General features: G+C 43.4%; 2 protein-coding genes and 2 pseudogenes across 2 annotated transcripts; 3 read left to right on the forward strand and 1 right to left on the reverse strand.

Annotated features, from left to right (window-relative positions):
* The first annotated feature begins 7,264 nt into the window (after positions 1-7,264).
* LOC124041225 (BRISC complex subunit Abraxas 2-like) lies at positions 7,265-17,216 on the forward strand. The gene is made up of 9 exons (XM_046358573.1): positions 7,265-7,421; positions 8,228-8,318; positions 9,980-10,016; positions 10,374-10,440; positions 10,573-10,763; positions 13,323-13,442; positions 13,540-13,624; positions 14,114-14,231; positions 14,473-17,216. Exons 1-9 carry the CDS (start codon positions 7,350-7,352, stop codon positions 15,027-15,029), a joined length of 1,338 nt encoding a protein of 445 aa, XP_046214529.1. The 5' UTR covers positions 7,265-7,349; the 3' UTR covers positions 15,030-17,216.
* Positions 17,009-18,126, forward strand: LOC124042252 (annotated as a pseudogene).
* Positions 18,127-18,926: 800 nt separating this feature from the next.
* Positions 18,927-42,587, forward strand: LOC124041226 (ubiquitin thioesterase Zranb1-like). The gene is made up of 10 exons (XM_046358574.1): positions 18,927-19,593; positions 21,306-22,311; positions 28,483-28,670; positions 31,470-31,623; positions 33,780-33,851; positions 34,799-34,997; positions 35,189-35,309; positions 36,493-36,622; positions 40,510-40,739; positions 41,014-42,587. Exons 2-10 carry the CDS (start codon positions 21,393-21,395, stop codon positions 41,230-41,232), a joined length of 2,232 nt encoding a protein of 743 aa, XP_046214530.1. The 5' UTR covers positions 18,927-19,593; positions 21,306-21,392; the 3' UTR covers positions 41,233-42,587.
* A 483-nt stretch (positions 42,588-43,070) lies between these two features.
* On the reverse strand, positions 43,071-97,998 carry LOC124041227 (annotated as a pseudogene).
* Positions 97,999-144,179: the final 46,181 nt, after the last annotated feature.

Here is a 144,179-nt window from a genome sequence, read left to right on the forward strand (position 1 = left end):
TGCAGCTGCCACATACATTTTTGTACTTATAAATTTATGATATGTACCCATTGATTTGGGAAGAATATAACTTATAAATGCCTCATGAGCTTAGTTCAACTGTCCTACCCCATCAGAACCCGAAATGTAACCTGGTTTTGTATGTAAATGTAAATGTAAACAAACACTGTATATCCTTGAAAAATGGTTCAAACTAAAATGTTGATATAATGGATGGGGAGTTCTTGCATCTATAGCTATGTATGAATTTGAGATTGGTTACATTTCACCAGCCCCATCCCTCAGATTTTTACCGAAACAGTGGCAGGAATCACACTTTGTTATTGTTTCAACTGCTGATTGCAACTTTAATGTATAAGCAATACACTGTAGCTCTGGATTTACAGAACTTGAACATGATACCATCCCTATTTGGTTAATAAGCATTTGAAAAGGGTACAGATTAGATTACTATTCCCTGTACTCTTCAGTTCTCTATCTTTCCTCACACAGGCTAGAGAGGACACATGGCTGGTGTCCGGTGAACAAGATTATCAATGCCCTACACTAGGAAGACCTAATAGTCCATGGTCTTCTGACTACAGCTAACTGACCGCACATGAAGATGATGAGTCCATATGGGTCAGTGATGACCTCAATGCCACAAGGCAGGAGAATCCACTTAAATATGATAATACGTACGTAAGTTAGAACAAAGTAAATGGGGTTGATAAAAGGCCAAGAAGAACTGATGGCAATCTGAACTAAAAGGTTTCATAGGAAATTTGTAAATATTTGTAATGTTAGCAAAAGATGATCATATTAGAAAGCCACATAGCTTTTTGACATTCAAAAGGTACAATCTTTCCCGGAGGGAGACTTTGAATTCATCAATCTAAACATGACATGAATGATCTGAACATAGGACTTTTTATAAAACTGGTTTTGACAACAGCACATAACATGACAATTAATGTGAAATCGTTTTTGGTATTTTATGTGTGTGTGGGTGTGTGATTTTTATTTTTTTTAAGGAACAAGGTGCTACTGATTAGAGGACAAGGCTTGATGAATTTCTTCTGCCGAGAAATGTCCCCCTCTGCTGTGTCTGACAATATCATCATTTAGTAGCATTAACCCTCACATTTCCTTGTAACTCACAGCTGTACCTCCTAAGCTTTGAGAAGGACACCAGGGTACAGTGATATGGTAATGGCAGAAAGAGTGAACGGTTACATATTATTCATATTTTAAATGTATGTTGTTGTCTTTGAGCTGTTCTTGTCTATTTTTGTTCTGTATTATGCCATGTTTTATGTGGACCCCAGAAAGAGTGGCTGCTGCTATTGAGGATCCTAATAAAATATCATTGCAGAATTTAGATTTAGATGTCTGGAATCTGATTTTTTTAAAATTAAGAGCAAGACAAATAACTCAATACAAAATAATATATTTATTTTAGGGTATTCTAATTGTTCCTGTGAATATTTCACAAAAATGTAACCTCAATTGATAAATAAAAGTCCATTAAAACAACATAATTGTAGCCAGTAGCTGTGAAAGTGGTGCTCATGAGCCCAAAGTGGTCCCTGTTGTTTTTGTGCTATAAAAACACATATATATTTTGCAATTGGTATATGTTACGAATGCAATTTGTTCAAAATGTTATGAATTTGTTGTACTTAAAGGGATACTTTGGGATTTTGGCAGTGAGGCCCCTTTATCTACTTCCCCAGGAACTCATGGATAACATTTTTACATCTCCGTATCAGGTATGAAGACAGTTAGAGGTAGATTTGCGAACCAATGCTAACTTGTGTTAGAGCAACGACTGGAAGTCTATGGGTATCTGCTATCACCTCCTCAACTCATATTGAAAGGGGCCTAAATACTGGCTGATCAAGGCTGCTTTTGTTATAACCTGATGCTTAACCGGAGAGCTGTCTTAGTCGTGGCATTATATCGATGTTTTGATAATAGGTCAGGCACCAAAATGAACCACCCAAACAAAGATTTTACAAGCCCAACAGCTGTCAGACGTATCGGAAGCAGTACATCCCCTCAATGTACTCTGAACCTTTCATGACTCTAGGTTAATGAACAAGAAAATGTATTGAAAATAGCATCTAATGTTTGGTAATTGTATGTTGATAAATAGTCAAATATGTCCGCTCTTTCCATTTCCTGAAAAGCTTCTGTTTTGGAGAAAAGAGATTTTCATCAGACAGTGATGAGAGACTCCCCTAGTCCCTGTTGATAAAACTTAACTTGCTATTGAGCCTATAAAATAATCATAATGGCATAAAATATGGCATAAACAATCATGGTCACTGATGAGAACTGACTTTTGCATTCTGGAAACTAATAGATTATGTCCTGATTAGTGTAATTCAATGTTCCACTCAGAACATTCCAGGAGTGTCTCCGACGGTTCGCTCACCTTGGCTGAACATCTGCAGTAGCTGTTCCTTAGTCCAGCGACAGGAAGTGATAACAAAGACCCCCTCCTCTTTCAATGCCCCTCTCAGAGCTTGAACGTAACAAGCTTTGCTCTCCTCAGTGTTCTCTGGGTTCAGGCTTATGGTGTCAGATGCACCCTTGTCAATGCATAAATCAAAGCTGCTCAGCTCTCCAGAGCAGCTCATGAAGTCCACCTCCTAGTATGATGCAAACGGCAGTGAGTTGATATCAGTATGCACTGAAATAATGTTGACATTTACATACAATAGCCAGGTACTCCATATGTGTTGAGCTACATTACAGCTGTATGAGATATGTTAATCATTTCCAAAACTCTTTGTCATTAAACAATTGCTTTCTGTTGTCAGCATCAATCTTTTGCTTCAATATTTGTTCAACTTGAGTATGTCAGGTGTCAGTGCTGGTACTGGTCCCTGAAAATCTTGTCTACAAAGGATTGGAAGACTGATGGAGCATTCATCAACCTGTACGGCATGACGAGGTACTCATAGTGCCCAGAGGCGGTACTAAATGCAGTCGTCCACTCATCCCCCTCCCGGATACGCTCCAGATTGTAAACGCTCTTGAGATTTGGTGAAGAAGCGCCCCGTGCATTGACTCTGTCACACTGGCTATGAGAAGCAGTGAGTAACTGTACCTCACAGTGATCTGATTTATACATTGATAGTCAATACATGCGCATAAACCTCCATCCTTCTTCTTCACAAAAAATAAACTCAAGGAGGCAGGTGAAGTGGAAGGCTGATGTATCCCTGTCCCAGAGATTTGGAGACATATGTTTCCATAGCCGCCGTCTCCTCCTGTGACAGAGGATACACGAGACTCCTGGGAAGTGCTGCGTCTACCAGGAAATTTATCGCACAGTCCCCCCGTCGATGGGGTGGTAGTTGAATTGCCTTCTTTTTACAGGAGGCGAGAGCCAAATCGGCATATTCAGTTGCACCTATGGAAACACCTACACACCTCCCTGAGCACTGACGTGACCATCCCTTGAGAGCCCTCTGTTGCCACGAAATAGTGGGGTCATGAGAGGCCAACCAGGGAAGCCCCAACACCACAGGAAACATAGGAGAATTAGGAGACTAAGGAGACTAAGGAGACAGGAGACTAATTCTCTCCTCATGACCCTCCTGCGTTATCATACATAGTGGAGCTGTGACCTCCCTAATCAGACCCGACCCTAAAGGACAACTATCTAAGGCATGTACAGGGAAGGGCACACCAACAGGAACAATATGGATCCCTAATCTAAGTGCAAATGACCGGTCAATAAAGTTCCCAGTTGCGCCTGAATCTACTAGCGCCTTATGCTGGGAATGCGGGGAAAACTCAGGAAATGCTATACATACACACGTGTGTGCAACAGGGAGCTCTGGGTGAGTCGGTGCCTACTGCCTCACCTGGGATGATCCACCAGTGCCCTGCCTGCTGCCTCGACTCCTTGGGGAACCTCCCCAGCACCGACCAGCAGTGTGCCCTCTGTAGCCACAGGTGGTGCAGGAAACGCCCCCCCCCCTCCGGTCACACTTAGAGCAGCACCTCCGAGCTCCATTGGTGTAGGATCGGAGGTGCTGGGGGATGGAATGGACGGACCCTGATCCGGACATCCGCGGGTGGCCAACAGGTTATCCAGCCGGATGGATAAATCCACCTAATTTCAGTTTACGTGACAGAACACGAAAGTATAGTGTATAGAATCATCGAAACAATCTAAACCGCTGTGAAATATATTTTGGTGTGATGGTGTGGGGGTGCTTTGCTGGTGACACTGTCTGTGATGTATTTAGAATTCAAGGCATACTTAACCAGCATGGCTACCATAGCATTCTGCAGCGATAAACTATCCCATCTGGTTTGCGCTAAGTGAGACTATAATTTTTCTTTCAACAGGACAATGACCCAACACACCTCCAGGGCTATTTTACCAAGAAGGAGAGTGATGGAGTGCTGCATCAGATGACCTGGCCTCCACAATCACCCAACCTCAACCCAATTGAGATGGTTTGGGATGAGTTGGACAGCAGAGTGAAGGACAAGCAGCCAACAAGTGCTCAGCATATGTGGGAACTCCTTCAAGACTGTTGGAAAAGCATTCCAGGTGAAGCTGGTTGAGAGAATGCCAAGAGTGTGCAAAGCTGTCATCAAGGCAAATGGTGGCTACTATGAAGAATCTAAGATTTGTTTAACACTTCTTTGGTTACTACATGATTCCATATTTGTTATTTCATAATTTTGATGTCTTCACTATTATTCTACAATGTAGAAAATAGTAAAAATAAAGAAAAACTCTGGAATGAGTAGGTGTGTCCAAACATTTGACTGGTACTGTATATGCAGTGCACCACAAGGCTTTTCTTGCAAAGCATTGGTGACTAGGGATGTAAATGGTGAACAGTTAATCAGTTAGCCACCGAAAAATACATGACCAATCTATAGGTTCTATAGGTTAATTTAGTTGAATTAAATTGGCATGTGTGTATTTTCGTAAATCGTCATGCGTCTTATTTATCACACATGCGCAGCAGACAGAACCTAGTTTGAGGAGTGGAATGGCCTATCACCTGTCAGAAAACCCAAGAGCAGCTCCTCAAAAAGCTGGTACTGGAGTGAAATGTGCTTTTATAAGCCCAGTCATTGCGCAACAAATAACAATTCTGGGACAAATTCACTTATAGGTGTATTAAAGTAGTCAAAAGTGTAGTATTGGGTCCCATATTCCTAGCACGCAATGATTATATCAAGCGAGTGACTCTACAAACTTGTTAGATGCATTTGTTGTTAGTTTTGGTTGTGTTTCAGATTATTTTGTGCCCAATAGAAATGAACGATAAATAATGTATTGTGTCATTTTGGAGTACTTTTATTGTAAATAAGAATATAATATGTTTCTAAATACTCCTACATTAATGTGGATGCTAAAGTGATTATGCACAGTCCTGGATTAATTGTGAATAATGATAAGTGATAATGTTACAGAGGCATAAATATCATACCCCCCTGTTACTGCAATGGTGAGACATAGGTCTATGCACAATACAGTCCAATAGTGCCACCAACTGTTAAGTATACCATGTGCTGTAACCATGCACAGTACAATTGCCGGTATACACGACTAAAACACTAAAAAGTTGATTTTTGTTATTGAAAACCGCGCAACTCCATTACTATTCTATTTACTGTTGTTGCACTGAATGGATATTCTATTTACTGTTGTTGCACTGAATGGATATTCTATTTACTGTTGTTGCACTGAATGGATATTCTATTTACTGTTGTTGCACTGAATGGATATTCTACTTACTGTTGTTGCACTGAATGGATATTCTATTTACTGTTGTTGCACTGAATGGATATTCTATTTACTGTTGTTGCACTGAATGGATATTCTATTTACTGTTGTTGCACTGAATAGAGCTTCTTTTTTGTTGTCTTTGTCCAAAAACACAACACTTTGGCCTTTATCTCTGCCATTCGATCTGAGTGTCGTCACTCAGGAGAACCCTGAGATGCTGCACACCTACATTGCTATTGATCAGGTAAGAAACATAGAAGTCACCTCATACAATAGTAACAGTGGTCTGTGCATGTTCCTCAGGACTCTCCAACTCTGTTCCTGGAGAGATACCCTCCTGGTTTTTGCTCCAACCCCAGATTTCAGCTTATCAACCAGTTAATTTTTAGAATCATGTGTGCTAGATTAGGGTTGGCGTGAACCTACAGGACGTTATCGCTCCAGGAACAAGGTTGGAGAGCCTTGATGTAACGCCAGGGTAGTGGGTTCGATCCCCGGGACCACCCATACGTAGAATGTATGCACACATGACTGTAAGTCGCTTTGGATAAAAGCGTCTGCTAAATGGCATATATTATTATTATTATTATTACTATGTGATAACAAAGCTATTAGCCTGTTACTGTACTGTGAAACAGCAGTTACAGCTGTTACAGTAATGATTAGCATTTCTACACACACAGCAGGTAGGACTTACCTTGACTTCCACATTAGACAAGTCTTCTATCTGCAGTACATTTCTTGAAGTTCTACAGAGGCTACAGAAGTATCTATTCCTGTGGAAAATCTGAATGCATAAAGAATATGTCATGCAAAGATACAAGCTAATGTTGTCATATATGCTACAGGTGTGTAGGCCTATTTGGCATTTTTACATCATAGTAATTACACACCTTTACATTTGAGTTCAAAGCCTACCAGCTCAATTAAGAGGATGCCATTCCCCTTGCCAATATCAAGTATGACAGAGATTTCTGTGTTTTCCTCTTTTTCCATCCACCCGCAGCACACGGTCCATACTCTCTTCTCGAAACCTTGGGAAATAGAGATGGGGCACAGTACAGAACAATGACAACTGTAGCAACTTTGTGACCATAATGTGTCCTTTGTAGCTGGATACTGTAGTAGGTAGTTCACCGGTGCAAAGTGTTGCAGGCAAAATGAACGTAAAGGTTTGTAAGGCAAATTCCTGTTCGACCCTTCTGAAAACACCCGATCCAAAGTTGATAGGGCTGCACAGAACAATATATACACATAATGACTATACCTTATCTCACGTCTCTAATGTCTTTAAATATCTGCAATTCCCTCTGGTACGCATCATCCCAGTTAAAAAATACTGTATAAACTAAAACAACTATCAAAGTAACAAACGCATTCACAATGACAACGTATTCATCAACTTTCATGTGCACATATTATGTATGTTTTAAATTCGATTAATAGTTAGTCCGCGTAAAGTAAGCTATCTGCGCTATCGATATAATAATACACACCAAATCATACACCCAAAGAGAAGTTTCCCCGGGATGTTTACGCGGAGAGGAGCGTGCGTGCAAACGCAGTGGGTGGTGGGATAGATGGGGATGTTTCCATCATGGCGGCTTCCATTTCGGGCTATACTTTTAGTTCTGTGTGTTATCACAGCGCTAACAGCAACTCTGATCATGTAAGTACCGGGGACATTTAAATGAATTAGGAGAGAGTGCATACATTTGTTTAATTGCAACTTGGGTGTATATTTGGACTTTATTCTCGGGCATAAACTCTGGGTTTCCCAGTGTCATCTTCCTGTTGCTAGCTAACGTTCGCTAGCTACGTGCCATCACTACAGCAAGACATTTGCTAACTAGTCTAATACTTAGGGTGGACTTTCAGTGGTGTCGACTTTACAACACTGATGTAGTTATATGTAGCTAGCTAGCTAGTTAGTTGGATAACGATATTACGAAAATGTGCAATTGCATCACATTACATACACATTAAACATTACAAATTAGCTAGCTGGCTAACGTCACAGAGTTGCTATGTCATCAGAAAGGTAGAGCTGAGATTTGTTTTGTTTTTCCGCGCTATGTTAGCTAGCTAGCTAATGTACAACATATCTTGCTAAATGTTAGATTAATTTTTCTGAAAAGTAAAGTATTGTGAAGTAATTTTCTAGCACTGTCACCACAACTAGGATGTGAATTCTGATAAGCTTATAAACAATAATCAAGTCAATCAGCGTGCATTCAAGCCACAACAGTTTTTGTTTACCATTTGATAGAAAACTGGATTGACACCTGTTAGCAAACAGAGTTGAGAGTCGATGCTGCTGTTTCACCTGACATTTGACACATGACTTGTTTTGACTGTCTGTAGCCAGAGCTTGATAAGTGTCAGGCCTCAAACAGTATTTGTTGTATAATTGTAGTATTAGTAGTTGCCTTTCTGCCACGTTTTGTCATTAGAAACAACTTTTTGCTCCTACAGGAGGGCTTCCTTTTAGGAGAAGTAAGGCAAGAGGAAACTGTCAGCATCAGTGATACACAGATCAGCAGTGCTGAACTCCTCCAAGTAGTAGGTAAGACCTTGGATTCCCCATTCATAGAAGTGAACTGCTTTAGCACCTATTGACAATAGTATATTCTAACCAGGGGAGTTTTGTTAAGAGCTTGCTTGCTCAACAAATTGATACGCATTGCTTGCGGTACGTTTTTGGAAACATAAGGAACATATCATTCGTATCAGCAAGAAATCATTTTCAAAAAACAAAATGTTAAAGCTGGAATATTGAACTTTTTGGGTGAGCTGACTAAATTTACGAAGAAATTAGTTATAAATCTGTCATTCTCATTGAACGCAAGTCTAAGAAGTGGTAGATCTGCACTATTTCTATACTTTCCATTCTTAAGATTCATTTGTGTATCTTTTATTTCAAACAGCTGAAAATACTATATTTTTGGTTATGGAAAATATATTTCACCGCAGTTTAGATAGTACAATGATTCGCTACACTATACTTGCTTGTTTTGTCACATTAACTGAAATTAGGCAAACTATTTGAATTTTAGCAACCAGGAAATGGTGGAGCGATTTCTGCATAGTGCAGCTTTAACTTAATACACACCTTTTTATAGGGTTGGGTTAGTGTTCCGACACGGCCAAATCTCCATGTTACATCGCTTGTTTACGGAAGACAGACTGAAGATGTAGGTGGCCACCTGGGCTAATTAGTTATCTAGCATGCTCTGAAATCTTGTGTGTAAGCTAACAAGGAAGGAAGTCTAGTTCATCAACTGGAGGCACACAGAGCTTGTTGATCTGTGCAAAACTGCTACAGTATGTGTTAATTTTTTTATTTGAAAGATTCTTTCTCGCAGATATGAAACATAAGGGGCATATCAGCATGTTTCGAAAACCAACTTTTCTAAACGTTAAAACAGTGTTGTTATTGTAGTTCACGTGGAGCCAAATATGGGCAAATGTAACTGCTGAAAACATACGTATAAGAAGGGTTTTCGAGAGCTAGGCCTCGGATAGCTTAACTCTTTGACATGTGGGAACTCAACTCAAAGGAACCAACCTATTTGTTTCCAGGCTTGTCTTGACTGAATATGCTCCGTGCTACTGTGGAATTCTGTCAAACTGGACTGTCAGGTTTCCGATTAAAAGGAGTGTCTCATAGTTTTTTTCTGCTTATAGTGGGTCCTTCACAGCAGCTGTTCAATATATTATGTAGCTAGTCTCTGGGAAATGGGATTTGTACACAATAGACTGTAGGCTAAAGTCTTAGAATTGTAGTTGTCTCAACGATAAAAAAAGGGACAATCTTCTGTTGCTACATCCATTTTCAGATGTTTAAATTCATGATATATACTTATTGACTTATGTCCCATATCCTTAGTTCAACATTCGTACCCATCAGAACCCAAAATATGAGCTTGTTTACTCCTTTGTTTACATTTACATTGTTAACAAACAAACCCTGTATAGCCTCAAAACATGGTTAAAGCTATAATGTTCATATCATGGATGGCCAGTCCATGTATCCATAGCTCTGTCCATGTCTGAGTGGTTACATTTCTCCAGCCCCATCCCTCCGCTGTTTACCAAATCGTTGGCGGTGTGGCCACTTTATTGTTCAAACTGCAGATTACACCTTTTAAAGCGGTAGGATGCCATAGACTAACATTATATATAAGTTTAATAACCATGTATTTGCTGTGTTCTTTTTAAAAACAGAAGTCCATAATCATGAACCTTGTGCACAGCTATTTAGGTAAGATTTTATGTTATTTAAAATTCTATGGAATTTGTTGTCCTTAGACATTTTGTGACATTATTTTTCATAAAACTGTTTTTCAAATGACTGCTTGGTTTATGTGCAAACTAAAGTTATGGGCTCAAATATAATTCGCCTAGACTAGTGATATATTTCATAAATGTATTCTCCAATCTGAGAGCAAGCTTTGTCTTGATCATGCACGTTGTAGGCCAAATACCGTACAGTACTTTCATTCAACAAATTAGGGATGTAATTGTCAGTGAACAGCAGGTGGCCCCACCCCACCAGAAGTCTTGAGTAATGCAGACCTACTATGCGGAAATTGATATTTTTTGTTAATCTCCCCACCAGTTTTTATGATTATGCTGGAAAAGTCAATGATGAGAATCTTAACAGAATTCTTAAAGACAGACACAAAGTGAGTATTTATTATAGGCCTATTTGTATGTGCATTAGTAGCATTATTGAACAGGAGTATCTAGCGATCAGTCTGTACATGTAGCTTAAACACTTAATGACCCTCTTGAACTTGACCCCCCCCCCTGTGTAGAATGTCATCGGCTGGTACAGGTTCAGGAGGAACACGCAGCAGCAGATGTCGTTCAGGGAACAGATCATCCACAAGCAGCTGACCCAGCTCCTGGGCGTACCTGACCTAGTCTTCCTCCTCTTCAGCTTCATCTCCACAGCTAACAACTCCACACACGCACTGGAGTATGTGCTGTTCAGACCCAACCGCAGGTAGGACTACCCACGCACAGCTATATGCACACTGTACCAAACAGCATGCATAAACAGGCTGGTGCATATATTGGTGATGCTGAACAATCCACACATACAGACCAACACTGTTCATGAAGTTGACTGTTAAGCCTCCCTCCTCTGTGTTCATTCCCACGCTGTTGCTCACCCTATGCAGCCAGGTCATTGTGTGTGGGAGGCGAATCAGAGCTCGGGTCCATCAAGTGCAGCTCTGTTGCCTTCAGTCTGCAAGAGGTGCCAGCTTGGAATGAATAATAATTTCGTTTTTTGAACTGACTCACTGTCCGCACAAGGGGAAACTAAAATCTGAATCTGTAATTTGAAAGTGGCCCTTAATTTTCACCTCCTACTGAGGCAACAGAAGGACACAGCTGTTGTCAGTGGCACAGAATCCACAGAGGAGGAGAACACTAGTGGCCTCTCCTTTGAGCCTTAATGGTTGCTAGTTGTGGAAGCACCTCGGGTGCATAGGCATATCATTTATAGAATGACCGTTCAGATAAATCACACATGGATTAAACAACTATTTATGGTCTGGCCATTCTATATGTAGGGTCAGATGGACTGCCCAGCGGGAGGTCTGTCAGTAGGGATTAAAGGCTTGTGTGTTGGACTCAAACTGGGGTACTTAAATGCTTCTCTGTCCGTGGCTTGAGGGCTCAGAGTGGGTTGCTCGAGGCCTGGAGGGATTGTGTGTGTGGGTGGCACCCTACATCAGCAGATTTTTACAGCTTCTGAACTCTCAACAAGATCCATTGGATCTGAGTATCAATCAAAGCAATGTAGTAAAATTTTGCTGCCCTACATACAAGTTAAAGGGGACCAGCCATCAATGGGTGAAGCATGAAACATACCGAGAATCTCACTGCCGATTGGTACTTATCACAGGGAGGCTGTTCCTTCTCTTGCTAGAACGAGCGGTACCTGCTGCATGCCGACCCGGTAGTGACGAACATTCCGATTCTACTTATAGAATCACAATGCTCGTCAGTGGCCAACAACTTGACTTTGAGCCAATCAGAGAACACAAACCCCCATGTGGGGGAGCCCCCAACCCCCCACAAAAAAACAACAACATCATAATAAGTTGGGCATTTTCTCCGTAGGCTAAATCCACAGATGAGCCAGTCACACTTCATTTACAATTTAGGCTATGGGATGGTAGCTAGCTAAGTGCACAGACACAATGCATACAACACTAAATAAGTCTTCCAAGCTAGCTAACCACTGTATGATTGATATTATAATGGTTTAGCTAGTTTCCATGGAACTGCTGCTTGTGCTAGCTAGTGAATATGCTAATGTTAGCTAGCTATCTAAACATTTCAAGTATGGGTAGTTACAGCCCAATATGATTGAAACATACTGTATAGCAGTGCTGCCCAACCCTCTTCCTGGAGATCTTCTGTCATGTGAAGTAGCTTCCTAGTAGTGAGTATCACAGACAGTCACAGTAAGAACACTCATACAACACATGAAGCAACAGAGTACACCCATTTTGGAGGAACCTATTTAAGAAAGATCAAGTGTAATATATTATAAAAATAAAGCGAACAGGATGGAATATGGGGAAAAATGCACCAAATAATGTCTAGGACCAAAAGGTTCTTTAACAACTTCTACCCCCAAGCCGTAAGACTCCATATGTGTTATTTCATAGTTTTGATGTCTTCACTAATATTCAAAAACTTCAAATAGTACAATTAAAGAAAAACCTTTGAATGAGTAGGTGTTTCCACACACCCACCACTTTCCTTTCCACACGCCCACTCCTTTCCACACTCCCACCACTTTCCTTTCAACACGCCCACTCCCTTCCACACGCCCACCACTTTCTTTTCAACAAGCCCACTCCTTTCCACACGCCCACCACTTTCTTTTCAACAAGTCCACTCCTTTCCACATGCCCACCACTTTCCTTTCAACACGCCCACCACTTTCCTTTCCACACGCCCACCACTTTCCTTTCCACACGCCCACCACTTTCCTTTCCACACGCCCACCACTTTCCTTTCCACACGCCCACCCCTTTACTTTCCACACGCCCACCCCTTTACTTTCCACACGCCCACTAGCCCATACTCCGGTCTCCAGATCGGGAGGCAGCTACCCCAAACATTTAGCTATGGTCTGGCACTGGCAGTACAGGATTATGGAGATTGAATTACATTTCTTTCTTTGTTATTTAGCTGTGGCCGTCTGGCTAGTATCAACAAGGGCTTTCTACAAAATAGCAACATTAGCACAGATTGTTTGGAATTTAGAACATATGCAATATGCACGGATATGCATTGCCAAACAACACTACTGCCACCTTCTGGTTTGGAGTATTTTAACAAGGCTGAGTGGCTACCGACTTCCAAGGTCTTTGCTGTGTGAACACAAAATATATTGACTGCCGACACTCTGTTCAGAGGTGCTAAGTACTGTCAGCAAGCTAACTTTTGACAATCCAACCAGTGTGTCTGAGCTTTAAGGGTCTTTTGGGCTAGACTGCCTGTAGTGTGTTATCAGGCTAACTCTGGTTCCACCAAGCAGGTACAACCAAAGGGTGACCCTCCACATCCCCAACCTGGGCACCACCAGCCAGCAGGAATACAAAGTCTCCTCTGTCCCCAACACCTCACTCAACTATGCCAAGGTCATCAAAGAGCACGGGTGAGTGTCTCCCACATGTAGGCCCTGTCAAGTAGTTTCTTTTTTAGTATTGAGGATCATGTGTTGATGGAAATGGGATGTACCGTATGTTTTGCAGGGCTGAATTCTTTGATAAAGATGGTGTGATGAAGGATATCAGAACAATTTTTCAAGTCTACGGTGCACTACAAGATAGAGTGCAAGTGAGTTGACTGCCTGCAAATGTCCTATTCATACCCTTCAAGTCACATCTATACTTGGATTAACAGCAATGTGGTGTTTTGGTTGACCCCATGGCTAAAGTGCATTCGGAAAGTATTCAGACCCCTTGACTTTTTCCACATTTTCTTACGTTACAGCGTTATTCTAAAATGTATTACTTGCGGAGGAGTATTTCTGTCTGTAATAAAGCCCTTCTGTGGGGAAAAATGTATTCTGATTGGCTGGGTGCTGGTTCCCCAGCAGGTTGGTCTGGCTCCCAAGTGGGTGGGCCTATGTCCTCATAGGCCAACCATTGACTGCACCCCTGCCCAGTCATGTGAAATCCATAGATTAGGGCCTAATGTATTTATTTCCTTATATGAACTGTAACTCAATCAAATCTTTGAAATTGTTGTTGATGTTGCGTTTTTATATATTTTTTTAGATAAATAGTGATATGATTCTTGATAGCTTTTTCTTGGCTTTTTCAGGCTGTATGTGGAGAGGTTGAGCAGAATGAACGCGTGAAAGAGAAATTCCAGGAGGAGGTGAACAAACTCAAACAGCAAATTGCTCTCAGGAAACAAAAATCCGCAGAGGAGGAGAGAAGTATGTTACTTAATTGGGTTTGAATTTGACTGCTCTGGCCATCCCATTCTCTCATGACATTGATTCTTGAATCAACTATCCATTCCCTGTAACCATTTCTGGGGAGGTGTTTTACGTGGTATTAAGCAAATACAATTTCTTTATTTAAGATGGGGGGGGGGCAACAACAAACCAGGACGTATTTAGTTTGGCATTGAATCCCCGTTTAATCTTAGCCTGGATGCCTATTCCTGTACTTTAGGACTCCAGGAGGCGCAGAACCCTGAGCAATGTCCTACTCCTGAGGAGAACTCTGAGCCCCCGGAGACCTCCCTCCTGTCCAGGGTGATCTTTCACACCCCATCTACCCCCGAGCGGCTAGGTCCCTCTGCAAACCCCCCTTCCTACGCAGACCTCCTCTCCTTGCAGGATGACTCGCTCCTCCCCTCCTTGTCCTCCCCTACCAGTGCTGCGCTGCTTCCCCGTCCCCAGGCTGTGGGCTCTCCAGGCCACCCTTCTCCCAGTCCTCTGGGTCTGAACCCCAGCCCTGCTCCTAGCCCCAGTACACCCTACCTGGGGAACGGAGACGGATCCAGCTCTGACTCCCTGGACAGACAGGCTGCAGGGCAAGAGGATGATGAGGAGGAGGAGGATGATGATGATGTTGATGAGGACAGCAGTGAGTATGAGAACCTTGTGAGCGAGGTGGCACAGTTTCCCCCGGTTACTGCCAGTGCGTTGGCTGCGGGCCGCCCAGCCGCCCTCAGTCCAGACGGTGATGCCTCAGTCCAGACGGTGATGCCTCAGTCCAGACGGTGATGCCTCAGTCCAGACGGTGATGCCTCAGTCCTTGGCTCACAGACTTCGTAGACGCCAGCCATGGGGACACAATTAACTGACACACTGGGAGACGATGGCATCCCAACCAATCAATGAGAGTAGTCTTCTATATTACAGAGGAAGCGCCAACCCGGAAAATAAAAGGCATGTGTATTTCTGTTCGCTTTTAGTTTGATAACCATTCTGGGGGGTAATGTCATGCTTCATGGGCTATACTTTTCTGTCTAGAGGGGTAAAGATAGTCAGTTGGAGCCTGGCTGCCTCCAATGAATGTGTTTGATTTAGGGACTGATTACTTTATAACTGAATAAACGCCAACCGGTTTGTCCGACCTCTCTGAATGGATAGACCCACTCCGCTCGTCCTGGATCATGCTGCGTCACATCTGCATCATCAACTTTGAGCATCCAATTGTACCATTACCTCTTGCACTATGTTTGCCTTTTAACAATTTATTTAAGACAAGCAAAGGGAAAATGTTCTGTGGCCTTCAAACTTTTCTTTTTAGTGAGACAGGTGAGTGGTTCTTTTTTTGTCTTGCCTTTTTCTTTTTTTTTGCTTATTACAAAGAAGTAATATATGTATGCGTAAGCTATAATTTCATTAGTCTGCACAGTTATGATACTCTACTTTGAGCTGTCTTTATTAGGATCTAATTTCCTTTAACAATCAATGGATTTTATGCCTATTTAGATGACAAAGATTCTAGATTCAGTTTTACTTCGCCACTACTGTAATTTGTGTTTATATTAATTTTTAGGACAAAATAACAGCTATGACCCAGTCAGAATAATTCGTAGATGCACCTCTGCATGCAGTATGAAGGAAGTTAGTTTCACGAGCCAATGCTAACTAAAGTTAGCGCAAAGACGAGAAGTCAACAGGTACACTTGCATACGAAAAATGGTATCTACGATTTCATCTGACTATGGGTGACTATAAAAAACAGATTCTCGCAGTATCCCTAATTAATGTTACTCAATGTCTCATTTTTCTTAACACTGAAACAACTATGCGCTTTGCTGCACATAACACATTTAGAGGATTTCGTTATTGTGCTTTACCAATGCTGTTCAGTTGTGCCACTTGAGAAGTATGCTTTGATCACCTGAGCTGAGCTAGCTCAGCTTTTGTGGATTGTATGGTGTTGACGGGGAGAAAACACAACGTACTCTAGCTTTACTAACCAGACCTTGCTGCTGCATCAGAGCTACCACTTAACAAGAAAACTGTGCATCGACATTAACCTGTCTGCTTCTTTCATCTCATGTCCTTACACTGCTGGTCGTCTCCATTTCTGCGGAGTGCTGAAACTGACTAGAATGGCTTCCCCCAAGGTAATTCTGAGGGAACGGTTTCCCCCTGTAGCTATATGTTACAGCCTTGGAACAAGACATCTCCTGACTGTCTTGTCAACACCAATAGACCTCACACTCTCAAAGCTGATTGGGCTAAATGTGTATGGACCTTGATAATGTGACAAAAATGACCTCAATTCAGAGTCCAGTGCCTTCCATTTTGGCAGTTACACCGGCTCGTTACTACACGCACAATGCAAGCGACTGGAAAGAAGAAAGGTTGTTCCAATTGTGGGCAGATTATCCTTCACCCTGCAGTGTTATCCAAGCCTTGTGTATATAGCTTTTCCCATGTGCAGCCCACAGTGTATGTTGCTCTTTCTGCCTTAGGGTCAACTTGCTTTCCTTCATCACTCAGCATTACTGTATAATGTCAACTCATAGCTTGGTGGACTGGTACTCTAATTTGTTTTAGAAAATATTAATTACTGAACAACCAAGTCCCACAAAAGATTATAATGAGAAAGGAGTGGTTTCCACTTGAGCACTTGAATCAACAATGGGAGTTAAGAAAAAGTCATCAATAATGAATGTACACTGTGCAGTATATAGGAGGTTGTAGCATTCAAACAGCACTTATTTATGAGAATCTCAGTCGCGATGGAAGTGGCTGGCAGGAGAGAAGGGTCTTTAATAACATGGTTTGGACCCTAGCTAGAAGTGGCCCCTGAGAGCCTGTAACTTCTCCCTTAAGTACAAAGTCCCATCACATCACTCATGTCTGTAAGGTCGGTGGGACAGGAAAAGGCCAAGTTCTTTTGGTCACTTGGTTCTTAAGTGGGTTGTAATAATAAAAGAGACATGCTTATTTGGTTTGCAGAGTCATTTGTTCTCACTTTCTGCCCACTTTTGAGACCAGAGCCGAGGGTTGTCCTGAAAGACCAACTGATAGCAATTCACATCTCTCACTTGGCTTGGACTGAAATACGTGAAGGTACTCGTTTTGGGTGCCGGTACTGTTTTGGGTGCCGGTACTGTTCTGTTTTTTAGATATTCCCAGATGCATCACCAGTATGTCCCCCAACACCAAGCTGATTGGGGTGGTGCGTAACCCAGTCACCAGAGCCATTTCAGACTACACACACACTCTGTCCATGAAGCCGGACATGCCCACCTTCGAGGAGTTGGCCTTCCAGAACCGAAGCCAGGGTATGGTAGACACCTCATAGAATGCTATCTGCGTAGGGATGTACATCCGCCCACCTAGAGAACTGGTTGCAGTACATTCACCTCCCCCAGATCCACTTTGTGAGCGGCTGATCACGGACCCGGCGGGGTAGCTGGGCTGCATCTAGGACTTCTTGGTTCTCAAATGCATCATCACAGACAAGCACTTCAACCGAACCAAAGACTTCCCTTGCCTGAAGAAACAAGAGAGCAGCAGCCAGCCCCGCTGCCTTGGCAAGTCCAAGGGTAGAACCCATGCGAAGATGGACAGGGAAGTCATTGAGCAGCTCTTGAACTTTTTTATTGGCCTTTTAATATCAAATTCAATGAGATGGTGGGGCAAGACTTCAGGTGGGATTGAGATTCTGATTAAAAAAAGAGGTGACATGTTTATTATATGGTTACCTCAGTGGTGTCATTAAAAAGAGGATGACACCTTCAAGTGAATCCAATTTCTCTTCATGTTTGAAAATACAGTGCGAGTTTACAAAGGTGTGGGATCTGCCTATAACTTTAAAACCTTTATAACTTCCTAGTTCCTACATTAACATCATGCCTGTTTTGTTAACCAAATAAAATATAAATATATGCTGCCATGACATTTAGTCTCACAATTAGTATTTGTAATTCACTAAATTGTGTTTCTACACAAAGGCCTGTTACTTTTACAACACTGTACCTTGTCAATCGTCCCAACTCGATGGAAAACAATAGAGTATAGTGACAGCTGAGATTAGTTGTAATATGTCTATCCTGTGCTACACTATATCTACAAATGTGGTCACCCCTTCAAATTAGTGTATTCTGCTATTTCAACCATACCCGTTACAGACAGGTGTATACAATCGAGCACACAATGCCAGTACTGCAGGAGCGTCACAATACTTTTGAGCTAATATTCTGTAATAGGAACAGGAGCTCAAGAGTAGAACATTTGATATATTAGATTGCATGTATTTTTTAAGGAAATCATAAGAGCAATATATATTTTATCCATATTGTATTTATTGCTATAAAACTATTTTTAAAGTCATTTCAAGTTGTTCAAGAGAATTTCCTATCTAATCTGCATAGTGGCAGAGAACATTTGGCCGGCGCCCGTGAACAAGCATAGCGGAGTCTTCTTCTGTGACGTAATTGGGAAGTGGGTGGGACGTTCATGTAAATTAACTCGCATGATCGATGCAAAATTTGACAGATGTATTTATTGTTCTGCATATGCTAATTTTCAAATAGGTTTAAGCCAGGGTCACATTCTGCCGTTGGCAGAGTCGTGAATGCTATTTTGATAGTGCTCTAGAACTTCCATCGATTACTTTTTCAATAACCACAACCACAAAAGCTGTCCTTTACTGCAGACTGCTGCAGTATATTTTTTTCAAAAAGATGACATCATCCTAATGTCCCTTAAAGGTATACAGCTGAGATACAGACATGAAACAAACGTCATGGTGGCGCCGGGAATGGAGTGTAAAATGTAATAATAGTCCGTTGTTCATAATTTCCGCAAAAACTGAAAATGAATGACTGTTTCATATTTTGACTTTGGAGACGGCTGTGATCAAGCTTTTTAACTATTGGCAACGAAAGACGTATCTCATAGGCCAACAGGAGGAAAACAGAAAAACTATCCAATCAGCTTGGCTGTTGGATCCAGGTGGTAAATTCTCCTGCTTCTCTCTGGAGTGTATTTTTTTGTATTTTCCAGCTTCCACTACGCCGCCATTAAATACCAACAGAACGGTTGTTGGAAATGGGGATTAAAATGATTTAAAGCCCCGGAGAGACTGCAAAGGGACGGGGGGAGGGACGGGGGGGTTGTTGTACAATTGCATAGGTCTCGAAGCACGGTACAAACAGAGAACAGAAAGGTAAATATGAGGCTTCTGACCAAATAAAAGCTTGACTTCGGGACATACGGATTGGGTTTCTTTGGGAAGGCTCGAGTGGATAGAACCGTGGACAAGCTCGAGAACGGTTTGGTTGTGCTTGGAAGAGGAGTGTCAACACAGGAAAAGGTAAACAGACGCCCATGTTCAAACTGTTATGTAGTTCGCATGTCACAGTTGTGTCACCACTTTTGTATGATATATTGTTTAGAAACGAAGCTGTAAACAATAACGTTACCTTTAGCAATTCATCATGAATTGAATAGGTAACCTTAACTAGATTATTTTCATATTTACCAACGTTAACGCGTTAGTTGGCTACTGTTCGCTAACTAGAATTTCGACAAATACTGTAGCCCCTAGCGAAGCTAACGGGCACAACATTGTGAGTTGAGGAATCTTGTCTTTCACGAATCTGTTGGTTTTTGCAGAGTATATTGACACTTATAGAGTCGTCTGCTCGACTCATTGGTGTAATAGTCCGTTACTACGAAAGTAAATGGCAAAGGTACTACTGGTTAGTTAACTAACTTGCTAGGTACAGTTGTTAAATAGCTTTCCACCACTACCTCGGTTAACTACGTTAGCTATCTAGCTAGTTGTAACAGATGCCATGGCAGCTTGCTAGTTAGATAACGAGCTAGGTGACCGATATCGTATTGACCACACTCTCCCTTCTAGTGACACTAACTAGCTAACATTACTAGTATGGCACATTGACGTAGGCACGCCCAACGCAATATGCGGTAGCAAAACTAGCTACCGTTATCTAGTTGTCTTGTTACATTGATCCGTTTAAATGGCTAAGTAGACTCAATGTACTGAGTTGTTTGAAACCAATCAGGTACCAATCCAGGCTGTAGACTGGTGGTTTCAACTTTAAAATGTAGTTCTAAACCTAGATCAGCAGCCTCTTGAAATGTGCGCTGCAACAAGTCAGGGAGTAGTGTTCTGTTGTGATAATAGCTAACATATGTCTAAATTGCTTTAGTAATTGCAATCATTCCTCTATATGCACTTTGCAAGGTGTTGGTTTATGTCGAGGAATATTTAAAACATGTTGAATACTTCACCGAGAGTGCAGAGTAGACTGTTTTGCGTTGATCTAGGACCAACCTATCTCGCCCCTATTTAAAACCTTTTAGTTTAACAAAATAAAAACCTTACGGGCCTAGGTCAGAGCTTTGGGGGGAAACTTCTTAACTGCATTAAGGGTCATTATTGGTACACGTTTTAGTGTTGCCTGGTGTTTGGTTTCATCTGCCAGGTAACACAACACTGTTGTCTGGCACGTTTTCTCTGTGTCACTGGATATGTTTGGGTGTCTGTTTTAAGTCATAGAGGCAAGTCAAGATTGGCACCTTGCTCTGTGAGTTCAGCTGCACTGAGCCTCAGGCTTTGACTAACTGCACTGAGAATTAGTACCAGGTCAAGAGCACACATCCCTGTAGCTGTTTGAGCAGGATTGATATAAATGCCAAGGCTGTTTATCATGTCATGCTCATCTTGTTTGACAGTGTTCAACAATGATCCAGAAGTTTGAAAAACAAGTGTTAATTTAGTTTTCTTTGTTTTTGTGTCTAAAAGTTGGTCTCTAACATCAGGTCTGTTACTTTATGTAATAGGCTATATGTAATAATAGGATAGGCTTAGCTAGACTAACTAATGATGTTCATGTTTTTACTTATTAAAACATGACATCAATTAAAGTCAAAATGTGTTCGTTCTATCTGTGATCTTAATTCTCTGTCTCTGCATGATGACAGTGCAGTCTGTCTGTGATCATCAAAGACCACTATAGCTCCTCCTCCTCAACATTTCCTGTGTTTCTGTTTCCTTAGCATCCTGCTTGCCTGTGTGATCTCCTTGAGTGGAGCTGTGGTGCTGAGCCCCTCCCAGCGGCAGCCTCTCCCAGCGTTGGAGCGACAATGACCGAGCTGGGTACCAAGTGGGCCTGTGAGTACTGCACGTTTGAGAACTGGCCCTCGGCCATCAAGTGCACCATGTGCCGCGCCCAGAGGCCCAGCGGGGGCGCCATCATCACTGAGGAGCCCTTCCGGAGCAGCCCCGGCCTGGATACCAGCCGCCCGTGGGAACCCCCAAGCCTGAGTAACAGCCCGCCCAAGGGAGGCTCTAGCCTCCTAATCTGCCCGGACTCCAGCGCCCGTCCCCGTGTCCGCATTGCAGACACCCCCGAGACCCCCTCCAGCAAGTGGTCATGCCACATTTGCACCTACCTAAATTGGCCCCGTGCCATCCGCTGCACACAGTGTCTGTGCCAGCGACATCGGCAAGAGCAGCACCACCATGGACTGGCACAGCAGCCATGCAGCCCCACCGAATCACCCCAGACCTCAGGCTCAGGATGCCGGACCGCACCCCCATCTACACCTACCGACCCCTGCGAGGAGTATAACGACCGCAACCGCCTCAACACCCGCGCCCAGCACTGGACCTGTGCCGCCTGCACTTATGCAAACTGGCCCAATGCGTGCAAATGTGTAGTGTGTGACCACCCTAGGCCCAATAGCCTGACAGAACCTATCGAACTGGCCTCTGAGCCAGAGAGCCTACCACCCTCCATACTCAATGAGCAGGACAGGGACAACAGGAGAGGGGGTTTGGGAGGGGGCGGTGGTGGAGTAGTGGGGTGCAGTGGCGGCCAGAGGAGGTCCCCACCCACCTCAAAGCGGGAGGCGGAGGTTAAAATGGACTTTCAGAGGATCGAACTGGCTTCGGGAGCCGGAGTGGGGAGCATAGAGGAGCAGCAGGTGGACTTTAAAAGGCTCAAACAGATAAAGAACAGGATGAGGAGAATTGACTGGTTGTTTCTCAATGCCTGTGCAGGTGAGTCGGTGTGTGTGTGAGTGGATGCAAAGAAATCAAGGTTCTCTCCCAACCCTGTTTATTTCTCTGTATTCCCAGCTGTGGCGAATGAGATGCTCATTATGGTTGAAATACCTCCCCTGTATTTAGGTACTTCTGTTGTTAAATGGGAGTTCTCTACCTTGGGTGGAATAAAAATATAATCTATGTTGCCACTGAGCAACAATTAAGGCTGCAAGTCTTGGAAAGCAGTAAGTGTTATATTGTACATTTTATGCAGCGATGTAACTGCTTCACTGCTCACGCTGTGAGCAGCAGCAGCCCGTGCAAGCTGAGTGGGTGGATGGATGGATGAACAGTTGGGAACTGCTGTGCTGTGTTGACGAGCTAGAGGTTGCAACGCCTGGATAGGTATTTACCATATCAGCTAACTGCATAATATGATATAGGAATCTGGTTCTCGACTACAGTCTGACATGGCACACAACCATTGGTTAATGCAGTGTAGTCAGGTAAGCACTTGGCCAGAGGTTAAAGGTTCACTTCCCATCCTCCACGCTGACAGATATTCCCGTTTGCTAGACTGAACAGCATGTGCGAGACCACTATATGTATCCCCCAGCCTCTGTCAGGCACAGTCTAGGTAGTCTGTGTGAGTGACGAGGATACTCGGCTCTCCCTTTCAGAGGGTCTCCCTTGAAGCTTTGAATCAAGGGCTAGTCCGGACAGCCACACTGCCCCTTGAAGTTAGTGAAGGCAAGCCTCATAATGGTGACTGGGTGGATTCCGCTGCTGTCTGGACTACATTTCAGACAGGATTCCTGCTAGCTTCCTTTCTACTGTTTATAGTGGAGTTGCCCCTCCCAGTCAGTTTGTCTGCTGATTCAAATTACTCCCCATAGCAAAGTATTCTTTCCAGTGTCTGAGGTACCCAACTTATTAGTGTGACGGGGAAGCTAAGCATGTCCTGTGTTTACTGCAGGGGAACCCTCACTGTCAACAGACACACACACCCTGCCTTTCAGTCCCAGGGGCTGGAAACAGTGGCCACAGCGTGCGGCTCTGGACAGCCTAGTAGCCCGCAGGCCATGCACTTAAAATATCTGACTGGTGCATAAGTCAAAAATAAACAGGCATTCACATGGAAGATGACCTTCAGCTTTCTGTTCGCAGCCTGGAGCCCTGTTACGTACACTCTACTGGTGTAGCGTTACATGTTTTTTGTATTCATGTTTAGTTGTTTAAGCAAGCTGGACGTCATGAATCACAAACGAGCCTACATTAGTTATCAGGTAGTATTTCTCACAATGATCCTTATTGGAAACTGCAAGTGCCACTTTCCTCAGTAAAATCTGTCATATAATTATGCAGGCTAGGCCTTTGAATGTTTATTTAAAACAAAGCTAGGTCTGTAACATGGTGTCATTAACAATGCTTTGTGGGAAGTACCCTCTAAAAATTGCATATGCAGGAGCAGTTTTAGTCATGCTGTCTGTACTCTCCAGAAGCTAGGACGTGTGCTCACACAGACAAGATGCCCATTTGTATTAAGGGCAGTCTGCTTGACTGAGGGAATGCTTGTCTGCTTTACGGCCCACTGGCTTATGCCACAGCAGATTTATTAGCTGAGTTTTTAATATTTTTTTCCCTGAACAAACCATGCTGGCTGCAAGTGGTCCTTATGATTCAGGAGGGTTTCCCTGACAACCTGTGTGTGTGTCCCGTTTTACATGTGGATGGGTGTCTGTTTAACACCTAAATGAATCGATAAAAGGCTACAATAGTAGTCTTGTTTGAGTGTGTGAATGGGTAGATCAATTGAACAAAGAAGAAAAAACCCATCGAGACACTTCAGCCCTCAAGTACTGGAGTTGAATACCCCTGGGTTTAGCAAGCACATGAACTAGGCTACATGACTTGGCTGCAACTCAACCTGAAATGTGATATAATTGGTGATTATTGTATGACTGAATAGGAATTGTTTTCACAGGACGAACTTTGAATAATCCCAACCTTTTCAAAACATTACGTGAAGACTTGCACATGCTCAAGGTGCCAAAAGTATCAGCGCCATAACCTGTTTGGAAGATAATCTGTCTAGGCTATATGAAAGGCCTTTTCTATGTTGACATCTTATTTTGATTGGCCTATTCCAAGTAAGCACTAAGCAGGTGAAGATGCACTTGGAGACTTCTCCTTACATCTGCTGAAACCCTGCCGATATTAGCTTTCCTATTGACCTACATCTCGGTCCAGTTGTGCCATAGTTACTGTATGCATTCAGCTGTAGATCAAATCTCTTTTCTTTGGGAGCGTACTGCGTAAAACAGGAAACGTCGTAAAACAGGCAACGTGTGCTGTGTGCTGGCGTGTGGCCACCTCTATTCTGAAGTGATAGCCTGTTATGTGTCACTGGTTGTCACAAGCTACTGTTATGGCAGACAACCTGTGATGTGTTGCTGACGCTGCCAGTTGGAAATCTGTCAACAATTCGGGGCTACAGTAACACTACAGGCCTGTTGCTGATGCTTACTGTTCATCTGGGCCTCTGTCTGCACTTCTTCCTTGACAGGCCATTGAGGGCCATGGCTTCTGCTGCCCTGGGATCAATCGCACTGACTCCACTATTTATGCAAATTCAATCAAAATTGGTTTCCTCATAAGTGTCTCCCAGCTCTGTGAAATGGAGATATGGACACATGGGAGAGGACTGGAGAAAAGAAGGTGCTAAGCCTATATGCTATGTGACAGGTGAAATTGTAAACAACATTACTTGCATACGTAACATGTTAAAAAGGCCCCCACCAGAGGGTAATGCCGCCCCCATTTTAAACGTGATTCCTGTCCTATAACAGAAATTGTCCTTAAATGTTCCCACCTCCGGAGAATGACTCGGGCTGCTAATACATATTCACGAATTGATGGTGGGAATGTTGTGGGTGATGGAGAAATAACAAGTAGGGAACTGATGGCTGTTAGTGTAGCTAGCTTGCAATGCTAACCTTATCTAGCTAACTATTCAAAGGATTATCCAGCTAGGTTATGGCTGGACGTGGATTTATCATAAGCATGTATGGACAACTTTACCACAGATGGATAGGGGAAAAGAGTATCTTTTGACTTTATCTCCAAAGTTTTGGCATCTTCCGTGAATTGCGGTTGCGAATCTGCCATTGAAATAGAAAGAATAAGATGAAGATCCAGAAATATAAATAGCATGGTTCTCACAGCTAGAGGAAGGCTACAATGACTTTGCTTATGATGCATGACGCAAATGATATGTTACAACTCCCTGAGCGCATCTGACACGAAACAAAACACCAATACTTGGTCTAACAACCACATAAGAATCTTGTGGAATCTTCTTTCACGGTTGCCTTTTCCATCTACGCCAATCAAGCAGTGGAGCGTGATCAACTTTTACTGTTTTTGTTTAAACGGCCTGTGTGAACAATCTTCATGAGTTCGCAAATTGGATTTGTACAGGTGATGATTTTTTTTGTTTTAAAGCAGCAATCAGCAGTAGAAACCATAACAAAGCAATTCGACTCACCCCTGTTTCTGTAAAAAGCTAAGACATCCCTGTTTCAAGAAAGAAAAGTCCTGAAAACATGTTGGCTCACTTTAAAAAATAATAATATGGAAAACAGGCTATAGGATGGAAAATACCAGTGTTTTGATGTAGGTAGAGCTTCCTACAGTAAAAAATATTAATCTATTTACTTTGAGTCAAATATCTATCGTCCAAAAATAATAGCGCGATATGTAACTGTAGCGAACATTTTGAGTAAAACACGCTTATATTTTGGGTTCTGATGGGGTTAAACCGTTGAACTAAACTAATGAGACATTTATAAGTTATATTCTTCAAGAATTAATGGGAACATATCAAAGTCCAAATATGGGTGTAGCATCTGCTGATTGCCCCTTTTTAATGTGATGGTCATGAAAATATTGTTGGAGTTTTCTCTGTGCAGTGGAAACCTACTGATCTGCACCTGGGACTAACTTGATCGCTGCAACATTATTGATGTAAATGAATTAAATAGGCCCTTTCCCCCATGTTCTGTGGGTAAAATCAGAGCGTTCATTCATTTTCTATCTTCAATAATTGTCAATGTTCTCCACCCTTCCTAGTATAGAGCAACTCTTTTGTATCCATTTCCTTTGATGTTTTGTATATGTGTGGTAAAGGGTGTGTGAGTGCTACTCTTGACTATGCAGTCAGGCACACCCAAACTAATGGACTGCTGTGAGAAGTGGTTGTGATCCTGTCTCTCTTCCATTCTGACAAGCTCCAATCGGCACAGTTTGTCCTCCCACTCCTTCTCTTCCTACTCACTTTTTCCTCTTTTGTTCCTCAATATTTCTACTTTTTACTGCAGTTGAAAAACTCATGCACGCACGATCGCTCGCACACACATACACCCTGATGCTGCAAAGCATTGTGTGGCCCTTTTTTGAGTGTAGAACAATGGTTAGCCAGGGAGTAATGTTTGTAATATGCCAGAGACTGCTAAATGGGTATTCCAGAAATGATGGGAGGCTGGTAGTAAAACTGGAAATGTTCTCTACTTTGATCTTCCCCAACACATTTATAGTGTATTTATTTATTTTTTTCTCAAGTGTTGGTTTTGATTCAGTGTGGTAGTAAAACTTCCCTGGTATCTACAGTGCATTCAGAAAGACCCCTTGACTTTTTCCACATTTTGTTACGTCACAGCCTAATTCTAAAAATGGATTCAATTGTTTTTTTTCTTATTCATTGCTCTACACATAATATTCCATAATGACAAAGCAAAAACAGGTTTTTAGAAATGTTTGCAAATGTATTAACAGAAATATGACATTTGCACAAGTATTCAGACCCTTTACTCTGTTGGAGCACCATTGGCAGTGTTTACAGCCTTGCGTCTTCTAGGGTATAACACTACAAGCTTGGCACACCTGTATTTGGGGAGTTTCTCCCATTTTTCTCTGCAGATCCTCTCAAGCACTGTCAGGTTGGATGGGGATCGTCGCTGCACAGCTATTTTCAGGTTTCTTCAGAGATGTTCTGGCTGGGCCGATCAAGGACATTCAGAGACTCATCCCGAAGCCACTCCTGCGTTATCTTGGCTGTGTGCTTAGGGTCGTTGTCCTGTTGGAAGGTGAACCTTCACCCCAGTTTGAGGTCCTGAGTGTTCTGGAGCAGGTTTTCATTAAGGATTTCTGTACTTTACGCCTTCATCTTTCCCTCGATCCTGATTAGTCTCCGAGTCCCCTGAAGCTGAAAATCATCCCCACAGAATGATGTTGCCACCACCATCTTCAGTGTAGGGATGGTGCCAGGTTTCTTCCAGACGTGACAGTTGAACTCTTTGGCCTGATTGTCAATCTTAGTTTCATCAGACCAGAGAATTTTGTTTCCCATAGTCAGTCCTTTAGGTGCCTTTTGCCAAACTCCAAGCGAGCTCACATGTGCCTTTTACTGAGGAGTGGCTTCAGTCTGGTAGCTCTACCATAAAGGCCTGTTTGGTGGAAGGCTGCAGAGGTGGTTGTCCTGGAATATTCTCCCATCGCCACAGAGGAACTCTGTCAGTGACCATCTTCCCCGATTTCTCAGTTTGGCAGGGTGGCCAGCTTTAGGAACGTCTTGGTGGTTCCAAACTTATTCCATTTTAAGAATGATGGAGGCCACTGTGCTCTTGGACCTTTTTTAATGGTGCAGAAATTTCTGGGTACACATTCCAAGTCATGTCCAATCAATTGAATTTACCACAGGTGGACTCCAATCAAGTTGTAAAAACATCTCAAGGATGATCAATGGAAACAGGATGGACCTGAGCTCAATTTCGAGTCTCATAGCATAGGGTCTGAGTACTTATGTAAAAAAGGTATTTCTGTTTTAGATTTTTTTTTTTTTAAAATACGTTTGCAAAAGTAGCCAAACTTGTTTTTGATTTGTCATTATGGGGTATTGTGTGTAGATTTTTAATACATTTTAGAATACGGCTGTAACAAACTGTGTTTTGGCAAGGAATAGCCTACAAATGATTTTGTTTGGTAAACTAAATAAGAATTTCCACCTTGTCCAACAAACTGCATGAATTACCATTTGATGGTCTTTTTTATTTGTTTTTACATTTAAACAGCGTTTTAGAGTTTGTGTACCATGTAACCCCCCCCCCCCCTACACACTTCTTTCTGCAGGTGTGGTAGAGGGGGACCTGGCTGCAGTAGAGGCCTATAAGTCATCAGGGGGGGACATCGCCAGGCAGCTGACGTCCGACGAGGTGCGTCTCCTCAACCGGTCATCGGCCTTCGACGACGGCTTCACTCTGGTACACCTGGCCATCCGCTTCCAGAGGCAGGACATGCTGGCAGTGCTCCTCACTGAGGTCAGGACAATACACAGGCTCTGCAAATGTATTATCATAATGGTACAGGTCAAGAACTGTTGTCTTTATTCTACTGTACCAGTTGGGCTCAATTTGTATCGTCCGGTATGTAATCACTCCATCTCCAGGTTGTTCGTTTTATATTAATTAATGTTTTGGCGATACCACATATGCGCTCTGAGGACATAGTGGGTGTGATGTGTTGTATTGACGGTAGGCTCTCTTATCCCAGGGTTAGTAAGGGGGAGAGCCTTGGAAGGACCGGCAGGAATGTGTCCCTTAAGGGGGAAGGGGCAGGGTCTACCTGGGGCCTGCTCAGAAGGGTGCACTGTTCCAGAAATTTCAGATAGAAATGGATTGTGTTGAACAGGGATTCAAATCAGGCAATTGAGTCTGTTCTACTCATTACATTCCTCTCTGCAACGCTCTGAACATTTAATCTGTGTGCCTGTGGCGTTCTGCATTAGCATTGAATAGCCCCCCGCGATATGCAACTTTTCAGGGAAGTCAGGAACCAATATACTCAGTCAGTTAGGAAAGCGAAGGCTAGCTTTTTCAAACAGATATTTGCTTCCTGAAGCACTAATTCCAAAAAGTGGAATAAGAGCACCCCCTCCCAGCTGCCCCCTGCACGGAGGCTAGGAAACACTGTCACCACTGATAAATCTACTATAATTGATCATTTCAATAATTATTTTCCTACAGCTGGCCATGCTTCCCACCTGGCTACCCCTATCCAGGCCAATATCTCAGCACCCCCTGCAGCAACTTGTCCAACCCCCCCCCCCCTGCTTCAGTAGACAGCTGATGCAAAATCGTATCCCTACAAATCAGCTGGTCTAGACAATCTGGACCCTCTCTTTTCTAAAATTATCTGCCAAAATTGTTGTAACCCCTATTACTAGCCTATACAACCTCTCTTTCGTATCATCTGAGATCACCAAAGATTGGAAAGCTGCTGCAGTATTCCCCCTTTTCAAGGGGGGAGACACCTTAGACCCAAACTGTTATAGACCTATATCCATTCTGCCCTGCCTTTCTAAAATCTTTGAAAGCCAAGTTAACAAACAGATCGCCGACCATTTCGAATCTCACCGGACCTTCTCCACTATGTGATCTGGTTTCCGAGCTGGTCATGGGTGCACCTCAGCCACGCTCAAGGTCCTAAACGATATCATTACCGCCATCGATAAAAGACCGTGCCGTGCAGCTGTCTTCATCGACCTGGCCAAGGCTTTCGACTCTGTCAATCACCGCATTCTTACCGGCAGACTCAATAGCCTTGGCTTCTCAAATGACTACTTGGTTCACCAACTACTTATTAGACAGATTTCAGTGTGTCAAATTGGAGGGCCTGTTGTCCGAACCTCTGGCAGTCTCTATGGGGGTGCCACAGGGTTCAATTCTCAGGCAGACTCTCTTCTCTGTATACAACAATGATGTCGCTCTTGCTGCAGGTGATTCCCTGATCCACCTCTACGCAGACAACACCATTCTGTATACATATGGCCCTTTGGACATTGTTAACTAACCTCCAGACGAGCCTCAATGCCATACAACACTCCTTCCATTGCCTCCAACTGCTTTTAAACGCTATTAAAACTAAGTGCATGCTCTTCAACCGATTGCTGCCCTCACCCTCCTGCCCGACTAGCATCACTACTCTGGACGGTTCTGACCTAGAATATGTGGACAACTACAAATACCTAGGTGTCTGGTTAGACTGTAAACTCTCCTTCCAGACTCACATTAAGCATCGCCAATCAAAAAATACATCTAGAATCGGCTTCCTACTTTGCAACAAAGCCTCCTTCACTCATGCTGCCAAACATACCCTCGTAAAACTGACTATCCTACCAATCCCTGACTTTGGCGATGTGGTTTACAAAATATCCCCTAACACTCTACTCAGCAAATTGGATGTAGTCTATCACAGTGGCATCAGTTTTGTCACCAAAGCCCCATATACTACCCACCACTGCGACCTGTATGCTCTCGTTGGCTGGCCCTCACTACATATCTGTCGCCAAACCCACTGGCTCCAGGTCATCTATAAGTCTATGCTAGGTAAAGCCCTGCGTTATCTCAGCTCACTGAGTTTCAGTGAGGGTTAGTCAGGATCACGCCAAGGTTCTTGGCGCTCTAGTAACACAATGAGGGTGATCATTGACACCATACAACACCCACCCGTAGCACGTGCTCCAGCAGGTATATTGCACTGGTCATCCCCAAAGCCAACATGTCCTTTGGCCGCCTTTCCTACCAGTTCTCAGTTGCCAATGACTGGAACGCATTGCAAAAATCACTGAAGCTGGAGACTCATATCTCCCTCTAACTTTTAAGCATCAGCTGTCAGAGCAGCTTAACGATGACTGTGTACAGTGAATCTGTAAATAGCACACGCGACTACCTCATCCCCATATTATTATGTTGCTCTTTTGCACCCCATTATCTCTACTTGCATGTCATCATCTGCACATTTATCACTCCAGTATTAATGCTAAATTGTAATTATTTTTGCATCTAGGGACTATTTATTCCCTACTCTTCTACATTTGCACACACTGTGCATAGATTTTTCTATTGTGTTATTGACTGTACGTTTGTTTGTAACTCTGTTGTTTTGTAGCTCCGCTTTGCTTTATCTTGGCCAGGTCGCAGCTGTAAATGAGAACTTGTTCTCAACTGGCTTACCTGGTTAAATAAAGGTGAAAAAATCAAATGTGGCTTTCATGCTCCCTAGGTTGTATTTGCAGTGGGAGACAGTTGTATCATTCCTGTGTCACGTTCTGTGTCTAGGTGTCCCAGCAGGCAGCTAAGTGTATCCCAGCCATGGTGTGCCCTGAGCTGACGGAGCAGATCCGTCGGGAGGTGGCTGCCTCCCTGCACCAGCGCAAGGGAGACTTCACCTGCTACTTTCTCACTGACCTGGTCACCTTCACCCTGCCAGCAGGTCAGCCTCCCTCTGACCTATTATACACTACCTGCAGTAGTTTTATTTAGCCTCATTACTGTGTATAGTTATGTGGTAGTAACTGTTTTGCTGCTCTTCTACTGTAAAGCTTCTTGTCTTCTATGATGGTAGAATGCATGTTTTGTTGGTGGTTGGGAATTGCATGATAGTATGGTTGTTTCTGAGTGAAATGCTTTCCCTAGTCCCAGCTTAGGCTGAAGCAGCGTTTCCCAAACTGTGGGGCGCCCACCCCCATAGAGGTAGGGTAAGATGAACAAACACAGCTTAATTATACTACTAGAGAGATACTTACTCACACTTAAATCTTGTGATCATATTTTTTTAGATTAAAAACATTACTTTTGATGGACTCTCGCAGCATGCTGCTCCACCTGATCTCTTCCCCCTTCTCTCTCCCAATAAACAAACCCTCACATCTGTGAGCTAACTTGGAACAAATTAAACAGTGCAGTCAACTTAAACATGGTCAATTCATAAGCACGAATAAAAATAATAAAGAGAATGATAAATAAAGAGAATGAAGAGAATGATTTTTTTCCGAAGTGTGACGATAAGCGCATATTGCGAGTGATAATTACTAATGGTTATATTGTGCTCAATGTTAAGAGTTGAAAGACAACTGTAGCAGTATTATAAACCTTGTAATGTCTGGTTTTTAGTAGGCTGCAGAATTGGAGAAGGGTCTAATATTTCTCTGAATATCAGGCAGTAGGCTCAAGCCTGTTAATCTACTGGAGTCAATCTGTCTCGCTCTGTTCCCCAATAAGAAAAGGGGGGTTGGGGGGCATGACGAAAAGGTTTTGGAAGCACTGGGCTGAAGAGATTTGTTTGGGGGGTGCTTTTTTCCCACAATTTCTTAGTTCTAAAAGCAACTGTTATGACAGTTGAAGAGATGAGGGTCTCAACTTTCTGTAGGTTTTCCATTTATTTCTCATCATTGAGCATTTTGCCACCGTCTTACAACCAAAGTAACTCTTACTGCTTTGAGATATGGAGCACAAAGCATGTGTGGACAGTTTGAGGTCTATAGACTTCATTGGATAGTATGCTGGAATGTTAGAGAAATCAATTACATTTCTAACTAGCAGTCTATTATATTTAGCTTAGTGAGTTGTTTTCACTTCCTTAAATGGAAGTGATATTAGTATGCAAATGAATCTCTATTGAACAAAATAAATCATATTCTGGAGCACTATATTGAGGGTAAAATGTAACAATGGCATAAATGTCTACCCCAAATTAATGAAAATTGCTGGTTTAGGTTAAATTGAATTATGGTTTCCCATTTGGACATGAGAAATTGAACATCTATCTTCTGAATCATGCGATTTCAGTAGCATTGTGAATGACTTTCTAAAATGATTGCAAATTGTTTCTGTTGTGTGACACGGCGGCAACATTTTGGTGAAACCAAATCATAGGCTGGTGCCACCAACTTAACCAGTGCCACCAGGGGAAAAAGTTAGTCTGGAGCCCTGCATTGCAAAATTGTATTTTCATATGTACCAAGTTTTTGCTAGTGTAAGCAAGGTTGAGTCTCCAACTATTTTGGTTGAATTCCTTCTTGAGAAATATATCCTACATTGTGGTTGAAAATTAGAGCCACAGCGCTGGTAAGCAGTGATGTCTGGTTATGCAGAGTATTTGGGGAGCGTGCATTGGCTTCCGGCCGCTATAGAAGCCTCGTTGTTCTTTTGCACAACGTCAATGCATTCATTTGTTGCGCTGAAGAATGGCCGCTACTGTTGCGAAGTTCTCAGAGCACACAAAGTAGCTCTAGTGTGGAAAGAAAAGGACACACACACAACAAAACATGTTTTGACATTGGGTAGAAAACAGTCAAATGTGGTGTCTGTAGCTTGCACTGTTGTCAGTTTTGTTACAGTGCAGCTTTGACTCCTGCTAACCTCAATGGAATTAAACCCAAATCACTTCATCTTGGCTTGACTAAGACGTGTGCAGGTCAAGACAGCTGCGCGTTCTTCTCCAAGCTCCAAACTTCATTTCACTATTGTCAAATAAATACTTGCTCTCTAACTTCCCCTTTTTTTGTGAAGTTTTTGGAACTGTATCATGTCTCCCTTGTATTGTGTATCTCAAACCCATTGAATACCACTGTCTGTTTTTCTATACAGATATTGAGGACTTGCCCCCAACAGTTCAGGAGAAACTGTTTGACGAAGTGCTGGACCGAGATGTACAGAAAGGTGAAATTTTGACTGACTTCCTGTACATTTCAGTAACTTGCAATGCCACTTTTACTGAATCATGTGCGAGACCCTTGTCATAGTCGACAGTGGAGGGCATCTGTATAGCTTCCTATCCCCTCTACTAAACGAGAAGTCTGCTGTATAGTGTTGTATTACAGGTCTGTTCCCTGCCTGCCAGCAGTGTGCCTTCCCTGCCTTCCTGTCTGTTGGCCTGCCCTTATTGTGTGTGCTTGCGTCTGTGCTAATCAGGCTAATTGAGTTTTAGGATTTCCCTGATCCCTTACTGAATGACTACTTCCTCCAGGGACACACACAACATCAATGGGTTCCACACTGATTGCTTACTCTCTCTAGGGTGTCTTATGACCTGTTAAGCTCCTCAGAGTTTGCAGCACCCCAAGGGTAACACGCCAGTGTATGGGAAAACAAGGTGACTAAAGTCATCTCTATACTCTGCTATCTCTGTCTCTACTATGATGAAGCTGAGAAGGCAGGTGTATCACTCATCCTTACGCTTGATCCCCTTTTTGAAATATCATAATTCCGGGTTCCTTTCCTGTGAAATATCATAATTCTGGTGTTCCTTGCTGTCCGGGACCCTACCCCATTTAAAGTTATGTAAAATGTTTAGGGTTAGTTATGGATCGCAGAGAGCACTAACCTTTCTAGTGCCACCACCTGTTATGTCGGTAGCATCAAGGTGGCCCCTCTATCAGCACCTTGTCTTCATACATAGTGCAAGTCCAGCATCCCAATGGTGTCCTCCTTGCCATCACTGTACTTCCCTATACTTTACACTAACGGTCCCCAATCCAAATGCTCATTGACTTGATTCATTGAACAGGAATATTAGTGCTGGGCTTGGAACAAAAGTTTGCACGTAAAACCAAATAGTGGTTCATTTTCAAAATAACCCCATGTCTCGCTTTCTGTCTCTCTCTCAGAGCTGGAGGAGGAGTCTCCCATCATCAACTGGTCTATAGAGCTAGGAACGCGGTTGGACAGCAGGCTGTATGCCCTGTGGAACCGCACGGCCGGGGACTGCCTGTTAGACTCAGTACTGCAGGCCACTTGGGGAATCTATGACAAGGACTCTGTCCTCCGCAAGACCCTTCACGACAGCCTGCATGACTGCTCCCACTGGTGAGACCTGGGTCTGGGGCGTGTAGCTGGCTGGGGATGGGGAAAGGATGAGAAGGCTATGTGATTTACATAAATAAACAATCATATAATTTTGAAAAAAAGAGTCTCTTCTCATTGCAAAAGGTAACACTCACTTGACCTTTTACCACAGGGAGTTGGTACAGGGCCTCTGACGTGTGTTCTGTCTGCAGGTTCTATACACGCTGGAAGGAGTGGGAGTCGTGGTACTCCCAGAGCTTCGGCTTGCACTTCTCACTCAGAGAGGAACAGTGGCAGGAAGATTGGGCTTTCATTCTCTCACTGGCCAGCCAGGTATATATATATACACACACACACACACACACACATTTCATATAAAATACATCAGCTGATATCTCAAAGTGCTGTAAAGAAACCCAGCCTAAAACCCCAAACAGCAAGCAATGCAGGTGTAGAAGCACGGTGGCTAGGAAAAACTCCCTAGGAAGAAACCTAGAGAGGAACCAGGCTATGAGGGGTGGCCAGTCCTCTTCTGGCTGTGCCAGGTGGAGATTATAACAGAACATGGCCAAGATGTTCATAGGTGACCAGCAGGGTCAAATAATTATCACAGTGGATGTCGAGGGTGCAACAGGTCAGCACCTCAGGAGTAAATGTCAGGTGGATTGGGGACAGCAAGGAGTCATCAGGCCAGGTAGTCCTGAGGCATCCTAGGGCTCAGGTCCTCAGAGAGAGTTAGAAAGAGCATACTTAAATTCACATAGTACACTGGAAAAGACAGGGGAAATACTCCAGATATAACAGACTGACCCTAGCCCCATGACACAAACTACAGCAGCATAAATACTGGAGGCTGAGACAGATTTCCTTATGCATACAGACATGAAGCTTTAAGACTTTTAGGTGGCAGGACTTGAGTTGGGATCAGCAGTGTACTGTAACATGCAAAATATTAAGAAATTATGGTCCATGAATTATGCCATACTGCTCTGACCATATAGGAAAGAATGAGTAAAGCTTATAGGAAAGCCCCTAGTGTATGAGAGCATCCACTAGTTGTGCAACATTAAAGATTCCTGTATTTCATTTAAGACAAAGAACCAACAGAGGCATTTGCCTAAGGTTTTCTTTTAATACTTGAATCACATGGTGTTTACAGTATCGAGGCATGACTGACCAGGTGAATCCAGATGAAAGCTGTGATCCCTTATTGATGGCACGTATTAAATCCACTTCAATCAGTGTAGATGAAGGGGAGACTGGTTAAAGTCAATTGATACATGGATTGTGTATTTGAACAACTCAATATTAGGAAGGTGTTCTTAATGTTTTGTATACTTGGTGTATAATAATAATAAAGAATCTGGCTTAAGATATTGCTGGTCGTACGTACAATCAGGCTAGCGTAATACCTAATAACAAGTAATAGCTCAAATCTTAATAATATATTTTGCATCTATACTCCACAAAGGTAGTTTAACATGCCTCTCTCTTTGTGTTGTATCTCTCTCTACAGCCTGGAGCCAGCCTGGAGCAGACTCATATTTTTGTTCTTGCACACATTCTTCGTAGACCAATCATCGTCTATGGAGTGAAGTATTACAAAAGTTTCCGTGGTGAAACACTTGGGTACACCCGTTTTCAAGGTAAGGTGATGTCTGTTTTCTTTGGCCTCGGTCTTAAATTGGGAGGATTTAAAAATTTGTTTAAAAAAAACCTTTGATGTATTAAGCTTTAAATCCTGACAAGCACAGAATCTCTAAAAGTAGTGTTGTAGATTTATCTCTCCTTGTCCAATTAGATTGACGGTTTGGATAATATCTGCTAAATCAGACAAAGCCCTTTTGATGTGAATTAGGCCCAGCACATGAATCGTGGCACAAGGATGATGCTATTTTTCGACTGGGTTTGCGGATTTTGCTCAAATAGTGAATTCGATAGTGAATTTTCCGTATTCAGAGGTGTTTTTGATTTATCACAGCAGTGCGTCACAGATGGAGGGACTAGATCTTTTTTTTTGGGGGGGGGGAGACTATCGAATAACATTATTTGTATAATTTCGGATCCTTTTTATATTTATATCTCTCTACACACAACCTTTGGAAGTATTCAGACCCTTTGACTTTTTCCACATTTTGTTACATTACAGTCTTATTCTAAATTGTATTAAATACAAATTCTCAGCAATCTGCACCTAAGGGTGAATAATGACAAAGCAAATACAGGTTTTTAGACATTTTTGCAAATGTATTAAAAATAAATATCACATTTACATAAGTATTCAGACCATTTGCTATAAGACTCTTAATTGAACTCAGGCACATCTTGTTTCCATTGATCATCCTTGAGATGTTTCTACAACTTAATTGGAATTCCCCATTTTGGTAGATTCAATTGATTGAACATGATTTGGAAAGGCACACGCCTGTCTATATAAGGTCCCACAGTTGATAGTGCATGTCAGAGCAAAAACCAAGCCATGAGGTCGAAGGAATTGTCTGTAGAACTGAGACAGAATTGTGTTGAGGCACATATCTGAGAAAGGGTACCAAAAAATATCTGCAGCGTTGAAGCCGAGCCCTTTTGTGGGGAAAAACTGATTCTGATTGGCTGGGCCTTCAAGGGCATAGGCCCAACCACTGGGGAGCCAGGCCCAGCCAATCAGAATGAAAAATGTTTTCCCACAAAAGGGCTTTATTACAGACAGAAATACTCCTCAGTTTCATCAGCTGTCCAGGTGGCTGGTCTCAGAAGATCCCGCAGGTGAAGAAGCCGGATGTAGAGGTCCTGGGCTGGAGTGGTTACATGTGGTCTGCGGTTGTGAGGCTGGTTGGACGTACTGGCTAATTCTCTAAAACAACATTGGAGCGGGCTTATGGTAGAGAAATAAACACTCAACTCTCTGGCAACAGCTCTGCTGGACATTCCTACAGTCTGACTTACCTAGTTAAATCTTTTTTTAAATTAAGTTAGCATGCCAATTGCATGCTCCCTCAATTTGAGACATCTGTGACATTTTAGTGGCCTTTTTATTGCCCCCAGTACAAGGTGCATCTGTGTAATGTTCATGCTGTTTAATCAGCTTGATTAATGGATTATGATGGATTATCTTGGGAAAGGAGAAATGCTCACTAACAAGGATGTAAACAAATGTGTGCATCATATTTTTAAGAAATGAATATTTCTGGGATCATGAAACATGGAACCAACACTTTACATGTTGCATTTATATTTTTGTGTGTACACAAAGGTATGTGGACAACTTTAAATTCTCCATAGACAAACATTGTTAGTGGAATGGCCTTACTGAAGAACTCGGTGACTTTCAATGTGGCACTGTAATAGGATGCCACCTTTCCAACAAGTCAAGTTGTCAAATTGCTGCCATGCTAGAGCTGCCCTGTCAACGTGCAGTGGAAACATCTAGGAACAAAAATGGCTCAGCCGGGAAGTAGGGCACACAAGCTCACAGAACAGGACCGCCGATTGCTGAAGCGTTTGACAGTCATCTGTCCTCGGTTGCAACACTCACTACCAAGTTCCAAACTGCCTCTGGAAGCAACGTCAATAGGTGGACACCTCTTCAAATTAGTTGACTTGGCTATTTCAGCCACACCCCTTGCTGACTGACAGGTGTGTAAAATCGAACACACAGCCATGCAAGAACTGTTCGCCGGGAGCTTCATGAAATGGGTTTCCATGGCCGAGCAGCCACACATAAGCCTAAGATCACTATGTGCAATGCCAAGCGTCAGCTGGACTGGTGTAAAGCTCGCCGCTATTAGACTCTGGAGCAGTGGAAATTACTTCTCTGGAGTGATAAATCACATTTCACTATCTGGCAGTTTGACGGATGCCAGGAGAACGCTACTTGCCCCAAAGCATAGTCCCACCAGTAAAGTTTGGTGGAAAAATAATGGTCTGGGCCTGTTTACTGATAGTTCGTGCTGGACCCTTTAGTTCCAGTGAAGGGAAATGTTAACGCTACAGCATACAATGACATTCTAGACAACTTTGTGGCAACAGTTTGGGGAAGGCCCTTTCCTGTTTCAGCATGACAATGCCCCCATGCACAAAGCGAGGTCCATACAGAAATGGTTTATCAATCGGTGGAAGAACTTAACTGGCCTGCACAAAGCCCTGACCTCAACTCCATCGGGATGAATTGGAACGCTGACTGCGAGCCAGGCCTAATTGCCCTACATCAGTTCCCGACCTCACTAATGCTCTTGTGGCTGAATGGAAGCATGCAAATGTATACAGTGTTCTTGTCTATTAATGTTCTGTATTATGTTTTGTGTGGACCCCACTATCCCATCTTTCCCAGTATATTACTATTTCTTTTTCCATCCTTCAATTTTACTGTGAAATCTTATGAGGGTCTTAAACTTCTCTTCAATTTCTATCAAGATTCCCCTAAAAATAAATAATCATGTTTCTTCATTGCAGTCTTCATGGGCCTGACTGTCCAATGGCCCATGCATTGAGCATACTTTTTGTGTTGCTAGAATGTTATATATTATATTTGTATTATTATAGTTTTAATTTGAGAAGACCCGAATTGACGCATTAATTGTTCGGTATATCAGTTCATAAACCCAATAACATGTTATTGGGACAAAATCTGTTCCCAACTAGCCCTAATTTTATGCAACATTTGAGGGAGTTGACACTTGACTAGAAACCGTCATGGCATGATCCTTAGCATTGCATGACCGAAGTCCCTGACGAGATTCCCTAATGTACATGACAGAAGAATGCATGTTTTTCGTAATATATTCAGTCCAGGTTGATTAGTAAGGGGAAGAGGGAGTTACAATTGTTCAACGTGATTGTTCCAATGCTGATACCGCATTCATGTGACTCTCAAAAACGAGTCAAACAATTCTGCCAAAAATAATCTTACCCCAACCCCACTTCCTAACTATGCAGTGGTGCAGAAGAATGGATCACACTCTACATACTTTTAGAATCTCTCTCAACATATGTTAGCCGTCAGGAGAAGGAGTGTTGGTGTAAAGCAGGTGCCTAATAAGGGCTGAGGGCAGGGTCCACGTCTGTGTACCCTAGTAAAAACAGTCTGGCTTGAGTTATCCTGTGGAGCGGCTGCAGCCATAATGTAAGCTCTAACGATTGTCTGCCTGTGGTAATGTCATGCTAATAGAGGAATGATATAGGCTACTGTTTGTGTTAAGGAGCGACTGATGGGCATCCATGGAGGGTGGGAAGGAGAAAGCTATTTAAAAACACAATGGCAGACTGTTGCACAGAGAGGGATAGCAACTGTTCTAGACGCTTGAACAGTGGTTTGTGGTTTCAGTTGCGTTTACTTGCACAGGCTGTCTGGTGGGTTAGGAGGCTGACTGAATAATCTAAGGGAAAAGGTGTCCATTGTGTTTGGGAAACTGTTGAGCAATACATGTTCCTTTTCTTTTGGGTCTGGTCATTTTTGGTTTGTTTTCTCCTTTTCTGTCCCTTTTGGCTCTTTTTGATGACCTCCCTTCCTCATTCATCTCTCCCTTTCTCTCTCCAGGTGTGTACTTGCCCCTGTTGTGGGAGCAGAGTTTCTGTTGGAAGAGTCCCATTGCCCTGGGCTACACGCGTGGCCACTTCTCTGCACTGGTGGCCATGGAGAACGACGGCTTCGACAATCGGGGCGCAGGCGCCAACCTCCACACAGACGACGACGTCACCGTCACCTTCCTACCGCTGGTGGACAGCGAGAGAAAATTGCTCCACATCCACTTCCTCTCAGCACAGGAGGTAGGAGGGAGCTCCCACTGTGGTATTATGAATATGGTCCTCTGACTGGCTGCTTTAAGAATTTAGTCTGATTCTACTAGTCATGTTGATTACGTAGTTCTATTATACCCTCTGCTTAGTGACTATAGTGCAAAATGTATGTTTAGTAAGAGTCTTTTGCTGTTCTCGTGAAGTGACTGGATTGTGAAATGTAATTTTCTCAGTATGTGAGCATCCTGTAAAGGTAACTGAAGAGATAGTCTCATGGTAGACTGTGTGTGTCTGTCCATGTCAGATGGGTAATGAAGAGCAGCAGGAGAAGCTGCTGAGAGAGTGGTTGGACTGCTGCGTGACGGAGGGCGGCGTGCTGGTGGCCATGCAGAAGAGCTCCCGCAGGCGGAACCACCCCCTGGTCACACAGATGGTGGAGAAGTGGCTGGACGGCTACCGACAGATCCGCCCCTGTGCCTCGCTCTCCGACGGCGAGGAAGAGGAGGAGGAGGAGGATGAGTGACAAATCGGGTGTAGGCGGGCTCCCCAGAGGCAGGGGTCCAGCCTTGTTTCTTTTTTTTCTTTTTTTTCCCCTTTCCTGACACGGACAAACTAAAAGGGGAGGGAATCCTGAGCCTCACCGCACCCTGGCAGAGGACACATACAAATATCTTAGAGACTGACAGAAGAAATGGTCCACTGCTGCAAAAAGACCTGGGGATGATGGGAAATAAAGGATTATAGTATACTAATGCTATTTATCTTTATTGATTTTCTAATGTAAAATCTTTATCCAAAAGTGTAAATGCATGTGGTTGTTTAAAAAAAGAAGTATAAGGAAATATACCAGCATCGATTCAAACATCTTTCTGTTCATTATGGGCACTGACGAAGCACACTTGCAAAATGACTGTTTTTCCAGTTGAAATAGTTGGCTTGTTTTCTTTGATGGGCAGTGACTAAGCCAACATATCTTTGAGTCATGGGACCCAATGGAGAACTGGCTCGATTGTGTAATATGAACTTAATTCTTAATACTAAGCACTGCACATTTATTGAAAGACATTTCTATATGAATATAACTGCTTGAATAAAGGTAATTTATTAAGCTTTGAAATGGCAGTTCATAGTCACTAAGGTTTAGGAGACAGATCATACACATGGATGTTTAGTTTACCTTTTTTTCCGACTGGCTGAAATGAAATGTCTTGTTTTTAATTTAATCTCCAAACCAATTTTACATGTTTTTGTTTGGGAGCTTTTGAGCTAAGGAGAGCTTTGATTCTCTATTTTTCTTTCATTTATTATTTAAAAAATATTTTTTAGGCTGCACTAACATTTTTGCGGTGAGGAAAATAACAACCATCTGTAAAATTTGACTTCAGTTCTCGTGTGATTCAGTATCTCATTTGAATGGTTGGTGATTTTTGGGAGGAGAGAGTAAGACATTCAAAGTCAACATTAAACCAGAAACGCACCAGTTTCTTGTCATATTCTCATTTTTCCTCTGTCTTGCTATTCCTCCCTGTCAAGTTTAACCCATGGTACCTGTGTTATTTTTCTCTAATGTATATGTGAACATCTTGAATTGAGTTTAAGGTCTTTGTGAGAGACTGCACATAAACCAAAGTTGTAAAATCATGCTTTAGCAGTGAAGGAAGTTTCTGTTGGGTTTCCTTGCCGTTGAGTACTGTAACTGTTATTTTTGGTGTATTACAATCTAGTTATACACATTGAGCATCACCTGTATGTTGCTTTGTATTTATGCAATAGTTGCAGATCTATGATGGTTTGTGGATTTAGGTAAAAGCCTGACCTCGCTTTGGCGTGTGTGGCACAGACAGGAGAAATAAAGGAACCTTTTTGAATGTCCAATTATGAAGTCTCTAAAACGTCAACTCTGCGATGTGGTGTATGAATTGACTACAATTTGATGCACCTGGTTATAGATAGTCTCACTTTGTCAAAGGAGACCATCCTAAATTATAATGGGGAGGCCCTGGGCTAGAGTACACATGCCCAGAAGAGGAGGCACATTTGCTATTTAACGCAACAGTTTGTGACAAAGCTATTGGTAGAGTTGAAAATGCAAAACACGTTGAACTTTACATTTTTATTCAGTACATGAAAACATAAGCGAAAAAGTACATCGGGTGCACTGATTATTATGAGCAACAAGTCAGTTCGGTGGGGAAATGTGCATATTTATGTGGATTTTAGAATACTCGCATGAAAATCTATCGCCAATTGGATGGAAACCTAGCTACTGATGTTAATTCCATATTAGTAATGTTAAACTTCATACGCATGAATAAGCAGCAAAGTCAAACACCAATTTCACAAACTTTTCACAGAGCCTGATAGAGCAGCATTTTTTTATTTGAACTGCACTGAATGCTATATGTTCACCTTGTACAAGAAACAAATACAAATACTCACACTAAAAACCAAACAATCTGCTAGCAGCCCTGTCTTGCTAACTTTGGGGCACTAGAGGGGTGTTGCTATTGCTCACAGAGTGCAGTGCACGATGCCTCTAAGAGCTCCCACTGGCTTTCATTAGAACAGAAAACCAAAAAGAAAGGGTGGTTCACATTAGACTATGATTATAAGAACATTTAACTAGCCAATACAAATCTAACAGGACTGCAAAAACCTTGAACACCAAAAGACAGGTTTGATTTATAAAAATACCACAATGAAGAAAAGGTGGAAACACAGAACCATCCAGACTTTTTTTTCTTCTTTCAGACAGAATTTGGGAAAAAGATATCTGCAAAACAAAATAATTCCTGAGTCGGTAACCTCACTTTCCAAACCCTTTCCTATCTGCCTGGTGCTACTTTGTAAGTCCATTTTGGTGAGAAAAAACCCAGGACATGTTAAGAGATCAATCTAGTATACAAACACCCGTGACAATGTCCAAATCCATAATGTAGAGGTCCAGGTAAAAGCAGAGGTGCTTTTAACAGAACTGCCTTTGCACCCATTTCTACTTCAATATTTTAGCGGCAGACCACCACGTGATTACTGAATCCAAAGTCGGAATGAAAGGCAATTCATCAATAGTTACAACTTCACATTGTCTGAAATTGCGATCATAACCTTTATCACACTAGTCTCTCCCACCCGTGTGCCAGAACCTGGATCTTTGAAAAAGCTCTTAAGCGGAACTAAACAACTAAATTGGAGTTTTACCAGAACAAAATCTTCTCTATAATACTTTGGGTGTTCTCAGGGGTTGAGAGATGTTCACAATGGACAAATTCAAATAAGGGTTTTAGTTCCCATATTCACTTTTACATTGAGTTTTGTTTTGATTCTTCAGAATGGCTATTTGGGCTTATTGTTTTTGTCTCGTTCTGGTCATGAGGCTCAAGAGATCTGGCAACCCTGATGTGCCCAACATTACTGTCTGTAAATTCACGAGCCAGCAGTCAACAGGGTGAGAGATGGACTAGGAAAGGGTTTATAGAGGTCCCCATTGAGACTGCCGATGCCACTGGCAACACCAATTGTCTTTTTCTACTGTCTGATAAATATATGTCATTTTATAATCATTCATTTTTTTCACATTGAATAACAGAAAGACAGATATTCACTTGTAGGGTGGTCTCAGAACAGGTGAAAGAAAATACACAGACATGTGGACTGAACAGAAATGAAGAATGGGGCAGTAACAGATGATGTCATTGTCCTTCCAAGCTCTCCCATTGGTGGGTCAGTCAAGATGGGCGAGCCTTAACTCTGGCACTCGGTAACAACTTGTCCCAGAACACAGGAATCTTCCAACAAACACAAAAAAAGAAGAGTAAACACTTAAACTGAATAAAAACTAAAACAAAGGAAAATTAGAAGTGAAAAGTTCAGATCCTTGGAACATGAGTTTTGACTGTCCCCACTTCGGAGTGTCAGTTGTGAATGTATTCACTGTCCCCACTTGGTTCCGGTGTTCTGTGTGAACCCTAACGATCAGTCTGCTGGTCTAAGAGCGGGTGGGTCAGTTGGTCGGTTTTCTATATATGAACTCCTTCCTCCCTGGATGCAGAGTTATGGCTCGGTCATGTGCTGTCTCATGGGCTCCCCTTGTTTGGAGGGTTGGTTGGGGGAGGGGGCCTGGGAGGGGTGGGTACCAGAGGGCAGGGTGTGGGCGATGGGCACCCCCCCAGGCATCATCCCCTCCATCGGCCCAGGGATCCCACCCGAGGCCACACCCACCACACCAGGGGGGTACCTGTGCCAGGGAGACAATTGTCAGGTCACATGGTACCATAACAATACCTCAAAGGTTTCAACAACCTGATAAGCATTTAAATGGCCGTTTTAAGTTGCTACATTAGAAGTGAGGCTAAGGATCCAATTCAGTGGTGATATTCTAATCAAAGCAAGAGAAGTCACACATAGTGTGGTGCAAAACAGACATCACATGAAATCTGAAAACTGATTCAACTCTTACATGTCAATTCAGGATTCAAAACGACCACAAGACCTCATCTGTTGTTCTTGGGAAACTGATAAACGTATCAGAGAAATATATCTTGATTTACTAAAAACCACTCAGATATCAACAAAATATAGTTATATTTAGGCATAAGGGAATGGTTTGTAGGGCTAGAGATGACAGGTCAAGGAAAAGTTCCTGATAGGATATTTCAGGGGACAGACACAGTCAACCGTTTGGGGAAAAGGGATGTTTAGAGGAAAAATGAAACCCAAGTCATACTCACTACATCCTGAGCAGGGAATAATATGGAATACAACACTGACTGTACTTACAATCAAATGGTTGCCATAATGTGCCAACATTCAATAGATTTTTGATCATTTGGTATGGTACAAGAGGCCAGGTTTTGGCCACATTTGTTGGTTTTGGGGTAGGGAATAAGGTGTGCAATGAGAGGGTGGGCAGAGCAGGTATATTGGGTGAGAAATGAATGAAATACAGCCTATCATAAAAACTAACAGCAGCTATGTTTTGATCAGCACAGGTGGTCCTGAGCCTATCATTGTGGGTCATCATTGGTAGTATTTACCTGGTTCTCTATTAGGTATATAATTTGTCTTGCATTCCCCCAGTTGCTATGGCCTGTACCATGGTTTGGTTGACTCGGCTGTGTAAGAGAAGTAGTTCAGTCCAGTTGAGACAGCAGGTATAGGTGAGAGACTGAGAGGTCAATACTGTGACTGCCTGATTAATAATAGCAGGGGATGGTAGTTATCAATGTGTCCCCATAGCTCTTCATTCTCACTATATGCCACTAAGGAAGACCTAGCCTAAAATACCAGGAAGGTTAAATAGAAAAGACAAGAGGTTCTCATAGATTGAATACAGGGGACACCTTCTTGTACTTGAGCATGGAAATTACTATTTTACTGTTTATTTTACTTGGGAAAATATCTCTTTTTTTTAAATCAAAATGTTCATGTCCTGCATATATGGATAGTATATGCAGGAGGAAGTGAACCTGACCAATAAGAGGGGTTCCCTGCATAATGGTCTGTTTGGGTGGGATTGAGCTCCCCTACCTGTACGTGGCACCGTTGAGTTCAGGGTGCATCTGCTGCTGCATCTGCTGCTGTTCCACTGTCCAGGGCGCCGTGGTAACAAAGAACTCCTTGTTGACACAGTTTCGTAAACTGTCGGGGATACGGCCTGCATCGGAGAAACAAAAACATTCAAGTGAAGAATTAGCTCCAAATGAGTTTCTCGGTGTGTGATATAATGCATGTGTGCGTGTCTGTGTTTACCAGTGACGGCTCTGCGTATCTCTGTGGCAGCTGCCTCTCTCATCTCTAGTGAGGCCTGTTCACTGTACCAGGCCGTGTGAGGAGTACAGATCAGGTTAGGAGCATCCTTCAGAGGACCCTGGGTAAAACTACACAACAGTGGCAGTGAGAAAGACTGGCTACGGTGAACTGGATAATGGAGTTGGTGAAGTTATCTATACACACAGATAAGTGCACACGCTCACCTGAAGGGTTCTGACTCATGAACGTCCAGAGCGGCCCCCCGTATCCTGCCCTCTTTCAGGGCCTGAGCCAAGGCCTTCTCATCCACCAGACCTCCCCGGGCAGAGTTCACCAGGAACGCACCCTGTCGCATCTAAAACAAAAGCAAACCTGTTTTACTAAACATCAGGTGACATTCCCTCTCCTGTAGAATACACGTGGGAGCACACTGCTACAGTATGTGCCTGCAGTGGTGCTTTCAACCACGAAGCCCTAAGGTGCACTGCATTATGCTTCACATACTAAAAGCTTAGATTCATATCCAAAAAGGTAAACCTCTGTGTACCAAAAGAGAGCGACAGAGATGAAATGAGAGAGTCTGGATAAAAGTCATCCCTTCATCTTGATGAAAGCTTGAATTCAGGGAACAACTGTATCTGCTCTGTAAAAGGCACAAGCCCCACGCGAACACACGTATCAATGCAAACATGCACACAGGCATGAACGCACGCACACTGAGATCTGGTGACAGCAGAATACTGATGTTCTTCCAGGAAACGTATGGTATAGTTCTTTGAATATATAAATCACAAGTTAACCAGGTTCTTCCTTGATGAGACCGCCCCTCACATTTCAAAGAGGACATTGATGTTAGACTCCTATAGCAGAGTGCAGTTTGTAAAGCTGACTGCAGGTGGCAGTGGTGATCAACAACTACGCAGTGAGGGCTGGGTGCGCACTACTGTACTGTTATGGCCTATTTGAGGATTGTGTGTATGCGTGTCTGTGTGTTTGCCTGTGTGTGTTCACCTGTTTGATGGTGAAGTCGTTGATGAGGTGGTGGTTGTGTTCGTTCAGGTTGCAGTGCAGGGAGACACAGTCACTCTGGTAGAGCAGGTCCTGCAGGGTGTAGACACGCTGAACACCCAGCGAACGCTCAAGGCCGTCCTGCAGGTACGGGTCGTAGAAGATCACGTTGAAGCCAAACACCTTGGCCCGCACCGCCACCGCCTGCCCTGAACGACCTGTAGACATACATACGAATCCAGTGTCAGAAGCCGATCACAATGTAATGGATGTGTGTGTGTGTGTGTGTGTGTGTGTGTGTGTGTGTGTGTGTGTGAACAAAGCACTCTCAACAGTGGCCGTTACGAAAGACAGACATCTCCTGTGACCCACCGAAGCCGATGAGGCCCAGCGTTTCTCCTCGGATCCTGGCGGCTCCGGACGCCACCTCTCTGATCTGCTCCACGCTCTGGACCCGCGTGCCCTCCCGGAGAGCCTGGTACAGCCAGGTGTTCCGCCGGTACAGGTTGAGAATGTGGCACAGAGTGGAGTCTGCGGTCTCCTCCACCGCCGCCGACGGGATGTTACACACTGCGATGCCTGGCAGAGAGAGAGAGGGAAGACAGGGTGAGGGATGAAGAAGGACAAACATAAATTAGAAGCTCTATGCACAGCTGGTTATGAAAGGAACAACTAAGTGTCCCAAGACACATGCAAAAACTGCACACTTGGAAAGGCAATGACATATTCTTCTGCATTATAGTGCACAAATATGAAACAAACAACATATTTCACACCAGGCTTCAATGTTTATTGAGGATTTTGTGTTTTAATTAAGTGACATGCCCAGAGCAAAACTAAGTCTGTGGGGGAGTATTTCTTATCAATGTTTTCACAGCTTTTGTCTGTGTATTTAAGGGCTAATACTCCAATGACATGTTATGTAAAATGATAAAAGCAGTGTTTGGTTTGGCTACATTCCAAAGAGTCTTGGCTGCAGTGCTGACCAGCGGGTTGTTGCTGTTATTCCTATGTTGTATTGGGCCCCTGCAATAAAATGTCCCCTTAGGGGATCAATAAAGTCTTATCTTATCCCTCTGCCCCCTCTCTTTTTTCCTCCTACCCATCTCTCCGGCCGCCTTGATGTCGATGTTGTCGTAGCCGCTGCCGATGCGGATGATGATGCGTAGAGCCTTGAATTTCTCCAGGTCTTCTCTGGTCAAGGTGATGGTGTGGTACATCATGGCCCCTACTGCCTCGTTCAGCACCTGATGGAGAAAGGGAGAGTCACCTTCATCCTCACCATTATCATTAAAGGCATTTCATCATTTCATCACATATTCATTTGTGTGTGTGTGTGTGTGTGTGTGTGTGTGTGTGTGTGTGTGTGTGTGTGTGTGTGTGTGTGTGTGTGTGTGTGTGTGTGTGTGTGTGTGTGTGTGTGTGTGTGTGTGTGTGTGTGTGTGTGTGTGTGTGTGTGTGTGTGTGTGCGCGAGTGCAAATGTGTACGTGTCAAAAGCCCTGCATTATCAGTATCTGTCTACGCAAACCAGGTTAGTTAGGGTGGAGACAGCCAGGGTCATAAACTAGATTGATGGTTTTCCAGATACCCAGATAGCATAGCAAGTGCCCCCTGCCAGGCACTTTGGGTAAATAATAGCTTTAAATTCTCCTCCGGCTAACTGCATTTGCTTGGCCTGCCAGATTAGCATAGATGTGAATTTCCATAAGGGTTTTATGAGAGCTAGCTGGAACCAGCGCTAGATGCTAATTCAAGGTTGAAGCTCTCCTCATGCGTTCATCTAATTGCTTAGGCTGTGCTGCTAGCCAGAGGCAAGTTTGGCTGGAGACAATACGTCCTGTGGGTTATAATGACCAATGCTGTGTGAGTCATTAAGCAAGCGGGGTAATCGCTGAGCAATGTGTCAGACTAAATGGAAATGGTATTTTTTATAACTATGGTGGGCCAGTGTTAAAATACATGGTAGGGGTAAAAAAAGCAGTTGGATATGGCCCAATAGATGTCAAAGGACCAGTTTGAGAGAATATTTCCTCCAGATCAAAATGATGTGTGGAGACAGTTGGTGTGGGGGTGGGGCGGTAGCTGTCCAGATGAAAGCTGATATCATGCTCAAGATTCATTTGTATCAATTCCCTCGCTAACTCACGGAAACAAGTCCACAAACAGATGGTTAAACTGCTAACACTGTTCTGACACCAGAGGGAGAGATAACACACGAGCATGCTAACCCTTTCGTCCATACGACACAACGCAGAGATAAGTCACCACCAAAACGTGATGAGACTAGCACTGCTTTGAATTAGACAGCGAGTCATTGTCACATCCCAACACTGCTCAAACGCAATGCCACTGAGAAGAAATGTGCAGGTTTGGGCTCCTGTCAGGGAACTATTTTGGCTCCTATTTCTCAGGCGATGCATGCAGAGGCAGCAGTGTGTGTGTTTCAGTATGTTTCAGATGAAAGTGTGTGTGTATGAGAGGTAAAGTGTATGTGTGTGTGTGTGAGTGTGTGAAATCAGTGAGTCAGCATTTGAGCCTGTGTGTGTGTGAGCCAACGTTTGTGGTTTGTTTGCGTGTGAGTCCCTGTGTGGGGCCCTTTCTCCTCTCGCGTGTGGGGCCCTTTTCTCCTCTCGCGTGTGTGGAGTGCCACCTCTGCTGACTCGTTACAAAGGCGGGAGCTCTGCCAATATCTCTACACCCAGGGCAGGCCACCCAGGGCACGTTTTGTAATGTATGCACAAACACAACAGCTGATTGGACAGAAAGGCATTGGTGCGCGCGAGCAGGGGAGCACGGAGAGGCCAGGGTCCAGGGAGAAAAGTGTCAAGAGGTCAAAAGAACCCTGGTCCTATTTTTCTCCCTCCATTCTTTCTATTTTCCAATTTCACTCGCTCCCTCTCTATGCGTCACCCCCAAATATAAATTTGTAAATGGTTCAACACTGCCTGTGCTGACAAAATCTATGTCAACAAGCCTTGTTAACAATTGATTATCACTATGAAGCTTTTCAACGCTGATACAACTGTAGGGTCAACAGACACAACACGTGGAAGTAGCTTTTTGTTAACAACCTTTTTCCAAATTTGGTATTTTACATGAAGAGGGGAAGATTTGATGTTGCAATGGTATATTGCTGATGCCTCTGTCGTTAAGGAGCGCTACATGCTATCTCAGTATATAATGACATTCCTTTCTCATAACCAGCCTCTCTATTTAACAACCAAAGGAGAGGAAGAGCATAGAGAACCAATGACATTACATCCTAATGAAATCACTTCCACTTAAATGGGAAAGGGTGGGAGAGACAATATGCTGTACTGTAATATCAGTTTTATGTTAGAGAAGGAGCAGAGGGGGAGAAGGAGGGGAAAAGACAGCTACAGTTTGAATTGAGGGCACAAACCCATGCAGTCCCTGTGTGTGTGTGTGTGTATGTTTGCATGTGTTATACCTTCTCATGGATCTCCTGTGTGGTGTGTGTGTGTGTGTGTGTGACAGTGGCCAGGTCTTTGAGGATGGGCATCTCTACTGTACAGTGTTTGCATGGGTTATACCTTCTCATGGATCTCCTGTGTGGACTGGGCGTCACAGAAGGCGACAGTGGCCAGGTCTTTGAGGATGGGCATCTCTACTGTACAGTCACGCCCATCAAACAGGGCCACTAGGGGGCGAAGGTGCATCGGCCCATTCATGATCTGGGGCCGGATACCTACACACACAGAGACAGAGAGAGAAGATAAACAGAGAGATAGAGAAGATAAACAGAGGAGAGAAGAGAAGTGAGAGAGGAGATATACAGAGGACAGAGAGAGAGAGAGAGAGAGAGAGAGAGAGAGAGAGAGAGAGAGAGAGAGACAGAGAGAGAGAGAGAGAGAGAGAGAGAGAGAGGAGATAAAGAGGAAAGAGACAGAGAGAGAGAGAGAGAGAGGAGATAAAGAGGAAAGAGACAGAGAGAGAGAGAGAGAGGGGAGATAAAGAGAGGAGATAAAGAGGAAAGAGACAGAGAAAGAGAGAGGAGATAAAGAGAGGAGATAAAGAGGAAAGAGACAGAGAGAGAGAGAGAGAGGAGATAAAGAGAGGAGATAAAGAGGAAAGAGACAGAGAGAGAGAGAGAGAGAGGAGATAAAGAGAGGAGATAAAGAGGAAAGAGACAGAGAGAGAGAGAGAGAGAGAGAGAGAGAGAGAGAGAGAGAGAGAGAAAGAGCAGAGAGAGAGAGAGAGAGAGAGGAGATAAAGAGGAAAGAGACAGAGAGAGAGAGAGATAAAGAGGAAAGAGATAGAGCAAGAGAGAGAGAGAGAGATAAAGAGCGAGAGCGAGAGAGAGAGAGAGCGAGAGAGAGAGCGAGAGCGAGAGCGAGAGAGGAGAGAGAGAGAGAGAGAGAGAGAGAGAGAGAGAGAGAGAGAGAGAGAGAGAGAGAGAGAGGAGATAAAGAGAGGACAGAGAGAGAGAGAGAGAGAGAGGAGATAAAGAGAGGACAGAGAGAGAGAGAGGGGGGGGATAGAGAGGACAGTGAGAGAGAAATTAGATAGAGAGAGGACAGAGAGCGCGAGAACAGAGAGAGAGAGTAGATAAAGAGAGAGGGAGGAGGGGGGGAGGAAACTTGATGAAAACCTGAGGGGTCGGCACATTGTTAACAATAAACTACATTCGAGAATAGATTGCAGTGTGTGAGTCTCTTTAACAGATTCACTGAACCGCACCTGCACAAAGACATTGGATGTGCATATGTAATCTTTTCCCTCCCTCACACACACACGCTGTGAAAATTGACAGTTCGATACAATGAATGCTCTGACTCCACAATCACCTGGTAAGATGGATCAATAACACACACTCAATACTTCCTGAAATGACCAACCCCTCTGCTGTGTCTCATCGTTGTGACTCCTGATAACTCCAGTTACCAGGCAACAAAGCCTTTCACCCCATGAGGTCACTCCCACCATATCACAACCCTGCAGGGGCAGTGTGTGTGTGTGTGTGTGTGTGTGTGTGTGTGTGTGTGTGTGTGTGTGTGTGTGTGTGTGTGTGTGTGTGTGTGTGTGTGTGTGTGTGTGTGTGTGTGTGTGTGTGTGTGTGTGTGTGTGTGTGTGTGTGTGTGTGTGTGTGTGCGTGTGTATGTGTATGTGCATGCTTGTGTGTGTGTTTGTGTGTACGCACTACGCACTACGCACACACACGCGTAAGCAAGCACACCCACAACTGTGTTCTGTATCTGTTACAGCATGATACTACAGACACAAGTATCTCAACCTTCTCCAAACACACTGCACAATATCACCAATGTATCATCCCTGGAGCTTTATACTCTGTGAAGGAACAGAGTGAAAAAAGAGAAGAGCGACTCTGGGCAGAATGAAACCAAATTCCATCCAAAAAAAGGAAAGGGGGGGAGAGGGAGAGAGAGAGAAAGCACTTTGCACACCACTCCTCCAGCGCACCCTCGCTCCCTACTGCTGTTGTCATGGTGATTACAGGATTTGGGCAGGATTATGAAATATTTGATTTAGTGGCGTCGGTGCTGCTGAAGAGCAGATCTGAGCTTTTCTCTCCCCTCTGTGTCCATTTCAACATCAGAGAGAACAGACTGTAACCTGTGCCCATTGAACGAGAACACAAGATAGACCAGAAACACAAAAGAAACACAGAGAAATGTGTCAGAATGTACAACAACACAAAAACAATGTCCCTTAACACCACTTGGTTCTTCACGAGTTTTCCCTAATAACAATAACCAGCTAACCACAACATCCTAAATTGTATCCAGCATAAGAAATGTATGAATTCCGTCTTGGTGGCGGTAACCAGGGAGGTTGAAATCATAACGTGACGCTAGCACTGAATGATTCGTTTTTTTCATACAGTTCAACCTAAAGAGAACACCTAATAGACTTCCTGTATAATGTCACAGCAGTGAAAGACATCCAGTTTTGGGAGGTCACCACTGAGCCCTGTGAGTGTGAAGATGTGAGGGATGGCTAGTACATACCGTGCATTCAGAAAGCATTCAGACCCCTTCCTCTTTTCCACATTTTGTTATGTTACAGCCTTAATCTAAAATGGATTAAATTAATTGTTTTCCTCATCAATCTACACACTGTGAGCAAGGCCTAATTGCCCAACTTCAGTGCTAATGCTCTTGTGGCTCACATTTACGTAAGTATTCAGACCCTTTACTCAGTACTTTGTTGAAGCACCTTTGACAGCGATTACAGCGTCAAGTCTTCTTGGGTATGACGCTAGAAACTTGGCACACCAATATTTGGGGAGTTTCTCCCATTCTTCTCTGCAGATCCTCTCAAGCTCCGTCAGGTTGGATGGGGAGCGTCGCTGCACAGCTATTTTCAGGTCTCACCAGAGATGTTCGATTGGGTTCAAGTCCGGGCTCTGACTTAGCCACTCGAGGACATTCAGAGACTTGTCCCGAAGCCACTCCTGCTTGGCTGTGTGCCAGGTTTCCTCCAGATGTGATGCTTGAGATTCAGGCCAAAGAGTTCAATCTTGGTTTCATCAGACCAGAGAATCTTGTCTCTCATGGTCTGAGAGTCCTTTAGGTGCCTTTTGCCAGGGGGCTGTCATGTGCCTTTTACTAAGGAGTGGCTTCAGTCTGCAAACTCTACCATAAAGGCCTGATTGGTGGAGTGCTGCAGAGATGGTTCTCCCATCACCACAGAGGAACTCTAGAGCTCTGTCAGAGTGACCATCGGGTTCTTGGTCACCAATGTCCTTCCCCGATTGCTCAGTTTGGCCGGGCAGCCAGCTCTAGGAATAGTCTTGGTTGTTCCAAAGTTCTTCCATTTAAGAATGATGAAGGCCACTGTGTTCTTGGGGACCTTCAAGCCTGCAGACATTTTTTTGGTACCCTTCCCCAGATATGTGCCTCAACACAATCCTGTCTCAGAGCTCTACAGATAATTCCTTCGACCTCATGGCTTGGTTTTTGCTCCGACATGCACTGTCAACTGTGGGACCTTCTAGACAGGTGTGTGTCATTCCGAATCATGTCCAATCAATTCAATTTACCACAGGTGGACTCCAAGTTTTAGAAACATCTCAAGGATGATCAATGGAAACAGGATGCACCTGAGCTCAATTTCGAGTCTCATAGCAAAGGGTCTGAATACTTATGTAAATAAGTTGTTTTTCATGTTTAATAAATTTGCAAACATTTCTAAAAACATGTTTCCCTTTGTCAGTACGGGGTACTGTGTGTAGATTGATGAGGGGGAAAAAAATATTGAATCAATTTTAGAATAAGGCTGTAATGTAACAAAATGTGGAAAAGGGGAAGGGGTCTGTAAACTTTCCGAATGTATTGTAGATACTTTTATGTATTATTATCTTTTGTGTATTATTATCTTTTATGTATTATTATCTTTTGTGTATTATTATCTTTTATGTATTATTATCTTTTGTGTATTATTATCTTTTATGTATTATTATCTTTTGTGTATTATTATCTTTTGTGTATTATTATCTTTTGTGTATTATTATCTTTTATGTATTATTATCTTTTGTGTATTATTATCTTTTATGTATTATTATCTTTTGTGTATTATTATCTTTTATGTATTATTATCTTTTGTGTATTATTATCTTTTGTGTATTATTATCTTTTGTGTATTATTATCTTTTGTGTATTATTATCTTTTGTGTATTATTATCTTTTGTGTATTATTATCTTTTGTGTATTATTATCTTTTATGTATTATTATCTTTTGTGTATTATTATCTTTTGTGTATTATTATCTTTTTGTATTATTATCTTTTGTGTATTATTATCTTTTGTGTATTATTATCTTTTGTGTATTATTATCTTTTGTGTATTATTATCTTTTGTGTATTATTATCTTTTGTGTATTATTATCTTTTATGTATTATTATCTTTTGTGTATTATTATCTTTTATGTATTATTATCTTTTGTGTATTATTATCTTTTATGTATTATTATCTTTTGTGTATTATTATCTTTTATGTATTATTATCTTTTGTGTATTATTATCTTTTATGTATTATTATCTTTTGTGTATTATTATCTTTTATGTATTATTATCTTTTATGTATTATTATCTTTTGTGTATTATTATCTTTTGTGTATTATTATCTTTTATGTATTATTATCTTTTGTGTATTATTATCTTTTATGTATTATTATCTTTTATGTATTATTATCATGGGTACGTGTCTTTGTGCCTCTCACACAGTGTCAGTCAACTATCACAGCCTTTTACATGACGAAGCACAGAGGAAGGAAATTGCCATGACAACATAGCTCTTTACAATTGTGTGAATAGGGTACCTATAGATTCAATATCCCTGGAAGGATGGAGGTCTATAGCTATTTATTGCACAGTTCACTTTCTCTCCATGGGACCGTGCATGGTAGTCTGGCTGACGCGACACCCGTGGTACACAGCGAACGAGCGCTGTGACACACTGGTCTGGCTATGGGTCCACCATAAATGCATTAGTCGCACAGAAATTGGCTGAGCTTTGATTGGTTCTCTTAAATGTTTTTCATTTTTCTTTCCTGGGTGGTTTGAGACCTGGATTTGAAAATCTAACAGTTGTATTGGAAGGGGGCAGCTTTCAGGGGCTATGTGTGGTTGTGTATGTGGGTTCTTGAGTGAGAAAGACACAGAAGAAGCAACCAGTAAAAAAAGCACAGCCCCCTTCATTATCGACGCATCCTGCCTACAACACCAAGCAGCCTTGCCAGACTCCGAAGCCAGGAAGACTTCAAGTTTGGCACTAGCCCGACTGTGTGCAGGGCGCTCTGAAGTAAAATACTGTTCCACAGACACACGCCTGAATCTCCTTACACTCCTGCAGACCCCATTAACATAGCACAGAATTGGTGAGCACAACCTCCTTCAAATACCCTATTAGCTGAGAGCAGAGGGTCACACTCACACACAGTTTAGAGGCAAGCGAAATACTGGCAACAGTCGGAAGTGGGTCAAAATACTGATGATTAATTATTTCCTTGTGGCTAATAGACTTTCAGCACCCTAATAAGTCAGAACAAGAAGCTCTGCTAAATACATGATACATTGCTGGCTAATTAGCTACTAATGAGAGCTTAATGAGGACCTAATACCTGGTCAGTAATTCTGAAGAGCTTCTTAAAGGGATACTTTGGGATTTTGGCAATGAGGCCCTTTATCTACTTCCTCAGAGTCAGAGGAACTCATGGATACCATTTTAATGTCTCTGTTCAGTATGAAGAAGGTTAAGAGGTAGTTTTGTGACCCAGTGCTAAATAGCATTAGCGCAATGACTGGAAGTCTATGGGCATCTACGAGCATGCTAGCAGATATCCATAGACTTTCAGTCATTGTGCTAACGCTAGTTAGAAATTGTGCTAGCGCTAGTGAGCAACTTCCTTCAAACTGCACACAGAGACATAAAAATGGTGTCCACAAGTTCATCTGACTCCGGGGAAGAAGATAAAATCCCAAAGTATCCCTTTAAAGCAGCCTGGGAGAAAATGACATGAGGCAAGTCAACCACAGGCGGCTGGTGGCACCTTAATTGGGGAGTACGGACTCATAGTAAAAGCTATAACAGAATACATGGAATGGTATCAAACACATGGTTCCCATTCCATTCCAGCCATTATTATTAGCTGTCCTCCCCTCAGCAGCCTCCTGTAAAGTCAAATGCAAGTCACATCATGTCAAATGTGCTACAACGCCATACTGTTCCATAATGTTCTCAAAGACATAATAAAATGATAATGTATGCATACATGTTCTGGATAATCTGAAAATAGAGTGGAGATTAACAGATATGCTCACACCCACCAGCACACAGCCACACACACAGCCACACACACAGCCACACACACACAGCCACACACACACACACACACACACACACACACACACACACACACACACACACACACACACACACACACACACACACACACACACACACACACACACACACACACACACACACACACACACACACACACACACACACACACACACACACACACACACACACACACAGTAGATTTATCCAGTCTAGCCTGTCTTGTTGACTAGCCATCTTCCCCATGGGATCCCTCATCCTTACTGAACTGACATGTCCTCTGAGATGTCATCACCACAGCTGGTCCAGGACCAGTGCTTATGTAACCGAGGTGGCTCTGTGAACCACACTCACGTGACAAGTAACATTGCTGGAGACACCAAAACTTGTGTTAGCAAATTGGTTGAGAATCGCTGCTTGGGTAGCTAACAGACAGGGTCTGACTCTCTTCCTTGAAGATCACTGAAATGAAAACTAGCTCATGAGATCTACATTTGTGCCAGCTAACATCCCCAAGGACCGCTGCAAGGCCGTGTCAGGCCAACCGGTGATGTTCCTTGTTGTGGTTCCTGATATTTTTCCTCCGCCACTGTGTGTTCTGGGAACCAACCATGAGGTTACAGTTGCGTGTTCAATTAAACCCACTTGTGGTCCTAAATCAGCACTTATATAGGCTACTAATCAAATCAAATGTTATTTGTCACATGCGCCGAATATAACAGGTGAACCTTACAGTGAAACGCTTACTTAAAAGCCCTTAACCAACAACGCAGATAAGAGAAATACCAAACAAAAAAAGAAAGAAAAGTAACAAATAATTAAAGAGCAGCAGTAAAATAACATTAGCGAGGCTATATACAGGGGGTACCGGTACAGACTCAATGTGCGGGGGCACTGGTTAGTCGACCTTTGGCAGCGATTACAGCCTTGAGTCTTCTTGGGTATAACGCTACAAGCTTGGCACACCTGTATTTGGGGAGTTTCTCCCATTCTTCTCTGCAGATCCTCTCAAAATCTGTCAGGTTGGATGGGGAGCGTTGCTGCACAGCTATTTTCAGGTCTCTCCAAAGATGCTCAATTGTGTTCAAGTCTGGACCCAACTTTTTTCTAACAATGAGTAAGACATGAGGAATCCAACGAAATGGTCAAAAACCACCCACGGACTGTTCACACCCCACGCCAATCCCACCCCATCAACAAGTATACAGTATCCGTTTTCTATGTCTGACAAGTAGTATGGAGCTGCTACTTGGAATATTGTTGTATGAATGTTGAATGTCAACTCAGTAAATTTGGTGATGTTATTGTTTTCCTGTTCAGAGAAATGAGTCACTGAAGTTGTTTGGTTTATATTCCATCCCACATCCTGATATTACCATGTTTTGACCACTAGATTATGATGTTCCTGTTTATGGACAAGGTAGGACATCAACCAAATTCACTGAGAATACATTATATAGGATTAAGATGCAATACTCCAAGCCGCAGCTCCATACTACTTACATAACTGATACTATGGTATATATCAGTGATCATCAACTAGATTTTTTATTGAGCAGATGGTTGGGGGGCTGGAACAAAATTACAAATCATTTGTAGCCTGCAAATGTGACTGCAAGAAGCCCAAACCGATATAATATTTGACAAAAAATATATAGAAAATTCAAACCTTGCTTTCATTTGTATACAATCACATATCTCTCTATTATGCGTGGGGATACTTGGGAACAGATTTCCAGAATTAAAATCACTTGGAGCTAATTTCCTGTTTTTTTTACAGTCTTTTACATCCAACAATAAATATTCCATTGCTCAGAAAACTTGGGGGGGCCAAAACAACCGTGGGCCAAATCCAGTTGGGAACCCTGCTATATAGCCATGGTTGGGGTGGGACTGGCGTGGGGTGTGAGGGGTCCATGGGGGGCTTTTCACAATATATTTGGATTCCTGATGTGTAACTCATCATTCAAAAAAAGTGTTCGCCAACACGGATGTTAATTACTATATTTATTGAATATTATATGAATCCTATAGATTAAAATGGCTGCCTCCCGAATAGCGCCACGCATTATGCACTAGAGGTGTTACTACAGACCTGGGTTCGATGCCCGGCTGGGGCCAGGAGACCTATGAGGCGGCGCACAATTGGCCTAGCGTCATCTGGGTTAGGGGAGGGTTTGGCCGGCCGGGATATCCTTGTCCCATCGCGCTCTAGCGACTCCTTGTGGCGGGCTGGGCACATGCATGCTGACTCGTGTCACCAGAGTGTTTCCTCCAACACATTGCTGCGGCTGGTTTCCGGGTTAAGCGGGCAGGTGTTAAGAAGCGCGGTTTGGTGGGTCCTGTTTCACGCATGACTTGACCTTCGCCTCTCCCAAGCCCGTTGGGGAGTTGCAGCGATGAGACAAGATCGTAATTGGATCGCAATTGGAGATCACGAAATTGGGGAGAAAAAGGGGGTAAAATACAAAAAAATGCTTAATTTCTCAGAGATCAAATTATGTATCAATACAATAATGTTTCAGGAATGCTAATCTTATGTTTCCAACTACAGAAACGATTTCAGAACAATCTGAGATGGTGGGTGACGAAATCCTCTTTCTAGTGCTTTTTGAGGTGGAACGACCCACTCTTCTCTGTACTAAAGGCTCTGGTCTGTTTAGCACCACTATGGGTGTTTGGCAGGCTAGCATGAGCCCCACCCAAAGCCTGTGTCATTGGAAACCAGTGCAGGGGTAGACACTAGCCAAAACAGGGTGGAGAAAATCCACACTAGACAAAATACTAGCCTCATCTTAAGGGGGAAAATGAAAAATGAGCCCTTTGTTTTAATGGATAAAGATGCCACTGTACCATTTGAAGCCACCAATTTGATACAATGATACACTTCATAGTTAATAGAGAATCGATTACTACACTGAGCTACGTAAACACAGAAGATGCTTCGTATTTAGCTTATGGTCTATCAAAGAACACTAACACAACCAATAGATCACATTGCTCTGAGACTCAAGGAAGGAAGTGTGTCACCACCATGCAGCGTTGTTGTGATACTTCTCATTGGATGAGTTAGACAACTGGCCAACTACAGCCGCGATCTAGATGCTTTCTTGGAGTATGAAAGAAGCTTGCAGAGAGACATTAGCATCCACCCACAGATGAAGCCCAGATGTTCTGCCACTAAAATACAACTGAAATATAAAGGCCGCCTCTAAATTCCTTCATAGAAATGAGCCTTTCCTTCAGATAATAAGATAGAGTGTCTAGTTCCCATTTGGATGTCTGATCAGACAGCTCCTATTCTCTGCTGCCAGAGGGTAAGTCACAGATTTAGAGGAGAACCATTTCCTAAATAGAGCAAAACAATTGAGAAACGATCCCTCAACTACCCCTCACTTTTTCTTGGAACTTGAGTTATATTTAATTGGATTACATTAAAAGGACACTACCCTTCTCTGCTTCAGTTTGATCCTTCTGATGTAATGGAGGAAATGGAGTTAATTGTAACAACAATGAATAAGCTCTTGGCATCTTTTTTAGATTCATTCAAAGCATTTGACATGGTTGATCAATAAATATTACTTTCTAAATAACATTATTACAGTTTTCATGAATCTACATATAATTGACTATATAGTTATGTTTATGCTAGATAACAATTTGTTCATGCAAACGGCTGTGCATCTCCCAGAGCCAAAATATCCTGTGGTGTCCCACAGAGTTCAATAATTGGACCTTTGTTAGTCCTAATCTATATCAATGACGTTGCTGCTGTGTCTTCTACTGTACTTCCCATTCTCTTTGCTGATGACACCAATTTGATTTTATCATCACACAATAATTTTGATTCAGTAATTAATGACGCCAACTAAGGTATGGCCAAATTTTCTGAATGATTCCAGATTTTTTTTTAAATATATCTTTAAATGTTAAAAAATCCAACTTTATTTTATTCACTAGTAAGATTAAGAAATATTGCAACAACAACAACAAAAAGAGCCAGAATCTCAATTGGTGGGAATGAAATTTAACTAGTCACATGCACTAGATTCCTCAGAATTCTAATTGGTGGGAATGAAATTGAACTAGTCACATGCACTAGATTCCTCAGAATTCTAATTGGTGGGAATGAAATTGAACTAGTCACATGCACTAGATTCCTCAGAATTCTAATTGATGGAAAGATATCCTGGAAAGATCATATTCAAATTGTCTACACAAAGTGATGAAATCTGCGGGCTTCAACATAAATATTAGTGGTTTTGGTCATCAAGCTTGCTTCCTAACTCCATACAATAGCTCAATTTACCCATATTTAATTTCATGTAATATTGTCTGGATCAGTATATACAGCTCCTACCTACACATTGTACTCATCATACAAAATACATTTGTAAGACTAGCCACCTCCTATAATTACCTGGCTCCATCTGCACCTTTGTTTAAGAAACTCAATATCTTGTCTATTTACGACATTAGTGTATGCCAATTATACACTTCGATCTACAAATGCTCATACCTCACAGACAGTTTACCTAAACCCTTTAATGAATTCTTCCAGGTTAATCCTGAAATCCATCTATTTAACACAAGACACTGCGATAACCTTCACCTTCCCCACTGCTACATCTCACATAGTCAATTCTCTATCAGATATAGAGGTACCATACTCTGGAACTCTGATCTTCACATTGCCAAAATACCATCATCCCTCAATAGCTTCAAGCGAAGACTGGGGGTCAGCCTGATGAACCAAACTACTCAGTAATCTCCTCCATATAGCCTAACTCTCACACACTCACATATACGTTTGAACAAAACAAATATATATACACAACCATTCAAAAGTTTGGGGTTACTTAGAAATGTCCTTGTTTTTGAAAGGAAAGCACATTTCTTGTCCATGAAAATAACATAAAATGTATCAGAAATACAGTTTAGACATTGTTAATGTTGTAAATGACTATTGTAGCAGGAAACGGCATATTTTATATGGAATATCTACATAGGCGTACAGAGGCCCATTATCAGCAACCATCACTCCTGTGTTCCAATGGCACATTGTGTCAGCTAATCCAAGTTCATAATTTTGAAAGGATAGGTTGATCATTAGAAAACTATTTTGCAATTATGTTAGCACAGCTGAAAACTGTTGTTCCGATTAAAGAAGCAATACAACTGTCATTCTTTAGACTGGTTGAGTATCTGGAGTATCAGCATTTGTGGGTTCGATTACAGGCTCAAAAGGACCAGAAACAAATAACTTTCTTCTGAAACTCGTCAGTCTATTCTTGTTCTGAGAAATGAAAGCTATTTCATGTGAGAAACTACCAAGAAACTGAAGATCTCGTACAACGCTGTGTACTACTCCCTTCACAGAACAACACAGACTGGCTCTAACCAGAATAGAAAGAGGAGTGGGAGGCCCCGGTGCACAACTTAGCAAGAGGACAAGTACATTAGTGTCTAGTTTGAGAAACAGACGCCTAGAAGGCCAGCATCCTGGAATCGACTCCTCACTGTTGACGTTGAGACTGGTGTTTTGCGGGTACTATTTAATAAAGCTGCCAGTTGAGGACTTGTGAGACGTCTATTTCTCAAACTGAGTGTTGCACTCCCTCTGTACCCCTGAGCCGATTTTCCACAACAGATAAAGGGAAACCTGTCTCTTTCAATCTAAACCACCCATCTTTCTCCCCTTTTCTCTCTCCTGGAGGAGAGTGTAAGGTGACCAAACACAGGCCAACCACAGCCCCAATGACTCAATTCTGTGTGTGACAAATGCAATATATCTCCCCCTGGCCTCTAGTCTCCAGCCCACAAAACAATAAAACTGAGAAAACAAAAGGAAGTGAGGAGGATTTTCCACGGCGCGGTGATGTCAGGGCTCTGCCTCGGTGCGGTCGCCCAGTTCAGAATGGGGTTTTGTAGAAACTGCTCTCTTTCCTACTGTAGATGAAGAGCTAAGAAGGGCTCAATGGCTTAGGACCAACAGCTGGTTCTTGTTACCTAGCAACTCCCAAGCTAAGGCCACGGTTACAGGTCTGCTCAGAGTGGGGGTCTCACTCTCCTGACTCAATCTGGCAACCAGTGGTATTATAAGACAGCTTCACTCAAAATAACAGGCCTCCAAAACTGGCGCACCGAGAAAGAAAGAGGTTCTGACTCCACTAAGAAAATGACAAAGAGAGGTGCGTTAATATGTGTTATGACTTTGTCTATCAATTTATGCCAGGAAACCTGAATATGAGTAAAGTATGTCTATGACTGGTCAGTAGCCAATGGCAGCATAGTTTGAGTCCTGGTGCAGAGAGACAGTATGTGGATGGGCAGTGAGACAGCAGCGAGCTCAGCCAGAGCACTGGAACACTGCATTGCCTCAGAGAGGGCCAAAAACACACACCCAGGCACACACACACACACCCACACACATACACACAGCGCGGTGTCAGAACATGAGCTACGGTACTGTGTGTATACTTGTGTGTGAGCAACAGCAAGAGAGAGAGAGAGAGCAAGAGGGTAGAGGCCATATAATCTTCTTTTGTTGGCAGGTTTTCCCCTTCCAGGCCCCCTCGACCATACGACGCCCTGCCCCCCTTCACCACCCAGCACACCCTATCCCCCCTGTAGACACACAAAGCCCCTGCTTGTCCTCCCTCTGCCTGCCATCCTTCCCCACCCTTATCACCACCCTGCTGCCCCTGCCTTGTTACCAGCCCCACTAAACCAACCACTCCCCTGCCAACAGCTCCAGAGTGGCACAGCGGTCTAAGGCAATGCATCTCAGTGCTAGAGACGTCACTAACAGACGTTTGAATCCAGGCTGTATCACAACCGGCCGCGATTGGGAGTCCCATAGGGGGTGCACAATTGGCCCAGCGTCGTCTGGGTTTGGCCGGAGTAGACCGTCATTGTAAATAAGAATGTGTTCTTAACTGACTTGCCTAGTTAAATAAAGGTGACATTTTTTTAAGGGAAAAAAAGAGAGAGAGGGGGCAGAAAGAAAGAAAATACAGGGAGAAGGAATGAGAGATAACGAGAGCATGATAGAGTGAGGGAGAATGAGAGAGAGATGTCTGTCCTTCCTAAATGGCAGCCTTTGTGCTTCTTCAGCCAGACTTGCTCTCTAGAGCACAATTGGGGCCAGAGACAAAAGCAGGCGACTAGTGGACAGCACACTTCAGCTCCCATTCAACCACACTGGCTTTCTTTACACAGGGAACCATCAAGGGACCGTACACCACAGGGAGGGAAGCGCACGCACGCACACACACACACACACACACACACACACACACACACACACACACACACACACACACACACACACACACACACACACACACACACACACACACACACACACACACACACACACACACACACACACACACACACACACACACACACACACACAGCCTGCCACAAGCTCTCAGGGATTTATTGTGGTAATAACTATACTGTTTACAAAGGAGTTAAGCACTGTATAAGAACATACAGATATCACTCACTCACACTACTTCCAGACTGGAAGACACACGCATGACCATTCATCAATGACCTCCCCCTCAACAATCCCTCAATCTCAATACATCCCCTCCATCTTCTCTGCTCACTCACTTTCCTTCCCCTTGGATTTACACAGTTCACTGGTTTCAAGCCAAGTAGAGACATATGCACACACACACACACACACATTCTTTCATGACACACTTCATTGCAGACACGTTGAAGTTCAATTGCCTTGACAGACCCCCCTCTACACACACACTCTGACACGCACTCGCAGAACAACCAACAGGAAACATGCTCCTTGCCTGGGAAATGCTGTCTCCACATTCTTCAGATCAAGAGAGGCACATGGCAGTGGCAGAACACACAAAAAAAAGTAGGCAGGGGGGATTCTCAGTGTGTCCTGAGGGTAGGCTATCCCTTCCTCCCTCTCTCCCCCCTCTCCTCCTTTTCTCCTTTCTCCTTATTGAGTCTCTATCCACTGCTTGTTGTCCAGAAGCACCCTTCTTCACCTTACTCCCAGCTGTTCCATACTTGAAAGCGGGCTGGTGGGCGAGAGGGGCTGTAGGGGCGGGGGGGGGCAGAGCAGAGTGGCGAGAGGGGCTGTACGGGGGTCAGGGAAGGGGGTGAGCTTGCTCAGATAGTCTTTTATCTCCGGGGCATAAACAGCTCTTTTCCAGTCAGCATCCGCCAGCAATCGCCTCTCTTCTCCTCTCGTCGACCGCAAATATCTTCTCTTTCTCTGTCTTTCTCTTTCTCTCTATCCCTCCCTCCCTCCTGCACGCTCCGTCCGGGCTATTTAAACAGATTGCAGGCTTTCTCCACCAGCCTTTGTGTGAGGCCGAGAGCGAGAAAGAAAGGAAGAAAGAGAAGACAGGGAAAACAAGTGAGCAAACCAGAGAGCCCCAGCTACGCAGGGGAAAAAAAAGAGAGAAAAATGAAAAGAGAAAAAAAAAAAATCCCTAAATGAGTGCTAGTCAAAACGAGTGGTGCGACGCTCCTGGCGTGGACGAATCACTCTTCCGTTACCTCTGCTCTCACACAATTTCCTTCCCTCTTACCCCCCCCCTCCTCTTTCCCTCACTCTCCCTTTCTCTCTGTCTTATTATTTTCGATCTGGCTTTCACAGCATTTTAAGAATGCCAGCCCCCTTTTCCCCTCTCCCTCCCTTTCACACTCACTCTCTGTTATTTCTCTCCTTCTTCACCCTTCCCCCCTTTCTTAACAAAACATCCCATTTATTTTCAAACCCATTCAGTGAAGTGCACGTATGATGTGTTTTTCTCTAAAACCTGCATTGTCCCCCTAATGTCTGAAGAAAAGTACAATATCAACATCACCTGCCAACATTAAGTCAAAACACCGAGTCACACAAGGGCAAATAAACAAAAATACACACTATAAAAGAATAACATTGCAGTTGAGGATTCCTACAGCATTATGTCCACAATGAACTGGAAAACCTGGGGAAATTACTGGCATGGGTTTCTAGTATTTTCCCAGGAAATGTATCTTTCCTACAATCAGCTGCATGTTGTCCCTTAACGATCACATCCTCGCATGGTTTGGTGGCTTGTGTCATCAAGTTTGTCATAATAAAAGAACCTAAACAACCCACTGGGCACAAACTGGTGGAATCAATGTTGTTTGAAACATAACTTGTCAATGTATTGCGACGTGGAATCTACGTGGAAAAATACACAGGATTTGAAAAAGGTCATCAATGTTGTTTTGAGTGTGCCATCATGGTAACCCAATTTTAACATAGACAAACCTTGTATACAATATGTTGAATTTGTACCTTTAAAACATCATCAGATCCTCAATGTTATATCTACTATCAGAATTTTGGGGGGGGCTTAGCAGCACCTCCTACTGGAGAATGTATCTATCTACAGCTACCTTTGGTCCCCCGTCCAGGGTTTTAACCAAGTTAAAAGTTATGATGTTTGTCACTGGCTATTACCAATGTGCTACCGTGAGAATGACTGTTGAGAGACTTCTACTTCAAAATGAAATAAATTCACTGTTGCCATCGAAGTCATTCTAAAGGGTAGGTTTACAGAGCAAATTAAATGTAAATATACTTTATTACTCATATATCACCAATGATGCGTTTTAGGCACATATAGCATCTGCAAAGTAAATCAACAGCTATTGTTTCAATTCAACACAGAATCCAACTAAAAACAGACAATACAATAGACCAAATTATTATTGATGTCTCAAGCAAACACATTTCCGGGTGGAGGAAGTTGCATTCTGTGCATGGTTCTCTGCATGGCTGTGCTCTGTATTTACAAACCAGTAATCACATAATGCAGCGGCTTTCCAATAAGACGAACCATTGTCAATGTCACAGTGCTATTTCATTCTGCAATCTCAAAAAGATCCGTCAGGTGGTGAAAGTGAGCCACTATGAGAGGTTAATGTGACATATCCTAAAGTGCCTTCCGTGGCCTCAAACTGCTCTTAAATGCAAGTAAAACTAAATGCATGCTCTTCAACCGATCGCTGCCCATACCTGCCCGCTCGTCCCAGCATCACTACTCTGGAAGGTTCTGACTTAGAATATGTGTACAAAACACCAAATACCTAGGTGTCTGGTTAGACTGTAAAATCTCCTTCCAGACACATATAAAGCATCTCCAATCAAAACATTTTATCTAGAATCAGCTTCCTATTTCGCAACAAAGCACATTTCACTCATGCTGCCAAAAACATACCCTCGTAAAACTGACTATCCTACCGATCCTTGACTTCGGCGATGTCATTTATAAAATAGCCTCCAACACTCTACTCGGCAAATTGGATGCAGTCTATCACAGTGCCAACTGTTTTGTCACCAAAGCCCCATATACTTCCCACCACTGTCACCTGTATGCTCTCGTTGGCTGGCCATCACTTCATATTTGTCGCCAAACCCACTGGCTCCAGGTCATCTACAGTTGGAGTCAGAAGCTTACATACACCTAGGTTGAAGTCATTAAAACTCATTTTTCAACCACTCCTCAAATTTCTTGTTAACAAACTACAGTTTTGGCAAGTCGGTTAGAACATCCCCTTCGTGTATAACACAAGTAATTTTTCCAACAATTGTTTACAGACAGATGATTTCACTTATAATTCACTGTCACAATTCCCGTGGGTCAAAGGTTTACATACACTAAGTTGGCTGTGCCTTTAAAAACTTGGAAAAGTCTAGAAAAATTATGTCATGGCTTTAGATGCTTCTTACATCATGAGTCAATTGGAGGTGTACCTGTGAATGTATTTCAAGGCCTACCTTCAAACTCAGTGCCTCTTTGCTTGACATCATGGGAAAATCAAAAGAAATCAGCCAAGACCTCAGAAAAAAATTGAAGACCTCTACAAGTCTGGTTCATCCTTGGGAACAATTTTCAAACACCTGAAGGTACCGTGTTCATCTGTACAATCAATACTAAGCAAGTATAAACACCATGGGACCAGGCAGCCGTTATACAGCTCAGGTCTGTCTCCTAGAGATGGATGTACTTTGGTGCGAAAAGTGCTAATCAATCCCAGAACAACAGCAAAGGACCCTGTGAAGATGCTTGAGGAAATAGGCACAAAAGTATCTATATCCACAGTAAAATGAGTCCTACAGTGGGGCAAAAAAGTATTTAGTCAGCCACCAATTGTGCAAGTTCTCCCACTTAAAAAGATGAGAGAGGCCTGTAATTTTCATCATAGGTACACTTCAACTAGGATAGACAAAATTATTTTTAAAAATCCATAAAATCACATTGTAGGATTTTTAATAAATTCATTAAAAATCCTACAATGTGATTTTCTGGAAAAGAAAATCTCATTTTGTCTGTCATAGTTGAAGTGTACCTATGATAAAAATTACAGGCCTCTCATCTTTTTAAGTGGGAGAACTTACACAATTGGTGGCTGACTAAATACATTTTTGCCCCACTGTATATCGACATAACCTGAAAGGAAGCTCAGCAAGGAAGAAGCCACTGCTCCAAAATTGCCACAAAAAAAAACGACTACGGTTTGCAACTGCACATGGGGACAAAGATCGTACTTTTTTGAGAAATGTCCTCTGGTCTGATGAAACAAAAATAGAACTGTTGGACATAATGACCATAGTTATGTTTGGAGGAATAAGAGGGACGCTTGCAAGCCGAAGAACACCATCCCAACCGTGAAGCACGGGGGGTGGCAACATCTCAAGACATACTCATTCAAGGGTTTTTCCATATTTTTACTATTTTCTACATTGCAGAATAATAGTGAGATATCACAACTATAAAATAACACATATGGAATCATGTAGTAACCCCCCAAAAAAAGAGTGCGCAAAGAGTGTGCAAAGCTGTTATCAAGGCAAAGGGTGGCTACTTTGAAGAATCTCAAATATAAAATATATTTTTATTTGTTTCACACTTTTTTGGTTACTACATGATTCCATATGTGCCATTTCATAGTTTTGATGTCTTCACTATTATTCTATAATGTAGAAAATAGTAAAAAATAAATAAACTCATTTGAATGAGTAGGTGTGTCCAACTTTTGACTGGCACTGTATATGTACAGGGGAACAGTATGTATGCAGTCACTACTGTAAGTTGCTCTGGATAAGAGTGTCTGCTAAATTACTCAAATGTAAAAATTGAGGCCTGATAATCTAGCTAGTCCAATAGTGGTCTGCATATGGTTTTCTATGATTTCTTGAATCCAGCATTCCGACGCGCGCAACCCAGAACTACCAGAACAGTTTTGCTTATAAACATTCTGATTTGGTCTATAGGCATTGCATTTACATTTACATTTACATTTACATTTAAGTCATTTAGCATTTCAAGCTTGAGTTGATTTAAAATGTAATGATATTTAGTGATGTTGTATTCTGTTTTGTTGTCAACACAACCAAATATCAACATCTGAGGAGACATCATTTGCTTGGATAGTTCTATCTTTGCCACTGACTTAGTTTTTGAGTGGAGTTCCCCTTTAAAGCCAGACTATCTTTTGGAACTTTTGAATTAGTCCACTGTTGATACAGTCTCAAAATGTTTTGCAATTCAGCAGTCAAGTTTTGAATATATCATGACACTTTGCTTCTTGAAAGTTCAATATCTTGAAAACTTGACTACTGCAATTTATTTTGTACTGAGCTTGATATGATTGAAAACTTTACAGACAGTGTGGTCAAACTATTTTATAATTTCTTAATTGTTGTGTTCTTCCAGTTCCGGTGGTATGCATTGAAAGGTCTGGCTGTCTCGTGGCTTTCTTTTGCAAAACAACTGAATTATTTTCAAATGATTGTCAACACTGTATTACAAGGAACAACTAGCAGGTCTATTTCACTCCAGCAGCTGACAATTCACCTACGGGAATATTGCGGCTCTCAAAAGCCGACAAAAGAAAGAGTTGGCCACTACTATTCAATACATTATCTGTGAGGAAATTACCTCTGCCCTCGTCTTGCAATTAAAACCAGTAAATAAATCTCTTGCACTGCTCAAGTGGATACCAACTCTACTAATGTGAAAAATGTTGAGTCAATGTGACAGAGGGACGACTCCATGACCTGGAAACAATGCACACTAAGCTAAAAGGGGAAATCAACCCCCTAAAAAATAAAACAGAATCTTTTGAAAACCATTCCCTTAAATTCAATGTACGGGTCACACGACTTGAAACTGGTGTGGAAGTGGGCAACCTCATGAGCAATCTTTTCTATGAACTGTTTGGGCGGGCAGGACAAGGTTTCAAAAAATATATAATTTTTAGCCTTGATGTAAATAGGCAAGACAGTTAAGAACAAATTCTTATTTACAATGACGGCCTACCAGAAGGCAAAAAGCCTCCTGCGGGGATGAGGGCTGGGACAAAACACACATGACAACAAGAGACACCACAACACTACATAAAGAGAGAGACCTAAGACAACAACATAGCATGGCAGCAACACATGAAAACAACACAACATGACAACAACATGGTAGAAACACCACATGGCAGCCGCACAACATGGTACAAACATTTATGGGTTACAGAGAACAGCACAAAGGGCAAGATGGTAGAGACAACAATACATCACACGAAACAGCCACAACAGTCAGTAAGTGTCCATGATTGAGTCTTTGAATGAAGAGATGGAGATAAAACTGTCTAGTTTTAGTTTTTTTTGCAGCTCGTTCCAGTCGCTAGCTGCAGCAAACTGAAAAGAGGAGCGACCTAGGGATGTGTGTGCTTTGGGGACCTTTAACAGAATATGACTGGCAGATAGGGGGGAATGAAGCCTAAGAGGGTTTTTATAAATAAGCATCAACCAGTGAATCTTACAATGGGTATACAGAGATGACCAGTGTTACAGAGTAGTATAGAAGTATAGAGTGATGTGTCCTATGAGGAGCAGCCTTGATATGTGCTGAGAGAAGGATAGTGTAACGTCTAGCCATACGCCCAAGTACTTGTATGAGGTGACTACCTCAAGCTCTAAACCCTCAGAGGTAGTAATCACACCAGTGGGGAGAGGGGCATTCTCCTTACAAAACCACATGATGTTGGTTTTGGAGGTGTTCAGAACAAGGTTAAGGGCAGAGAAAGCTTGTTGGACACTAAGAAAGCTTTGTTGTAGACTTTTTAACCCAAAATCCGGGAGGGGCCAGCTGAGTATAAGACTGTATCATCTGCACATAAATGAAAGAGGGAGCTTCCTACTGCTTGAGCTATGCTGTTGATGTAAATTGAAAAGAGTGTGGGGCCAAGGATCGAGCCTTGGGGTACTCCCTAGGTGACAGGCAATGGCCGAGACAGCAGATGTTCTGACTTTATACACTGCACTCTTTTAGAGAGGTAGTGAGCAAACCAGGCCAAACACCCTCAGAGACACCTATACACAGGAATGGAATGGAATGGTCTATTGTATCATAAGCTTTGGCCAAGTCAATAAAAATAGCAGCACAACATTGCTTAGAATCAAGGGCAATGGTGACATTATTTAGGACCCTTAATGTTGCAGTAACACATCCATAACCTGAGCGGAAACCAGGCTGCATACCCGAGAGAACACTATAAACATCAAGAAAGACAGTCAGTTGATCATTGACAAGTTTTTCCAACACTTTTGATAAACAGGGGAAAATAGAAATTGGCTTACAACATTTAGGATCAGCTTGACCCTTTAAATAAAGGATGCACCGTGGCTGCCTTCCAAGCAATGGGAACCTCCCCAGAGAGGAGAGACCGGGTAAAAAGGTCAGAGATCGGCTTGGCGATGATAGGGGCAGCAACTTTAAAGGAGGGACTAAACCATCTGACCCAGAGGTTTTTTTGGGGTCAATTTTAAGGAGCTCCTTTAGCACCTGGACTCAGTGACTACCTGCAGGGAGAAACTTTGTAGCGGGGCAGGGGAAAAAGAGGGAGGAGCGTCAGATACAGTCGCATTAGAAGGGGTGGGAGATAAGTAAATGTTGTACGGACAAGGAGGCATGGCAGAGTCAAATAGGAATCCTGACTTAATGAAGTGGTGATTAAAGAGCTCAGCCATGTGCTCCTTGTCAACCACATCATCAACATTAAGGGACATGGGCAGCTGTGAGGAGGAGGGTTTATTCTCCAGGTCTTTAACCGTTTTCCAGAACTTCTAGGGGTTAGATCCACAGAGAGAGAACTGCTCCTTAAAATAAGTAACTTTGGCCTTCCAGATACCCTGAGTGCACTTATTTCTCATTTGCCTGAACGAGAGCCAGTCAGCCTGAGTATGTGTGCGCCGAGTGATTTGCCAAATGGAATTTTTGGAGGTGGAGTAACATGCTGACCAGACCACACGCGCACAAGTTGATTTTGTCCACCCACACTAGACGGGATCAGGACACACAGGTAGAAATATCAAAACAAACTCTGAACCAATTGTATTACTTTGGGGACAGATCGAAAAGCATTAAACATTTACTCCGACAATTAATCCACAGATAACCGGTCAACCGAGTTTGTTTCTAGTATATTCTCCTCTTTCCTTCAGGCTTCTTCTTCTTTGAACTTTATATGGTGGTTGGCAACAAACTTTACGGTAAATTACCACAACCGACTGGAGTGTGGACCTCAGTTCATCTTTCAATCAACCATGTGGGTATATGCTTCTAAAAACAAATGAGGAGATGGGAGAGGCAGAACTTGCAGCGCATTGAGCGTCACAAATACAACCAAACTCTATTTTAGCTCCTGGCTACGCAGACACTCACTGACGCACGTGAGCAGTTTGGGTGCAATGATTGAATAACATGTATGTGTACATTTAAGGAAGGTCCAAGCTTCTTCGACAGTGTGGATCAAGCTGATTCTATACTAATTTACAGAGGCCATGTCATGAAGGAAGGCTTGCGCATAAAAGTTTCTTTATCCTCTTCAGTCTACCCTCTACTTTTTCGAATATTCTGTTAAAAATCGCGCAACATTTCAGCGCCCTGCTACTCATGCCAGGAATATAGTATATGCATATGATTAGTATGTGTGGATAGAAAACACTCAGACGTTTATAGAACTGGTTAAATCACGGCTGTGACTTTAACAGAACGTGCGTTTCATTGGAAAGTGCAGGAAAATCTGATCACTAAAAGTGGAAAAATATATCCATCCGCCGCTTCAACCCATTGTTATGGGCGAAAGACATTAAATATGGCTGAGGTTGCAGTACCTACAGCTTCCACACGATGTCAACAGTCTTGTCATTTGCCTAGGATTTGTTTCTTGGTCAAACGAACAAGAGACAGCCCATTTCTTCTGGTCTCCGACCGGATATTTTGGTTGAGAAATACACGGACAGTATTTCAAGACGGACCCCTATAGAAAACACTTCGTCTCGTGATTAATTTGATCGCTTATTAATGTTTACTAATACCTAAAGTTGCATTACAAAAGTATTTCGAAGTGTTTTGTGAAAGTTTATCGTCGACTTTTTGAATTTAAAAAAATGACGTTACGTTATGAAACGCTATTTTTTTCCATTTATCACACAGTCTTCATAGATCGATATCTAGGCTATATATGGACCGATTTAAATCGGAAAAAAAGACCCAATAGTGATTATGGGACATCTAGGAGTGCCAACAAAGAAGATGGTCAAAGGTAATGAATGTTTGATATTTTATTTGTGCGGTTTGTGTAGCGAAGACCATGCTAATTATTTTGTTTACGTCCCCTGCGGGTCTTTTGGGGTGTTACATGCTATCAGATAATAGCTTCTCATGCTTTCGCAGAAAAGCATTTTAAAAATCTGACTTGTTGCCTGGATTCACAACGAGTGTAGCTTTAATTCAATACCCTGCATGTGTATTTTAATGAACGTTTGAGTTTTAACTAATACTATTAGCATTTAGCGTAGCGCATTTGCATTTCCAGAGCTCTAGATGGGACGCCTGCGTGCCAGGTAGGAGCAAGTGGTTATCAAGCGTTTCACTGAGCAGCCATTACGAACACAGGCTGTAAAAATAGTGATCACTAAGGTCATTACAGAAAACACCAGACTGATACCTATCAGGATTATTTGTAAGGATAACGTCAAGGAGAGTAGCCTTTTCTGGGTGTTTGGAGTCATACCTTATGGGATTGGTAATAATCTGAGAAAGATTTAGGGAGTCCCATTGCTTTAGGACTTGGTCAGGTGGATTAAGCATGTCCCAGTTTAGGTCACCTAGAAGGGCAAATTCAGACTTAGTTTAAGGGCCCAGGAGAGAGCTTAGGGTACAGGCCGGTGATGATGATGGCCGATAACACCCAGCAACAGTCAACAAATAGTTATTTGACAGTTTAATGTGTAAAACCAACAAAACAAATTGTGTGGGGACAGACTTGGTGGAGACAACCAAGCACTGAAGGTGTTCCTTTGTAAAGATTGCCACTCCACCACATTTGGAAGAGAGCAGAAATCAGTGAAGCAAATATCAGAGCACAAATCAGAATTGGGGCTAGCAACTGTAGATGAGCCAGGTTGTATATGCACATTTCCAGGTATAAATCAGCAGTATTATAATCAGGGCATGGCAAAGGACAGGGAGAGCTCTGCAGTGTTGATTTATAACATTTGAATGTGCATTAGATGGCAACAAGATCATATTGTACAGCAATTTCATCAGGTAACATGAATACAAAGCCGGCGATAGGTGGTTAGAATAGAATGGGAGGCCAAGAGTCTGTGAAACCAATAGAGAGCCAGAGTCCCGAGTGTGGGAACAAACAGACTGTCCCACGGTTAGGTACACAAACAAGTTCCCAGTCAACAAAGCATGCAGGAGTCTTAAGGCACATAGCATAAAACACAAGAGAAAATATAACAACTTGGGGCTAGCCATTGTAAGTTCAGAGTCACTCGCCCCAACAATGCATGTGTGCTGGAGGCGAGCGAAAGCTCGGGAGAGAGGGGGGAGTGTGTTGGGGGTACCTGTACCAGATGGGGAGACAGGCCAGGGCAGACGCTGAACGGATCGCCAGGTGGATTCCAAGCAGCAGTGCAGCAGGCAACGGGAATAGGTGTCACACCCACTTGGGATAACCTTTTTTCGTGAGGAAGATACCTTGTAGAAAATCTCGGCTAGGTAGCTAATGTAGTTGGCAAGTCCCTGTCTGTCTGTTCTGTGGCTGTTGTATTTTGGGGATTCTGAGGAGGATATCTTCTCTGCACAGATGGAGGAGGCATCAAAGGCCTCTGCAGTGGGGAAGGGGGGGGGTCTGTGAACCTCTCCTTTCATTGTTAGGCTCAAGAGTTTTCACACCTCTCACTTCACACTTCAGTGCTAATTTCAGTCAGATTCTTTCCATGCAGCGTGGTAGCCTTATTTATTAAGATGTATATAATAAGCTGGGTCCCATGCCACTGATAAACATTGTGTGCAACGGAAAATAACCTCACACTCAACGTCAACAAAACTAAGGAGATGATTGTGGACTTCAGGAAACAGCAGAGGGAACACCCCCCTATCCACATCGATGGAACAGTAGTGGAGAGGGTAGCTAGTTTTAAGTTCCTCGGCATACACATCACAGACAAACTGAATTGGTCCACTCACACTGACAGCGTCGTGAAGAAGGCGCAGCAGCGCCTATTCAACCTCAGGAGGCTGAAGAAATTCGGCTTGTCACCAAAAGCACTCACAAACTTCTACAGATGCACAATCGAGAGCATCCTGGCGGGCTGTATCACCGCCTGGTACGGCAACTGCTCCGCCCTCAACCGTAAGGCTCTCCAGAGGGTAGTGAGGACTGCACAACGCATCACCGGGGGCAAACTACCTGCCCTCCAGGACACCTACACCACCCGTTGTTACAGGAAGGCCATAAAGATCATCAAGGACATCAACCACCCGAACCACTGCCTGTTCACCCCGCTATCATCCAGAAGGCGAGGTCAGTACAGGTGCATCAAAGCTGGGACCGAGAGACTGAAAAACAGCTTCTATCTCAAGGCCATCAGACTGTTAAATAGCCACCACTAACATTGAGTGGCTGCTGCCAACACACTGTCATTGACACTGACCCAACTCCAGCCATTTTAATAATGGGAATTGATGGGAAATGATGTAAATATATCACTAGCCACTTTAAACAATGCTACCTTATATAATGTTACTTACCCTACATTATTCATCTCATATACATATGTATATACTGTACTCTACAACATCGACTGCATCCTTATGTAACACATGTATCACTAGCCACTTTAACTATGCCACTTTGTTTACTTTGTCTACACACTCATCTCATATGTATATACTGTACTCGATACCATCTACTGTATGCTGCTCTGTACCATCACTCATTCATATATCCTTATGTACATATTCCTTATCCCCTTACACTGTGTATAAGACTGTAGTTTTGGAATTGTTAGTTAGATTACTTGTTGGTTATCACTGCATTGTCGGAACTAGAAGCACAAGCATTTCGCTACACTCGCATTAACATCTGCTAACCATGTGTATGTGACAAATAAAATTTGATTTGATTTGATTTTGATTTGATCTCGGTGTATGATTGTACGGATCCAGTTTTGTAGTCAAGCAGCAAATTGTTTGCCTCGCAGCAGAATCGGGGCCTCTGACCTATGCTGAGAAGAGGTTCAGCATCTACCCAGATCTGAGTGCCAAGTTGCTGACACAGAGGGCGACCTACAGCTAGGTGAGATCTCAGCTACGCAAGCTAAACCTGAGATGCGGCTTCATCCATCCGACAAAACTCATCTTGATCTTCCAGAATACAACACACACACGTTTTCCACTCCCAAGGAGGCTCAAGACTTCTTTGAGAAGCACATGAAGCCCAACACACAAGGAGGCGATCCGACAGATCTAGGCTAACGCTAATTTGACAGGCTCAATACTGAGATATGCTATCCATACCCAATCATGCAGCCTGCCTATGGCTATGGTGCTGTCCTCAGCATAAGACGATGATAAGGACACCCTCCCAATTGGATATTATTGCTGAAAATTGGACTTCGCTATTATTATATTGCCTATACAATGATGACACCAAGCCAATTAGTTAACAATGGGCAATATTTTTAAGTGTCATACAGACTGGTTCTGCTTGCTTGTGTGGATACAGTGTATTGCATCCCTATATGGGCTAAATGTGGCAATATAAATTGAAAGCTATTCCCCTAATATTTTTATTGTACTACCGTCAAGGATAGATGGCCAGTCCCATATGAGCTACCGCACAATTCCTTTAAAAAACACACAACATGTTTTTATGGCTGTCCACCTCCTTTTACACTACTGAATTTATTTCCCAGGGAAGACTTGGGCTACAGCCCACAATTAATTATTGTGAACATTAGACTGTGTTTCATGTACTGTGCTTTAATTTTGTATTGTTTTACATAGCATAGAGCACAAAAATGCTTTATACAAAATGACCTAAACATGTTTTAAGGTCATTTAAACCTTATTGCTGTCACGCCCGGACCGTAGATTGCTTTGTATGTTTCTATTGTTGTTTGGTCAGGTTGTGATTTGGGTGGGCATTCTATGTTTGTACGTCTAGGTTTTTGTATTTCTAAGTTTCGTCCGGGTATGGTTCTCAATCAGGGACAGGCTGTCTATCATTGTCTCTGATTGGGAACCATACTTAGGTAGTCTGTTTTTCCACTTTTAGTTGTGGGTAGTTGTATTTCTGTTTAGTGTTTGTTTCACCTTGCTGAACTGTTTCAGATTTTCCTTTTGTTATTTTTTTTTGTATTCGGTGTTCAGTTCCTTATAATAAAGATGAACACGTATCCCGCTGCATTTTGGTCTGACGATTCCTCTTCTTCCGATGAAAGCCGTTACAATTGCTAATAATAATGAGACTAATGGATCACGGGTTATTGCTCCTACAGCCATCCTATATGACTGTTTAGGCTTGAGTTTCTGTTTTCTTTAGCCTCCCGTTTTCCATTCCTTTCCCTTTATTACCCACCCGTACTCATCAACTCTGAAAACTTATGTTGAAAGTTCTGATAAATGGTTCCTTATATTATGTTTAACGATTGTTATTTTTCAAATACCTTCAAGATCTAAAAAGAAATATGCTGCTTAAGAGATTCCATATGTAAGGCTGCCACTCACTGTTATTCTGCAACCCTGTAATGATGGTGCAGGGTGGGGGGGAACCGTGGAGGGGGGGCTGGAGACATCAGTCATATTTATATGGATTTTTTTTTTTTACAATGGCAACGCTAGCTATTCGCTCTTGGAATTTGAAAGGCTGTAATACTCTTATCAAACCTATAAAAAGCCCTGCATTTTATCACTGGAGACAATTTTTTGTACACATCATTGCCTTTTATATAGCTCTGTTGGCTGGGAGTCTCTGACTGCCAGAAGAGTCAAACATTGGCTGCTATTTTTATATAAAGCAGTTCTCTAGAAACTCCCATACTACCTCACCTCACCTCACTTCTTAATTGGAAATCCAGCAACCGTCAAATTCGCTCTCAACGCTGGCTGGTTGTAGAGGTTCCGCAGGTCTCCACAGAGTCCGGAAAGATTACTTTTAGTTATTGTGCCCCTAGCGCATGGAATGACCAGTGGGTTACTTTGAGGCTTGACTCTGATCTCGAATGGTCCGTTCGGAACTTTGATGAGGAATATTGTGAAGGAGAACTGCACTTTTTGTCATTTTATCTGTACCCTTGTAAATGAGACACTGGTCTCAATGGGTTTTCCCTGGTTAAATAAAAGGTACAAAATAAATAAGAATAACTTCACAGCTGTCTTGATATCCCAGCAATATAGCAATGCTCCAAGAAATCACCTGCTCCAAAAGGACGCAAATAGTATACACAAACTATCTGCTTTTTCATCAGCCCCAAACAAAACTAAATGTGTAATCCTAACGATACTTAAGAACCTCAAAGTCACCATAAAGGTAAATGAGGACAATCATTTATAAACAGTTGAAACTGTTGTAATCGTTACATATTCTTACATATATACGTTGTACACATTCTTGATATATGATTGTGATGATGTGTACCTTCAAGTGTAACTTCAGTTAAACAAATGATTTGGTTATAGCGTGATACCTGCGTTCCACACAATGCAATCTCAAGGTACAGTATCAGAGCCCAGTCAAAACTGTTCGCTGCTCTGGCCCCCCAATGGTGGAACAAACTCCCTCACGACGCCAGGACAGCGGAGTCAATCACCACCTTCCGGAGACTTCTGAAACCCCACCTCTTTAAGGAATACCTAGGATAGGATAAGTAATCCCTCTCACTCCCCCCCCCCTTTAAGATTTAGATGCACTATTGTAAAGTGACTGTTCCACTCGATGTCATAAGGTGAATGCACCAATTTGTAAGTCGCTCTGGATAAGAGCGTCTGCTAAATGACTTAAATGTAATGTAAATGTAGAGGTCCCATTATTTAGAATGTTGTATGGGTAAGTTCACGGCACAGCTCATATCGTATGTTTTTTGACTGACAATCTCCTTGAAAAATCACTAACTACATTTTAGGACACAAAATCTCAATTGTGTGTCTAAAGCTTTAAATTAATACTTTGGGATTTTAGCAAGGAAGCCCATTATCTACTTCCCCAGAGTCAGATGAAATAGTGGACACCATTTGTAAGTCTCTGCATCCAGTATGAAGGAAGTTAGAGGTGGGTTTGTGAGCCAACACTAACTAGCGTTAGCGCAATGACTGGAAGTCCCATAGACTTTTAGTCATTGTGCTAATGCTAGTCAGCAACTTCGGCTTAATTACCAAACCCCCAAAGTATCCCTTTAAAGTTAAAAAAGGTGTGACTTGCATTGAGTAGATTTTTATTGTAAATCACTCGCTACCAAAAGGATAACGGATGATTGACAGACAGGATGTTCAGGTAGGAGGTAAAAATATGGCTTGAGGGTAAAGACAATGGGGGATAAGCAATGGGGGAAAGAGTGAGAATGTAGTTAGGATGAGAACCCTGGTGTGTGACCAAGTGAAGTGGCAACCAGAATGTCTTATTGAGGTTTGATGGCCATATTTGCATATCTATTCTCATTTTTTACTTTTGTTTCATTACCCAGGTCTGAAGGGGTAAATGGTTCCTTATTTTGTTTTACTTTTGTTTCATTACCCAGGTCTGAAGGGGTAAATGGTTCCTTATTTCGTTTGACTTTTGTTTCATTACCCAGGTCTGAAGGGGTAAATGGTTCCTTATTTTGTTTGACTTTTGTTTCATTACCCAGGTCTGAAGGGGTAAATGGTTCCTTATTTTGTTTTACTTTTGTTTCATTACCCAGGTCTGAAGGGGTAAATGGTTCCTTATTTTGTTTTTCTTTTGTTTCATTACCCAGGTCTGAATGGTTCCTTATTTTGTTTTACTTTCTTTCTTTTTTAATACCTTCATAAGACCTAAAAAAAAATTGCTTAAGCGATTCCATCTGTAAGGCCGCCGCTCACCGCTATGTTGCAACCATGCAATGCAGTGGTTCCAACAGTTGATTGTGATCGACTGGTCGATCTCCAAGGCAATCCTAGTCGATCGGCAACATTTCTGTAAAAAACTACGATAAACCTTGCACCCTGTTGGCGGTAGGTGCGCCCGATTCAGCTCCCCTGCACGCTGGGTTGGCAACATGTTCCCATTTGAACCATATTTCTGAAGGTACAAACTGCCATCCCGGCGGGCCCAAGGGGAGCAAATCAAGTGTACTATAGGCCTACCACTGGCCAATCGGATAGGTCAGATTACCATATCTGCAGTAACGTAGCAGACGTAAAAGAAAGCTACCACAAAGTTAATACTGTGAGATTTCTAAACTTTTAAAACCATGACTAGTGATAGACTGTCAACGAATATTGCAAAAGAGAAAAGAGCTCGAAAAAAATCATAAACTCCCAAATATTGTGCATTAACGTAATCTGATATTTTTCGGGTGTGTAAACTGCACTCGTGCTTGGAAAGGGTTGTCACTAGTTACGACAGCCGCAAAGTCAAAATGGGTTTTATCGTAGAAATTCTTGAAAACAAAAATGTGCTTTTTAGTCTTCATTTAAGGTACTGTTAGCATAAGGTTAGCAGTGTGGTTAACTCTTTCCAGGCAGAGAGTTCTAATTTCCGAATAATAGTTATGATGGTTTAAAGCCTTAAAGGTGCACTATGCTCCACCACTTCCTGGTTGCTAAAATTCTAATAGTTTGCCTAATTTCCGTTTATGTGATAAAACAAGCAAGTATAGTGTAGAAAGTCATTGTGCCATCTAAACCGCTGTGAAATATATCTTCTATAACATAAAATATTGTATTTTCAGCTGATGTACAAAACCGAAAGTAAAAGACAAAAAAAAATAAACATAAGAACATGAAGTATAGAAATAGCGCACATAGAAACGATCTACCGATTCTTAGACTCACTTTCAATGAGAATGACAGATCTATAGTTGTTTGTGTTGTGCCCACCATCAGTTGAGACAGCGTGCTCTTGAATACAGGGTGGGTGTCATGTTTTGGCTGATAAATGTACATACATTTGAATAAAATAGACATTTCAACTTTCAACTGGTAGCACAAAGATGGTTGGAGGTCTACTCATCAGAGAATGTTGAATTGAATGGGAATATAAATTGTTATTGCATTTAAGTTGATGTTCATTGTTGGGTAGACCGGTGGCCATATTTGTGCAGTAGCTGGAAGTTAAAATGTCAATTCAATTTTTATGATGTGCCCACTAAATTGCAGTGGTCTGAAGGGATTTCTCCATTCTATGAAATATGTTTATAGGATTGAAATGACACCCACCCTGTATTCAAGATAATGCTGTATCTCAACCGATGGCGGGCACAACACAATTACCTCAGATGATGTCAAATAGAGTCTAAGCTACAACGCACGCAAAATTAATACCAAATCTGAGTTTACAAATGTTTTGATCATTTACCTTAGGTTAAAAAATATAGAAATTTCAAAACATTTTTTTCAAGAAATTATAAAATAGTTTGACAACCCTGTCTGTCAGCTTTACAATGTTGTCAAACTGAACCATTTATCTTTTTCCATTGATAAAGATATGGATGTCTGATGGTAGGGTGGATATTACAAATGGGTCAACTTTTAGCACCTCTATCTCCTAAATGTTTTGGCAGTTAGGCCCAAAATGTCCCTTTCTGACCACTTCGACCATGGGCCAAAATGTATAGAAAGGGGTGCGGTCAAAAAGTGATTGAAATCAGATGGAACGACCCACACACATGTGTTAACCCTTTCCTGACCCCCCTTCTACAGTGGTATTGGTGGTGGTAGTAAGAGCAATGAAGGGTTAATGAACTCTCAGTCAAAATCAATTAGTCAAAACCAGGTCAGAGAGAACGAGGGAGAGTAGAGAGCTGAGCTCCCGCTACCAGAATACACACAATGTAGAGTACACACTGCATGGGATAACAGAGAAGGGCTGAACGCACACACACACCCTCCCCCACCCCTTTACCCAAACACACGCACTCTGTAACAGTGCAAAAGATATTTGAGTCTAATTTAGGGTCAGAGCTGTTCTAAACCCAAACACAGTACTAACAGATTGTGTACATCTAGGGCTAGTAGTCTGAAGGAGTAAGTGTAAGCCATTTTACGGCTAGGGGGTCACAGACAAAATGCCCTACTACAGGACTTAACCCACATTTCTAACAAGTCTGCCTTCAATTAGAAATCATTCTACAACAAACACAACCTTCTAGGAACACAACACAAACACCACTTCAGTGGGAGAAAATGGAAAACCATTGATTGCCACTGCAATGTTAGAAATTGCATCTAGGCCTCACATATCAATGACAAAGACAGATTGATTAGGGCGTTTGTTTTAAATGACTCCATTCACCAAACCCGGTGTAAATCCACCACTGTGTCAGCCTAGAAGAAGACGTTCTGCATACTGTGGCTAACGTGCCTGTTTTCTGAGGGCTATAGAGAGAGAAAGAGAGCGAGAGAGAGGGAAGGAGGAAGACGGCACAGCAGCAGGTGGACTCCAGATGTTGTCTCTCTGGGGGAAGGTGTCTGAGATCTGGAACTCTCTCCTTTCCTCCTCTGTATGTGACATTAGCCATATGTCTGGTTACAGAGACGAGAGAGAACGAAAGAGAAAAAGAGTGAGAGAGAGGACAGAGACAGAAAGAGAGAAGCAGAGAGAGAGAGAACACGAGAGAAGCACCCTTATACTGCCCTCCCGTACAGTGCCTACACACACACACACACACACACACACACACACACACACACACACACACACACACACACACACACACACACACACACACACACACACACACACACACACACACACACACACACACACACACACACACACACACACACACACACACACACACACACACACACACACAGCTGGGGCTTGGTTCTGTTCCAGCTGAAGGCAGAAAGCACTCTGGGGAGATGTCAGCTCACAACACCATGGATGGAGTTACAGCAGAACACACAATTTACACACTTACACAGACACAGCTGGAAAAGCTAAATGAGGTGTAGCAGTGCTTGTTTATTAGTGCTGATGTTGTCTCGCCAGAGCCATGATGAACGAGACTGACTCCTATCGCATGAGCTAACGTAGTCATGTGCCGCTGGTGTGTGTGCGGAATTTAATCAAGTGGTGTAAAGTACTTAAGTAAAAAATACTTTAAAGTACTACTTAAGTCATTTTTTGGAGCATCTGTACTTTATTATTTATATTTTTGACTACTTTTACTTTACTATAAAATATTGTACTTTTTCATTTTTACATTATCCCGCACTAAACACAAATGCATCGTTTGTAAATTGTGTGCACCTGGCTTTCCGTACATTTTAAAAACAAGAACATGGTGCCATCTGCATTGCTTAATATAAGGAATTTGAAATTATTCATACTTTTGCTTTTGGTACTTAAGCATATTTTAGCAGTTACATTTACTTTTGATTCTTAAGTATATTTAGAACCAAATACTTTTAGACTTTTACTCAAGTAGTATTTTACTTGGTGACTTTCACTTTTACAGGGAGTAACTTTCTATTAAGGTATCTATACTTTTGGGTACTTTTTTCACACGTGAAATCCCTCTCGTAAGGATAAGAAGTTGGATAAGGCTTGACAGCGAGACATTCTAACTTCACAAAGCTATCACATCTAGGCACGTTATTCTCAGTTAGATACCTCAAGGTATAAAAGCAACATAAAATACCAGATAGAATAGGAGAGAATAGGTACAGAGAGAGTAGGGACACATGTCGAGGTGAAGACCAGGACTCCTAACCTTCCCTTACAGCTACTACTGTACAGCCACACAGACAATGAGATTCCCCTTCCAAGATGGCCTCCCTCTGGTAAAACACAGCCTGCCAGATTAGTGAGAATTTCTCTCCTGCAAAGCTTCTATATTTCCATATATTCTCATCTGGAGAAAATAAGGTTAGTGCAGCAACTTCTGCTCAGTAATTTAATACCCATGAAGTTTTCATTTTCTCTAGATGAATTATTAAATGTGACCTGCTGCTTGGCAGAGAGGTAGAGAGTGAAAGAGAGGTAGAAGAGAGGGAGTGTGAAAGAGAGGGAGGAGGGATGAGGTCAGATACAGCTTCCAATTTATTGTTCCCATTCTTTCATTTCATTCCCCTTTCATTTTCGTACTCTAACTCTCTCGCTCCCCCTCAGTCTCTCTCTAGCTCACGCACACCGTCTGTCCCCAGCTGTCCTCACACCATCTCAGATAGCAAACCATACTGTATAATTCCGATAGATCATCTTCGTCAAAAAGTTATTTGAAATGACTATGGAACAAATTACGATATTGCAAAATAGCTCAATTAAAATGCTGACCATCAGATTATAACATGAAACGCTATGTCTAGTTACAGCCTTTTCTATTGCATGTAGAATTAGGATTTCAGGGATTATAATCTCTTCATTCATTTCTATGGCATTACCCAACCATGGGGTGTGCACAGTATTCTCCCCTCCCTCCCCATTTCCTCCCATCCTCACCCCTTAAAGGGACAATCTGCAGTTGCTACATACATTTTGGGACTTGTAAATTAATGATATGTACCCATTGATTCTTGATGGATTATGATTTAGAAATGTCTTAGTTCAACTGTCGTGCCCCATCAGAACCAAAATATAAGATTGTTATATGTTCATAAACAAAGTAAACATGGTTACAACTATTATTTTGATACCATGGATGGTCAGTCCTTGCATCCATAGCTCTTTCTATGTATTTGAGTGGTCACATGTCTCCAGCCCCATCCCTCAGCTTTTTACCGAAACAATGGTGGGGAGGGCGCTTTTATATAGCTTCAACTACTGATTGCCACATTAACATATGGCATAAAGGGAATTTCAGCTCATCCCTCTCTCCCTCTCTCCCTCCCTCTCTCTCTCCCTCCCTCTCTCTCTCCCTCCCTCTCTCTCTCCCTCCCTCTCTCTCTCTCTCCCTCTCTCCCTCCCTCCCTCCCTCCCTCCCTCCCTCTCTCCCTCCCTCCTCCCTCCCTCCCTCCCTCCCTCCCTCTCTCCCTCTCTCCCTCCCTCTCTCCCTCTCTCCCTCCCTCTCTCCCTCTCTCCCTCCCTCTCTCCCTCTCTCCCTCCCTCTCTCCCTCCCCTCTCTCTCTCTCCCTCCCTCTCTCTCTCTCCTCCCTCCCTCCCTCCCTCCCTCCCTCCCTCCCTCCCTCCCTCCCTCTCTCCCTCCCTCTCTCCCTCCCTCTCTCCCTCCCTCCCTCCCTCCCTCTCTCCCTCTCTCCCTCCCTCTCTCCCCCTCCCTCCCCTCCCCTCTCCCTCTCTCCCTCCCTCCCTCCCTCCCTCTCTCTCTCCCTCCCTCTCTCTCTCTCCCTCCCTCCCTCTCTCCCTCCCCCTCCCTCTCTCCCTCCCTCTCTCCCTCCCTCTCTCCCTCCCTCTCTCCCTCTCTCTCTCCCTCTCTCTCTCCCTCTCTCCCTCAACTCAAAACCACAACCACAGTCATGAATGAATGTGCAGAGCTGAGTATGGAGAAGCAATAAAGGAACATTTTTCTCTCATTCTGGTGTTTCTTGTGTTGCATTCATGTTCCTTATTTTTGCAGACAAATCGAAAGAGAGGGTGAGCGATAGAGAATGTTTGCACTTTGCAGATGTAATCGTGGTGCGAGGCAGAGCCACAGAAAGTAGATAGAGAGATTGTCTTTATATTACCAGTTGACCATTAGCGATGAGGACAATTTACAAAAAGACATCTGCTTTCTCACCCTTTTGACCTTTCAATTACCCCTTTTTCCTCCTCATATACACTCATTTACTCAATAATATACATGTCTATCTCAAGAATGCATGCAGCTCTACTGTTTGAAGGACAAACGTCCCTGGTGGATAAGTCTTTTACATTACAAGGAAATGCTGTACTCGTAGGTTCCAAAAAGACACAACTCGACATGACTGTCTGAAGTTATTCACAACACGCACACAATATCTAGAACGTATTAATGTCGCCATGTACCCAAGGCCATGTAAACAGTGCAAAGTCAGGCACTTGTCTATCATGGGAACTAAAGTTTACCCACTACACAACCTCTCCCGGGAGGACTCACTGAAAGGCATGATAAAGATCATCACTTTTGACCTCCAGCCAAGATTACACCTGGAGCTTTACCCTCAGACAGGGGGTGGGCCCTGCTGACAGCCTCATCTCATCACCAAGGCAACCCCATCCTTAACTGATGGTTGACTACGCCATTACAAAGCCCCTCCTCCATCACCATGCAGTACTAGGCCTAATGCACACTGACTCAATGATTCTTAATCCTTCACTGGAACCACTGTGTGTGCATCTAAATACTGAACTCAATTCAAAATATAATCTACCATCTAGAGCAGGGGTGTCAAAGTCAAATGGACGGAGGGCCAAATAAAAAATTTAGCTACAAGCCGAGGGCCGGACTGTTCGAATGTTCATTGAAAATTTTTTAAATGACGCATATAGTCTAGTGAACCTAATTGAACCTACTGAAAACCTAACAAATATATTCCAATATGATCAGATAAATAAAGCAATATTTTCTTATGGCTCTGTCAGTAATCTTTAATTTTCAACAGACACAAAAGACAAATTTCCTTTATATAAAAATCCCCATAACATGAACATTAAATGAAAGAAACCGGTATTCAAGGCACCATCAGTAGCCTATATTTTCTATTTTAGCAAAAGTGGGCTAAATTTACTTCAAAGAAAAAAACAATAATAGCAATTTTCTATCATCCACTCAACTGAAATATTTTTAAAATATAATTGGATTGAAATACAATAAAATAAAGTGCAAAAATCTATTAATCAAAAACAACACTTTGTTTAAGGAGAAGTAACATGCAGTGAAAACAAATATTAAACTTTAACTTTTAAACTTGAACTGAGTAAAAACTCTAAATATGTGATTGCACAGTAATGTTCACTTGTTTGAGGTTGAGGGTGATACTTGGTGGTGTCCCATCTTTTCCACAAGTTCATCAATGTTCGGGGTAAGGCTCTGAGCTGAGGAAATCCTCAGAATTGAGTGGAGGTGTTCAGCAGTAAGTCGACTTCTGTGTGATGTTTTGTTCAAGTTCATCAAAGAAAACAGTTGTTCACACAGGTATGTGCTGCCAAACATAGACAACGTTTGAGCAGCCTGGATGCGCAGCTGGGGCATTGTGTCGGGGAGGAAACGGGCGAACTCCGCAGCACCCACTGCCGCATATTTTGCCCTCAGTGCATCATTGCATTGGAGGTCAATCAACTCCATTTGGAGGTTTGGTGGTGAGCTTTCCACGTCAACAGCAAATGGGTTACCGAGCAGTTCCAACCTGCTTTTTTGTGCTTCAAAGTCAGCAAATCGGCGTCGAAAGTCAGCGGCAAGCATACCTATTTTATCAGCCAACTGTGCGCTCGGGAACGCACTGGTAGAGAGCTTCTCTTTCATGGTCTGGCAGCTGGGAAAGTGGCTCAAATTTTCTTTCCGCATCTGCGTCTCCCACAGAGTCAGTTTGGTTTTAAATGCCTTCACTGTACTGTACATATCAGAGATGACACGATCCCGACCCTGCAGCTGCAAGTTCATTGCATTCAGATGACTCGTAATGTCACACAGAAAAGCCATTTCACACAGAAACATTTCGTCTCGGAGTTGTGTTGTGTCTTTCCCTTTGCTGTCCAAGAACAGACAAATCTCCTCACGAAGCTCGAAACATCTTTGAAGCACCTTTCCCTGGCTTAGCCATCGCACCTCTGTGTGATAAGGCAAATCACCATGCTCCGTTTCTAACTCCGTCAGAAATGCCTTGAACTGGCGGTGATTCAAACCTTTGGCTCTGATAAAGTTAACTGTGCGCGTGATGATGCTCATTACATGCTCCATTTTCAAGGCTTTACCGCACAACGCTTCCTGGTGTATGATACAATGATAAGCTGTCAGCTCACCTGTCGCGTTTTCCTCTTGCATCTTTTCCCGTATCTTTTCCACCAGTCCGCTCCTGTGTCCACACATCGCAGGTGCTCCGTCGGTTGTCAAACCCACAAGTTTTTCCCAAGGCAGCTCCATCTCATTTACACATCTTGACACCTCTTCATACAAATCATGCCCCGTAGTTGTGCCATGCATAGGACGTAAAGCCAAAAACTCCTCTGTCACGCTTAGGCTGGAGTCCACTCCGCGGATGAAAATTGACAACTGGGCAATGTCAGAAATGTCGGTGCTCTCATCCACAGCCAAGGAATATGCAATGAAATCTTTTCCCTTTTTCACAAGCTGCTCTTTTAGATTGATGGACAACTGGTCTACTCTCTCGGCAATGGTGTTTCTGCTCAGACTCACATTTAAAAAGAGTTGCCTTTTTTCTGGGCAAACTTCGTCACAAACTTTAATCATGCAGTTTTTGATGAAATCCCCCTCCGTAAATGGCCGGGCTGATTTAGCGATCTCTTCTGCCAAAATAAAACTGGCCTTGACAGCAGCCTGGCCTTGTGATTTGGCTTTTTTGAACAGAGCCTGTCGAGATTTGAGGCCTCGTTTTAATTCCTCTGCCTTTTGTAGCCTTTGTTCCATGTCCATATTCTTGTTTTTGTCCGCGTGTTTCGTTTCATAATGTCGTCTCAGATTATACTCTTTCAGTACCGCCACACTTTCTCCACACAGAAGACACACAGGTTTTCCAGCTACCTCCGTGAACAAATACTCCGACTCCCACCTTGTTTGAAACCCCCGGTTCTCAGTGTCCACCTTCCGTTTTGCCATTTTTGATGGGTATCTGAAAGTTAATTTTACTGTGATGCTGACAACTGCTGTGCCAATAAATATTGAAATGAAGCAGCCTACTGCTCGGTGCGTCACCGTTGCATTGTGGGAAATGTAGTATTGGTGCGTGTAAAAGATCTGCGGGCTGCCGGCTTGCTGCGGTCTGCGGGCCGGTTCTAATAATAAATCAAGATCATCCCAGGGGCCGTAAAAAACCTTCTCGCGGGCCGGATGTGGCCCGCGGGCCTTGACTCTGACATATGTGATCTAGAGAATCAAGTGCACCACAGATCATAATGCCCATCACACTATGGAAGAGCGTCTAGTTTGTCACGCGAATACTGACCTGGACTGGCATCACGCTGTGTGGAATCTGAGTGGAGGCACTCCCAGGGAGGAACTAAGGAAGAGGAGGTGCCACTCAGCCATATATGGGCATGATAAAGATGGGTGATGTCTGGAATGACCATATATGGACCTTTACACAATTGGACTTCCCATAGCACCAAATATTGGCAACCAAATCATTTAAGGGCATAATTAATGGGGAGGAAAAGTCTTGCTTCACTAAGGGCGATACTATTGAACTGATTGAGCCTATTGGCATATCACATCTAATTATTTATGTAGGCGTACTAATTATGGATTATGAAGATGGTTGAGCAGAATATGTCTACAGAATATTTCTACAATGCAAAATTATATAATCTCCCACTCTCATAAAGGACACACGACAGTACTGCTCATTGGTCATATTTCATGAGGTGACTAAAACCTCATAATTATTTACATTTTAGTCACTTAGCAGACACTCTTATCTAAAGCAACTTACAGTAGTGACTGTATTCATTTTCCTAGTTTTCTTAATACTGGTCCCCCACGGGATTTGAACCCCGTGGGGGACTACTTCCGGCGTCGCGTTCCTAGGAAACTATGCAGTATTTATTTTATTTTTTTACGTGTTATTGCTTACATTGGTACCCCAGGAAATCTTAGGTTTTATTATATACAGTCGGGAGGAACTACTGAATATAAGAACAACGTCAACTCACTATCATTAAGACCAGGAATATGACTTTCCCGAAGCGGGTCCTATGTTCTGCCGTCCACCCAGGACAATGGATCGGATCCCAGCCGGCTACCCAAAACAACGACGTCGTAAAATGGGCAAACAAAGTGCTCTTCAGGTCAGGCTCCAGAGATGGTCACATCGCGCACCACTCCCTAGCATACTACTCGCCAATGTCCAGTCTCTTGACAACAAGGTTGATGAAATCCGAGCGCGGGTAGCATTCCAGAGAGACATCAGAGACTGTAACGTTCTTTGCTTCACGGAAACATGGCTCACTCGAGGGACTCTATTGGAGTCGGTACAGCCAGCTGGTTTCTTCACGCATCGCGCCGACAGAAACAAGCATCTTTCTGGTAAGAAGAGGGGCGGTATGCCTTATGATTAACGAGACGGGGTGTGATCGCAACAACATACAAGAACTCAAGTCCTTCTGTTCACCTGACTTAGAATTCCTCACAATCAAATGTCGACCGCATTATCTACCAAGGGAATTCTCTTTGATTCTAATCACAGCCGTATATATTCCCCCCCAAGCAGACACATCGATGGCCCTGAACAAACTTTATTTGACTCTCTGTAAACTGGAAACCACATATCCTGAGGCTGCATTCATTGTAGCTGGGGATTTTAACAAGGCTAATCTGAAAACAAGTCTCCCTAAATTCTATCAGCAAATTGATTGTGCAACCAGGGCTGGTAAACCCTGGGTCATTGTTATTCTAACTTCCGCGATGCATATAAGGCCCTCCCCCGCCCTCCTTTCGGACCACGTCTCCATATATAGTCTCACGCCTATAGACAGAGACTAAAACAAGAAGCTCCCGCGCTCAGGTCTGTTCAACGCTGGTCTGACCAATCTGATTTCACACTTCAAGACTGCTTCGATCACGTGGATTGGGATATGTTCCGCATTGCCTCCAGCAACAACATTGACGAATACGCTGATTCGGTGAGCGAGTTCATGAGGAAGTGCTTTGACGATGTTATACCCACAGCAACGATTAAAACATTCCCAAACCAGAGACCGTGGATTGATGACAGCATTCACACGAATTTCGCGCAAAACACTGCTTTTAACCAGGGCAAGTTGACCGGAAACATGACCGAATACAAACAGTGTAGCTATTCCCTCCGCAAGGCAATCAAACAAGCTAAGCGTCAGTATAGAGACAAAGTAGAGTCGCAATTCAACAGCTCAGACACAAGAGGTATGTGGCAGGGTCTACAGTCAATCACGGATTACAAAAAGAAAACCAGCCCTGTCATGGACCAGGATGTCTTTCTCCCAGACAGACTAAATAACTTTTTTGCCCGTTTTGAGGACAATACAGTGACACTGTCATGGCCCGCTACCAAAACCTGCGGACTCTCCTTCACTGCAGCCATTTAAACGTGTTAACCCTCACAAGGCTGCAGGCCCAGACGACATCCCCAGCCGCGTCCTCAGAGCATGCGCAGACCAGCTGGCTGTGTTTATGGACATATTCAATCAATCCTTATCCCAGTCTACTGTTCCCACATGCTTCAAGGGGGCCACCATTGTTCCTGTTCCCTAGAAAGCTAAGGTAACTGAGCTAAATGACTACCGCCCCGTAGCACTCACTTCCGTCATCATGAAGTGCTTTGAGAGACTAGTCAAGGACCATATCACCTCCACACTACCTGACACCCTAGACCCACTCCAATTTGCTTACCACCCCAATAGGTCCACAAACGACGCAATCACAACCACACTGCACACTGCCCTAACCCATCTGAACAAGAGGAATACCTACGTGAGAATGCTGTTCATCGACTACAGCTCAGCATTTAACACCATAGTACCCTCCAAACTCGTCATCAAGCTCGAGACCCTGGGACTCGACCCCACCCTGTGCAACTGGGTACTGGACTTCCTGACGCGCCCCCAGGTGGTGAGGGTAGATAACAACGTCTACACCCCGCTGATTCTCAACACTGGGGCCCCACAAGGGTGCGTTCTGAGCCCTCTCCTGTACTCCCTGTTCACCCACGACTGCGTGGCCATGCACATCTCCAACTCAATCATCAAGTTTGTGGACGACACTACAGTGGTAGGCTTGATTACCAACAACGACGAGACGGCCTAGAGGGAGGTGGTGAGGGCCGTCAGAGTGTGGTGTCAGGAAAATAACCTCACACTCAACGTCAACAAAACAAAGGAGATGATTGTGGACTTCAGGAAAAAGCAGAGGGAGCAGCCCCCACATCGACGGGACAGTAGTGGAGAGGGTAGTAAGTTTTAAGTTCCTCGGCGTACACATCACGGACAAACTCAATTGGTCCACCCACCCAGACAGCGTTGTGAAGAAGGCAGAGCAGCGAGGTTAGATTTTTCGTTGTTTATTACTGCATTGTCGGAACTAAAAGCACAAGCATTTTGCTACACTCGCATTAACATCTGCTAACCATGTGTATGTGACAAATAAAATTGGATTTGATTTGAACCCACAACCCTGACATTGCAAGAGCCTTGCTCTACCAACTGAGCTACAGCATTAGCTCAAGCACCCTTTTTTTCAAGAAAGTGCCATTAAATGCAAATGTCCCCACTCCAGTGAAACCTTTCCTCCGCTCCCTAAACGAGAAGGTAATCTTTCTGTGATTACGACCAAAACCCCCCGTTGCCTAGCAACACACAATTAAGGAATATGCTTCCAGAGAGGCTTTGCAGGCCGTCCATTAACAGATGAAATTACCAAAGCAACAAATGTCAGCCTCATGCACATGAATTTGTTGTGCTGAGCGTGTTTAACTTGAGCTAGTGTCATGGCTGCAGATTTTTACAGCAAAGAAAGCTAGCTAAACAGAAGGGGTCCTTTTGACATAAACAGAAGAAGCAGCATACTTTTTCCTGAGACTGGACAGCTTTCAATAATCCATTTGTTCCCAATCTGTAGTGGAGCTGTCAGAGCCCATGGCTCAAGAACTGGGGGAATCCATGGATGCCAGCCTAGTCCAGAGAGAACTGAGTGAATCTGTGGCTTAGCAGTGTTGTAAAAGGAGGATCTACAGGATTAAACCCCTCGCTTCTCATTACAGTCACTCAGAGAAAAAGACACAATTGTTGATCGGCACATTCAGTTGATTTCAGTAGCACAGCTAGGACGCCGACCAACCGGTAGAAATAAAGCAGGCGTAGCTCACAGCAGCTATCTCTTCATATGGATTTTTAATCAAACAACTTTGATGATGAATCACACTTGTTGAAATCATAGCCTATGCTGGAAATTTCACACATCTTCCACATTTCTATATCACCAACATTATTAGAGAGAGAGATACATTTAACAATGTAGTTCATTTGAACATTTTCCACATAATTCCTTATCATTCCCTACAATGGTCATTGCTGCACCTGAACAGATCAAAGTGTACGCAACACAACACCCAACCTACTGCGCCAGGCTACTCCAATGCATATCTCATTACCATGATGCAACAAGACCGTCATGTTTACTACAGTAGGGGCCGGGGGAGAGGGGGCGTGGCCATTACGTGTCTCCTCTACATTGCAGAGAGATTTTTGATGAAATAAAACTATAAGCAGGATGATGCTATAAACTGAGACCACTCTTACACAACCCACCAGCCCACCAACCCACCAGCCCACCAGCCCACCAACCCACCAGCCCACCAACCCACCAGCCCACCAACCCACCAGCCCACCAGCCCACCAACCCACCAGCCCACCAACCCACCAGCCCACCAGCCCACCAGCCCTGTAGATTATGACAGATTTAACGAGTTTGCCCTTGCACTGTGTGGACAAGCTCCAAATGCCTTTCGGATGAGGTGAAGGGAATACAGCTCCTAAGCAAAAACTCACTCACACAGACAGACAGACACACACCACACATACACGCATAAACTCATGGCTCCAATTCTCCTACGTTTAACAGTGACCATGAAATACTGCCCACCCAGATTGGTTGGACAAAGACAGCTACTGACATGGAATGTTTATGCTTTAAAAGCAGCGTTGCTGCTGACGACAGCACACACCGTACCACATCACCCAGTCCTTACCCCACTCCCACACTCCACCTTGGTCATCAAAACCATTGCGTGTGACAAATACTAGCATGAAACAATACAGATGACGGCAAGAGTCGTAAAGTGTGGAAGGATGGCTGACAGTTGACACGCGAGAGTCTAAAACACATCACTCAGAAAAAGGAAGGTACTCTCAGAGCTTTTCAACAGGGACTCTGACATTTTAGGATCACAACAGCTGACTATAGATAACTAGGGCATGGGTTAAAGCCAGTCACACCCCCCCCAAAAAAAATAATAATATATGGATAAAACTAAAGCCATTCACATAAAATAGGGTAGCCTTTATATGAAACATCAAGTTGAGATGCTTATCCATTGTCAATGCAATACACAGGTTAGCAACAAGCTGAGCTGCATACAGCCAACAGATTAAAATGATGTGAAAGCAGCAAAGACATCAATTCATCTCAATCCACAGGAAAAGTATCTACAACACTTGAACGTTGAGTGGGAACCAGATAAATGGCCCTTTTCAGCTCTTGGTTTAAGAGCACTGCAAAACAGTATCCTGGATTCGATTCATGCCAAATAGCTTTCATAAAGTGAGCAGTGTCGTAGCCTCACATATTCGACTATAATTTGAGAAAGGGGTTATCCACATGTCAAGGCTATCCTGACAAGAAAGGGTATAAAAGAATGAATCGTGTTGAAAAACCACAATACCTAATTGTTGTCTTAGCTACAGTACAGAGTGAATGGTTATATAACCAAATCCCTCATTTCAAATAGAGAAAACGCAATAACTGCAACAAGAATGCACTGAAGAATGGCTCCTTTAGTAACCAATGAATGCACTACAGCCAAGAGACTAGGGGAGCGAAGGAAGAGGAGGGAATGCAGAAGGGATAAAAGTGTGCTTTACTTGTATCTGGTGATGCCATGGTGGAGACGATGACAGGTGGGCCGGTACGGCGGCTAAGCTTCTGGTTGGCGGCCATAGCACTCTGGCTCTGCATGGTGGTACCCACGGGCATCATGGCGCCATCAGACGGGGTGCCCCCAGCCTTGCGCATCATCTGAGGGCTGAGGTGGGGGCTGTGCATGGGTGACATGGGTTGCAGGCTGCGGTCCCGCTTCATCAGCTCCATGGGCACTGTGTAGTTGGTGGAGTACGCCTTCGGGGCCTGCTGAGGTGGCGGCAGGGCAGGCATGGACACTGGCATCTGCTGTTGTTGCATGGCTTGCATTGCAGCCCCTGACATCTGCTGGTGCTGGGGCATGGCAGCCATCATCTGCATGCCCGGATGCATAGGGACACCTGGGTGTTGGGAGTATGCAGACACTGGCCGGGACTGGACAGGGACCATGGCACCACTGTAGGGCCCCGGGGTACGAGGTCCTGGGTAGCCCTGGGTGGTTTCTAGGAGGTGCTGAGAGGGAGCGCTGTTGGGCCTCCTGGCCATGACCTCAGCCATTGCGGGGGAGATGGTCTGCATGACACCAGGGGTCTGTGGTGGCATCAGCCGTGGATCCATGCCCATTGCCATGGCCTGCTGATGATGTTGGTGCTGCTGCTGCTGTTGGAGGTACATGTCAGAGCGGTGGCTGAAACTGTTGGAGCGGCCCCGCATGGGGGCCTGATGCTGGGACGTGGGTGTAGGCTCCAAGGGCCTCTTGACACTGATGGCTACCCGCGACAGCACACGCGCCTGCCCTAAGTTGGGAGCCACAGAGCGCACGTCATTCTCTTCCATCACTGCCAGCATGCCGGTTGTGTCAAAGCCCTGCTGGATGAGTGAGGAGATGGTACTCTCCGAGAGACCCTCATTGCGAAGCAGAGCCAGGAACTCTGGGTCGGCGTTCCTCTTTGGGTCTGCAGGCGTCTGGGGGGGCTGTGGGAGGTGGAAGGGGGAGGGCTACAGGGGCTGGTGGGGGAGGAAGAGGGGCAGGAGCGGCGAGAGGAGGGTTGGTGTTGTAGACTGGCATGTTGGTCTGTGGAGGCTGTTGTTGTACTCCGTAGGGCGAGGTGCAATCCTGCCTCATCATCATACCTCGCTGTTGCATGCTCCCATCCAGCCCCTGCGTGTTAGGATCCACCACCAGGCAGGTGGCTGCGGGTTGCTGCTGCCGATGGTCCAGGGGACGGCCGTTGATGTCGGTGTAGACCGGCTGTCCAGCTAGAGGGGGGTGGCTCAGATGCGTACCGAGGCGAAGATGGTTGTTCCATCCCATAGTGAGCAGGAGAGCGCTGGCCATCTGGCATCATCTTGGCAGCGGCAGCTACAGCTGCAGGCTGACTGTAAACCTGGTTCATGCCATGGGCAGTTGGCGGAGGAGGGGGAGGAGGAAGAGGAGAAGCCGATGGAGGACCCGGAGGTCCGGGCCTCCCTCCCTGTCCCTGGTCCCATGGCAACCGTCCCACTGGGTTTATCCCATAGTGGGACGGGGATCTGTTGAGCGGGTGAGGCTGTGGCTGCTGCTCCACCCGGTAGAAGCCCCGGGGATCCTCCGGTGGTCGGGGAGCCATAGCAGGGTCATGGGGATAATATTCCTGGGAGACGACGGATCCTTGGTGACTATGAGCCATGGTTGGACGGTCGTAGTGGTTTAGCTCAGGGACTGAGCCCTTTCTCATTTCGCGGGGATCAGCAGCGTAGCCCTGCTGGCTGTACAGAGAGTCCTGGTAGGAGTAGGGGTCTCGTTTCAGATCCAGGTCAGGAGGACGCACCCCAGGGGGTGGCTCGTAGGAACCTCCTCTGTCTCCCCTGTAAGACAGCGAGTTGCGTCGGCCCGCAATCCTGCCTTGGTGGTCGTAAACGCTTTCTCCCCCGGACCACTGCCCCTCATTCCCCCCCAGGGTGTCCCAACTGTGGGAGCGACCGATATTCAACTGCTTGCTGGTGACGAGCATTGGAGAGAGAAAAAAAGAAGACAGCTTTACAGAGGAAAAAAAACAAGCAGGAGTAGTTGGTGTTTTCTTTCAAGTGTTCAGTTACACTTTGCATCAAGAATGGAAATGAAGGAAGGAGGACGGAGGAGGAGGAGATGAAGCAGTGGGGTGTATCGTTTCACCTGATATCCAGCTGTAAGGTTTTTGGCTCCCCTGAGGTCCTTGCTATCAGGTGGCTCCCCCTTGACAGGCAATCCTTGAATAATTTATCTCTGGAAATATTATTGCTGGTGGTGAGAAGGGATAGAGGACACCACACACACACACACACACACACACACACACACACACACACACTGTGCAAATGTTGCAAAGGCAGCAGCAGCTACTCCACTGAACCACAATGACAGGGTCCGTGCTTGGGCTGGCCACCAACTGTGTAGGCTACCCGACGCGGTGAGAGGAGGAAAACACTGGAAAGGAGGGAATATTAGAGGGAGTGGGATGGGAGAGGGTCGTAGGCAGGGGCTTGTAATAATCCAGTAGGGTTTTATCCTTCCCCTACTCTGGGACACTTTAGTCGCTCTGGCGATTGCTATGAGGGATTACCGTCTATATAAAGCCTGATTAATCCCACTGCCCATCGTGACGTCACGTGAACCAGATAAAACATATCTCTGATTATTCTGCCCATTTACGAGGGGGCACACCTTCATCCACATCTGTTGCCCGGGACACTTACCTTGGACTGATCACTTGATTGGGTCGTCAATGAGTTGGAGGGCCGGCTGGGTCTCGTTCATTGAGCAAGAGGAGATTCACGCCACACCGCTAGTATCCCTCAGGGAGGGGGAAGGCAGGCAGGCGGGTAATTGAAAAGAATACAGATCTCACTGCTGTCTCATGTGCTGTCAGGAAACATCAAATCCACTCTGATTGGACACTAATCTGTTGCCGGCGCCGACGCTGCCAGAGTGACCACGCAACTGCTGTGAAACTCGCCCAAAATGTCACTTACGCCTCTGTAGCCTCCTGTCCCCCCTCACTGAGAGGACCTGATAATTGTCACGAGAGGACCGGGACTCTGAGAAACAGAAACCATGGGTGGACATGGGAAACAGACTGTTAAAAATATTCACACTTTGAAAAATGATTAGAACAACATATTGTCTGCCACTCACAAAAATGAATATAAATTATTAATTGACCTTGAGAAATAAGCATGAAAGAAACGAGCGAGAAATTCACCCACGGATTGTCCTCAAAGCACAATTTACATGTACAATTGTGGAACTAATGCCATTTGTAACCAACCACATTCTATCTACCTGCTGTTACCACAGCACTCCACCCAAAGCCTCGCTGATCCACTATACAGAGCAAAGCTCTGAAACAGGATTTTGCCCTGTCAGAGAGACGTGGTAAAAGGGGGGAAGAGAGCATTTTTGTCACCACACATGCAATCCCTAAGCAATCCCTCAAACCCTCTGGGAGTCCGTCCTATCCTCACAGTCCCTTGTGATACCTTGTCCTTAGGCTTACTGTACCTACCTGCCTGGCCAGCTGACACTCGATCCCTGTTGGAGAGCTTCCCTGTTAATTGTTGTGGCAGAAAGGACGCCTTCATTGTCATTAACCCAGTCCTGGGATCAGTGCCGGGGCCTCGTGTTTTCTGTTGTTATGACAGCTAGGGGACCCTCTCAAATAATCCACCACGTTGACAAATTATACTAGAGTTTACCCTACATTTGCTTTTTATACAATCGTGAAGACCCAGATTGGCCACTGGACTGCAGTGGTGGATCATGCTGTCGTTCCTTAATCAGTGTTGCGTAATTAGGGAGATAAGAGATTTGCACTGGACAGGAAGTAAATGGAAAAGCTGAAGCGCCCACTGCTATTGCATTATGGGTTGAAAGGAAAAAGGGGATTCTGTCACTATCGTTGACAGTGGAATTGACTTCAGACCAACTTAGTTTGTGTTTTTTTTTAATACTAGTTCCAGGAAACTATAGTTGACAGAAGGAAATCAGGCAAGTGAGATGGGGAGAGAGGGAAATGGATGGATGAGAGAGCGAGAGACGGAAGGCAGCTTGGGGGCACTGATATTAAAATGAGAGCGAGTTTCTCAATTCGGTTTCATGCTTGAAAGATTATCACGGTGAAAAGTAAACTAATTAAGTCTTTAGGGACTTTGGGGAAACCAAAAGGCCTGCACATATGTAGAAGCACGCAGTTATCTATAATAAAGAAATCTTACGTAGCATATGCCTTGTGGGAATAGGGTTAAGTTAACTTTGCAAAACATGAATATCGGTCACTGGAAACCATTGCACTGTCCTGCCACCAACAAACCCTGTGTGTACGTACAACATGTGTTTCAACACCATCAGAGAAAAGCTCAAAAGTCCCCTCTTACTGATTTCCTTCTGTGATCTGGTTCCCGAGAAAGAGTGCTAGCCTAGACCACACATCTTTATCAAATAGATCTAGATAGAGAATGTGTTCTGGGTGTGTAGATCTAATCATACAGGAGCAACGAGGCAAAGACACTGTCGACAAACCAAGGATGAAGTATCCCTACTACTATACACCGGAGTATATACATGACATTAAAGGCATAGTTCACCCACATGACTAAATCACATGTTGGTGTCCTTACCCTGTAAGCAGTCTATGGACAAGGTATGACCCCAATACATGCTTTGGTTTTGTTTTCCCTTGCACTTTTTCAAATGTTAACTTATGAATTGGATTTGTGCCCCAAATGCTAAAAAGTTAGCATTTCAAACAGTGGCCAGTTAAACAAAACCAAGGCATGAATTGCTGTCAGGCCCTGTCCATAGACTGCTTATAGGGTAAGGTAACCAATAAGTCATTTTGTCATTTGGGTGAACTATCCTTTCAAAGCTGAGATCCACAGCGCCACCGGTCATTATTGTTTTGTTTCTAAAAACAGCGCAGAGGAGAGCAAACAAATAAATATCATAATACTCTGCTGTTCTATCGCACTTGCAATGACGTGGCAGTTTCACCGCCTCAGATTCCAACTTTAAAACGCAGTGTGACATTCAAATGCACAGACTTGTGGAAGTACGTCCACTATTATGAGAGAGAAGAAACAACAGTGAGCCACTTGTACAAACACAGTATTTTCCGCTACAAGTGGTAATATTTCTTGGTACACCTTGGTATTGTAACTGCTGCTCTCATTGTTCTGCCACATGAACAGTACAGGGGTTCCTATTCAACAGGCTGTCATTGTTCTGCCACATGAACAGTACAGGGGTTCCTATTCAACAGGCTGTCATTGTTCTGCCACATGAACAGTACAGGGGTTCCTATTCAACAGGCTGTCATTGTTCTGCCACATGAACAGTACAGGGGTTCCTATTCAACAGGCTGTCATTGTTCTGCCACATGAACAGTACAGGGGTTCCTATTCAACAGGTTGTCATTGTTCTGCCACATGAACAGTACAGGGGTTCCTATTCAACAGGCTGTCATTGTTCTGCCACATGAACAGTACAGGGGTTCCTATTCAACAGGCTGTCATTGTTCTGCCACATGAACAGTACAGGGGTTCCTATTCAACATCCTGTCATTGTTCTGCCACATGAACAGTACAGGGGTTCCTATTCAACAGGCTGTCATTGTTCTGCCACATGAACAGTACAGGGGTTCCTATTCAACATCCTGTCATTGTTCTGCCACATGAACAATACAGGGGTTCCTATTCAACAGGCTGTCATTGTTCTGCCACATGAACAGTACAGGGGTTCCTATTCAACAGGCTGTCATTGTTCTGCCACATGAACAGTACAGGGGTTCCTATTCAACAGGCTGACATTGTTCTGCCACATGAACAGTACAGGGGTTCCTATTCAACAGGCTGTCATTGTTCTGCCACATGAACAGTACAGGGGTTCCTATTCAACAGGCTGTCGTTGTTCTGCCACATGAACAGTACAGGGGTTCCTATTCAACAGGCTGTCATTGTTCTGCCACATGAACAGTACAGGGGTTCCTATTCAACAGGCTGTCATTGGTTGCTGCATGTTTCACATCTGTGAAAGACACCATTAATCAGAGTATCTAATCTCTCAAAGGCCACCCACACGGATGCCCATGTTTAATAAGCCCCCTACATCTCATTGTCACTCATACCCCAGCACCCTGGCTCCATATGAATAATGCATCTTAGTCAGACAGACGGGGGAGAGTATGTATGCCACGTGTGTGTGTGTGTGTGTGTGTGTGTGTGTGTGTGCGTGCGTGCGTGTGTGCGTGTTTCTGTGTGCGTGCGTGCGTGTGTGTGTGCGTGTGTGTGTGTGTGTGTGCATAAACTCACATGTGATGAGCTGATTTGTACTCAGTGCACAGCAAGCGTGCGTGACCCTGGATCTGTTCTGAGCCTTTGACCCTGTTCAAGGCGGCTCCTCTCCTTGTCTTCTGACATGTTACAGTGACAGCGTTTCGGTAACGTCCCATTACGCTAAGACACGCCACCGCTGTAGCCAGCAGACATGAATACTGACTCGACCAGACATCAAAAACCAACTGCCTCAATATTCATCCACAGCGGTTTACTCCTTGCATGATTAGAATATTAAACACACATGAGTTGGGGTAGTAGGCACACTGTAGGTGAGAGGTAGAATAGGGATTCAATTACATTGGACCAACGTTGTTAAGAATTGGCACGGCTTGACCTCAATGCATATTGTACGTTGCTATGTGACACCAATAGCAATACTATGACTGCCTTGTTTAGTGCTGTGACGGTTATTGACATGCAAAAGACTGCCGGTCCCGCGGTAATTGACCGTAAATGAACAAACAAGCTGCTGATGCACACCTTCGGAACGTCTATATTTGAACAAGTTACATAAATACATGTAATATACACCATAACAATACATCCATTCTCTATTTTAGGTAGGTATAAAGAAATGTTTTTCAGGAGAACAGAATGTGAGTTTGCCTACCGTATGTTATGTGGCTGTGCTCCATGCAATAGGCTGTAGGCTTGTTCATTTAGCAGACGAGATATGCTCCTAAATGCCGTGCCATTATTTTATATCACATGATTTTACAGTAAGAGGAATAGAATTTCACTTAGCTGAATGAAGTAGAAAGGGTATTTTTCCCATTTTGGAGTAAGTGCACATACGAAGGCCAGGTTGAACATAAAAATGGTCCTTTGAAAACAGGTCCTATAGGCTACACTAGATTTAGAGTTATTTGGCAACTTCAGTTGTTAATAATGATACAAACCTTAGAATGTCTTATAAATCAAAATATATATATGGGCTACATGATAGGCTTCTGATGATTTGAGTCACTTGAGCTCTGTTCCTTGCCTCAGGCTGCACACACTGTTCCCTAATCAAGTGATCATATTATCACCCATTAGACTATTCTCAATTTCATATTATCTTTACTAAGACGCTACATTTGTTTAGATTTAGAATGGCCCATTATCAAAGGGCAGGAACAGGGTCAGGGGGAAAAATACATTTCATCTGCCTATACACTGGAATATCGAATGGAGGCAGCTTCCCTGTCTGTTTGTTCGGCTACTTACTTCACTCCACACATCAACCACTGTTTGAGGAGCAAGCAGCCTCTCGCTGCTCGACAGTGGACATTCCACCCAAGCTCAGTTTGCCAAGCGCTCCCCAAAAGGGAAGGGGTCTGAATAATCTCCGAATGCAATGTATATAGTATAAGCCTATGGATCTGTGTCAGCTCTAATATGTGTTTGGGTGTTTAGAACGAATCATCACCTTAGAAAGCGTTGTCCATTTCCTTGTTAGGCTTTGAAATAACATCCACAATGACCATGTTTTCCACTCAGTTTCAACCTGTTGTTGAACATCTTTCTTCAAATTGATCAATCACAGGGAGGTGAGTTTTAAAAACACTGTACTGTTTTGATGATAAGTGTTTGATGTGATTTTGGATTGCAATTGATGTCAGAGTGGTTAGGAGGACAATAGAGCCTTGAGTACCAGGCCACTAGCGAGTTGGGTACTACCAAAGCATGTCCCGAGTGCATATAAGGAGATTACCGTGACACAACAGTCACATGGAATTTTACTGCGTGGAATTTTACTGCAGTCATGACTCATGACTGACCGGTAGGGCAGTAACATGCTGACCACACCACTCGTGTTACAGGCACGAGCAATGCAAAACAAACTGCTCACGAGCATCTGCGTGGCCAGGTGCTAAAATATAACTATTTGTGACGCTTCACACGCTGCAAGTCCCATCTCTGCCATCTCCTCATTGGTTTTTAGGGGCAGAGTGCCCTGCCTGCTGCCTTGACTCCCAGAGGAACCAACCTGGCACCGACCGGCAGTGTGACCTCTGCGGCCACAGATGGTGCACGAGACGGAATCTCTTCCGGTCTCCCTGAGCGCAGCACCTCCCAGCTCCATGGGCATCGGAGTGGTGGTGCTGGGGGATGGAACCGACAGACCCCGATCTGGACGTCCACGGGTAGCCAGCAAGTTATCCAGCCGAATGGACAGATCCACCAGCTGGCCGAAAGTAAGGGTGGTGTCTCTGCAGGCCAACTCTCGACGGACGTCCTCGTGCAAACTGCAGCGATAGTGGTCGATCCATCCCGCTCCGGCGGCCAGGGTCTGAAAGTCCAAAGCAAACTCCTGTGTGCTCCTCGTCCTCTGCCGCAGGTGGAATAGACGTTCACCCGCCGCTCTACCCTCGGGAGGGTGGTCGTAGACCGCCCGGAAGCGGCGGGTGAACTCCTCGAAGTCATCCAACGCCGTATCTCCTTCTCCCCATACGGCATTAGCCTACTCCAGAGCTCTCCCCAAGAGGCACGAAATGAGGACGGACACCCTCTCCCTTCTCGAGGGAGCCGGGTAAACGGTGCTCAGGTATAAGTCCAGCTGTAATAGGAAACCCTGGCACCGTGTCGCCGTCCCATCACACTCCCTGGGAAGGTCAAGACGCATCCTACTGGGACTGGATGCAGGAGGGACGAGTAGTGGTAACCCCGGTTGTGCTGGTGGGGGCGCTGGAGGAACTCTGTCTCTCCCAGAGGTCCATTGTCTGCATGACGCGGTCCAACACGACGCCAAGATGTTGGATAATCGTCACTTGCTCCTGGACGCGCTCCTCTTTCCTCATACCAGGGGCTCCTGCTCTTGCTGACTCCATGTAGATGGTGTGGTATTCTGTAAGGGGTGCGTATCTGGTGGCAGGGAAGTCAGACGTAGGAGAGCAGAACTTGATAATAGCCGGAGTAGTTTAATAGTAAAACCAACGGCATAAGAAATACAAATATCGGCACAATAACCCGACACGCACCAGTCAAACAAAATGTGCACAAGCACTTACAATAAACAATACCACACAAAGACATGGAGGGAACAGAGGGTTAAATACACAATACATAATGAGGGAAATGAGAACCAGGTGTGTGGGAAAACGAGACAAAACAAATGGAAAATGAAAAATGGATCGGCAATGACTAGAAGACAGGCGACGTCGACCGCCGAACATCGCCCGAACAAGGAGAGGCATCGACTTCGGCAGAAGTCGTGACACACCTACTACCATACCCCGTTCAAAGGCACTTAAATCTTTTGTCTTGCCCATTCACTCTCTGAATGGCACACATACACAATCCATGTCTCAATAGTCTCAAGGCTTAAAAATCCTTCTTTAAACTGTCTCCTCCCCTTCATCTACACTGATCGCAGCGGATTGAACAAGTGACATCAATATGGGAACATAGCTTTCACCTGGATTCACCATGTTTTGTACACTCAGTGTAGAATAGGCTGTTTTTAGCCTTCAGCTTTCATATAACCATATGAACTAATTTATATACAATATTCTGCCCATATGAAAACATTTATTTTAGGCCATAACTGAACCAATTTCTGTAGGAACCTTGGTTTTATATATATATATATATATATATATATATATATATATATATAGTACCAGTCAAAAATTTGGACACACCTACTCATTCAATGGATTTTCTTTATTTTCTATATTGTAGAATAATAGTGAAGACATCAAAACTATGAAATAACACATATGGAATCATGTCAAAAAAATCAAAATATGTTTAGATTATTTGAAGTAGCCACCTTTTGCCTTGATGACAGCACACTCTTGGCTTTCTCTCAACCTGCTTCTTTTGATTTATTTGACCTTTATTTAACCAGGCAAGTCAGTTAAGAACAAATTCTTATTTGCAATGACGGCCTACCCCGGATGATGCTGGGCCAATTGTGCACCGCCCTATGGGACTCCCCATCACAGCCGGATGTGATACAGCCTGGATTTGAACCAGGGACTGTAGTGGCGCTTCTTGCACTGAGATGCAGTGCCTTAGACCGCTGTGCCACTCAGGAGCTTCACCTGGAAGGAGTTCCCACATATGCTGAGCACTTGTTGGCTTACTTTCCCTTCACTCTGCAGTCCAACTCATCCCAAACCATCTCAATTGGGTTGAGGTCGGGTCATCTGATGCAGCACTCCATCACTCTCCTTGTTGGTCAAATAGCCCTTACGCAGCCTGGAGGTGTGTTGGGTCATTGACCTGTTGAAAAATAAATAATAGTCCCAATAAACGCAAACCTGATGGAATGGCGTATCGCTGCAGAATGCTGTGGTAGCCATGCTGGTTAAGTGTGCCTTAATTCTAAATCAATCACTGACAGTGTCACCAGCAACGCACCCCCACACCATCACACTTCCTCCGCCATGCTTCACGGTGGGAACTAAACGAGGAGATCATCCGTTCACCTACTCCGCGTCACAAAGACACAGGGCTGCACTTTCTGATGCTATTAACTATAATTAACTTGTCCTCTGCAGCAGAGGTAACTCTGGGTCTTCCTTTCCTGTGGTGGTCCTCATGAGAGCCAGTTTCATCATAGCGCTGGATGGTTTTTGCGACTTCACTTGAAGAAACTTTCAAAGTCGTTGAAATTTTCCGGATTGACCGACCTTCATGTCTTAAAGTAATGATGGATAGTAATTTCTCTTTGCTTATTTGAGCTGTTCTTGCCATAATATGGGCTTGTTCTTTTACCAAATAGGGCTATCTTCTGTATATAAACGCAACCTTGTCACAACACAACGGATTGGCACAAACACATTAAGAAGGGCAGTAATTACTTTTAACAAGACACACCTGTTGAAATGCATTCCAGGTGACTACCACATGAAGCTGGTTGAGAGAATGCCAAGAGTGAGCAAAGCTGTCATCTTCGCAAAAGGTGGCAACCTCGAACAATCTCAAATATATATATTTGTTTAACAATTTTATGTTTACTATATGATTCCATATGTGTTATTTCATAGTTGTGATGTCTGCACTATTATTCTATAGTGTAGAAAATAGTCAAAATAAAGAAAAATCCTGGAATGAGTAGGTGTGTCCAAACTTTTGACTGGTACTGTGTATATATTTTATATCCAGTCGGATAAACACTCCAAACAGCCTACCCAACCACTCGGAGGCGTCAGCATGGTCCTAATTCACCCGTTGCCTCATTTTGTATCATATTCCAATGATAAAACTGGGGGGGGACAAAAAAAGCAACTCAACGTATTATAGCCTCATGCGGACGAAAGCGTAGCAGAGGAAGGAGTTAACTTCTGCAGTGTTCACTGTAAAATATAACATGCTACGGCGGTGCTTCGTTCTCAAAACCTATTGCATGAGAAAGTCAGAGGTGCCTCCCCTCTGACCCTCTCCTCTAATGACTTTTGTGAAGATGGCGTGAATAGAGGATGTGAGGAGTCAAGGAAATGCAATTGAGATTCTCCCACTGTCAGATCCTGCATCCCACAATGCACCTCTCGCCACTGTCACAATCTCCCCTCAGCCCCTCCCCCTTCCAGCCCAAACCAGAACAGACACAGTTCTTTTAGAACAGCCTATTGTTTTCTCTTTGCAGTAGATGTGACTTGTTTTATGAGAACTCATTTCCAAGAATTGACCGCTACCACACACACACAAGCTAACTCCCATAAATACTGTATGACGCACACACATACACACACACACACCTTTCCTCCAGCCTGGACACTCAAACGATGGTCCTCCTTCCCTGGGATTTGTGAGATTATGGACACCAGATGAGTTCTTCTCCTCCCCCAACACACAATACTTCATGCCCCTCTCCATAAGCCCATAAAGTGGCTGTGGCTCTTGGCTGGGAGCCTGGAACAAAACCCAGGGGGGGAGGGGATATGGTTGCTTGGGATGTTCATAACCTGACTGGATGCTAGGAGAAGGGGGGGATGGGTGTATCAGGGGCTTGGGCTGCTTACAGTCTGGTACAAGGCTCCCCTATTGGGGAAAAAGCCATCAGGATACCTCTCCTATATTTTCCTGGCTGATTACACAAACACCCCTCACCTCTTCACTGCAACAGCCAACGAATGGTTTACCATCTGCTGTAAATGTGCTGCCATACATTATCCAGGCAGGTGCTGCAAATTGGTAGTCCATGTTTTAAGTGACCCTCTTACAAAGATTAGACATTTTGAAACCTTAATTCCTAAATGAACTCATTTTACAACACACATTTGTGAGAATTCTTAACATGTACATGTATGTAAGAAGAACCACATTCCCCATCTAGTTATTACCATCACCCTCACCTCCTCCCCCATCTCTGCTCTCCCCTCACCTTCACACCTTCTGCTTACAACGTCACTTAGGTCTGACTAAATATCGTGGCACTGGCTTCTGGAGTGCTACCCTGCAGCCATAGCAGTAGCCAAACCAGAGCATGCTGGGTACACAGATGGAGCAGACAGACGGGACAAGGGGGTGAGGGAGGGGGCGCTGCAGTGTTTGAGAGGTGGGCTGGAGGGGAGGGCGAGGTCGGGCAGCAAGCCACTGCAGCTGGGCCAAGCATAGGATGATGCAGTCACTTGTCATACGCAGATGACAACTGATGTCTGACAGAAGACGTGTCTCACTGTCTCCTCATTAAAGGTCCATTTTGTAACTTTCATTCCTAAAACATGCAAGCCCTTCACCTGTTTACAAACCGAGTAGGCCTTAGTGAATCATTTGAGTTGTTATTCTTGACTAATGTGTCTGAGTCTACATACTCTTTGGACACTAATCAGACTGTTTCCTTTAGGGGTAAGGAGGTTACGCCTAAGCACCCCTATATACTCTTTGGACACTAATCAGACTGTTTCCTTTAGGGGTAAAGAGGTTACGCCTAAGCACCCCTATATACTCTTTGGACACTAATCAGACTGTTTCCTTTAGGGGTAAGGAGGTTACGCCTAAGCACCCCTATATACTCTTTGGACACTAATCAGACTGTTTCCTTTAGAGGTAAGGAGGTTACGCCTAAAGCACCCCTATATACTCTTTGGACACTAATCAGACTGTTTCCTTTAGAGGTAAGGAGGTTACGCCTAAGCACCCCCCATGGACGCCTTTATTAAGGCCAAACAGAAGCCCTTCACTTCAGAGAACAGCAATAATGAATCTAGTGTCCACTCTAGGCAAAACACAGTTACTACTCATCAGGATCTTTAACAATGCAATCAATAGTCCAATATAAACAGAGATTCTATTGACACGGTTATTCTGAGAACAGAAATGTGGTTAGTTTGGTTTCGTTTAGAAAGCTGAGTGATGGAATATTCAATCACACCGTGCCATGATGGTCCGTGTCTGTCATCCTTACAAAGACCAATCTTGTTTTCATTCATCAAATTCATATTGACTATTTCATGCTTCAGTTCCACGATTCTGGTAATAGATTCAAGCAGCTGGTTTGTTTACCTTGTCAAACTTGTTCTAATTAAGGAAATAAAAATGTGCCTGTGCAGAACATTTCTTGCCTCAGACTCTGGGAGGTTTTAAAATATTGTCTTAGACTGCATTTCCTTGGTCTGTCTTAAAATAACCATATCATTATGCTTGAGAAGAACACGCTACACATTTAAGTACTTAACAAGCGTGGTTGTTTGGAATTATGTACCGTGCATGATAGTCTAAAAGAAGTCGTAAAAACAACAATATGTATAATACTTGAGGGTTCATCATCTCAAAACGTGTCTATAAAGGGGTGGCAGGGTAGCCTAGTGGTTAGAGCGTTGGACTAGTAACCAGAAGGTTGCAAGTTCAAACCCCCGAGCTGACAAGGTACAAGGTACAAATCTGTCGCTCTGCCCCTGAACAGGCAGTTAACCCACTGTTCCCAGGCCGCCATTGAAAATAAGAATTTGTTCTTAACTGACTTGCCTGGTTAAATAAAGGTAAAATAAATGTAATAAAAAATTACATCACTAATCTACATCATGTATGGCCTACTTCACATGGTTTTCCATCGCATGTTCATAACCTGATTCACCCCTCCACAATGTGTAAGGTTCCTCAATAGCCATAATTTACCACACAGTTAGTTTCAGAGCTGCATTGCAGCAGAACAGGGCCATTATCTCTGGTAGAATGACCTGATTGTCTGTAAACAGAGGAAACACCGCTGTTGCCAAATCAACCAATAGCCATGAAGCAAAACCCCAGTTTTATAAGCACTGCAAATTCTCCAGTGTTAAATCAACACTGGTCCAGTGTATATACAGGTCCACACGTTTCATTGTTAAATTAAACACTGCTTAGTGTTAATACTTATTTGCATATTTCCCAGAGTGCCTTGCCTTTAGTAAATTGTAGAGTTGCCACCCATGACCGTATTTGTTAGTGACAGAGACATGGTTGTTGCATTCATCCATTTTCAGCCCTGAGGCCTTCACCAAGTGAGATCCTGAGTGAATATATTATCATAAAAATGTAATTATTTAACACAATACAACACATATTTCATAAGGCCTTATTTTGGGGGCCTAGTTTACCCTAATACAGTAGCCTGAAATGCAAGTCACATTATGCTGGCTTGCAAAGTGATTTGTAATTACTATTGGAATTCATCCAGAGTGGGGATATCCAACATTTGGAATTTGTATTCACTCGCAACCTGCATTCAGAATGACTGCCGGGTTGGGAAGACTAAGATATGGGACTACCTAAACCATCTAAACTGGAACAACCATTTCAGTAATGGGTGCAATAAGTCAAAGTAATAGATTGGATTAGTTTAGTAAAATGTATGTTTATTTGAGTAGCATAACATTAATTAATCAAAAACATACATATTCAAAAAATGCTGGGATATATGATAATAATGAGCATGGTTTTGGTTTAACAATGGTTAGTAACACCAACACTGTTTTTTATTTTAGACTCATGAGTGTTAATTTAACACCTGAATGAACAATATAAATGTTACACTGAAAACACGAGTGAACACTGGCCAATTGGCTGTGTGTGTATTATATCAACCAATAAAGTGAGTTGAAAACATTCTGCTTCCCAGGGTGAAGGGTTAGTGGCTTGGACCGGCCAGGGATGCACATGTAGCTCTCATTTCTGACTGGCGAGGAGAGATGCATTATGGGGGTTAGAAGACCACCCCCACCCCCGCTTGGCAGAGGAGTGAGCCTCTTATTTAAAGATCGCCTCTGTTTCTCTTTGGTCTAGAAGTGCGACACGAACAACACAGAGTTACACATGGAATAAACAACCGCACACAATAGAAAAGTCTATGTACAGTGTGCTTGCAGCACGGAAACATGGCTCACTCGAGACACGCTATCGGAGTCGGTGCAGCCAGCTGGTTTCTTCACGCATCGCGTCGACAGAAACAAGCATCTTTCTGGTAAGAAGATGGGCGGGGGATATGCCTTATGATTAACGAGACGTGGTGTGATCATAACAACATACGGGAACTCAAGTCCTTCTGTTCACCTGACTTAGAATTCCTCACAATCAAATGTCGACCGCATTATTTACCAAGAGAATTCTCTTCGATTATAATCACAGACGCATATATTCCCCCCAAGCAGACACATCGATGGCCCTGAAATAACTTTATTTGACTCTATGTAAACTGGAAACCACATATCCTGAGGCTGCATTCATTGTAGCTGGGGATTTTAACAAGGCTAATCTGAAAAAAAGACTCCCTAAATTATATCAGCAAATCGATTGTGCAACCAGGGCTGGTAAAACCCTGGATCATTGTTATTCTAACTTCCGTGACGCATATAAGGCCCTCCCCCACCCTCCTTTCGGAAAAGCTGACCATGACTCCATTTTGTTGCTTCCAGCCTATAGACAGAAACTAAAACAGGAACCTTCCGTGCTAAGGTCTGTTCAACGCTGGTCTGACCAATCTGATTCCACGCTTCAAGATTGCTTCGATCACGTGGATTGGGATATGTTCCGCATTGCGTCAAGCAACAACATTGACGAATACGCTGATTCGATGAGCGAGTTCATTAGCAAGTGCATCGGCGATGTCGTACCCACAGCAACTATTAAAACATTCCCAAACCAGAAACCGTAGATTGATGGCAGCATTCGCGCGAAACTGAAAGCGTTTGAATACAAACAGTGTAGCTATTCCCTCCGCAAGGCAATCAAACAAGCTAAGCGTCAGTATAGAGACAAAGTAGAGTCGCAATTCAATGACTCAGACACAAGAGGTATGTGGCAGGGTCTACAGTCAATCACGTGTAACGGATGTGAAACGCTAGCTTAGTTAGCGGTGGTGCGCGCTAAATAGTGTTTCAACCGGTGACGTCACTTGCTCTGAGACCTTGAAGTAGTGGTTCACCTTGCTCTGCAAGGGCCGTGGCTTTTGTGGAGCGATGGGTAACGATGCTTCGTGGGTGACTGTTGATGTGTGCAGAGGGTCCCTGGTTCGCGCCCGGGTATGAGCGAGGGAACGGTCTAAAGTTATACTGTTACACACGGATTACAAAAAGAAAATCAGCCTTGTCGCGGACCCGGATGTCTTTCTCCCAGACAGACTTAATCACTTTTTTGCCTGCTTTCAGGACAACACAGTGCCACTGACACGGCCCTCTACCAAAACCTGCGGACTCTCCTTCACTGCAGCAGACGTGAGTAAAACATTTAAATGTGTTAACCCTCGCAAGGCAGCAGGTCCAGACAGCAACCACAGCCGCGTCCTCAGAGCATGCGCAGACCAGCTGGCTTGTGTGTTTAGGGACATTTCAATCAATCCTTATCCCAGTCTGCTGTTCCCACTTGCTTCAAGAGGGCCACCATTGTTCCTGTTACCAAGAAAGCTAAGGTAACTGAGCTAAACGACTACCGCCCAGTAGCACTCTCTTCCATCATCATGAGGTGCTTTGAGAGACTAGTCAAGGACCATACCTGACACCCTAGACCCACTCCAATTTACTTACCGCTCCAATAGGTCCACAGATGATGCAATCTCAACCACACTGCACACTGCCCTAACCCATCTGGACAAGAGGAATACCTATGTGAGAATGCTGTTTATCGACACCATAGTACCCTCCAAACTCGTCATCAAGCTCGAGACCCTGGGTCTCGACCCCGCCCTGTGCAACTGGGTACTGGACTTCCTGACGGGCCGCCCCCAGGTGGTGAGGGTAGGTAACAACATCTCCACCCCACTGATCCTCAACACTGGGGCCCCACAAGGGTGCGTTCTGAGCACTCTCCTGCACTCCCTGTTCAACCACGACTGCGTGGCCATGCACGCCTCCAACTCAATCATCAAGTTTGCAGACGACACTACAGTGGTAGGCTTGATTACCAACAACGACGAGACAGCCTACAGAGAGGAGGTGAGGGCCCTCGAAGTGTGGTGTCAGGAAAATAACCTCACACTCAACGTCAACAAAACTAAGGAGATGATCGTGGACTTCAGGAAACAGCAGAGGAAGCACCCCCCTATCCAAATCGACGGGACAGTAGTGGAGAGGGTAGTAAGTTTTAAGTTCCTCGACGTACACATCACGGACAAACTGAATTGGTCCACAAACACAGACAGCGTGGTGAAGAAGGCGCAGCAGCGCCTCTTCAACCTCAGGAGGCTGAAGACATTTTGGCTTGTCACCAAAAGCACTCCTGTCAGGCTGTAACACCGCCTGGTACACTAACTGCTCTGCCCACAACCGTGAGGCTCTCCAGAGTCGAGTTCGACCGATTAATCGGAATGGCTGATTAATAAGGGCTGATTTAAAGTTTTCATAACAATCGGAAATCGGTATTTTTGGACACCGATTTGGCCGATATTTTATTATTATTTTATTTATTTACTCTTTATTTAACTAGGCATGTTAGTTAAGAACACATTCTTATTTTCAATGACGGCCAAGGAACGGTGGGTTAACTGCCTTGTTCAGGGGCAGAATGACAGATTTTTCCCTTGTCAGCTCGGGGATTCAATCTTGCAACCTTACAGTTAACTAGTCCAACGCTCTAACCACCTGATTACATTGCGTATTCGCGAAAAAGGACTGTCTTGCTCCAATGTGTACCTAACCATAAACAGCAATGCCTTTCTTAAAATCAATACACAAGTATATATTTTTAAACCTGCATATTTAGTTAATATTGCCTGCTAACCTGGCTCGTTGCGAACTCTGTGAAGACCATTTCTTCCTAACAAAGACAGAGAACTTTGCCAAACGGGGGATGATTTAACAAAAGTGCATTTGCGAAAAAAGCACAATCGTTGCACGACTGTACGTAACCATAAATATCAATGCCTTTCAATACACAAAAGTATATATTTTTAAACCTGCATATTTTGCTAAAAGAAATCCAGGTTAGCAGGCAATATTAACCAGGTGAAATTGTCAGTCAGGGTATATGCAACAGTTTGGGCTGCCGAATTTGCCAGAATTTTACGTAATTATGACATAACATTGAAGGTTGTGCAATGTAACAGGAATATTTAGACTTAGGGATGCCACCCGTTGGATAAAATAGGGAACGGGTCCGTATTTCACTGAAAGAATAAACGTCTTGTTTTCGAGATGGTAGTTTCTGGATTCGACCATATTAATGACCTAAGGCTCATATTTCTGTGTGTTATTGTATTATAATTAAGTCTATGATTTGATAGAGCAGTCTGACTGAGTGATGGTAGGCACCAGCAGGCTCGTAAGCATTCATTCAAACAGCACTTTCATGCGTTTTGCCAGCAGCTCGTCGCTGTGCTTCAAGCATTGAGCTGTTTATGAATTCCAGCCTATCAACTCCAGAGATTAGGCTGGTGTAACCAATGTGAAATGGCTAGCTAGTTAGCTTGGTGCGCACTAATAGCGTTTCAAACGTCACTCGCTCTGAGACTTGGAGTTGTTGTTCCCCCCGCAGCTTTTGTGGAGCGATAGGTAATGCTGCTTCGAGGGTGGCTGTTGTCGATGTGTTCCTGGTTAGAGCCCAGATAGGGGCGAGGAGAGGGACGGAAGCTATACTGTTACACTGGCAATACTAAAGTGCCTATAAGAACATCCAATAGTCAAAGGTATATGAAATACAAATCGTATAGAGAGAAATTGTCCTATAATTCCTACAATAACTACAATCTAAAACTTCTTACCTGGGAATATTGAAGACTCCTGGTCTTAAAAGGAACCACCAGCTTTCATATGTTCTCCTGTTCTGAGCAAGGAACTTAAACGTTAGCTTTCTTACATGGCACATACTTACATGGCACATATCGCACTTTTACTTTCTTCTCTAACACTTTCTTTTTGCATTATTTAAAACAAATTGAACATTTCATTTTATTTGAGGCTAAATTGATTTTATTGATGTATTATATTAAGTTAAAATAAGTGTTCATTCAGTATTGTTGTAATTGTCATTATTACAAATACCTTTATTTTTTATATTTTTTATTTAAATCGACAGATTAATCAGTATCAGCTTTTTTGGTCACCGGGGAAAACTACCTGCCCTCCAGGACACCTACACCACCCGATGTCACAGGAAGGCCATAAAGATCATCAAGGACAACAACCACCCGAGCCACTGCCTATTCACCCCGCTATCATCCAGAAGGCGAGGTCAGTACATGTGCATCAAAGCAGGGACCGAGAGACTGAAAAACAGCTTCTATCTCAAGGCCATCAGACTGTTAAACAGCCACCACTAACATTGAGTGGCTGCTGCCAACATACTGACTCAACTCCAGCCACTTTAATAATGGAAAAATGTATGTAAAAAATGTATCACTAGCCACTTTAAACAATGCCACTTAATATAATGTTTACATACCCTACATTACTCATCTCATATGTATATACTGTACTCGATACCATCTACTGCATCTTGCCTATGCCGTTCTGTACCATCACCAATTCATATATCCTTATGTACATATTCTTCATCCCTTTACACTTGTGTGTGTATAAAGTAGTTGTTGTGGAAGTGTTAGGTTAGATTACTCGTTGGTTATTACTGCATTGTCGGAACTAGAAGCACAAGCATTTCGCTACACTCGCATTAACATCTGCTAACCATGTGTATGTGACAAATAAAATTTGATTTGATTTGAATGAAGTAAGATTAGGGAGGTAACGGCAATAAATAGGCCATAGTGGTGAAATAATTTCAATTTAGTAATTAAACACTGGCGTGATAGATGTGCAGAAGATGAATGTACAAGTAGAGATACTGGGGTGCAGAGGAGCATAGTGCAGTACTGTAGTGCTAGGTTCATTTGCCTTTCCTGCAATGCACAAGCACACACATACAAATACGCATACACATTTACACACACGCAGTGGCTCTTATAAAACAGAAAATGACTGTCAGAGCCTAGCGTACATAATCAATCCCAACGTTTGGTGAAGTGATTCTCTTTATTACAAAGTCTCTACTCAGCAGCAAGCAGCACAGCAATCTGGAAACATCAAACTAGATTTTAAGAGTCTCTTGCCAACCCACGTCCACCTCCTATACCCCCTCTCTCTCTCCCTCCCCCTTCCTTCCCTCCCTCTCTCCTTGGCCAGGCCTGAGGTTCCTTACTTTCTCTCCCAGGCCCTGTAAGACAACCATCAATGCTGTGGTTTGGAGGGCTGGGCAGGGCCGTTGGTCCCACGGGTCTCTCACACAGTAAAGGTTGTTAAAGACTATAGGCAGGGCATGGCATGCTGCAGGTCTGGAAAGCTACAGTCGAGGGGGTGGAAGTGGTGTGTATGTCTACCATGGGAATTGCCGGGGACCTCACAAATTTACAATACTTACGGTCCGATACGATATGTATTGCGATTCTGACGATTCTATATGCATTGTGATTCGATACTGTGATTTGATTGTAATTCGATGTTCCAACCATATGTCTGCTGCAGAGGGACAAGAGAGAGCCATGATAAAAACTAGTTTCAATCAGTCATGGAAATAAGTGTTGAAACAAATTTGCTCCCCATTTAAAAAGAAGATGGAGAACAAGCTATGAAGGAAAATCCTGGAGTTTTGGTGCAGGTACAGCCAACTAGCGCAAAAATAATATTGCAATATTGTCACAACGATACTATAGGATATATCGTCAAAAATAATATCCGATATGTAACTGTATGGATTTTTACCCCCCATCACTAATGAATAATGGTGCCAGTGTGTGGATGTTCCCCCAAAAGCTCAGCAAGGCTAAAATATAGTAACACAATCACCAGCCTGAATACCCCTTATGAAGGTATTACAAATTCCTTTCACATGAGGTGGGGAAGTAGCAAATGCTTTCTCTCACTCCCTCTCACCCACACTATCCCAGGGACTCCATTTGGCTCTCCCGGGAAGTTCCACCATTAGCCTGGAAAACCTCATTCTTAGTGGAAAATGCCTTGTGTTCCGTGACAGATGGATAATTCTGGCTGGAAGTTAAACGTGAAAGTCAGTCAGGCCCTGTTGTGACTAACCATCTCTCCAACTGACTTGTAGTGTTGCGGTTAACATGAAGGGAGGCAGACAAAAGGTAGAGTGATGTGATGAGTCGGCATAGTGAAGTGACGCATGATGATGACATAGAGGGCTACGTCATGAAGCAGGTTAACTCAGTCCCTTTCTACATTCTGACAAAGTTATAGGGCTTAAATACCTGATGGGCTATTCATATGTACACATGCAGGCTACATGCACACACACACACCCACACACAAAGACGAGCTTATTTTGTGAGCCAAATATGATCTCTGCTGACATGATCTTCTCAGTACAGGAGATTAATCCAGTCACGGCGACTGATATTGTCTCTCAGACAAATAGACAGTGAGAACAGGAGCCAGGACCATTCCTACTGTGACCCTACCCAGCGTGGCCAGGTCCTTTCTAACACAGGGCTGACAGCAGGCTTTACTGCTATAACCTCTGCTGATGGATGGGCTATAGCTAACAGAGAGCGAGAGAGAGACAGAGCGAGAGAGAGAGACAGAGAGCGAGAGAGAGAGAAAGACAGACAGAAAGAGTGAGAGAGCCTGCCGATTGGCGCAGCTGTCTAAGGCACTACATGCTTGAGGTGTCACTACAGACCCGGGTTCGATCCCAGGCTGTGTCACAGCCTGTCGCAACCGGGAGACACATGAGGGGGCACACAATTGGTCCAGCATTGTCCGGGTTAGGGGAGGGTTTGGCCTCTTGGAATTTCCATGTCCCATCGCTCCCTAGCGACTCCTTGTGGCGGACCGGGCACCTGCAAGCTGACTTCAGCTGCCAGCTGTACAGTGTTTCCTCCGACACATTGGTGCGGCTGGCTAAGTGAGCTGGTTAAGTGAGCAGTGTGTCAAGAAGCAGTGCGGCTTGGCAGGGTCGTGTTTGGAGGACACATGGCTCTCGACCTTCGCCTCTCTCAAGTCTGTAGGGGAGTTGCAGCAATGGGACAAGACTGTAACTACCAATTGGATACCACGAAATTGGGGAGAAAATGGAGAGGAGAGAAAAATAGATCCTCTTCACAACCACTAGGACTATATGAACTACACACTACAGAAAATCCTTCCTTTAGTCTCTTTCAGTGGAACAGATATGACTCAGGTTGAGAACATCTTTGTCTCAATGTGGGGTGATTCAGTTTCAGCAGTATGACAGAGGAGGAAACAGAGGAAAAGTAGATTGGAACTTTAAAAAAAAAATATTTTCCTATCTAGAACCTAAAAGGCTGTCCCCATAGGAGAACCCTTTGAAGAACCATTTATGTTTCCATGTAGAACATTTTACATTTACATTTTTACATTTGAATCATTTACCAGATGCTCTTATCCAGAGCGACTTACCGGAGCAATTAGGGCTAAGTGCCTTGCTCAAGGACACATCGGTAGATTTGCACAGAGGGTTCTACAAAAAGGGTTATCTTATGTAGACAGCCAAAGAACCCTTCTGGAACCCTTTCTCTCCCTAAGTGTACAAAAATAGAAGTGTCTCTTACCTTCACAGATTCTGTCTAGTCGTTGGCGTTTCACTTTGTGTTTGTCGGGCAGAGCCATGCTGGCACTCCTCCTCTGTTCTCTTCTCCTCCTGTTGGCCAATCTTTAGGAAGCTAGCACTCTACCCAGAATCCCCCACGAGGCATGCCAACACACCACACACCTGTAAACACACAGACGAAAAAGAGAGGTGACACACACCAATCATCATCAGACCCATCCAAAAGACAATCTAACATGTAGACACTAAATGTGAACATCTGTCCTTTACAGAAGTCTATCACTGGGGCCAAGCTTCCTGCCATCCCGGACCTCTATACCAGGCGGTGTCGGAGGAAGGCCCTAAAAATTGTCATAGACTCCAGCCACCCTAGTCATAGACTGTTCTTTCTGCTACCGCACGGCAAGCGGTCCTGGAGCGCCAAGTCTAGGTCCAGGAGGCTTCTAAACAGCTTCTACCCCCAAGCCATAAGACACCTGAACATCTAATCAAATGCCTATCCAATTTGCATTGCCCCCCCTCCCCTCCTCTTTTACGCTGCTGCTACTCTCTGTTATTATCTATGCACAGTCACTTCAATAACTCTAACTACAAGTACATATTACCTCGACTAACCGGTGCCCCCGCACATTGAGTCTGTACCGGTACCCCTTGTATATAGCCTCGCTATTGTTATTTTACTGCTGCTTTTTAATTATTTGTACATTTAAAAAACAAACATTTTAGGTATCTTTCTTAAAACGGCATTGATGGTTAAGTGCTTGTAAGTAAGCATTTGACTCTTAAGTTGTATTCTGTTGTATTCGGTGCATGTGACATATAACATTTGATTTGATTTTTGATTTGATTTAATGGAACAAGAAATGACAACACAGAGTTTTTTAAAAACTGTTCAGATTTCCAGAGTTGCTTTTCATCTACTATGGCATTATCACCTTCAAAAATCTTGATCACATTAAGGAACCAAGAGCTGAGGCAAATGTGGGACTATCCTCTTTATTGTAAAGGATAGTACCCCGCAAGGACACATGGTGACCAGTAGAGGGCGTGCTATCTCCGAGCGCTGTGCAAAAATCTGACTGTCACGGCCAGACACCAAAAGCAAACAAACAAAAAAAACAGACACATGCAGATGAGCGGAACATCAATTAACTCTCATTGGTCAGAGATTTCCCTGTTCAGAGACTGATACCCCTCTAAACCCTGAGGCTGAACACAGATACCCCACAGCACACACAAAGATACAGACATGCAAACATGTGCTCTCACCCCCATACACATTTAGACTGCCAGCCCAATTCTTATCTTTTTAGCTATTTTGATGAATCATATCAGATCTTTTCACATCAGATCTTTTTATTTATTTATTTTTACAGCTGATCTGATTGAGCAAAAGACCAATTAGTGGAAAAAAATAACAGAATTGGGCTGCCTGTCTAAACACAGCTAAAGACACACTACTACTAAGGCAGCGTTTCCCAACCCTGGTCCTCCAGTAACCCCAACAGCACACACTTCTATTGTAACCCTGGACAAGCACACCTGATTCAACTAATCACCAAGCCCTCAATGAGTTGAATGAGGTGTGTTTGTCCTTGGCTACAATGAAAATGTGTACTGTTTGGGGTACTGGAGGACCAGGGTTGGGAAACGCTGCCCTAAGGCACATGTGTCAAACTCTGTTTGGACCCTAGGAAGAGTAGCTGCTTCCCCTAATAAATACAAATACAAATTCCACGGAGAGCCGAGTGTCTGCGGGCTTTGGCACAACCCTTGTACTCGACTGATGAATTAAAGTTCACTAATTAGTAAGGAACTCCCCTCACCTGGTTGTCTCTTAATTGAAAGGAAAAACCAAAAACCTGCAGACACTCAGCCCTCTGTGGAATGAGTTTGACACCCCTGCCCTAAGGGTATCCTGTCACACTGGAATGTGGGTCAGTTACTCAGCAGACATGGGGACTGTCTCAGCAAAATATAGGCAGGAGGGGAGGAGGGGACCAAGTGAGAGGGAGAAAGATGTGCTGAACTTCACTTTGAAAAGCCATATTAAAAAGGAAGTAGAAAACAGGAGTAATGGGAAACTAGCAGCATCCGCTTGCCAGGTGTGTGACGTGTAAAGTTCATCTCTCTCTACGGTGATTAGGTTTGGCATTTAAACCCTGTACACACACACACACACACAACTCCAATATTTCCTCACTCCCACCACTTCACAGCTTTTCTCTTCCTTTTATCCTGATTACTGTCTCAGTAATCTCTCCATCTCTTCATCTCGTCATCTCTCTAATCACCCAGCTCATCTCATTTACATTGTCTTGGACTCATAATAACCAGTGGTGGAAAAAGTACCCAATTTTCATCCTTGAGTAAAAGGTTAAGTTAATTGAAAATTACTCAAGTAAAAGTGAAAGTCACCCAGTAAAATACTACTTGAGTAAAAGTCTAAAATGACTTGGTATAAAATATACTTAAGTGTTAAAAGTAAATGTAATTGCTAAAATATACTTAAGTATCAAAAGTAAAAGTATAAATCATTTATAATTCTTTATATTAAGCAAACGACACGGCACAATTATTATTTACAGATAGCCAGGGGCTCACTCCAACTCTCAGGCAGAATCGACATAATTTAGTGAGTCTGCCAGATCAGATGTAGTCGGGACGACCAGGGCTGTTCTCTTAATAAGTGCGTGAATTGGACCCGTTTCCTATCCTGCTAAACATTCAACATGTAATGAGTACTTTTGGGTGGCAGGGAAAATGTATGGAGTAAAAAGTACATTATTTTCTTTGGAGTTGTGGAGTAAAAGTAAAAGTTGTCCAAAATATAAATAGTAAAGTAAAGCTCAGAAACACAAAAAAATGACTTAAGTAGTACTTGAAAATATTTTTTGTACTTTACACTGATAATAACCTTCAAACCTGTGTCCTAACTGATCAGTGGATTTCTATTGAGGTATTGTGTGTGTCATATCTGGGGTATCCCAGAGAAGCCATAGTGACATATTAGCTTCTCTAATGCTGACAGGCCTGGCTGATGCGGTCCACGTGACTCACAGCGAAGGGAGAGCTGTGACCACACTGGTCTGGAAAGGAGGGCGTTTGTTAATGCAATATTCGCTCAGCAATTGTGAGACTAGTTTCTCTCAAATGTTTGCCCTCGGGGGTTGAGACCTCTCAAAGATTGGCAGCTCTCGGGGGCTGAGACATCTCAAAGATTGGCAGCTCTCGGGGGCTGTGTGTGGCGGAGCGTGTGGGTGTTTCAGTGAGAAAGACACAGGGGAGAGCCAACCAGTAAAAACAAAGCCCTCTTCATTGTCGACAACATCAAAGAGCCATTCCAGATTCTGAAGTAAGGAAGACTTGGAGAGTTAGATATTAGCCAGACTAGACGGTTCAAGACTTCCTGGCTTTCCTTACAAAAATACTTTGGCTAAAAAGGTTGAAATAGGAAAACAATTCTGCTCTGTTCTTTGTCTCAGTGTCATCTAAAATCAAATCACATTTTATTGGTCGCATACACATATTTAGCAGATGTTATTGCGGGTGTATTAAGACGAGAAATGTTGGAGTCTGGAGTATGTATAAATATATACAGTACCAGTCAAAAGTTTGGACACACCGACTCATTCAAGGGTTTTCCTTTATTTGTACTATTTTCTACATTGTAGAATAAAAGAGAAGACATCAACACTATGAAATAACACATGGAATCATGTAGTAACCAAAAAAGTGTTAAACACATCAAAATATATTTGAGATTCTTCAAAGTAGCCACCCGTTGCCATGATAATAGCTTTGCACACTCTTGGCATTCTCTTAGCCAGTTTCATGAAGAACGCTTTTCCAACAGTCTTGAAAAGGTTCCCACATATACTCAGCACTTTTTGGCTGCTTGTCCTTCACTCTGCGGTCCAACTCATCCCAAACCATATCAACTGATGTCGGGTGATTGTCATCTGATGCAGCACTCAATCACTCTCTTTCTTGGTCAAATAGCACTTACGCAGCCTGGATGTGTGTTTTGTTGAAAAACAAATTATAGTACATTAAGCGCAAACCAGGTGGGATGGCGTATCGCTGCAGAATGCTATGGTAGCCATGCTGGTTAAGTGTGCCTTGAATTCTAAATAAATCACTGACAGTGTCACCAGCAAAACACACCCACACCATCTCACCTCTTCCTCCATGCTTCACGGTAGGAACAACACATGCGGAGATCATCCGTTCACCTACTCTGCGTCTCACAAAGACTGATTCACGCAGTCTCCTCTGAACAGTTGATGTTACCTCTGCAGCAGAGGTGACTCTGTCTCTTCCTTTCCTGTGGCGGTCCTCATGAGAGCCAGTTTCATCATAGCACTTTCTTTTGCAACCGTACTTGAAGAAACGATTTTCCGTATTGACTGACCTTCATGTCTTAAAGTAATGATGGACTGTTGTTTCTCTTTGCTTATATGAGCTGTTGTTCCCATAATATGGACTTGGTCTTTTACCAAATAGGGCTATCTTCTGTATACCACCCCTACCTTGTCACAACACTACTGATGGGCTCAAACACGTTAAGAAGGAAATAAGTTCCAAAAAATTGACTTTTAACAAGGCACACCTGTTAATTGAAATGCATTTCAGGTGACTACCTCATGAAGCTGGTTGAGAGAATGCCAAGAGTGTGCAAAGCTGAACAAAAATATGAATGCAACATGCAACAATTTCAACAATTTTACTGAGCTGCAGCTCATATAAGGAAATGAGTCAATTGAAATCAATTAATTAGGCCCTAATCTATGGATTTCACATGACTGGGCAGGGGTGCAGCCGTGGGTGGGCCTGAGAGGGCATAGGCCCACTCACTTGGGAGCCAGGCCCAGCCAATCAGATTATGATTTTACTCACAAAAGGGCTTTATTACAGAAGTAAAACTCTGTTTCATCAGCTGCCCGGGTGGCTGGTCTCAGAGGATCCCGCAGGTGAAGAAGCCGGATGTGGAGATCCTGGGCTGGCGTGGTTACACGTGGTCTGCGGTTGTGAGGTTGGTTGGACGTACTGCCAAATTCTCTAAAATAACATTGGAGGCGGCTTATGGTAGATAAATTAACATTAAATGATCTGGAAACAGCTCTGGTGGACATTCCTGCAGTCAGCATGCCAATTGTGCACACAATTTGAGAGAAATAAGCTTTTTGTGTGTATGGAACATTTCTGGGATCTTTTATTTCAGCTCATGAAACATGAGACCAACACTTTACATGTTGTGTTTATATTTTTGTTCAGAGAGGCCAAAGGTATGGTCCTAGAGACATGATAAATAGTGTCAGGTGACAGTGATGGTCATGAGCCTTCCCTGGGGTCACAGAGGAGGTGATGGCCAGGGACGTAGTGGAGCATTGACATATATAATACATGGGTGAAAGGTCATTAAAATATCTCTTTGATGGACACAATGTTAGACCCCCTCCACTGAAAAGGCTGAAATGTCAACTCCGTTGAGAAGGTTGAAGGGTCAACATCAACAACATGTGAGTGGAGAACTAACCAGGAGAGAGTCAGAGGAAACAGTCACTCAGAGGCCCTTATTGAATACACTGGTGAGCTGTAACTCTAAGTGGACTTATGGAACTAAACAATTACAGGGGCTTGTTCTGACAGAAAAACACAGAGGTACAGGCTGGGAAAATAGTGTCAACCCCCCCCCCCCCCCCCCGCCACACACACACACAAATACAAACAAGTGTCCAAGCACACACACAGTCATACAGAAGTTTCCAAGCAAACACATACACAAAAACGCACATAGCCTCTGGGATTGTCCAAGTCCACTGCCAAGTGCTCAGCAACAATTTCCTGAGTGGGCTCACAGGAAGAGCTCTTTTAAAAGAGCTGAGAACCTGATTCAGGGAGAACACAGGTCTCTGGCCCAAAGAAAACACACACACACACACGCACAGACACACATTCATCACCACACCACTTTGGCTGTTTCTGCACTTTCAGCAATCCCCCTTCCCTCTTTTAAAGAACACCCTACTAACTACCTCTCACAGTACCCTCAATACAGTCAGCCAAGCACAACACAGTAGGGATAGAATAACAAGAATGAACTGGGAAATAAGACAATACACACACACACACACACACACACACACACACACACACACACACACACACACACACACACACACACACACACACACACACACACACACACACACACACACACACACACACACACACACACACACACACACACACACACACACACACACATCAGTGTCTGTTGGAGTTTCTACACTCTTAGAAAAAAAGAATCTAGAACCTAAAAGGCTTCTTCAGCTTCAAAGAACCATTTGAAGAACCCTATTTGGTTCCCGGTAGAACCCATTGGGTTCCATTTTGAACCCTTTGCACAGTGGGTTCTACCTGGAACCCAAAAGGATTCTACCTGGAGCCAAAAAGGGTTCTCCTATGCCGAAGAACTCTTTTGCAACCTTTTTTTTCTAAGAGTGTAGAGGTGCAGTGGTTTGTTACGGCACCTTCTCCGTTAAACATCTGACCGTGTCAGATCTCGCACGCTGTGCCGGTCTGGCACAGGGGGCAGTTGTTTTGACCAGGGAGGTACTGAGCATGTGGATGTGTGGTCATGTAAAATCCACTAAAATCAAACACACACACACACACACACACACACACACACACACACACACACACACACACACACACACACACACACACACACACACACACACACACACACACACACACACACACACACACACACACAGGGGATATTGACATATAAGTATAAAATGGATACCATGATATATGAGGCTACAAAATGGATGGGGAGGTCATACGCACACAGTGTGTAGTATCACAGATGCGTCTTTGTGACCACTATAAGCAATTGAGCTGGCTTTTGATGACAGTGACACCACTTTAAAAGATCCACTTGTGATAAATCATGAGTAGGTAGGTCACCACAATTAATGCCACAAAATGTATTCACTTTTATTCTCACATTTTTCCCAGATGATGTGTTTAACAGGGAAATGCCAAATCTGGGAGAAACATTTCAATCTCTGAAGAGTGATATCAAGTTTTCTTCAAGCTACTACACACTAAAAATCTCTCTCTCTCTCTATTTTCTTACCCACACTCCCTCTCGCTCTTTCTTTTTATGAGAGACGTAAGATGAAAGCCAGCTGCCCAATGTCAGGGGAGACCAGGCACAGAAAGAAGTCTTTGTGAATATCAAAAAAATTTGGTAGAGAAGGAAAGGAGAGGGGGAAAAAATGGTGAAAGCTAAACTACACAGGAGGCCGAGTCCGCGTGGGCGATATTACAGGCTCAACGTGACACCAGACCAGAGAGAGAGAGAGAAAGAGAGAGACATAAAAAGAGGGGGGAGGGGTAGAAGGAGGGGAAGGTAGAATCTCGAGGGACTAGTTCTCCGTAGGAAATGTCTAGAATGTCGGTGGGTTTGGACTGTAAGTCAGTGAACACATCAGGAGGGATGAAGGATGAAATAAAACTACAAATATCATCTTGAACTACCAGGAGGTGTACAGATGTAATATCCCCTTCAGATAGAGCTGTACTACTGAGAGACAGCAAGAAACCAATGACAAATGTGTTACACCTGTATATTCATCTAGCAACACCGTGACTGCTAAGTAAATTATGAAAAAAGAAATGCATATTTGTTTGGCGACAAACTGATAAGAATGGCGCTGATGAAATGGTAGTTGCTATGAGACAGAGAAGGTAGGGGAGTAGAGAAGGGCGATTCTGGCCTACCACTGTTCATTGTCCAGAGTGCTGCTTTCTTCTCCTGTAATCAGAGACAGAAAACAGAGCTTCCCAGGAGGCATCTGTCCGGTAGAATAACTTCGTAGTGGAGCTCATGGAAACAACTGTTGTGTTTGCCAAGTGTGCCCACTCATAATGATGTGTATACTGTATGAGCATGACTGAAGTGAGGATCCAGCAACCCCAGCAATGAAACAAAGACCCATTTCTGCCCCTTTCAGAAGGATCCTTACTATATGCTACGGCATTAACAGTTGAGAGAACAGTTTAAACTTGATATATCAGCCTAGTTGGTGGTGAGTGATATTCCTGAAAGTGCAGGATGGCAGAAAAATAAAAAAGAGAACAGAGAGAATAGAAAAGGCAGTGAGGAGGTTTCTATCTGGTCTCATTAAATGGAGGTAGTTCAGGCTCCGAGGGCCACGTAAAGCTGTCATTCAGACCAGTGATTTAAACCTCTCTACTGCCTCCAATCCCAACCACTATATGCTTCCAATTACTGCTCTCCTTCTCCGCTGCTCTCTTCATCATCCTCAATCTCTCTCATTCTCCTTGTCCTGTCTGCATTTGGCCACATCACTCCTTTTATTTCCTCTTTGCTCCCCTGCATCCCTTTTGCATTTGTCCCTCTCTGTCCCCCCTTTTCTTTCCTCCATCTTTCAACCCCCTTCTTTCTTTCTTTCTTTTTGACAAAGTTCTCTGTCCATCTCTCGTCCTCCCCGTCTCCTCCTCTCGCGATTCTAAATGTAATGGGACTGCAGCATACAAACTGCTGACTCGTGCTAATGCGCAATTTTCTAATAATGCCTGTTCGTTTAAGTCACACAGGAAATGCATAATGGTGGCATTATTTTGTGCAGCCTGTTAGGTCACTAAATCACTGACGCTGGTTTTTCCTCCGTGCAGTTTTTACGACTAATAAACTAAAAGAAACTGTTCCATGAACACTCTCCTGAGAAAAATGACATTTCCACATGCCTTTTTAGCCAATGCAGAGTGAGTATGTAAACTAAATGTATTCACAGTTGGTGCTATTCAGAAACCTGACAGATGGACGCTGCATAGCATTACACCCTGAACTGCTAGTAAAAGTCCTGCACACAGATCTCAACCATACTGTAATCATGGCTGTGTAACTAACATGCAATGTATGTTCTAAGATTGAGGTGGAGCTGATTAAAAAGTACACACACATGCAAACACACACACCAAGCTAGATGACAGTTGAGAAGCTGTGCTGTCGATCATGACTTTATTACAGTTATAAAACCTTCCTGGGCTATTTTCTTCTAGAGCATTTCCCTCACTTAGAACCAATTTCCTCTACCTGCACAGTGCACACTGTCCTGCCCATAGGAGCATCATGAGGTTCAGTCTACAGCCCAGCACATGAATGGTGGCTAACAGTGCCTGGTTTAACCCTGAGCAGAGGAGATATTCAAGCCCACATCTCTTAAAAGTCACCAGGGGATAGGAGGACAAGGGAAATTCTTTGAAGCTCTAGTGTAAAGGCAGTCGACTTGACCCAAGGGGTCGTCCGCTTAGGCTAAATGAAAGGGCAGAGGAGAGAACTGTGCACCACCAACCTAGATGAATACCAACCAACCAGCCATGGCCATGACGAATCTCCACACTCCGACTTCCTGTTTCCTTTGTGTGAAATGATTCTGTCAGGTTCAGCTGGGCTGTGAGAATGGCAGCTGATGCACAGACACAAACATGCAGACATCCCGGGCTGGGGTCTGGGGATAAGGTTGGTATAGCTCCAGGGAGGGAGGGGTGGGGGAGTCTGAGAAAAACAGCCCAGCAGAGAGATGCTAAGGCTGGGGAAGGTAACTCTGAGAGGAGGGTGGTGCTGGTGCTGATGGAGGAAATCAGTGTACCATGAGGCTGAATCATTTGTATCCACTTACAGTTTGCCCAGCGCTGTTTTGTTGCAGCCTGAAAAGAGCTTGATTCAGTGTCTAAAGGCTTTGTTTCAGCTGCACCTGTAGTTGAGTGCTCCTATTTATCTATTTCCTGGCATAGTAGTGTGTGTGTGTGTGTGTGTGTGTGTGTGTGTGTGTGTGTGTGTGTGTGTGTGTGTGTGTGTGTGTGTGTGTGTGTGTGTGTGTGTGTGTGTGTGTGTGTGTGTGTGTGTGTGTGTGTGTGTGTGTGTGTGTGTGTGTGTGTGTGTGTGTGTGTGTGTGTGTGTGTGTGTGTGTGTGAGAGCGTCTTTCTCTTTTTGCTGGCCAGTCGGCAGAGTACACGCCCTCTCTCCAATAGTGTGTATTTGCGCGCCGGTGCGTTCCTGTGTGTGTTCATGCATATGTGTGTAGCAGAAAGGAGGTGTGTATTGTGGTGGAGAGTGTCAGGGCACAGTGCCCTCTCAGTGTGAGCGGATTAATGAACCGCCGTGTAGCAGGCAGGTTAATTACACTGGAATGCTTCCCTGACCAGCGACGGAGGCTGAACACAACAGATACCACATAGAATGCCACATAGAATGCCTGGGAAAGACAAGGTGACCTTTAACCACAGACAGACTGAGATAAACAGCAACAGAGATACAGTTGGAGTGAAACAGTGAAAGAGCAGACAAGGACACAGGCTTGGAAAAGTGTGAAGCGAGTGAGAAATAGAATGTCTGACAAAGTTGACAAAGGTGAAAGACAAAGAGAGGATAAGAAAAATGCATGATGAATTGAGATAAGAGTGGTATTTCTGTAGTCTCCATTTCAAACAAAATCTGCTGAATTGTTTATCTTCCTTTGTCCTTATCAAACGATCCAGGAAAGTGACTCTGGTTCATACGTCCTGATAATACTCCTAAAACAACAACACTATAGAAATACTTTCCCCAGTCTGAAAGTGTTTGTGACTAGGATTAACGACCTAGCTAAAGACACTAACAACCTTGTGCTTCTAAGCTAATGACTAACAATTTGATGGACATTATAGGTCATGTTACAATTAGGACTGGGCGATATATCGAATTCATTTGAATGTATGTTTTAGCACGATGTTCCGAATGCCTGTATTGGACTAATCTTTTTGTTTGTGTGGGGGGGGGGGGGGGTTGATGTTGTTTTTATGAGCGTTGTCTTTTTGGTCTCGTATCCTTCGCTCCTTCTGTGCTGTGTGCACTGTGCACCTTCCCACTCGCAGAGACACAAAGCTACTCCCCCTGCCACTGACAACAACAAAGACAAAATATCACTTCTTCCTCTCTGACAACAAGCAGTTTCAACTAGGCTTGGGCAGTATCCAAATTGTCATACCTTCATACCGACCTTGTGCCATACTGGGATATTCGGTATATTGGGCTCCCGCGAGTGGTGCAGCGGTCTAAGGCACTGCATCTCAGTGCAAGAGGCGTCACTATAGTACCTGGTTCAAATCCAGGCTGTATCACATCCGGCTATGGGGAGTCCCATAGGGCGCTGCACAATTGGCCCAGTGTCATCGGAGTAGGCCGTCATTGTAAATGAGAACTGACTTGCCTAGTTAAATAAAGGTTCAATAAAAAAAATATTGACACTAAACACAAGGGGTGTTGTTTTCAAACCCCACAACTCTGTAATCAGAAGGTTAGCAATGCTAACAAGTACATGTCAAATCCCATAGAAAATGCTAACTAAATGTGTGCAGTTTGTACTGTTTCAGACCTGAACTATACAAGTAACTCAAAAATGCTACTCACAGTAAATAAAAAAGTTCTTTACCTTTATTTAACCAGGAAAATCCCACTGAAACATTGAGACCCAGAATCTCTATTTCAAGGGAAACCTGGCCAAGGCAGCAACTATCAATACATTACAGATTTAAAACATACAACAATACAACAACATGATCCAGCCCCAAAAAAGCATTTACACTCCTTTGTACCAGAGTCTCTCATCAAAATGTTAAATTCATTCAGTGGCACTAACTCATCTACAGTAGATAAAGCATGGATTGTAGACTATTCCATGCCTCTGGTGCACAAGACGAGAAGGCAGTCTTGCCTAATACTGTAAATGTCCTGGGGAATGTAAGGAGCAACCACACTAGCAGATTGGGTATGGTAACTGCTGGTTAACACCTGCTGGTTGCCATCTGTTGCTGACAAGTGTACAAAATCAAGCACACAGCCATGCAATCTCCATAGACAAACACTGACAGTAGAATGGCCTTACTGAAGAGCTCAGCGACTTTCAATGTGGTACTGTCATAGAATGCCACCTTTCCAACACGTCAGTTTGTCAAATGTATGCCCTGCTAGAGCTGCCCCGGTCAACTGTAAGTTGCTGTTATTGTGAAGTGGAAACGTCTAGGAGCAACAACGGCTCAACCATGAAGGGGTAGGCTACACATGCTCACAGAACTGGACCGGCGAGTGTCGAAGCGCATAAAAATAGTCTGTCTGAGCCTCCCGAGTGGTGCAGTGGTCTAAGGCACTGTGTCGCAGTGGTAGAAGCGTCAGTACAGACCCGGGTTCAATCCCAGGCTTTGTCGCAGGCGGCCGCAACCGTGAGATCCATGAGGCGGCGCACAATTGGCCAAGCGTCGTCCGGGTTTGGCCGGCCGGGATGTCCTTGTACCATCACGCTCTAGCGACTCGTGGCGGCCCGGGCGCATGCACACTGATTTCGGTCGCAGTTGTACAGTGTTTCCTTTGACACATTGGTGCGGCTGGCTTCCGGGTTAAGCAAGCAGTGCGTCAATAAGCAGTGCAGCTTGGCAGGGTCGTGTTTCTGAGGACGCATGGCTTTCGAACTTCACCTGTCCCGAGTCCATACAGGAGTTGCAGCAATGGGTCAAGACTAACTACCAATTGGATATCATGAAAAAGGGGTAAAATATATATATATTTTTTTATTGTCTGTCCTTGGCTGCATTACTCACTACTGAGTTCCAAATTGCCTGTGGAAGCAACGTCAGCACAATAACTGTTGGTCGGGAGCTTCATTAAATGGGTTTCCATGGCCGAGCAGCTGTACACAAGCATATGATTCCCATGCTCAATGCCAAGCTGTCCACATACTTTTGGTCATGTAGTGTAGCTTACTACCTACTAAATTAACAAACAAAATGCACACCCGCAGAGTATTTAACACATTTTAGACAGTTAACTTAATAGTTATAAGATATCTAGCTGGCAAAGATTTAGTTGTAAATTCCATACTGTAATTAGATCCCCTGGCGCATGCTGCACAACAGTGAGTGACTAACAAGGCTCCGTCCGTTCTCTCGTCATTGTATGCTTGTAAAACCCCACGTGACACATGACTGGGGACTACAGCAATGTGACAAGTTGAATGAAGAATGTCATGTTCTTCATCTCCTAACGTATTGCACAAGTTAACTGCAGGTACTTACTTAAAAAGTAGCTACAAACAATCAGATTTAGAAAAATATATATAAAAACAATTGTTTTAACGGTATTAGCCATCCGTGGCTTGTTCCAAATACGGTATATATACGGTATACCGCCCAAGCCTAGTTTCAACTTGCTATTTGTATTTGACGGTTGGTCCAATAGGATTGGTCGATTCCCTTTCTAACGATACCTTTTTTATGTCTCAACTCCCAAAGTGTAGAACAGAGCAGACCCTACTAAAACAAGAGTATCAATGAAAATGATCGTGGAAAAGTTATGCTCAGTTTCTGTGTTACCATGTACCGCAACAGCATTTAAGCCACATACTGCTATGTGCTAGCTGTTAGTATGTGCTTTTATAAATGTGCAATGAGCATAAAAAGACACATTTATGTCGGAGATTGGCAACTCGTTCTCATTCTGAGAAATAAGCATCTTCATATCCAGGTGGGCCACTTGATTTCTACATCTAACAAAGTGAACAGGCCGTGTTGTTCAAACAGGAGGAGACAGGCAATTATTGCAAAAAAAAGTTAACTATTTTGATGAAATAATGTAATTATTAGTGGGTGTTATGGTTGTGGAAGGCTTCAATTTAGCCTAAGTATACATTTACAAGCCCTGCATTCATTAGATTATTCCTGACTGTTTGAAATGCGGTGTGTTGCCCTTTAATTGCGCAAAAAAACAGTTTATCGTAAAAATGCCCATAAGTTTGAAAGAAATTGCGATAGGATTTTTAGGCCATATTGCCATAAGGCTGGGCGTGTAGGCGGGCATACCTTAATATACAGTATACTTTGTCAGCAGATTCCTGCACACAGCCACAGAGCATGGATATCACGGATACTAATGGACTCCTCTGTCTAACATCATCCTATAGTTCATGGAGTTCACTTTAGCTCAATTGAGCTACACAGTACTGTACTGTAGGGCTATATTTTGTAATTGTGGAGACTGGAGAGTTAACTTCAGAACAACCTACAGTCGTGGCCAAAGGTTTGAAGAATGACACAAATATTAATTTCCACAAAGTTTGCTGCTTCAGTGTCTTTAGATATTTTTGTCAGATGTTACTATGGAATACTGAAGTATAATTACAAGCATTTCATAAGTGTCAACGGCTTTTATTGACAATTACATGAAGTTGATGCAAAGAGTCATATTTGCAGTGTTGACCCTTCTTTTTCAAGACCTCTGCAATCCGCCCTCGGATGCTGTCAATTAACTTCTGGGCCACATCCTTACTGATGGCAGCCCATTCTTGCATAATCAATGCTTGGAGTTTGACAGAATTTGTGGGGTTTTGTTTATCCACCCGCCTCTTGATGATTGACCACAAGTTCTCAATGGGATTAAGGTCTGGGGAGTTTCCTGGCCATGGACCCAAAATATCGAAGTGTTTTACCCCAAGCCACTTTTTCCTTATGGCAAGGTGCTCCATCATGCTGGAAAAGGCATTGCTCATCACCAAACTGTTCCTGGATGGTTGGAAGAAGTTGCTCTCGAAGGATGTGTTGGTACCATTCTTTATTCATGGCTGTGTTCTTAGGCAAAATTGTGAGTAATCCCACTCCCTTGGCTGAGAAGCAACCCCACACATGAATGGTCTCAGTATGCTTTACTGTTGGCATGACACAGGATTGATGGTAGCGTTCACCTGGTCTTCTCTGGCCAAGCTTTTTTCCAGATGCCCCAAACAATCGGAAAGGGGATTCATCAGAGAAAATGACTTTAGCCCAGTCCTCAGCAGTCCAATCCCTGTACCTTTTGCAGAATATCAGTCTGTCCCTGATGTTTTTCCTGGAGAGAAGTGGCTTCTTTGCTGCCCTTCTTGACACCAGGCCATCCTCCAAAAGTCTTTGCCTCACTGTGCGTGCAGATGCACTCACACCTCCCTGCTGCCATTCCTGAGCAAGCTCTGTACTGGTGGTGCCCCGATCCCGCAGCTGAATCAACTTTAGGAGACGGTCCTCGCGCTTGTTGGACTTTCTTGGGCACCCTGAAGCCTTCTTCACAACAATTGAACCGCTCTCCTTGAAGTTCTTGATGATCCGATAAATGGTTGGTTTAGGTGCAATCTTACTTGCAGCAATATCCTTGCCTGTGAAGCCCTTTTTGTGCAAAGCAATGATGACGGCACGTGTTTCCTTGCACGTAACCATGGTTGACAGAGGAAGAACAATGATTCCAAGCACCACCCTCCTTTTGAAGCTGCCTGTCTGTTATTCAAACTCAATCAGCATGACAGAGTGATCTCCAGCCTTGTCAACATTCGCACCTGTGTTAACAAGAGAATCACTGACATGATGTCAGCTGGTCCTTTTGTGGCAGGGCTGAAATGCAGTGGAAATGTTTTTGGGGGATTCAGTTCATTTGGATGGCAAAGAGGCACTTTGCAATTAATTGCAATTCATCTGATCACTCTTCATAACATTCAAGTGTATGTGCAAATTGCCATCATACAAACTGAGGCAGCAGACTTTGTGAAAATTAAGATTTATCTCCCACTTTACTCCATGTCATTCTCAAAACTTTTGGCCACGACTGTACACTACCATTCAAAAGTTTGGGGTCACTTAGAAATGTCCTTGTTTTCCATGAAAACGTCCATGAAATTAGTTGCAAAACGAATAGGAAATATAAAAAAGATGTTGACAAGGTTATAAATAATGATTTTTTTATTTAAATAACTGTGTCCTTCAAACTTTTCTTTCGTCAAAGAATCCTCCATTTGCAGCAATTACAGCCTTGCAGACCTGTAGCATTCTAGTTGTCAATTTTTTGAGGTAATCTGAAGATTTCACCCCATGCTTCCTGAAGCACCTCCCACAAGTTGGTTTGGCTTGATGGGCACTTCTTATGTACCATACGGTCAAGCTGCTCCCACAACAGCTCAATAGGGTTGAGATCCGGTGATTGTGCTGGCCACTCCATTATAGACAGAATACCAGCTGACTGCATCTTCCCTAAAGAGTTATTGCATAGTTTGGAGCTGTGCTTTGGGTCATTGTCCTGTTGTTGGAGGCAATTGGCTCAAATTAAGCGCCGTCCACAGGGTATGGCATGGCGTTGCAAAATGGAGTGATAGCCTTCCTTCTTCAAGATCCCTTTTATTCTGTACAAATCACCCACTTTACCAGCACCAAAGCACCCCCAGACCTTCACATTGCCTCCACCATGCTTGACAGATGGCGTCAAGCACTCCTCCAGCATCTTTTCATTTTTTCTGCATCTCACGAATGTTCTTCGTGTTCCGAACACCTCAAACTTAGATTTGTCTGTCCATAACACTTTTTTCCAATCTTCCTCATTCCAGTGTCTGTGTTCTTTTGCCCATCTTAATCTTGTCTTTTTATTAGCCAGTCTGAGATATGGATTTTTCTTTGCAACTCTGCCTACAAGGCCAGCATCCCGAAGTCACCTCTTCACTGTTGACGTTGAGACTGGTGTTTTGCAGGTACTATTTAATGAAGCTGCCAGTTGAGGACTTGTTAGGTGTCTGTTTCTCAAACTAGACACTCTAATGTATTTGTCCTTTTGCTCAGTTGTGCACCGGGGCCTCCCACTCCTCATTCTATTCTGGTTAGAGGCAGTTTGCGCTGTTATGTGAAGGGAGTAGTACACAGTGTTTTACAAGATCTTCAGTTTCTTGGCAATTTCTCATATGGAATTGCCTTCATTTCTCAGAACAAGAATAGACTGACGAGTTTCAGAAGGAAGTTCTTTGTTTCTGGCCATTTTGAGCCTGTAATCAAACCCACAAATGCTGATGCTCCAGATACTCAACTAGTCTAAAGAAGGCCAGTTTTATTGTTTCTTAATTAGCACAGTTTTCAGCTGTGCTAACAAAATTGCAAAAGGGTTTTCTTATGATGAATTATCCTTTCAAAATAATAAACTTAGATTAGCTAACACAACATGCCATTGGAACACAGGAGTGATGGTTGCTTTGTCCATTAAAATAATTTGGTCCTTCTGTAGCTCAGTTGGTAGAGCATGGCGCTTGTAACGCCAGGGTAGTGGGTTCGATTCCCGGGACCACCCATACGTAGAAAGTATGCACACATGACTGTAAGTCGCTTTGGATAAAAGCGTCTGCTAAATGGCATATATTATAATATCAAATTGATCAGAAATACAGTGTAGACATTGTTAATGTTGTAAATGACAATTGCAGCTGGAAACGGGCTGATTGTAGATATTCCATAAACAGAGGCCCATTATCAGCAACCATCACTCCTGTGTTCCAATGGCATGTTGTGTTAGCTAATCTAAGTTTATTATAATGGGGCTCTGTAGATATTCCATAAACAATCAGCCCGTTTCCAGCTACAATTGTCATTAACAATGTCTACACTGTATTTCTGATCAATTTGATATTATTTTAATGGACAAAAAATGTGATTTTCTTTCAAAAACAAGGACATTTGTAAGTGACCCCAAACTTTTGAACGGTAGTGTATATTGACATAGAAATAACAGCAAAATCTGTTTTCATAAAATGTGGACAATTTGTCCCACTTCATAAAAATAACTGGTAGGAAAAAATGACAGCATACCAGCAACCACCTTATCTTGCTTTTGACACTGTAAAAAAAAGAACTCTTAAAATATATTTTGGTAAACTGATCCCTAATATTTCAAATAGAAAGTCTTAGATATGCCAAGACGGCTGAGTAGGAGGTACTAGAGGAGGATGAGTCTGTGGGGCCTTGGATCCTTGTTATGCTAGCTCAGAAAAATATAGAGGAGTAATTCCCTACACTTTTGTTTCCGGATCATAAATCAAACATGTCCATATGAGGGAAATCAAACATCGCCATATGAACAAGCAGACAAGTTAAAAGTCAACCATCCCACTGTGCTTTCCAAAGCTAAATATCAAAGGATTACCCTGTAGGCATGCCAAATACTCCTCCTATCCATATTCATGCTGGAAACGGGGCAATAAGACCCATCCATACTGTTACATACACCACTCTGGCAGCACTTCTGTCACTTTGTTGACAAGGAGATCATCTATGCTGTTTTTGTGTGCTAGTGGCAGTTTCCCAGTCTTTCATTCTTCTCCACAAAAAAAAGTAATACATATATAACTAGTGTTCTGTAAAGATGTTTGGCAGACAGACAGTCTACGCAGTGTGCACTGATGCTTGCTCTCTTTCAGCGAGACACTGATGTTCACATAGTAGGAAATAAGAGTATTTGACCCAATAGCGGTTAGTAGTCGATGGCCTCTGGACTTTTGCCAGATTGCCTCGATGGACTCGTGCCAAGATTGAGTGTATACAAAGTAGTCGGGGCAGTTAAGACTGAATAAATACAGTCATTAGTCCCTGAGGTTAAGATAACAGTATCTGGGTATCAATGTCAGCATCTATATTACTGTCAGCATCTGGTTTTGTGTAGGATTTCTCAGTTGCATCTTTCAGGGTATTTTTCTGGTAATAATATAAGTAATGGGGATATAAGTAATGGGGAGTTTCTCAATGACGTATTGCACAACCAGGTCAAAGTCCACAAATTCTGGGCTCTGGTTTCCCTAGGCGTTACCCCATCTAGGCCATTAAACAGCCAGAGACGGGTGTTTCACTACAGGGCTGCCCTCCAAAAACTTCAGGGGCCTCCTCGTTGTCTCGTTGTGCCACACAGCAACAGCAGACTAGTAAAACAAGCTGTAAAACCTTACCTACGACATAACTGTTAGGTTAATATACTATAGGGGTGCCAGCAGACCTGATGTCCATGATTTTTAACAGCACTCCAACATATTGAAATCTAAATTATAAGATTAAAAAACACTGTATTTTTCCTTCAAAATGAATCATTTTATCAGAATGCACATTCACAAAAATGTATTTGCATTTAAATATGCAGGAGCTGTTCTCATTTCACAATACAATGTATATCATGCTGCTAAGAGATCTGGAGTTGTCATAACCAGCTTTTTCTTCAAAGACCTGTTCAAACGACAGGTCCTTTGGACAACTACTCCAAGAACGAGAAGGATTATCATGCATATTCAGATAGTTCAACTCCTCTGGTTTTACAATTGGCAGCACAGAAAAGAGTGAAGTGTCAGGTAAATGAAAACAGGATATTTGCAGTAAGCATTTTGCTTATCTGACAAGATGGATTGTTATTCATTTACAATAGTTCATGTACTAAATTACACAATCGTAGAGACTAAAAACACAATGAAAGGTTGTATATAAAGAATGCATGTAATCACTTTGCACTAGCCTTGGCATGACTGGTCAGCTATGTTGATACAATGATGTTACCACTTGCAGACAGCATTCCCTGAAACAGTGGACCAAAACATCTTTCCAACCTCTGTGGGAGAGAAATGCCAAACATTTGAATTCCCACAATTAGTGCTGTATCCAAGCATGACTTACAAACACCAACAGTCACTCCTTGCTTTTCTCACAGTGAGTACTCAAGTTCTCTTGAAGTGAAGCTCGGCAAAAGTGGTGAACAGAGCCATCGCTTTGGCCTCGGCCTCCCAGACACCATGGCCTTTTATCTGGTAGCTGACTAGCTCGTCCCTACAACAGCAGGAAACATCCTTCTGACACTACTCCATGTCAGGGGAACTGAATGAGGCACAGCTACGGCACAAAGGAGCCCATCCTCTTAGCTCCAACTTAGCTCCAACTAATCCCTGAGGTGCTCAGACGGGAAAGGAAGGAAAAAGAGAAAACTATTCCTGGTGAGTGTTTGTGTGACATTGGCTGGTTTTCTTCACCAAAGATGAAGGCTGTGTCAGCACAGATGGAGAGAAGCGCACCTCTAGGTATCCCTCTCTCCCTCTCTTGACCAATTCATTTCGCACATCTCTAGCACAACACAGAACAGCTATACCATATACCGTCCAACACAGAACAGCTATACCATATACCGTCCAACACAGAACAGCTATACCATATACCGTCCAACACAGAACAGCTATACCATATACCGTCCAACACAGAACAGCTATACCATATACCGTCCAACACAGAACAGCTATACCATATACCGTCCAACACAGAACAGCTATACCATATACCGTCCAACACAGAACAGCTATACCATATACCATCCAACAAAAAACAGCTATACAATATACCGTCCAACACAGAACAGCTATACCATACCGTCCAACACAGAACAGCTATACCATATACCGTCCAACACAGAACAGCTATACCATATACCGTCCAACACAGAACAGCTATACCATATACCGTCCAACACAGAACAGCTATACCATATACCGTCCAACACAGAACAGCTATACCATACCGTCCAACACAGAACAGCCATACCATATACCGTCCAACACAGAACAGCTATACCATACCGTCCAACACAGAACAGCTATACCATACCGTCCAACACAGAACAGCTATACCATACCGTCCAACACAGAACAGCTATACCATATACCGTCCAACACAGAACAGCTATACCATACCGTCCAACACAGAACAGCTATACCATACCGTCCAACACAGAACAGCTATACCATACCGTCCAACACAGAACAGCTATACCATACCGTCCAACACAGAACAGCTATACCATACCGTCCAACACGACACAGTAAAATCCAGTGAAGAGAAGTGAGGCCCTCTGTACATGTCATTGGCCAGACGGTCTTTGACATACTATTTTAAAGTCTCAAATCAAATGTTATTGGTTGCGCACACCTAAGTTTTCAAACGCTAGCACGGGTGTAGCGAAATGCTTATGTTCCTAGCTTCAACAGTGCTGTGTGGCAGGCAGCAGTGGTTTCATAACCATGCTAACGGGGAGCCTCTCCCTGCCCCTGCCTGCACAGAGCATGTCAGTCAGGAACCCCACTGGGTGCAGATGGCGCTTCGTCTGTGTGCTCATTTATACTGTACACCCAAAAAAAACAGTTCCATGTTGTTGGAGGCCTGTGCTGCTATTGATGCATACCTCCATGGTATGTCAAAGTCTACGAAAGGTCTTGAGAGAACTAACGAGAAAGAGGGAGAGAGAGAAAGAGAGAAAGAATGCAAGAAAAGAGGAGAAACTTGACACATCTGGTTGTGACTGAGTTTGTGTGTGTGTGTGTGTGTGTGTGTGTGTGTGTGTGTGTGTGTGTGTGTGTGTGTGTGTGTGTGTGTGTGTGTGTGTGTGTGTGTGTGTGTGTGTGTGTGTGTGTGTGTGTGTGTGTGTGTGTGTGTGTGTGTGTGTGTGTGTGTGTGTGTGTGTGTGTGAGTGAGTGAGTGAGTGAGTGAGTGGTGAGTGGTGAGTGAGTGAGTGAGTGAGTGAGTGAGTGAGTGAGTGAGTGAGTGAGTGAGTGAGTGAGTGAGTGAGTGAGTGAGTGAGTGAGTGAGTGAGTGAGAGACAGATACATACAGAGAGCAGAGAGAATTGTGGAGCAAAAGTTTGCTGCATGACCTGAAAGTCTATTGACCAGAATAACAATGTCTCCCTCACTCCGAGTCTCTGTGCACTCCCACACCGTCTGAACATAATCATTTCATCTCCTTCTATTATAACACTTCCGTTAGTGAGCACTGTCACCCAGCCCTGGCCAAGCCTCTATTCTGTTGAGAGCAATTCATTGCTTGTTTAGATGAAAATGACCTGTCATTAAGGAGAGGAGTGGAAATCTACAGAGCAGTGTTTTTCACTAGAAGGGAGGCCATTACTCGGCCCAGTGGCATGACATGGGCCCAGTAATACAATGAGAAGGCTGTAAAAGCCTCCCACTTCTGTATGAGCTCTATATCTCTCAGTGAGGGTGAATCTCAAATATATTTTCCTTGATCCTCACACCCTCTCTCAGGGCTTGACATTAACTTTTTTAGCCACTTGACCTTCAGACTGATTTCTTACTTGTCCCGAAAGTCGAAGTCACATGTCCCAACAACAACAACAAATATTTTGGTTATTTGGTTTGCAATGGCAAGGAAGGTGCATATTTTTCTGGCCTCGCATGCATGCGTCATTCCTGTCTTATAATGCTTTGCTCGACTGTAAAGGTTTGTTTAAATTTCTCATTTGGTTTTTCTATCTCTCTCACGATTACCTTAGGCCTCCCATGTTCTGGGGTTATCCAAAAACAACAGAAAACTTTCTGAGATAGCCTAGAACTCTGATGAAGTAGCCCAGCAGGAGAAATAACGCACACATTCAACTGAAAGAGCGTCTTCAAAGGGCCAAGTCATACTCATATCAAATGGGAGGAAAATAGAGCATATCGGCTTCTACAACAATAAGTGTCCGCTATAAAAATAGACTTCGGCTATTGGCCCAGGTCATCCGACATTAGAGGGGGAGAAACACAACAACACTTTCTGACCGGATATTTTGCGCTGCTTTGGTGAGACTCTCTCTGTCTACATTGTTTTCTTGCTCTGTGTAAATGTGACAGATTTATTGAAAGAGGCTTTAGCAAATAGGAATATCGGCAATGTATTCATTTACTTAGAATGTCAACCACGCACGCCCCAGCTGAGTGCTGCGGCAGCCTGATCCAATTCTGATTGGAGTAATTGTTTGATATCGCATTTTTTTTTTTACTTGTCCAGTGACAAATGGACAACTGAAATATGTATTCTGGTTGTCCGACTATTTGTTTTACTTGCCCCGGATAAGACTTCATGTCTCTCCTCAATGCCAGAAAGCAGACTAACCCCCAAACACACACACAGCACCAGGTCCACTCACCTTGGCAAATAAGTCTTATCAACAGGCATGCAGAACCAGGAATCTGCAGGGTAAAGTCTATGACCTTCAGCAATTATCCCTCTGTACACAAACAGAATTCTACACATGAGCACACACACACTAAAAGTGGCTTATTTTCATTGCACAACGGCCATAGTGGGGAAGTAATTATTTCTGTAGAGAGTATCATCACATTGTGATCCTTGCAGGTTTTTGCAGAAATCACTTGCTAATAAAGTTCATCTGTAACCATTGTATAAGCAGGGTCACCATGACAACACCCTGTCAAACATCACTGTAGTTCATTATCGCTCCAGGAATGAGCCTGCTATACCTTTCAGCCTATAGTCTATATCTTAGGACATACCGTGCCATACCACAGTCACATCTCCTGAACATTAAGAGGGTAGATGTTTTACATCTAACTGTAAATCAATCGTTATTTGAGAGAAACAGCCCCTGTATCCCTCGAATGTGGAAAGCTGTGAGTGACATCAGGCTATAAATGTCCTCCCTAGGCAGATGGTATATTGTAATTTCACACCAATTACCTCCTCTCCATAATGCATTGCACAATCGCAGGGTAGTGAAACGGTCTCCGAAGACCTCCTACGGTAACTCGCTAAAGAGGTTTGTGCTTTTGCCTTTGAGAAACCCTTAGTGTATTCCACTAGAGCAATTTCAGGAGTGCCCAAATTAATGTGTTAAATAGAGTATTGGGATGTGAGGATATGATTAATAATTGTAATTGCTTCGCCACTCAATTGTGTGACTTCAAATGCCCGTCTACATAGCATTCTGTTCAAACAGGGCTAGACGTTACATGTGCTTAATGGACAGCAATCTGACAACACATTCAATCATCTGTAAAAAATGAAGAAAAAAATAAAAATGATTGAAGTGTGCTTCATGCGTTAAGACCTTTGTTATGAAGCTTAACATAAATAACACTGTCATACCAGTTACAATACATGTCAAACGATCAGTTTTGACATCTGATTACAACATGTGCTGTGAACAAGGTGCCCTCTATTCAGACACCAAGTGTTCTTCAAGGAGATCATTACGTTCAGGACCACCATGTCCAGACATGTTTGGTGTGTCACACACCTATTCTTAGGTGTGTTTTAGGTTGATCCACTGGGAATGTCTCTTGCTACGTGTGATTGTTAATATGCATCTACGTGCAACTGTATAATCACCATTTAGTCAAAATACAGTTATCCAATAAAAACAGCCTTCATATTACATGAAAAAGTAGCACACTGGCACTGATAGGTTTCTACCAATACATCCCTATCCACCATTGACAAGTCATGCGCTAGACCTTCTCTACTTAAGTTTGTGCAATACACATCCACATCCACCTGAGAATCAGTTCCAACACAGCGACTCCCTGGATTAACCTTCTTGCACAACTCTGGGTTGCACCGGGATGAAATAAATATTGTCCTGCCGTCTGGGATAAATCAAACGCCCTGATATGAGATGCCATGTACATTGTGATTCCGTGTGTGATGCGTCTGCCTGGGGGACACACACTCTTTTCATATCTGAATACATAAAGGCTAGGGATACGTGAGGGGAAGTTCAACCCCCAACAGGGAGGATGGATAGAGGTAGGGAGGGGTGAAACAGAGGGTATGGGGGGGGAGGAGAGACTATTCTCGGTTAAGCACACAAATAATCCTAGTAGGAATAATTAGGATAGAGAAAGGCAGAAATGTAAATGAACAGGCAAATTTAGCAATCTTGAAATCAAAACATTCCCACTCTAGACCAACCCAGAAAATACTTTAATAGGGCAAGGGAACAGAGGTCTGTTCATCCCAGTGTTTCCCCTTGAGAGGAGAGGGCAGCGGGGGTATTAAGGCGTTACTGACAGGGCCTTTTCACCACAGGCCAGCACCAACAAACTTCATGACAATGCCCACAGGGGAGAGCAGATGTCCGTTGCCAGCAGCACATCTGCATACAGCCACAGTCCCCGCCCCTTCGATCCCTTCCACGCCCAGACAAAAGAACCCTCTCCCAAGGACCTTCCTTCCACTTGAGCCTCAAATGGAGAAAAAAGGATATCTTTTCATACCAATCCCTGCCAGGTCCTTTAACATGATAATGCCAAATTGTGAAGTAGGGGGAATGGAGAGTCCAATCAGGCTCATGTTGGTTTGCACCTATACCACAGTAATCACTGTATGAGGAGTCTGAATTCCGCACATGATTGGTTTTCAGTGATTATGTGGGATACGTTAGTAAAATCAATGACATAGGCTGAATCCAGGGTACTTGGCAGAAGTGCTTCCATCTGTGATGTGTGCTGTAGATGCAAGCAATAAAGCTAAGAGTGGAAGGGAGAGACTACACTTGTAAACCTCAAGTTAATAAAAGTAACGGGTGGAAGGGAGAGACTACACTTGTAAACCTCAAGTTAATAAAAGTAACGGGTGGAAGGGAGAGACTACACTTGTAAACCTCAAGTTAATAAAAGTAATGGGTGGAAGGG

Source organism: Oncorhynchus gorbuscha, linkage group LG08 (genome assembly GCF_021184085.1).
Source record: "Oncorhynchus gorbuscha isolate QuinsamMale2020 ecotype Even-year linkage group LG08, OgorEven_v1.0, whole genome shotgun sequence".
NCBI lineage: Eukaryota > Metazoa > Chordata > Actinopteri > Salmoniformes > Salmonidae > Oncorhynchus > Oncorhynchus gorbuscha.

Excerpts from the sequence above, each read along its gene's own strand:
- LOC124041225 (XM_046358573.1), top strand. The coding sequence starts at position 7,350 with ATGGCGGCTTCCATTTCGGGCTATACTTTTAGTTCTGTGTGTTATCAC. Across the intron at positions 7,422-8,227 it reads CTAACAGCAACTCTGATCAT|GAGGGCTTCCTTTTAGGAGA; the intron begins GTAAGTACCGGG and ends TTGCTCCTACAG. Across the intron at positions 10,017-10,373 it reads CCTTGTGCACAGCTATTTAG|TTTTTATGATTATGCTGGAA; the intron begins GTAAGATTTTAT and ends TCTCCCCACCAG.
- LOC124041226 (XM_046358574.1), top strand. The coding sequence starts at position 21,393 with ATGACCGAGCTGGGTACCAAGTGGGCCTGTGAGTACTGCACGTTTGAG. Across the intron at positions 31,624-33,779 it reads CACCTTCACCCTGCCAGCAG|ATATTGAGGACTTGCCCCCA; the intron begins GTCAGCCTCCCT and ends TTTTCTATACAG. Across the intron at positions 34,998-35,188 it reads CTGCATGACTGCTCCCACTG|GTTCTATACACGCTGGAAGG; the intron begins GTGAGACCTGGG and ends TTCTGTCTGCAG.